This window comes from Gallinula chloropus (genome assembly GCF_964237585.1).
Source record: "Gallinula chloropus genome assembly, chromosome: 3".
Taxonomy (NCBI): domain Eukaryota; kingdom Metazoa; phylum Chordata; class Aves; order Gruiformes; family Rallidae; genus Gallinula; species Gallinula chloropus.
In genome coordinates, this window is record NC_140087.1 from 40,411,013 (window position 1) to 40,555,191 (window position 144,179).

Here is a 144,179-nt window from a genome sequence, read left to right on the forward strand (position 1 = left end):
GTAACAAATGTTCAGCAGCAGAAGCCCAATGAGGTTGTTGATTTTTTGGGTGGGGTTTTGTTTGTTTGTTTGTTTTGGTTGGGTTTTTTTGGGGGGGGAGAATTCCACAGGAGTACCTAAAAGTAAATGGTATTGCACCCTGCTTCAGACAATGCAACAGGAAGAGTAGCTACAAGTTCATTATGCCCTTGTAAATTTACACAGTAGTCAAAAGTGGGCAGTAGGGAAAGGTCTGGCTGGAGCTTTGCTGACGGGACAGCTTGAGAGAACAGTGGCTGCTGGGAGCCCAGCTTCCTTGCAGTCTCCTGCAGTGCTGGAGCAAGGTGCACGTGGGGAGGTTTGTAGGACCTCCTTGGAACCATTTGGCACTTCTAAGGAGTAAGCATAGAACTATCCAGCTATTTTGTAGCCCCCAAGATAGATAGATTTGGAGCCCTTGGCCAATTGCTACCTTACTATGTGTGCTTAAAGGCTTGGATCCAGGTCATGCCTTTTCTTTTTCAGGTGACAGTAGGTCCAAGGCCTTGGAATGTTTAATTTTCCAGGAACTTATGCTGTTAATTTTGTGGATTACTTGAGCTCAAATCATGAGGTCCTGCTTTTTGCCTCAGGGACTGGGTCCTGAGTAGTTTTCCCTAGAATTGGTGTTGACGGGGGATTACACAGTGGCTGACAAGTACAGGGAAGATGCTTTAGTCTCCTTTGTAAAGGAGACAAATGAAAACAGAATTATTAGCTTTGCAACAAATTTCATTTTCTTAGCCTTAACCATCCCTCATCATTTTGAACTGGTGCCCTAAACACGTGCAAACATTCCATAAGTAAGCAAAAATATTTATATATATTTATATGTACAAAATGCCTGAATTTTGGCTCTTGAAGCCAACAAGCAAAAGCCACCAAAGCGTAGTCTGTATCCACAGATGACTATTCCACCTCATCTTCTCCATTTATTGACTGGGAGTGGGATAGAGCTGGGGAAAGTTAAGATTTTCTCCTTGTTGAAAAAGCATCTTGCACTTTCTCTATGTTACTACAAATGAGGCAATGGAATTAAGGAAGAAATTGAGTCATTTTTAAAAAGCAAAAGCTTGTTAACTGCAGCTCAGCTTCCATAGCATTTCCTTTGCTGCAAACTGGCCTACTCCAATTTTGTTCCTCACCTGCTTGTAACGTTAAAGCTTCTCCCTAGTTAAAGGGGAGGAATATAAGGGGGGGGGGGGGGGGGGGGTATTAGTCTCAGAGTAGCGCAAGGATGCTAGTTACTAGTGTGTGCGTGTGTGTTAATCGTGCGATGGCTTGTCACATGATAGCAAGTTTGAGTTGTTTGGGTGGTGGTGGGGGTGTTTTTTGTAGCCTTGAGACAATCTGGGTAAGAGATCTTCTCAAAGCTCAGCAGAAGCTGAAATGCCTACCAGGTCACGGAGGAATGTCTCTGCATTTTTCCAGGGTTGGGGGGTGGGGAGTGGGCGGGCGGGGGAAAGTAGTCTGAAGCTGAAGTAGACAAGGGAGCAGCAAGTCTCATTTCTCTGCTGCCTAACTGAATTTTCACTCACATGTACTTCTGACAGCTGAAAATTACTTATCTACAGTATGCAAACTTTGTTTCAAAGAACTGGGACCATCAGTAAGACCTACTGACCACCTTCTATGCACAGTACTTCCCTAAAGGTCTGTCATCCCAGGATCTCTTTAATACAGCACTCACTGGAGCTTAGAAACCACTGTGACATGGTTTCCAGCGCTGTTGTCTCAGTTGAAGAATGCTTCAAGGGCTTGCAGAACCTCTGCTGCTTTGTACGTCAGCCCAGTTGTGCACTTGACACAAGGGCACTATTTAAAGGAATCCCATCTCTGCTTCCTGTTTCTATTCTCCTGCCCCAACCCTTCTACTTTAACAAGGCAGTCCGAGAACCCGAATTTATAGGAGTCTCAGTGTCCCTGATGGGTACAACTTTGTGTTCTTCAGACAGTTCCTAGAGAAAAACAAATATAGCTGTTTCCAGGCTGACATTGAGGACAGCAACTCATAACAGCATTCCCATCCTTTACCAGAAGCTACACTTCTGGGGCTGCTTTTTTTCTTCTCTTGGCTGAAGACTGCTTTTTTTCCCTTCTAACATTTATTTAGAAGCCTGTCTTGAGCTGGTGAGTAGCAAATGAAGCCTCTGGTATCTCAGTCTTGCATGTCTTAGAGTCCCCGTCCTGGGGCTGACTTTAGTGCTGAGCAAGGGGCTGCGCTGCACTGAGAGTTCTGCCCACATGTGCTGCTTTCCGTGCAGGGATTGCAAAGTGCTCTAACAACCTCAGCACTCACGAGGCATCATTAGCTCCTCAAAGAGGAGCTTCCCCTTCCCTCATCAGACACCGAGGCACAGCACAGGTAAGGAGGTGATGATGAAACTATGAAGTCACTCACCTGCCCCTTGAATCCGTGTTCTGCATTTTCAGCAAACTGGTTCTTGTTGGAACACACTTCTCCAAACTAGAAATGAAAACGTGCCGGGCGTTGTTCCCCCCAGAAGTAAGGGCTCTGGGACTTCGTCAGGACCGGTCCCTTGCTCCATACAGGCTGGTATGAGTCAAAACCGAGTTGCGCAGAAGGAAGAAGATAAAGCATGGCAGCCCAACCTGCCCGGGGGAGCTTGGGGTGGAGGAACAGAGCATCTGAAGCTCTGCTACAGTCCAGCCATCAGTGTGAAATTCAGACAAGTCATTACTGACTTGAAAAGTGTCGCTGAGGCTCAGATGGAATGTGAAGTCTTCCATCCAAGTGCATTGTGGATTTTGCCGTGGCACTTTTTGTTACTAGGACAAAAGGTGAGTTGCTTGTAAAACAAGAGCTTCTCTGGTTGAGAAAACACTGAAGGGACAAAGGGCTGGTAGCAGCATTAAGCAGAGGCAAGGAACTCTAAGATAAAAACATCCATAAATTTGGCCTGTCCTTAACTGGGATATTTTGCATAGATGGATCACTGCGTGATCTGCTCAAACACAAGCCTGTCACCAGTGCTGTGTGATAGATACTCCTCCTTGTAACAGTGCTTCCCAAACCTACCTTCATTTCCAGGCACACTGTGAACTGGAACCATCTTCTGACTCTTGGGCCACAGTGAGACTATCTGTGCTTTGTACAAAAAGGGTCTCTTCCTCTTTCTGTGTCTTCAGACATCTAGCCCTAGAGGAGTTTCCTGCCTTATGCTGTCTTTTGCTTCCCTTATTCCATGGATTTAGAGCACGTTCAGATCATCCCGCAGATTCTTGGTCAGTCTGGAGCAGTTTGACAGCACAGAGTTGGCCTCTGGGTAGATTTTTGTAGTGTTGCATACTGATCCCTTCTGCTTCTTCACAAGTCTCAGGCGGAACAGGGTATTGTTTCTGGAGCCTTTACTGATTGCAGTCACTGTGAAGGTCTTGCCTGCTTTGTCCCATATGTTCCTGTGCACCCAAACCAGGTATCAGCATCACCACGGCCACTGCTCCCGCTGCAATGGCTGTAACATTCCTCAGCTCTGGATCACTGTCAAGGAGGGGCCTTTGACATGGTCTGCCAGGGGAGATTTTTGGTGTTTAGTTTTTGGTTTGTGGGTTTTTTTAAACCCTTCTACTCTGATTGGTCTGGTGATGAGCTGTTTGGTATCACAAAAAGGCCTTAAGTGGTAACAATCTCTTTTCTATCAGTCTTCTGAAGTAATAATTGCTTGTATTAGATGTCAAGGTGGTCCACACGATGTGCAGTGGAAAAAACCTTACCTGTGAGAACGTCGCTGTGCAGAAGTGTTCATTCGATGTAACTGCAACAGCCCTTGAGCACGTGGGGGACCTGGATGCAGAACCTAGTGGGAAGGGATGGTAACGCCCTCCTGTAGGGCCACAGTGTCCAGGACCTGCTTGGACAGGCAAATTGAGGAGACATGAGGGCAATTTGGGATGGAAGCTCCTTGGACAAACAGGCTTCCTAGTCAAGCTACACTCAGAATTTTTACAAGGGAAGGGAAGAGGCCAGGCCCATACAATTCGCTCCCAGCCCTGGCACCTCTGTTTCCAAAATAAAGCAGCTGGCAAAACATTTCACTCTTCAAGTATTTACAGCATGTTCTGGGCTTCAAACGGAGCGTTTTGTCCTATTTTTCACAAGTTACCTGGAAGAAGCCTAGAAAGCAAAATACAAAGCCCACTGCCCTAGGTTCATCCGTCCAAAACCCCAACCCACTTGGTGTCAAAGTGACTTTGTGGTCTTGTTCTCCAATTAATCTGTGTCAAGGTGTATGCAAAATGTGGCTGCTGAACAGTTCACACCTCGCTCCAAAACGGAGTTACTCATTTGATGGAAAACAAATTGCAGGTCTCTTGGACTTACTTTTGCAACCCAGATTTTTTCTTCTAGCCGTAAGGCAAACCTTTGCCTGGCAGTTTAGCTCTGAAATTACAAATCGCTTCACCCCGTGGTCTGCGGTGAGATGAAGAGGTGGCAACCACTCAGATTTATGCCCGAGATGAACCTGTTTCCACAGAGGAGAGGCTAGGCAGCACGGCCTGATACAAGGAGGATTTTAAGGGGAACAGCAGGTTTGAGGAGGCAAAGGGGAGTTCAGAGGTTGGCCGTGCAGAGGGAGAGGAGCCAGGTGATCCCTTCCAGCCCTCCCTTTTTCCAGCATGTGCCCTTTCCCTGATGCCTTTGAATTAAAGAGAAAAGGCTGATGTTTACCACACCCAGCCCATGCAGCTCCTTTAGCAACATCAACCCTTCAGCTTTAGCTACATCACTGGCTCCTCTCCATGCCGCTTCTTGTACTATAGGCCTCAGAGTTGAAGCACTGCTGCGCATCAGCGCAGCAGAGAAACCATAGGCTGAGGAAGTGCCACAGTGGAAAGAGAAACATCAGGGATTCCAGGCCAGGAATCTCCCCTCCACATTCCCTTCTATCTCATTCGCAAGCCATGCAGCTTACCTTCCATCCAGTGCAGCGACGGTGCCAAGCGCAGAGACGGGCCTTAGCTGGCCCAGCGCTTCCGCGACCGCTCCCCGGGCTGTGCTCACACAGCGACTGCAGTTCAGCCACAAAGGTCTGTCCACGTTCTTGTCCATGGCCTTTATCATTCTGAAGAGCTCCCTTGAAAGCCTAAGTTCCAGAGCTAAAGCATACACCACAATTGCTTTTTAGTTTTGCCCTTTTTTTTTGGTTTGTTTTTTTTTTTTAAATAAACTTCTTGGAGCAATTTTCTAACAGCCAAGTCTTTCAGGAAATGCAGGTGTGTGTGACCTCTTCCCGCTGAGCGATACACAACTGCCTTTCTGCACGGGACAGGGAAACTACTTTTGTGACACCGGTTTTGTTCTACACAAAGGCACGCTTGCAATAAATTTTTACAAGTTTTTTGTACACCATGAGCTGAATTCTGAGTTCCAAAAATGTGAAGTGTGGCAACAATAACAAAATGGATTTATAGTATCACTCTGATATCTTGTCATGTGATTTTATTTCTCCAACAAAGTTTGTTTACAATCAACGAGTTTGAAATACAGTCAGATATATTACCGCTTGCTCTCCTGTCTCGTTCTTTTCTGGAAGAGATGGGGAAGATGCGTGGTGGTCCTCTGGGTGCATGGGTGGAAGGAAACAGAGAAGATACTGCTAGATAAATGGCAGGTTCTTGCTCTAAGACCATTGGAGGCAAAAGGCAAAAGCCAGATGCCTTTATCCAGCCATTAAGCTTTAAAAAGACCTGAGATTAAAAAGCCTGCCTGCGTGGTCTGCATGCAGGCTTAGGAAGGGGGACTGCTGCCCCATATGCCCTTCCCACACCTCCCCATCAATGCTTCCCAGCTACCTTGGGGGCAGGGAGAGATGGATACAAGGATGTGGGCAGCTATCCCAGCTCTCCCCTATCTCCAATGACCCGTACTGTCCCCTTGACCTGCTCTGACTCTTCCTGGCAAGGTTTGGCTGTATCACCCCTGGCACCCATCAAATCCATGACCTGCATGCTAGGTAAGTGGCGTTTGCAGGCAAAACCAGGCCTGCATCATCCACAGACACTGCTGTTTCACAGCTCCCTGCCAGCAAGGTAACTACAGCCTGGGTTGACCCTTAATTCACAAAAGGGGACATGTAAGTGGGGTTACGGTGGGTCTTTGCCAATAGCCACAATGGAGATGCCCCCCTTGCCTTGGGCCAGCACCCCTCATGCCCCGTGGGCGCAGGGTTGTGCACTGGCGCCCAGGCTGCAGAGCGTCCCCAGGCATGTGCTGGCGTGGCTCAACACTGACCTCTTGCTGGGATCTGTCGGGTGCCTGCCCTGTCAGGCTGCTCGGGGTGTTTCTTCACCCTCACTTGTGGTTTCCGGGGGAAGAAAATGAGTTTGCACCTGAGCTGGCCAAAGAAAAGGCCCAGACTTTCAGGGAAAATAAAACATTAACAGAAGCAACTGGCAGAGAGGCCCTGGCCCTGTTTAATATCTCTGCAGATCCTGGCTCTAGGAGGTGATGGTTTTTCTTCAGTTGCTTGGCTAGTACCAAGAAAAACGGGGAGGGCAGGAGATTCTGGCAGGATGAAGGCAGCCAAGCGCCCAGAAATCTTTTCAACATGGAAGCAGGTGACCTGGGAACCTTTAATGTGCTGGTCTGAGAGACCTGCCACACAATCAAGTTCTTCCCAAGAAGCAGGCTCCTGTTCTCCTCTGCCATGTATTTGTTGTACCACATCTATCACTGCAAAGTAGCCAGGGAGGATCATGCTCTCAGGGTGACGGACTGCTATGAACGCACCTCATTGGGGAACAGCACCTTCCCCAAAGTGCACAGAGCCATGCACAGCACCTGCACCTGTGGGTGGCTCCAAACATCACTGTGTGGATATGCAGAGGCCGAAGAGACCTGAGGAGATGATTGCAAGCCCCTGGAGTGAGTCTAGGTGCCTACCAGTTGCCTTGTCCAGCTGTGTCATAAGCCAAATGAGAATCTATCCAAGTTTGCTGTCCTGGTGTGGGAGCCACCCCCAGCAGCATCACTTTGCTGCCCCTGTCCCCAGCTGTGCTGTGACCAGAGCTAGGGCAGTGTGTGCTCAGGCTACATGGTCAGAGCTGCGAGAAGCAGTGTGAATCATCATCTTTAACACATTAATTGAATAAAACAAGGAATTTAATTTGCAAAATTATCAAATCCAGGATCTCATTAACACTGAGACAGGCGCACGCACGCGACCTCCACACTGTCACTTAAAACAATGGCATCCATTCCGAGCAGGGCAGGCCCTGCAGTAACACAATCTCCCATGAAATTACTCTCAAGAGAGTTTGCAATTAATAATTCCAGCAATACCGTCTTTCTTAATTAATCCAAAGCCAGCATTCCATTTTGCAGTATTTCCCAATATCCTGTTCCGCTGACTTCTTTGATCCCAGAGAGGAGGAGGCAGAAAAACCACGTGCCAGGTCCCAGGCACTGCAGAGGATACCCCCAGCCATTGCTAAGGCAGAGAACAGCCACTCTTAAAGCACCTTCACCCGAGATTTGAAAACAAAGCAATTCACACATTAAAAAAACTGGATCTCACCAGCTCCTGCAAAGCCAAGCCACTCCAGCACTCTTCAGAGACCCCTCTGCACATTCCAGTTTCCTTAGATTACAGCATGGGTCAGACATGCAGCCAGCCGCAGCTTTAGGAACGAGAGCTTAAGATAACAAAAGGCAAAAGGGATTGAGGAGAAGTGAGGAGACAATGACCTCTTTTCCTCTTCTGCTCTCCTCACATCCCTAGGTAAGGATTGGATGGGATTCCATGAGAAGCCCTGTGCTGACATCACCAGAGACACTGGTGCAGGATACCTGAATTTAGCCTTTCTTTGCAGAACTAGTTCCCTGGTAAAGGTTTTGCCTGGAAACATGAATTCCTTCCTACAGCCACAAAGCAAGACCCCTAGCAAAGCAAGTTCTCAGGCCCATGGGGAGTTGGTGGCCCACCAACCTGGGTGAGGATAACCTCCCCTGGGCCGACACGCTCACCTACCACAGCATCGCCCTTGCCCTGCAACTACTGGAGGCAGCTGGTACCGACACACTGAGGGGCAACAAGCCAGAAGATGCTTCTTTCTGTACTGCCGTGACTCGGGGATGGATTTTAACCTTAAAAGGAAGGTTACACCTTCCTTCTGCCACACTAGGACTCCCCAAGGACAACAATACAGGATTTTGTCTCGTACCCTTTGGGGAACTGGCAAAGCAAACCACTTGCATCTCTGCTGGATGACACAAAATTTACTTACAAAAAAAAGTTAAAAGGAGACTCTTGTCAAGCTTCCAGCAGCCAGGTACAAGGGTGCCAAGTAACAATCTACAAAAGTGGAAAGTTTTGAGTGAAAGAGGAGGAGGGGAGAGACAATTCTTTACTTTGCCATGAGGAGGATAACATTTGCAGCCAGCCATGCCAGAATAAATTGCAAATTGCTCTCAAGAATTGGAGAGGTTCATTGCCTACTAGTCTGTCTGTATCCCAAAGCATTTTAACACCGAAACTGTTGGACATAAAGACAAAATACACGAACTAATGTAGATAAGTATCTTGAACATTTGGATTGAAAAAGCTGATCGCCAAACATAAAGGCTGAATGAACTGGGACTGTTCAGACTTGAGAAAAGATGACTGGTCAATGTTTAGCAATATCTCAAGTGTGGAACACAGTGGAAAATGGCCAGCCTCTTTTCAGATGTTTGTGGGGATAAGACAAGGGGCAATGGCTGCAAGTTGGAGCACAAGAAGTTCTGCACCAACATGCAGAAGAACTTTTTCACAGTGAGGGTGACAGAGCCCTGGGACAGGCTGCCCAGGGGGGTTGTGGAGTCTCCATCTCTGGAGATATTCAAGACCCGTCTGGACACCTACCTGTGCGATATATCCTCAGGAACCTGCTTTGGCCAAGGGGTTGGGCTTGATGATCTCTAGAGGTCCCTTCCAACCCCTACAATTCTGTGATTCTGTGATAAGCAACAGTGCTTTCACCCAGCCTCTGAAGAAAGTCCCCATCCAACACTTGCAACAATAAATATAACTCTGTACCTGTCAGCTTCCTCCAGTCTGTACACCCTGTTCCTCTTGTTGTTGTCCCTGGGTCCTCTCTCCTCAGCCATCTCCACTCCGTGCCCAACAACCCGCTACCACCTGGCACAGGGATTGGACGGAAGAGGCATTGCCAGCAGCTCGCTCAGCATCACGCTTCTGTGTCCAAATCGCCACCTTTCCCTTATCCCTGTCCCGTGATGAACACGGGGCAGATGGAGCGCTGCTCTCTTCAGAAAAGCAGCTTCGGACGCGCCGCTGCAGCGCCCTACGGCTTCTGTCTTTTCAGGCACCAGATAAAGTCAAGTGCTTACTGACCTGGACGTGGACGATAACCCGCAGCCTGCAGCCAGAGGGAGCCGTCAGGGCTGTTAAATCACACGAGTCAGCGTCAGCAAACTCAGGAAAAGACGGGAGACACCAGCACTTCCAGTCAGGAAAAGCCGCTACCGCAGCCAGAGGCCTGGTGTGTGCGCCCTGGCCTGGGCAGGCTCTGGCTGCCTGGAAGGTACACTGGTTGGACCCAGTCCAGCTGCTCAGCATCTGTTTTCCTTATGGGGGGCTTGGCAAATGCAATTAACAGATGTTAGGTGTTTTAACCAAGTCACCCATGTTCAGTGGCAGCCTCTCCCTTACACGGGGTGACGGCAGCCAGTTTCAAGGCATTGTGCACCACAGCGGTTGCAGAAGCTGCTTTTACGTTGCATAAAACACACCTGCTGTCCCCCTGGCCCAGGGCAAGTATGCACACAAGCGTAGACACTCGAGTGGACTCTGTGGGTGCCAGGAACAGCTTTCTATCGCCCATGCAATAAGCAAAATAAGTTCCCGACCTTTTTTCCCTACAGGTCACCACCAAGTTGCAATGGAAGCCTCTCTAGAGGCAGGGTGGCTCAAGCAGACCAGTTGAAAGCCACGTATTACAAATGGCTTGTGAGCTACTGGGACGGACAGCATCCTTCCCAGCAGAGCAGCCCATAGAGGCAATGACCAGGCCACCTCTGAGCAAGGGAGATGGGGTGCCTGGGAGACCTGGACTGCAAAGGACCTTCCCTGCTCCAGCTGCTTAGGTGGGGGCCCAACCTCACGCCTGTGCATATGGTTTAACCACCAGATATGCCAGACCCTCCTCTTCTCTCCATATGCTCACCCTACCTGTTGGCTCCTTGGCTTCACAGCTGCCAGTCCCAACCATCCCTGCCTGTGTCCTGCAAATAACCAAGCTGTCTTGACACGACCCAAAAAGAAAGCAAGCTAGAACAGAAAGAGAGAAAGAAAGAATTCCCTCATAAGGTTCCTTTCTGAACAAGGAAGAGTTATTTATACCATCCTTGGGCTCACTTGAGGGGGCACAGCAGAGCCCTTTCCCAGCTGCCAGCCTCTCTGGCAGCAGCAGCCCTGCAGTAGCCGGCAGGATTTTACCTCCTGAGGTAGCTTAACCCAGTTCCCCACGTGGTTAATGAAAATCAGCAGTGGATGAGATTTGCTGCTGCTGCTGCTCTTCGGGATCCTGTGCAAAGGCTCAGACACCTGGGAGCGGCTCCAATTCCTTAGGACAGATTTAGTTAAAACAGGTGCTTCCAAAAGTCCTCTTCCCTCATTGAAAACAAAGCATAACATCTCACCTGAGGTTTAGGGGATGTACACCTGGTCCAAAAGTTGTCATTGCTGCCTGTGAGCCCCTCAGGGCCATGTGACTGAGGCACTTGGTGGAGGCCACATCACTCTTGGGGCAGGTGACCAACACTGCTCTGCCCATCAGTGCTGCAGGCCACTGAAGATTTCGGGATGGTCTCACCCCCAGCAGCTACCACAGGACAGCCCAGCACCATCCTCTCAGTTTGGAGCAGTGGATCTGCTCCACAGTCAGTCTCTGGGACTGAGGAGTCCCCCACCTCAAGAGGGACAAGCCCTCAGAAGCACTGGTGATGGGGCCAGCATCACCCCTGCCAGGCCCTCATCCGCACAGGCACATGTTGGCACAGCCGGTGGGCCCAACGCCGCCCTTCCCAGCTCCCCCAGCAGCGCTCTGTGAGCACTGGCTTCTGCAGGCGTCCAGTGAGGGCATCTCTGCCCAAACAGGACACGAGCATCCCAAGCAAGCAGCAAGAACAGCAATAGATCTGTAGGTGTCTCAGAGCTGGTCAAAGAAAAGATGGGGAGGGAGTGTTTCAAGAAAGGGTGACAGAGGGTCACTCTCATGAGATGTTTTGGACCTTTGGCACTTTCACATGTGCCTTGACCTTCACGGGATGCTCCTGGGATGCTCCCAGGCTGAGCTCTGGCCAAAGAGCTTCAGCATAACTTTGCAGCAGCCACTGGAGGCCTGCAGGACCTGTGTTCAGCGTGGCTGCCAGAAAGTTAATTAAAACAACAGAAACGAACTGAGGAGAGGGCTGTGCTTATGACAGGGTTCATCAGTCAAACCGGGTGGAGCTTGTGCTCATTACCTGCGTCAGACCAAGCTCCCTGCAGCGAGCTCTCTCTACCTTGCCACCTCCTCAGGGCTAATTTAAGAGCTGTTCTTCACAGCCCATAATAATCACAAGGAGGAAAAAAATATTGAATCAAATTCTCCTCTGCCGAAAGGAAGAAACTGGAACAAGGGACCAGGCAGGAGACTTGTCTGACTGCCATCTCTGCCTTCCCTGGGGGAAACTCATGCTCCAGGGCACCCAGGCAAAGGAGAACTGGAGCTCCTCTGCTGGGAAAGGCAAGGCTGCTTCCCACACCCCCAGCCTTCCCCAAAATAAAAGCCATGGGCTGCTACATATAGGTGAACACAGAAACAATCATTGGGCACAGGGAAGCAGACAGACAAGTGTTACTATTCTGTACATACTGCACCCCCCACTCCCCCCACCCAATGTTTCCTGGGAGGGGCAGGAGGGGTGACACACACACCCCGGAAAGGCAGCCCCTGACAAAGCAGAAAGCATCAGCTGGCCAGCAGAGCTCTTCATGCTCACAGGAGTGGCTGCTCTTGCTGCAGCCTTTGCAGACCCAGGAGTGATGCTGATGCAGGTGTCACCCCCAGTGCAAGTATCCCAGCAAAGCCCGGAGGGGAGGTGCAGGCTACAAGGTCCTGTTCAACTCACACAGATTGGGGCCCACTCTTTGTGCCTCCCACAAAATGACCTTTTATTCAGCCAGGTCTGAACAACATACTCCTTTTCCTCACACCCCTAAAGAAATGCTCTTTATCCTCCTCCTTCCTCTTTCCAGAAAGCAACTCGATGGTTCTGGCTTCAAGGGCACTGCTCACTCCTGCCAGACTCCGCCCTGCTCCATACAGACTGGGCATGTCTTCAGCTGCATTGCCAGGGATTGTTTTCATCTGTATGAGATGGATCACAAAAGTGCAGCCCTGATGGTAGCAAGCTGGTGGGGGCTGGATCCCACAGTGCAGGCGTTCCCTGGTTGCAAAAGCCACTTCCCCTTTTTGTCATCGTTTCTCTAGCAATGGACCCCGGTTGTCCCGTCTCCAACCAGGACCCACTTTGTGGCCAGTTAAAGACATTGAGAAGCCCATACAAGCCTTTCCTCAAGCACTTGCTCATAAAAGCATCAGTGCAGCTGCAGCACAAAGGTCTGTCTCATGGAAAATCCCACAGCACATTTTCAGAAGCCTGTAAAATCTTGTCTTCTTCAGAAGCTCTTGAGGACTGTCCTTAGGGACTGTGCAATGAAGAGACACCAGAATGTCAAAAATGCCATCTTCAACCCAAGAGGCTATTGAGAATGCTGATTCTTACGGGTTTATAGCTGTAGCAGTTTTGACAGGAATTTAATTCATAAAATGACATGTGGAATTTAATCCCTGAAGGCACCAGACTTACACTTCTCACAATACATACGCAACTAATTTCCTGACCTTTACGAGGCTCATTCTTTCATACTTCCCCTTTCTAGGTAAAAGTCTGTGTCTTGGTTTTGGCTGAGCTTGAATTAATTTTCTTCCAGGCATCTGGTGCAGGGCTGTGTTTGGGAGTTAGGATTGGAATCCTGTTGGTAACATGTGGATGTTTTAGTTGTTGCCAAGCAAAGACCCCTCAGCTTCTCAGACTGTCCTGCCAAGGAGCAGGCTGGGGGTACACAAGAAGCTGGGAGGGGACCTGGCCAGGGGAGCTGACCCAGACTGGCCAAAGGGTATGATGTCATGCTCAGCATGTAACTGCAGGGTGGGCTGGGAGGCAGGGCAGCTCAGGCTCCTCCAGAGCATCGACTTCAGATGGGAAGAAATTGTGCTGATCATCACTTGTTTGGCAAATTCCTTCTTATCTTCATTTTTTATTTTTTTTTCCAATTAAATGGTCTTTATCACAGCCCATGAGTTGGTTGGTTTGGTTGGGGTTTTGTGGCTTTTTTTCCTTGTTCCATTTTCAATTCTCTCCCCCATCCCACTGGGAGCGGACGGCTGTGCAGCTGTTTTAGTGGCCTGCAGGGTTAGACCACAACAGCCTGAACCGTAACAATGTTCTGTAGCCATTTCCCATTCTGTCATCAAAACTGACCGAAAGTCTCATCCACACCTCAGGCAAGAGGCTGAGAGGATGCTCTTTAAGCAAAGGAAGGCAGTTTGAAGCAGGAGCTGGAGATGGGGTTCTCCACCCGGCAGGTCAAACACCAGCTGCTCGGCAGTTACCTGTGAGTGAGCTCAGGTGGCACCACCACCCCACACATTCCCAGCAACGCACAGCAATGCCTGCTCTTCTCCCACACCCTCTGTGCATCTGGGTTTGTGTCCAGCCTCAGATATGAGTTGCCCATGACACTTCAGCTGGAAACAGTTAGCTGACAGGGACCAAAAGGACAAGATAACCCAGTGACCAAATCCCTACAGAAGTCAAAGGAATGAGGTTAACACCGAGTAGCATTTCTTCCACCTGCCCTTCAAGCTCCCACCAATCTCTGACTTAGAGGCTTCCTGGTGCATGTTTTGCATGCTTTACAGCACTTTGTTTCCCTGAAAGGGCTTTCACATCCACAAAGTCACTTTCAACAGCATGAAGGACTTTTGTCTCAAACTCGGTACCTGCAAGCATCCTTTTTTTGCCTTCTCACTCAGGTTTTGTGAGGAACAATAGAGTTACCCCACCCACCTGTATTCTCCTCACTGTTCAAGACCTAACCTCTTCTCCTACAGCCTCTCCAGCTCAAATCAGACAGAGCAAGGCAATCCCTGCTCATTGCTGACAAAAGACAAAATTACCAGGGGAAGAAAGCAGGACTTGGCATCCGCTCTGTGCCACTCAGCTGGTAGCCAAGTTACACCCGTCCCCCTTACTCCATTTTCCCCACTCCTCTTAGGATTTACCAGCAGTGCTCCAGTGCATGATCCTGTTCTGAAGAATGGAAACCACAACAGGTCAGAGATCCCAGGTGGACAACCAATTTTTGGGATGATCTCTGAGCAAAATGACAGCCCCTCCAGAGTATCAGTTAAGGTCAGCAGCCTGCAAGCACTGCTCTTGGGTATCTAGCCATGGTTTCTTCATTGTTTCCATCCAAAAAAACCCACTGAAAAAAACCCCTAACTGACCTGTAGGCTCAACATGGATTCTCCTTGCTCTGCTGGATTTGCTGGAATCCAGGGAAGATGTACCACCCCTTCAGGATCACTGACTCAACGCTTCTCAGAGCACTGTCTAAAAGCTGGATGTCCTTACTACAAAACCCAAAGTACATGAGCAACAGGAGTGGTAACCATCAGCAGGAGTCTTCCACAACGGACAGCCATAAGGCTTGTATCCTATTTCTACTGGAGTTGAGAGGAAGGCTTCCATTCCTCACCATCCCTCCACCTGCCTTGAGGACAGCTCAGGGAACAGCTGTAGCAATGGATGGTCTGCAAAACCTGCTTCTCAGCCAGTTTAAGAGGCTCAGCCTGTGAGGGGAGAAGTTAAGGGATGACAGAATCAGACCACAGAAGCCCTGATACAAAGGAGATGTTGAGGAATGAAACTTAATTAGCAGACAAAATGGCTGGGAGTCAAAGCCAGGCATTCAGCCTGGAACCAATTACTCATTAAAACAAACTTCTATTGAGACAGCTGAAACTGACAGGAAGAGAATTAGGTCAGCTGAAGAGTAGCATTTCCTAAATCTCCAATTCATCGCTTTCCCAAGATGTTCAACTGCCTAAATTTTATCCTTACAAACTGTCTGCCCTCAACACTGCTGAGAGCTGTATCCAGCCTCTCACACCCGAGCTGAACGCTCTTGCGCGAGATCACATCCAAGCTGAGGACCTGGCCCAGGCATCACTGCTGAAGATGTTCCAGCCTATGCTGTAGAGCACAGGACAGCAAGGTCTCCTTTTTACCCTGAATTATGACTTTGGTGACTTTGAAATACATTCTGGAGCTGCTTCTCCACCCTCTCACTTTGCAACTGCACCTCTTTCTGTTCCACTTCACCTTTTCTCATCTTTCCTACCTAGACATCAAGACACCAGTAAGCATGTCGCCTTCTTTTGTAGCTCCCACTATGACAACAGCCCTGCCCTGAAGATGCCACCCTCTCCTAAATAACTCCTTCAATAGGAAAAGTTAAAGCAACATTCTGAAGCCAGCTGGCAGGGAGCCTAAAACCAGTATGGCTCACACACAGAACACCAACTGTATGCAAGATGGAGCGTTTTCTTTCCCAAGATTGTCTAAGCCAAAGTATCACATCCCTTCCCAGTAGGAAGGTCCCCACTGAACATTAGTGTGGCAGTATAACCGAGATCTTGATGCAACTGGAAAAATCATTGTTTCTCTTGCTCCCTCTTCTTCCTCTTTTCCACTACAGATGCTGCTGGCTTAAAACTCAGCTATCAGCAGTAAGGCTGTTTTGGTGTAAATAAATAATATTTTGTAATTATTAAAGGCATCCCAACTGGAAAGCGAACCAGAACATCCTTCAAGCTCAGGCTGTCTCATGAAAACAAGAGGTTTAACTTTACAGTCTAGTTAAGCCAAGCTCAAATGGCTTTCAGCTACTGAAAGTAACACCACTCTTTCAACGTTGGGTTTTTTGGCCAACCTTCCCCACACTGGTTCACCACGGGACACTCCTAATGCTCCTTTGAGCTGCTGGGAGCTCCCAGATCAGCACAGGACAGCAATGAAACCTTACCCAAAGCCTTAGAGTGGTGGGCAGGGAGCAGCAATACCTTAGGTGATGCTGGGTCCCACTGCTACCCAGGGTGAGCAAGCTGGTTTTGTGTTTTGCTGGTGCTGAAGGCAGGGGGATGCATATGGGGAGGGAGAGGTAGGGGGGAAGTTCAACATCATCCTCCCTCACCTGCTTCTGGTTATGAAACCCTGCTACCTTGTGCCAACTCCAGCTCTCTAGACTTCAAAAGGCAAACTCAACTCTCAAGGTAGACAGGGAAAAATATGAATATTGACCTGCTGTTTTATTCATTTAATTGTCTCCTGGAATGAGGACTCATGCTAACCAAAGGGAGGGGAGGCAGGATCAGCGTCCTTCTCCCCCATCACCTATGAACCCACCTCCTGTCCTCTTCAGAAACAACTAGCTGGCCAGGAAGAAAGGTGGCACAAGAGGGAAGGGAAGAGTGTTTTGCACACGTCCAGAGCACAACAGACACGTGGCAGTCATTTTCTAACCCTGCTTTTACCACAACACCCCGATTACCAAAAGTGAAGTATGGCAGAAAATAGCTATGTGCTACTTCCACATCCCCTTTTATTAAAAGAAAAAAGCCAAAGAAACTCCACATACTACCCAAAAAAATCCTCGGATTAAAAACTTCTGCTGGGTAGAAACAGGGACTTGAAATCAAACAGGTCCCTCTCCCTGCACACAGAGCAGCAACACGCTGCTGTGCTGCAAGAAATCCAATCAAAAGGGTATTTTGCAGCCATTCAGACAACCTCAGAGGGCTGCACAGAGAGCACATCTGTGGACTGACTTTATTCCCAATTTCTAAACTTGATTACTAGCAGATCTTAAAATAGCTACTGGGTGTTAAGCTGTAAATAAAATGTGCAGCCTAACAAAAGATGCAACCCTGACATTTGTGCTCATTCTGCAATCTTGGCTCATTATCCCAGAGTGGTTTTTTTCCCAGTGGTTTCCATTCATTTGGAATCATTCTGTAAAAGGACAAGCCTCTTGCTAGAGTGCTCTGTGACAAGCCATCGCTGTGAAGTTGTTCATTGTATTCCAGGCTGAGTGAGGGCATGGGTGAAGCCCACATGCAGTTCAGGACCACGTAAACTTTACAGATGCACAGCAAATGTAGATACTCTCAGGCAACCTGGTGTTTGGATACAAAAAGATAACATTTTAAACTAATTAAGGTTACAGCAGTAACATCCCAGGCAGGAACTGGGCAATTCTTTATGGGACTCACCTTGAACAAGACAACAGCCCTTGCCTCAAGCAGGTTAAATCCCTCTAATCACTCCTAATATGCAGCTTCCTTTCCAAACAGGCACAGGTGCCTCCTTGAAAATTCAGGATTTAAAATTTTTGATAATCCACAAAGAGGAAAGACGACTAAACATTCCCTTTTTTAAAGGGCCTTAAAAATATCAGGTTTTAGGCACAGACATTGGCAAGCAGAATACACCCAGGCATCAAAGCTGGCTAAAAAGTATGACCCAAAGTTCCAGAAAATTAATTACACCAAATGGGAAACCATTTTCCTATATATACATCTGGGTATAAGGCAGAGGAAAGAATGGAGCTCCTGGTTAGAAGAAACACAAAAATTCAAAATGCTCCTTCAGCCCCAATGGTGACACTCAGAAGCTCACTGAGAACAGTGAAACACGTAAGACACTGGTCAGAGACTTAACAGACAAACTCCTAACTTTACCATTGGACTAGATGACAAGCAGCTACTGCAGAAGCTGCTGTAATTGCCTCTGAGCAGTACCTGTCAGCTCACAGGTGGCAAACAGCACTTCAGGTAGAGAACCCTCATTTGAGGTGTCTGATATAATGGGCAAACACGAGGTTGTTTCTTTGCTTGCTGCAGCTTGACAGGGCCTTTTTCCTTTTGACAGCCATAAATATTTAAGATGTATTTTACTTGATTTAATTTAGACTTTTTGAAAGGTGTCAACTAGTCTGACTTCTGGCACACATGAAGAGTAAGTTTGCACCCAAGAACTCTCCTTTCCTACAGCCTAATAGATAAAAAAATCTTCCTGCCAGTACAAGAGAGAAGTGTTTACATCTTTTCCTGCAAGTGCCCCTTGCAGGTTTGCTGATTGTGTCCTTGGGGCTAACTGTAACCCCTCCTCCTTAGACCAGCAGCAAAGATCCCAGCCCAGTATGCCACAGAGAGAGGGAAAGAAGGATGTGCCCCAAGAACTGACTTGAGGTGTCACTAAAGCTGGACAACAAGTCACAGACAAAGAGGTTTCCTCACCTCATCCATTCTCCTGCTTCCCATTTTCCTGCCCATGACACTGCACTCCAGCAGCAGGCCCCAGGTGCAGCCCCACTCACTCTGACAGCGGTGGGAGCATCTCTCACTTGTGCAGCTCCCTGACACCTGCCACAGGGATTTGCTCCTTGCCCTGCTGTGCCAGTGCAGGTTCATTCACAAGCTCTCAAAGCTAAACCTGTAAAGTGTTTAGCCCCCAAAATACCATTTTTTTAAAAACAAAAGGCTATTTTTTTGTTTTAATTATGGTGCATTTAAGACCTGTCCTCAAGTGCACCACAGACATCGGAATTTGTCAGGCAAAATGCGGGATGGTGGGAGTCTCGAGATGATCAGGCCTAACAGGGCAGGAGTGGGGGTTGCCCCAACAGTGCATTTTCAGGTGACAACAACAGCCAACATTAACTCACCCCTTGATGTAAAGCAGCTTCTAAAATACGATAGTTTCCTCAAAGTTATCATATTAACTAAAATACAAATTCTCTTTTCATAAATGCAAACACCCCCACACATGCACACCCTCTCAGAACAGGAGCTGTATGGAACAACCAAGTGAACCAAAGCATCTGAAAGCTATTCCCATGCACAGGTTCCAAGCCGACTTCCTGGGTTTACTCAGTTCTATCAACCACCACACATTTATCTATAAAGCATTCTTCTTTATTTAAGTTAAACAATTTTTCAAGGATGGTTTCCATCTATAAAATGAACAAAGTACAAGCTCTGTACAGCAGACTTTTCAAACCAACTGAAAAAAACAGTCTCCAAACTATGTTTTGAAAATCTGCAAAACAAACAACATCACCATTCTTGCTCTGAAGACGGTAAGAAAAGTTCTCAGGAGACTCCATCACAATTTGCTTCAAGGGCTCTTAATTTATCTTTCAAATGGGCGAGTTTCTTCGACATTAAAAACCCCTAAAAATCACAGTAGGTAACTTTGGCACGCTGTCGTGTAAACATAACAAAAGGATACCACTTCCTGTCTGCTCTCTCAAAGAAAAGCAACACTGTCTTTAACTACAGCTCCTACGCTAAGACCCCCGTGCACAGCATCCACAGGGAAGTAGTGAAAACATTCCCACTTTATATGATAGCAGTTGACATTAAAGACTTAAGACGTGGAGTATGGGGGGGGTTTGCACTAGCAATTTTGACTCCAGAGTTAAGAGGCAGGTCAATATTCAGTGTTGCAACTGCTGATTTGAGTGAGCACTACCCTTACTATGATCGAAGTTGCAAATGGAAATACCTCCACAGTAGAAGCTGAGCAGTTGGGTTGGGTGTTTTTTTTTTTCCTTTTAAATTCTGTTTTTCAAAACCTCGAACAACCGACTTGCTGCTGAGCCCGTATTTTCTGCATTTATTTTCCAGAATATGAAGAAATCTACTGCTACGTTTACAAATCACGTTCTTCAAGTTCTCAGCTAGGTTAAAAGGCTACAGAGGGGGAGGGACTAAAAGCTGAAGAATGGTTTATCCACCGTATGGCCGCTACAACAGGCAAGCCTAGGAGAAAGTGGACTGTGAAGACAGAAAAAAAAAAAGGTATTGATTATCCATTAAAAATAAAAATCAGGTGACAGATGGGAGAAACTGGATTTAATGCCCCCACCCAAACAGTCTACAGGTACTTGCAAGCTGCAGCTCCAGACACACAATGGTGGGCACATGACTGGCACAGTTAAAGCCGCTTTGCCCAGGTGGGCACCACCTACCTCTACAGCTTATGTCTAAGAGCAGCCAAAGGAAACTGAAAGGTAGGGAACTACTCTACTTTTAGAGCAAAGAAAGAGGGGAACTATATCAGCACGCTACCGTGCAGCCGATGTTTTCCATCTCCTTATGGCCAACCCTTAGGTTTTTCTGAGATCCATCATCTTACCAAGCCCGCTCCCTGACACCACGTGTCTGCCCCAGTTTCAGTCAATGCTGTCTCGCTCATTAGTACTTATTTACCTTTCCTTGTCATTTTAAAAGCTCGTTGAAGCATTTGCTTTTAATTAAAAAAAATATATAGTCTATGCAAACTTAAGAAAGGACAGGTCAAAGTTGGGCTTAACTTTGACAATATTATTTTAATATAAAAATTACATCAGCTGGACTTGAAGCTGCAAAATGCATGGGTTCTACGGTTAAAAACACAGGGGATCTGCTGGTATCCAGGCTGATTCCCAGAGCCGAGCCTGAATCCAGTCCAAAGCTCCATTTAAAGAAACAAAACAGAGGGAAATTCCCGAGTAGTAGGTCTATAAATTAAGCAAGTGCAATTCAGAGATATTACATAGCTGCTCATCCTTGCAAATTAGAATTCAGATCTCGTGCTGCCGACAGCGACGTTACTCGCCCACCTCATTTCCACAGCTCAGCAGGGGAGTTTGAGACGAAGAAGTTTTCTCTCATTAGGGCCCAGAACAAAACCGTGCTGAATGCACCGGGCTGCAGGGAAGACCTGCACTGATTATATAACTCTGTTAACAAAGGAAGTAGCGTTGTAAAGACAAAAGTACTACAGAAATGATCAACACAGGAATCAAGTACAAGTTTAACGTTATCCAGAGCACATGTAACGAACTTCCAGGCCGGAATAAACGATCCGAGCGGACACACCTGCGCAGATGCATTGGCTTATTCTGCTGTTTACCTTCTCCTCCCCAGTGTCACCATCTCCAGTGAGGGTGAAGTGTTAAGAAGTAGATCCAGTTTGCAAAGCAAAAGCATCCAGTGTTAGCACGGACGTCATACTCAGCAGCACAAAATCCGCTCCTTCGTGAAGTTCCACTCTCCCAGCGTTCCAGTCCCACTTCTGGTTATACGTGTCAACCGCTGCATTGATAATTGTAGGATGATGAAAACTGATATAAATTGTTGGGAGCTGACAATATATATACTTTTATATATTTATATTTAGAGTCCATCATAGAAAAGTTCATATTCAAATTACCAAGTACACACAGGAGGAGAAAAAAAACAACCCCTTCAAAATGACACTTCTGTTTCTGGAAATGACAAACCATGATTTCTATGCAAATGGAGTTTGCAAATGACCATCTCCTAGTAATTTTTCCCACCCTCCCTCCCACACCCTGTTCCCCACAGGTGTTTCTTCAGATCCTTTTTTTTCATTTATCATACATCAGTTGTTCCTAGAATTAATTATCTGCTGTGCAAGTACGTAACTGAAGACAGAAAGGAACCATTGAAGTCTTCACACCAAGAAGGAATTGTGCTGCAGTGACATCTTTGCAGTGCTCCAAGTCCCCTGGATCCCTGGTGTCTGCTTCAGCACTCTCCTACGTTCAGATAAAGGTGGAATACTGAGGTATATAAGTTCCGTGGAAAGTTTTAAGAAATACATCAGTAATTCAATCAAAACTTTGCCCAACGTCTGTGAATCGAAATAGTGTTTTGCCCGCGAGTCCTCCTACTGCTGCAGGTTGAGTGTGAATTTCCACTGCTGTGACAGAGAAGGGCTGCAGATCTCGACGGTGAGGCCACCATTTTTGGCATTTCGGCTGTCTAGACAGAGGTTGCTGCCAACGTGCCTCAGTTTAGAGTTGCTTTCAATTTGTTCCCATTTCTGGAAGAGAAAATACAGTTACTGAGCTGGAAAAGCAAGAGGAGGATGAGTCCTACATCCTGTCCTTTAGTATGTTCAGAAGCTTCCCGTGCTCGTGCCTGGGAAAGCTGTGAGAACTGCCATACAGGACACAGTTCGGATCAATCTTGACATGTAAGTCATGGCAAGCCTTGCCAAAGCAACTGTTCATTCAGTTCATGCACAGCAATAGGTACAGAATACACCATTCTCCTCTGCTTTAGCACTTCACCACACTGCCACACCATGTTACCTGTTTGAGACCTTCAGCCCAAAGGAAAAACATAGCAGTCACAGAACCCACCCACAGAACAGTACAAGTCTGAACAGGGAGAACAGGCACAATTGGTAAAGATGACTTCACAGAAATGTGTGTTTCTTTCAGTCCTACAGAAGACAACCAGCCAACCTGCCAGAAACTCCCTGTCCAAGGTAATACCAAAGACCAAGTAAATGCCACCTAGAAAATATGATTATAAAAAAGTTCTCTCTTTTGTGTTTCTAACACATTGTGCCTTTAAGCCTTATAAAGGAAATCTTGCTTCCTTAGTTTCCTTTTCTGAAGGGTGGCAAGAATATTCTTCCTTCATCAAGGAATGGCAGCTCAGCTATCTGCAAAAACGGAGAAACGGAAGCAAGGAAGCTGGCAGACAATCAGAACTGATGACTTAGCAGAAAGAGAGGAACTGTTATAGGACTAGATAAAAAAGATGGCATGACTCTGCAAATGCCATTTTCCTCAGGCAAGGGAAACAGATAAAGTTACAATGCCACATTAATAAAAATGAAATGAAGGAGTTTAGTGCTCTTATAAATAGGTCACAGCTGAAAAGAAGAAAGGAAAGCCAAACAACATCCCTCTGAGACACACACTACATATGTTCAAACTTCACTGGATAAGACCTTTCAAAAAACCAATTGTGGACTATGTATTTCAGAAAACAGACATGGTAATTGAGGACTGTTATGCATCAACATTGTTGGGTGAAACCTTTATAAGGCCACCAGTGGGATAAAACCTCTACACATTCATAAAATATTGTCACTGGTCTACAAAAAGAAGAGCTCAGGACACAAACTTACTCCTGCTGCTCTGGGCAGGTGTCATGCACCCCAACCTTCCACACAGTGAGACGGAGCGAAGGGAACATACAGCAGATACGATTACCAGGGCATGCCCCTGCATCTTCACTCACAACCCTTGCTGTCCCCACTGCTTGCAGAGCATGTTCACAACATACTAACCTGTCTGCTGTCGTTTTCCCTACAGCCCTGAAGCTTTATTAGTGAACCAGGTGCTCTGTCCACAACAGTAAGGCACAAATCCATGTGTTTCACCGACTTGTCCTTTGTTAAGGCCCACTCCTAGAAAAAGGAAGAAAAAAAGAAAAGTGTACAAAATTGGGTACAGCAACATCCACAGAAGGTACACATGCAATCTCCACACCGGCTAAAATCCTGTAAACAGCTGTGTATAAGCCTTAGAGGGGCTCATGGCTTCCCATCAAGCAGAGAGGATGAAAGGTCCTTTCCAAATACAGCGATCCCAACCACTTCAGTGTGCCCGAGCCAGCTGAGGGCTGGGCTGGCTCTGCGTCCCTTCACACAACCACAGCGAGCACTCACACAGGCCCGTGGAGGTAAAGTATTTCAGCAAATTCTTGTCCAGCCATATTTCTCTCTTTCTCTCTCTCTGTATTACACCCCCCCACATACACCTTCTATGTAGGAGGGATTTTTATATAAACTATATATAATTATATATATAACCCCCCTAGAAGCTTGGTCTGATGCATCACTGGCTACCACGTGCTAAATAGGGCACCCACACCAGTGGGGAAACTGTAGCTCTTGGTATGAGAGAGGCCACTGGAAAGCAATGCACGAGAGGGCCAAACTCAAGGGTAGAGAGAGAATTTCTTTTAAGTGCATTTAAATATGCAACTCAAGTAGAGAGCAAAGAAAAGCCGTTCTGTATATCCTGTTGCCCAACTACTTTGATCTCAGCATCCTTCTATGCGGGGATTGATCTTGCACTGATGCTCGAACTCTCCCTCCATACCTTTCTCCCCTAAGTTTGGTCCCCAGGATCTAGATTAGTCTTCATTTGTCTAATTACCCTTTGAGGAAGGAAGCTGATCTATCAACTAAAGCCACGTTAATTATCCAAATCATGCTTGCCGCTACTTAAAGTGGCATGATTAGCTTTTCTCCAGCAACTGAAGTGGATTCAGGTTGTATAATACAAAACCCTAGACATACAGAGCCATGCCTTGCTATGTTTAAGTGTTATTTTGCAAGCAGTGGCTCACAAGAAATTAAATTACTAATCCTATCCCATTTTCCTTACTCATTTTTTGATACCATAACTGAATTTTGGCTGGCATAATCACTTTTAAACTCAGCCGATTTAACAACTACTAAATTCCCTTGAGAACAGATGCTCAGGAATCAGTGAGAACTTCTAACTCATGCCATTAAGGGTCACACACCATTGAGGAGGGTACCACATTGTGCAAGTACTAGCACAATGACAACTGTGGAAAACAGAGCAAAGGCAGGAGAACTCTGCATCCCTTTATTTGTCTCTCAAACCCTTAAGCTCAAAACTTTTCCTTTCACTCTTGACATGTTCATCTCAGATGACAGCAGTTACATGCCTTCTCAGTTCTGTCCAGCTTGTGCAATGTCAACACAAACTATTAACAGCCACTTAAAAAACTTAATTCTTTAAGTTTTTTTCAGTGCTTATGAGGAATCACAAATGCCATCGAAACACTTGGCCCCTTTAAATTTTATACTGAATAAGAATAGTTGAAAATACTACCAGGGAAGTGGTAAACCTCATGTTTGAGAGCCCTGCAGCCAGAGAAAGTTACAGCCTTGAAAATATCGCTTTAGAGATCTTCAGTCTTCCATCAAAAGGCTGCAAGACCCCCAGACACAACAGAACTCAACCAAGGAATTAACATATTTAAAAGCCAAAGGTATGGCTGCACAAAAGCTCCAAGCTCTGCTGCCAGAGACATTCATGTGACAACCCTTCATGGCAGTGACCAGGAACAGACTAGCTAGAACAGAGATAAGGTAAGCAAGTTCCACAGCTCCAGAAATGAAGCAAAACCACAAGCTGTACGTGTGCTCAGGGCACAGGCTGGAAATAGCAACGATTTGAAAATCAGGACATCCAAAAAAACCTGTGTCACAAACCAGAAATGATAAAGTTAGCAGAACACCAGTAAGCTGAAGCCTTTCCCTCGCACCAAAGTGCATCTTAGGCCCCTATTGTAGCCCTACATATTTGTACCTAATTGTCAAATACGTTACAATTTCTTCATCCCTTTAGAGGTGGATATCTTCCTATTGAATCACTGAATTCTAACAACCTGTTGGGGTGGGCAGGGGAGGGCAAAAATCCCATTTTTACTTAAATTTTGCTTTTTAAGTTATGTTGAGCATAAGCTAGAGCACACTCTTCAAATAACAGGAGATCTCCACACCCTGTAACATGAGTACTCTTAATCCCAACACCCCATCCTCCCAAACCCTTTTGATACGAATAGGTGCAAAACGCAGTAGAGATTTAATAGAGACACTGTTTTGTGCCCTATCCCTCTTCTCCCATGCTGTTCATCCCCTCCAATCCAATCTAAATTCTGCTTGGACATAAAACCTGTTTTTTTGACCTGTTCTGCCTCTTAACCTGTCTGAGTATCCTCTCACAGGGACCTGTTCAGAGCAAGTGTGTATTTGGTTGCCACAGTCAGCTCCACAGAAGCTCCACAGAAAAAAGGGCCAGGTTCAGGGGAGGGGAGTTTGAGAGAGGAAGAGAAGTTTGTGTATCTATAGAGAACACACATCATCACCAGAAATTTCAAAGAGTTCTGCACGGAGGCAGACACATCCACCCTTTCTCCTGAAAAACACACTGGTGTTCTGAAAAGGTGAGTGCACTCTCATAAAGGTAATAGAAAAAGCCTCCCCAGATATACCTCTTTTCCCTGTGATTAAAGAGACTAGATCTCAAATGTGTGATGGCAATGTGCTCAAGATAACATGATACATCTTCCAGGAAATAACTTCTTTACATTAGGCTTTGTCTGATTTTAGGGTTTTCCCTGTCTAGTTTAAATCAGAGCAAGCAAAACTCTGATATTAATTCCACAGTACATATGCAACTGGTCAGCCTTGTATTTTAACAGATGTACTTGAAGTATTAATCTTACATTTCATTTATAGTCAGGTTGATTCTGAAAAGAATTTAGTGACAAAGCAGCACACAAAACAGTGAGCACATCTGCATATATTTTGAGAACAACTATGTCACAACTGCATAAATAGATTCTTTGAAATAATTAATGCTTTCTTTTACAGATTTGACACGTTCACAGTTAGTTAAAGAGTAGGATTAGAAAGGATTTGTTGAAACACTCCCTTTACTGTGAGGGAGTAAGACATTTAGGCATCTCTGTTTTCTAGAAGAGCCAGACATGGGTTTAAGACAGATTTTTTTTTAATACCCTGCCATCACAAAATGGAAGCGAGTAACAGGACACCACAGCAAAGCACTTAGCTGATATTAGGTTATCTGCTTAATATAATCTGAATATTTTCTTAAATAAAAATCCTGCCCCTCCCCCCCAACCCCCCCCCCCCCAAAAAAAGTCAAACACACCATTTCACTGGGAAAAAAAAAAACCAACTTTCCATACAAGTATAAAACTCCTGGGAAGGAAGTTCCTGGCCTCTAGTGTAAAAGTATTAGAGACAAAGGAAGGAGGGGAACATCTGATGCACGCTGAATGAATCTCTTCTAATGCTTCTAATTGTTGGGGAGAAGTTATTTAGCCAATCTGTTATAACAACTGATCTGTTGGTTTGGGTTCATCTTCTATCACCAGAAAACAGTACCTGCTTGAGTTAAAGAGTTTCACCTTATTTTTCTTCCCCCACAGTAAGTCATTTTAAAAGAAATAAAATAAAATAAGAAGCCATACAGACCTGGTTTCCCCCAGCATTATGACATTCATAAACTCCAACAACACCATCTGCAAAATGTCCCAAAGTGTCAAGGCAATTGGTACCCTGCTGCAAAGCCCCAAAAGCTATGTCTTGATGATCAGGTACCCTAAAATAAAACCAGAAATAGCTGCTTAATTAAATTTATTTGTAATTCAGTTTAATTTGTTAATATTTTCTTTTAACTCCCTGTCTTTACTTGCAGTGTTTTTAAGATGAAAAGTTAAAGATGTGTGATGACTACTACCTGGAAATCTTAACCATCTTCTGAAGAGGAAAGCAAGTACCTGATCATTAACTGATCAACATGAGTAAACTTGCAAGCTTAGGACAGAATACAAAAAGACTCATACTAGTGAATGAGGATAAAGAAACAAATTCAGCACTAAAAGCAAATTAAAAACAACTTAACATTGACATTTAAGGTCACTCAGGCTTAATGCTATCAGGTAAGGTCATGAAGTCCTCCTGGTTTTGCAGACAAGCTAGCTTGTGACAGAAATATGACAACCAATGTTTTTCCCCAGACTTTTACTGAAGTGTTAGGAAAAGGGTTAGGAATCAAAAGAAAAAAAATGGTTTTGCTGATATCTGTTTTCTAATGGTCACACAAAGTGCACTCATACAGTATGGAAATACCTAGGCAAGCCCATTCAACAAATACAGCTGTGGGGAAAAGACCATGAGTTCATCTCAGACAGTAAGACAAGGACACATTAGGCCCTTTTAAATCTTCAGACTATAATATAATATTTCAACCCAGAGAACGAGCACATGAGATGACAGAGACAAAGACAACACTGCACTTAATGCTTATGGCAGCACATTTTCCAGGAGAGCTTGCAAGATGTATTTTTCTGACAAATAAAACGAAAATAAATATCCTCTGGCATTTTTAAGAGGAAATAAGGAATAACTTACTTCCTCCACATCATCCTGGTCTATAAGACTTTTCAGAATGTTCTGTACATGTGTCACTAGGGCTGTAATGGCTGGTGCTTTTGCATTCCAAGCCTGTGTGCCACTAGCAGTTATCTGACTCTACTGACTGGTAGTGCCCCCAGGAAAAAAAACAAGTACTCTTACAAGCCACACACTGTAGCTTGCCATTACACTACCAATATTAGGCTGACAGCAGGCAAACTACTTCATAGACTCAGATTTGACATACTTATTAATGGGTTACTGAACAAACCCCTTTTTATCCTTTCAAAAAGCATTTCTCTCCAAGGAATTTTCTTTAGTTAGGATGCATTCATGCCACAGAAACTATTAGTGATGTTACCTCTCATTTCTGTCTTCTACCCCTGCCTCCAAAGTTAGTGATAACCCAGCAACAGAGAACAAGAGCCAGAAAGAGCAGAAGACTCATCTTCTCAGGCATCTACCCTTGCCTGCCACACATAGAAGGCTTTCCTGCCTGCTGACTCCTGTTATTTGCACTGTACTGAAAGGCAGTCTCCTCACTCAGTAGGTACCTGCCTCGGCAAAGGCTTTAAGAGGACAAGAGGGTAGAGAACAGCGCACTTGTGAGCAAAGGGCTAGTGTGCAAGACTAACTTAAGACTCAGATGAGGAGTCTTTTGGTCACTGTTCTCTAAAATACCTGCAGCTGTAGTTGCAGTATGTGGAAAAGGAAAATGTAGCTTACTAGGGAAGAATGGCTCTTTAGGAACAGCATTAATAAAAACCAAAGCAAATTAATCTACACAAGGCACCACTTACACAAATTTTAAAAAACTCATTTATATCCAAGAAAGGAGGAAAAAGGAAAATTATGATTTCCAGGAAGGGCAAAACCAAAAACTCCACACTACCTCATATTTAGTGAAAACTCACCGTAACTCAGGATAAACGTTTTCAAGATACCACTTGAAGGGTTTGCAGCTAAGTCTCTTTCTGAGTTCCATGCGGCTTTGAATACTAGATGGGGGTAAAAAAGAAGCAGTTTCAAAGTCAGGTTGCTGTCTCCACATTCAGTAAGGAGTACACAGAAAACCCAAGAACTGCAGAGCTATATCTTAAAGATAACATGAGAGCTAGCACTGCTTTCACTTCAGAAGGTGCCCTCTCACAAAGAACAAACAAACAGGGCAAAGAAGTACTTGTGACTTACTTGCCATAAGGTACATTTCTGGCTGAAGGCACTGCTGCATAATAGAAATTTTTATACTCATCCATCCAGACTTCTGCTGCCCTGCGTGTATTTCTAGGAACAATCACATAAAACACATTGGTTATATGTTTTTCTTTAGGTGCAATTAAAATAGGTCATTTATCCTTGGGTTTACTATAACCCTTCCTAGTACTACATGGTCAGTTGCCTCAAGCCAGGAAGAAGATTCCCTGTTAAAGACCCACGTAACTGAAAACAATTAGAGAGTAACATAACTGAAATCAATTCATTGAGAATCAAATTTATGTCTTTTCCCACAGCACCTCAGGCTTTCATCTGGAATTTAATACGTATCTTGGAGATCTTTCCACAAACTTCACTGAAGTTGGTATGTTGTTGGTTTATTTCGTTTTTTCAAGTTTTATAATAGCGACACAGAAATGAGTGTTCACCAGAACAAGCAAGCTAATGGGAAACAAAAATCACAACACTCAATAATTCAATAATGTCTTTCACCTTTCTGGAAACAGACATGCTAACACAGGCAAGACATGCTTTCAGTCTTCATCCCATTCTTACCAGCAGAGCACTCAAAGTTCCAAAAAGAAATTAGCTGTCCTGACATATAAGGCTAAAAGCTAAGCATGTCTGCTGTAGCCAAGGTAACAGAGAACCAGTTATTAGAAAATATTTTTAATGCTTTAACATTCAAGAGAGGTTAACTATTGCAATAAACATGAAAAACACTAACTCAAATTCTTTACTTCAACTCAAACGCGTTTCTAACTAAAATTCCTGTATTTATGTAACTGGTGTCTTTAAATCTCCTTTTGGACTGCAAGAGAGTAATGCCTTTTTCCATTCCCTGGCTTCCATGTAAAACTCATTTACTTTCATTGTTTGTAATTCTACACTCAGAAAATTAAGTCTGATTTCACTTGCAACTGCCATGCTCTGAAGCTTATTTTACTTTTGGCAGTAGATTCATCTAAAGCAACTGGAGTGAACTCAGACAGTAGCTTCAGTAATAGGATATTCCAATCCAAAAGCCAAGGAATAGCCAAGATAAAGTGAATTGTTCTTGCAGGTCGCTGAGAAGACGGGGAACAAAAGAGTCACAAGACAGACCTCAATCTTTTTTTGTTGTTTGAGGACTGATTTTTCTGTGCAAGGATCCCTTTAAATGTTCTGTAAGCACCATCCCATTCACCCTAGATGAGAGGGCTATTTTGGTCTCTCTTCTCAGGCCTGTGTGAGCACCAGCCAGGGCTCAGCACCTGCCCCTGTAGCTCTGCAATCTGCTTGGCTGCCCAGAGGCCAAAGACGTTCTGGTGCTGGGAGTGGAACTATTCGGTTTGCCAGGGATTAACGACTCCAAGGGCACTGCTGAGGCCAGAGCACATGCCTACATCATGCAGCTCCATGCTTAAGGATAAGAGGTTCAGGCTTAGTGCAGCATGAATACAGAAACTGTGTAGATGGTGAGAACTGCCTAAGCTAACAAAGCCCTAAAAGAGGGAGCCCAGTCCTGAGGAGCACAACAGAGGGTGCACTCAGCACTCAGTGCTGAGCCACAGCCAATGCAGCGTAACACTGAGACCAGAGGCAGCTTTGCATGGAGCAGACTGGGGTCTGCAAGGTTTATTTGCTAATCTGAAGTGGTATGTGAAGGCAATACATACTGATCTAACAAACCCTGACAGACACGAGCCAGGATGGGGTCTACCCTCTTGTAAAACAGGACTCCCAGGCCCTCATCTAGGAGCCACCCATTTGTTTTGGCTGTTAAAAGGCAGTGCTTACTATCTAATCAGCCCAAAACAGGAGGCTTGCCCAGAGCACCCCAGAACAGACTGCACACAGTCAAGGGGCAGATGATGGTGTAAGCTAACAGGTCTCACCAGTGAGATCAGCACAGATTCCATGCACAAAGTTTCTTGGCATCGTGATCCTACCCCCATACCAGAGAACACCTGAATTACCAGAGTATGCCATTACCTTTGGTTTCTCATTCTCTTTGCTAAAAATTATTTTAAGGCATTGTTATATTGGTTTGACACCCAAGAAAGCTGACTGAGGAGGAAACCTCTAAATGTACAGCAACTCATCAACCCTGCTTTTAAGTTATATGCAACTTTCCTAGGTCAATTCAAAAATAAGTTCAATGGAACAAAGAATTTTAAGGTCATTTGGGAATTTGAGACAGCTGGACAGCAAAAGACAAAGGTGGTAAATCACTTGGAGAAAAAGGTAGATCTGGAAAGGAATGGAAGTACCCGAGACACTAGTTTGCAGGCTTCACCTGTCCTCACCATTCCAGTACACTTGGGAGTGCTCTTCAAGTTATTTTCAACACAAATGATAGGAAAACACAATGCAACTAAAAAAACTTGTCATAGTTATTGTCAGGACATTTGTGTGACCTAATCACAATGATTTGACTTTAACAAAATCCAAAGGCTTTAATCCTGTTATGAGTGTGGAGTACGAGGCACTTCCAGCATATGCCAAACCCTTGCTCACACACAGCCACACCCTCTGCCTACTTTTCAACTGAGCAGCATTTCAGTACCTGTGTAACAGCACAAGAAAAGCAGCACCTTAGCAACAGCATATAGATGGGAAAGCTGCACAGTGGGAAAACAGCACAATTTAATTTTATTTATCAAACCCCTGGTTAGGACATTGTTACTTTAAAACCTACCGTGGAACTAAATCAGCCACATCCTAAGCCTGTGTAACAGTTTGACTGGTAAACCTTTCCACCCTCCTGATGCACACCACAAGTATTGGAATAGAAACATCATATACTTCATTGCTAACTTCTGTTTTTCCCATAAGTACTATTACTCATTTTTCACTGATCTCAAAAAATATCAGAGCAAAAAAAATCCCTACCATAACTACTGGAAGAAATAGCTCTACGACTTAATTTTAGCAGACTATTAAATACATTAGGCTCATCTTGATGGCATAACTAGCACAGAAGACAAGAATTACACCCCTAAGGAGGAATTACACCCCTAAGGAGGTTCCTCAATCTACAGTTGAAACACAAGTCCAAACATATCAGCAGGTTAAAACATTCTTATGAATGTAAGTACATCTGCAGTGTGTTGCTTCAGGTTAAACAGAGTTCGAGCTCCATATCACTTCATGGATCAAGGAGCAATTTTAATTACAGCTCTTCACTCACAGAACCTTTAGCTGAGAACTTGTACTTCTTCACCCTCGTAAGGATCGGGTCCAGTTGCCTAAACCAAAACCAGCAGTGATTCTTCAGCTACAACTGATAGAGCCTTAGTCAAATTGTCTCCCACACACTCATGTACCTTCATACGCATGACTTAAACACTGCAAACACCAATCAGAATGGCTATTCTCATCCTATGGAGGAGAGGCTGAGCAAGTAGGTCACTGTTTCAGCTACTGCCATATATTGAATCAAAAGCACGATCAACAGGCATACTAATGTAAGCCCTTAATACTGCAGGTACTGAGGTCTATAGATGAAGCATTTTTAAACATAGCACAGGAAACATACTACAGAATGAAGTTGCTGACAGACTGGCACAAATGCTAGAATCAATCTACATAATCATTTGTATATCACATTCTCATCATGTATTAAAAGAAAGCAAGCAAAACACATTTGTAACTTAAGTGTATTCTGGTTTTTAGTGGATGATGAAACTGTTCTAATAAAATGAGGATTTGAGAGAGTTATGAAAGTAAAGTCTTCTTTAAAACCAAATAAACACAAAGTTCTCAAAGTTGATAGAATGTCAAGTTAAGCATTTCCTTCTTTTCCAGATTCTCAGGCTCTGTCTTTTAGACCTTCCCTTTTTCAACTCTCGGGTTCTTCTCTCAATCTGTGTAGTTGCTTCAAAGCCATTAGTTTCCTTATAATTATTTTTCCATGCTAGAGAATACTGCAAAGATTTCTAAAGAAAGATCCTTAAAATGGAATTACTGCCACCTGCTGATCATCTGAAGAAATCCAAACCGGTGCTATCTGGCTGAAAACTTAACAGTTACCTTGCAAATACCGTACCACTTCCTCCGGGAAACGTGTAAGGATGCTGTTTGCGGAATACATGACCCACTCTGCTGCAAGGGATGATTTCTAGGCTCCCACCACATTGCCAAACTCTGAAGGAGATCTCTGAAATAAAAGCACGAAAGAAAGGCCAACATCATAAAACACTGCAATTTTGTAGCACACAATTTACAGAGAAGGCCTTTATTGGCTGTTGCTGGGGAGATCAACAATAAACTCCAGGATAAACAAAAGCATATCCGAGCATCTCTTTTTCTCCAAGCTCAAGATAATCACATTAACTTTAAAGGAAAACTATAGGTCTTCTCTTATCTGAGGGTACCAGCATTCACTAAAAACTCATAAACTATGCCACAATTTGCTAAAGTAAGTTAGGTCTGTATCTACCATTATTCATTTAAGTATTAGAAAATACATGCCTCTGAAACAAGGTTAAAAATTCTGGTTAAAAATAAAGGCCAGTGCAGTATGCCTGAAGCTCTTTCTTCTCAAAATTATTCATTTGAAGGTTTATCCAAAAAGTCACTGTCATCTATTGAATATACATAGCCACTGAAAAAGCATTTTTTTAGAAGTAATTTAGAAACACCTTGTGTCAATTTTTTTTTCATTATTTATTGCTTCCTCTGTGTACAGCAATTTGATTAATTCTCCCTCCATAAATTCCCAGAAATGTAAACCTACATATATACTTTTCACCACCTTAGATTCCGAAGAATCTCAAAAAAAAAAAGTGAAAATGATCAAAAATAGCTCTATGGGAAAGACGAAAGACTAGTGAAACAAATAAATTCTTACTCGCACCAACATGGTTTCTAAAGCCCTCATGGATTTTTGAAGGAAAAAAAGGAACATATAGCAACTAAAATTACAGAACTACACCCGCAAGCTCCCCCTTAAGACATCTTCTTTGCCATACTGAAACAGTGGGAGAAGAAGTGTTACTATGTCAAACATTGTTCAGTTGCACGAGATTGTTGCACCCCTTGGTAACAGATTTGCTTTTTACTCTAGTGTGCCATCAATATGGAAGACAAGAGAAGTCTTGCTCCGTGATTTTAGCAGAATTATTAAGAAAAACCTAGGTTTTCAGATTAGACCCAAGCTTTCTGACAGTCCAGTTCTCCGGTGTGCTTCAAACCTCCTATGCTCATCAAAATGTGTTATAAAGATTCTAAGAATTTGAGTTTACAAATTCGAGACGAGACTGAACAAAACTCAACCCACATTTTTGCACAGCAAACAGGCGTTATCAGTCTCACTTAGCAACAAACTGAAAATGCTCCGTCTCTTCACTGTAAGAGCTGCCTCTTGGCTAATTTAAGCCAAATACTGCAGGCCCATCTTGAGATTTGTCAACTTGAGACTACACTAACTCGTCAACAAAATTTCACGTAATAGCTGCTCTGCACATGCTTGAAGGAAAAAAACACTAGGTTTTATGAAGCAGAATGTATAGAATTATTTTGCAAGTCCATCTAGCAAAATGCAACGTGGAGCCACTGATCCAGAGAGATTCTTGAGAGTAAAGAGGCCTGACGAGCGTGTGTGTTGAATTCTGAACTGCACATCACAGACTCCTGGCATCTACTGCATGTGTCATTTATCGCCGATTAAATCATACGCCACGTGATTTTTACTCATCTTCAGTTAGTCTGGCAGCTCTGAGCAAATCATTAGCTGTCTGCTGTACTGACTGACTTGGCCTTTTCAGGGAGCCGAGAAAAGGCACCCCAAAGTCTTCATCTCCTCCTTTCCATGGAGGAGGGGGAACAGATTGCAGCAAGAGCAACAGTAACAGCTTTTTGCATGTCTTTACATGTACCTTGCGTGAGGAGCTGTTCCTTGTGCCCTTTCCTGCTGTCAGGGCCTCGATTATCAAAGCAAAGAAGCAGCTGCTGAATTTTCAGAAAGACTGAGTCGCTCAAGTGCATGCTTGCAGCTAATCACACGTTTAAGCGCTTTAGTGGCAAAAGATGTTTTCAGTGTGGATGCCTGTTTTGCTGTAAGAAGTTTATCCAAGGCATTGCCAGGATATTTTAAAAGTTGCATTCATATTAATACAATTTAGCAATATACAGCAAAACTAGTGAGGAAATAAACTCAGAAAATAACTGTTCAAGCCACATAAGAGGTTTCTTCAAGTAAGAAGCATGTATAAGGATGCACGGAAGGATGCAAGGATGCAGCATCTGCAAGGAAGCTTCTTCCAGCCTTTAAGTTCCTCACAGGAGTGTTGAGTCTTTGGTTATCATGTCTCCATACTCAGTGTGCCATATACAACACACACTTCCTTGTAGGCCAAGCATATGCTCAGTGCATATGCGTATTTCAGTACCTCAAAATACTCCTGGGTTTTTACAAGTTCAAGGTATTTTAGGATTTTGCACCTAACACGTGCAGTAGAGAAGTTTCTATCCTTAGAACTGGTCCTAAAACACACCACACTTGGAACGTCTGAGATGCATCACTGCCCTAAAAAACTAAATTAATGACAGAATGGAAGTTTTGATGAGTTGTTGAGTTCCACTCCTCCTGAATCTTCTTTGTTTTAATGAAATTATGCTGGTCTTAACCGGAGAAAAAAAAACTTTGTACAATAGTGTAATGCAAGGAGCCAAAAAAAAAAACCCCTATTCAACTCAGACATAACCACCAGGTTAAAGAAAAAATGGCTAAAGCACAAGTTCTAAATCCCACTCACTTAAACATCTGAAAAAAAGGAATTACAGCAAAAATGCCTTCCCAACCATAATTATCTCACAGGACTAAAGTAGGGGTATGAAATTTAAAAACTCGCTGATTTTAGATGTCAGGCAGTATAGTATTGCTAATGTTAAGGAATAGATTACTCAGTCAGCTAAGTTTTAATTAATTTCCTAAGGTGTATGCAAGAACATAAAACTTGTGAACTCCTGTGTTCTACACTTCACTATTAAATTCCAGTAACATCTTAAAACGTGCCTTAAATTGCCAACATTTGAACGTTACATTTTAATCGACAACTTTAGATGAGAACGTGACTTTCAAACAAGATAGCATTTTTGAAAGTAATTGCCTATCTACATCCAGTAACTTACCAACCAACTTCCATTACAAATAAATGCTGTTGCTTAACAAACAGATACTTTTAATTCTCTCATATTTAGAGAATTCATAATTCCTACCTTGTTTTAATTCTTTCATTGAAATAAACCCTTTGGATTTTGTCAATAATGCATGTGAAGCTTTCACTGTTTTTAGCCCTGTCTGCACAAAATTAGGAAGACCCATCACAGTAAAAGACAATGATGAAAGACTGATCCAAAGGTAAATAATATACATACCCAAGTTTTCTCCACCCCAAACATCCATCATCATGTCATATTTTCCAAGTTCTTCAAAATATGATTTATCCATCACAAATAATCCACCAGCTATCATCGGTGTCCTAAACAGGCATGAAAAATTAAGTTGGATACTTAAAGAACCACGACCTGGGAGGTAACTATTATGTGCACCTCAAGGTTAATACCCCCTTGAAAAATTTGCAATGCTTTCAAATGCAACTAATTTTGCATCTGTAACTTCAAGTGTCGCCTGCACACATTTTTATGATCTCTATAGTGCTATGATGACCACCTTCTGAGGCAGTTTCCAAATTGCTACTTGGCCCACAAGTTCCTTGTAAGGGGTGGCATGTTATGAACATTAAAACCGAGTTTGTATTTTTAGTCCTAAAAATATACCAACTTAAATTGACATCTACTTTTCCATTAATGGTAAATAAATAATCCACTAATGTACTTTGAAGTATTGTTTTAAAATATAATTAATTTCTGAGAGTCTTATAACGCTATGTAAATTTCAGTGGTAACAAAAGCTGTAGTAGAGATTCCCTTTCAGACTCAAAGAGGATGATTTCTAACTATGTTTAGCTACAAGCTACCATCTATAAGAGGGAGAAGTGGTGGTACAAACATACTTTATAGGAGCAACTGGATTTCCTTGCCGTGCTCTTCTTTGCTCTGGTGTCATGTAATCCCACTTGAACACCAGGTTCCAATCAAAGCCTTTAAGAAGAAAACATTAGAGTTGGATGTTAAAAAGACCGTGGTCGTCATTCAACTTCTAGTAACATAATGTTGATCAAAACGCTGGGAACTGTAATTTAAATAAAGAAATTAAACTTGTACAAAAGTCTGGGTAGAAAACAATCAAGTAAACACCCAGATGAACGTAAAAGAAGTTGACAGGGCAATTTAAAAAAAAAAAAATCAAATACAAAATAACTTTGATTTCTCCTGCTGCCATCTATTACACAAAGTACGAAACTCTGTCAACAAGTGACAAAGAAAAAGCTTCATGTATGAGTCTCATATCCTTAGATCAAATAGAACAAGATCTTCCAGCCACTACAAATGCTCCTAACAGTCATTACTGCACAATTGCACTTGAACTCTTATCAAACGATCACATATTTATGTTTACACAGGCTTTATGCAGTAGTCTTGGTACTCGTCTAACAGCAAGATCTCTCCATCATGAAGGTCACACCTGGTTATGTAGCTCCCACTTATCTTAATAACATTCATTTAACTTCCTGCTTTCCCACTACATGCTAAGTGCATCATTTTTCAAACCCAGGGCAAGCACTAGAACATCAAAATCTTCCTTCCCTTATGCACGTACATACCTGTGTGTACACACAGTAACGGCTGGTCTGCTCCTCTTGTGAGTTAAGCACAGAGGGACACAAAGATCACTAGAACAGACAAGACCAATAGGTCACCTACAGCAGCTTCCTACCTGACAACCATTTGAGTTACCTCCTTTGGGCAGTGATACACAGCTGGTCTAAGACAAACTTCCTATAGGAAACACTCACATAACAGTTTTTGAGCTGGGTTATGCCCACAGGTGCAAACATCAGAAAAAGCTACACAAGGTCCATTGCCCTCTCCCAGTACACCTAACAAATCAGCCTTATACAGCCTCCTGCCAGTGGCACTGAGAACCTGTGAAGTCACGTCATGAATGATTTACAGATTTCTGGTGCACAGATGTCAACAGTTTTCTTTCTTCAGCATAAAGATAAAGTATTGCTTTGTGGGGAAGTGGGGAAAAAAAGCTAAGGTAAACAGACAACAATTACAGCCCTACAAGCTGCCTGTCTGCATCTGTAAGTCTGCATAGTAACAACTGATGTGGGAAGCTGAAAGCAGAAGAGTTTTCATTTTAACTCACAAGATATTTATCACACATACACTACAAAATTATCCTGAACAGTCTTGCATGCCAACTCTTTCTCTCTTCAAGTATTTTATGAAGCGTTGCACTGTAAAAACGAAAGACCACCGAACTACTCCAAAACTCCAAGCAGCAAAATGGCTACAATTGATAGTGCTGCAAAGCCTCCAGCATGAAAAGTAAAATTAGCTCAACTATTTCCATGCAGTTAAAAAGTCACATTTTGTCATACATACCCAGCAAAATTACTTGCATCTGGAAGAACTTGAAGAAAAAAAACCCAAAACAATGCAAAAAAAAAAAAAAAAATCAACAAACCAACACCAACCAATCCCAAAACAAAACGAAGCCAAACAAACCTACAGCTCTCCAGCAGCAGCAGCAGAGATAGTTACATATACTCAAGTGAACACAAGGGGTCTCTTTTGGAACACAGCACTTACAAACTCTGAATAAGCGTATAAATTATCTACCCATAAAAACTGGGTTTCTGTCTCCATTTTCACTGACTCTGGGAAAAATCTGCACTCAATGAGATAATATCAGTATCTCTGTAAAAGGAGTATTTTTAAACACAAGGGCATATCCAATATGAAACTCTATCCAGTGTAAACTGCATCACAGGCATACTCTAAATTATTAGATCTCAGTTAACCACAGTTTATTTGAGTAATTGAAATGTTTCTTAGAACGGTATAAACACTTTTGCAAATCCCCCCTCAAAAAGGTATTTGTAACATGAAGTGCATGGATTTAGTATTGGCCAGACTGGGGAATTATTTTAGCCCCATGTGCTTTAAAAAGTTTGTAGCATTTGCTAGTTTGTTGTCTTGGGCGATTAAGTCCTTTCAAAGGAGACCAGGCACAAATGCTGCCCCAGCTGTCTCAACTCTCCATGCTTGGGCCACACAGATACTGTATCTAAGGTTGAAAGCATAGTTTTGTTTCCACGTTTAGACTTGGCCCCAGTGAAAGCGTCCTGTGATGCCAAATGCTCTATTGCCTCTAACATGGTATCTGTCCTCTGGGAACCAAAAATAAATATATTATTCATGTCTCAACTTATGTCCAAATAGCCTTAAATACTTGCATGGGCAAAATTTCTATTGTTAACATTATAAACAACAAAAAAAGGGACAGCTTCTCATTCCTCAGTCTAGAAGTATGGAGGCTCTCTGAATATTAAAAAAAAAAAAAAGTATTTCTATCGTGGATAAGGGGGGAAAATCAGCACTAAGAATTAAAAAAAAAAATTAAATTGGTAACGTAGTTCCAAAGATGAAGTATGAAAGGCAGTTAACAAGTGAAGTGATCTCTCAATCTTCTCCCACTTCACTTGGGAAGAATAAAAGAGCATGAACCCTGCAGGAACCAATCAAAGGTTTCAATGAAAGAATTCCTCCTCCTCCTGCAGACAACAATAAAAGCCACATAATGGTATAGAGATTTCCATACTCGAGGCATAATGAATAGACTGGGTAAAAGCCTTAAGGTTTTAATAAAGCTGACACACAGATAATAGCATAGAACTATACATTAGCATACTGTGAATATATGCACTGTAGGTGTTATTGTAGAATGTTCATTAAAAGGATATAGAACCTCTCACCTCCAGATCACTGACTGGAAATTGAAGCATATGTAACATGCAAATATTGCTTTAAAGTTTACTGGAACAACACTTGGTGGCCAGTTAAGAGACTGGTAACTGACAGAACGGGCTTGAAATCGTTTTTTCCTTCCCCACGCACAAAAGTCCATTCAGAAAATTCTGAAATACTGTGGGAACAGCACTGTGTAATTTCTATATCATGGTTCATCTTGTATCAGTGGAAACAGTCATTAAGGGTGGGGGGAAGAACATGGACACAACACAGAACACAACTCCAAATGCTAGATTCTTGCTGACAGTGAAGAAAGCAAGGGAAGGAATTGGGGTTTTTGAGGGCTTGACAAATTCACTATTAGCTGTCAACAGTTTACACTAGCAAGACGGAGTGAAAGCGTAGCAATTAGTTCTTCTAAGTTCAAATATAACAGGAAATTCTGTAACTGTAATAGGTATAAACACTGCAAATATTCAAGGCCACATGCTACTCTCTTCACAATTACAAATCATGGCTAACAAAAACATTTATTTTTTTTAAAACACATTCCAAAGTTTTCTGCTTATTCAGAAGAGTTTAAATTTTTAAGCAAACCAGCATCTCAAAAAAAAACTCACAGGCACTGCATTGCTGATGGGCTTCTAAGCTAGAGAGCAATTAAAGCCTGTCTTATCTGAAAAGAGATTCATGAGCTCTGGCCATAAGCTGCTTCTGACACTTTCACACGATCCTACAGACACTGGAGTGAGCACTGTGCATTGGTAAAAAGCAGTGTAAACTTTTAAGAATTAGTATACTGAAGATGAACTTGTTTAAAGCAGATGAAAATACGGCCAATGAAAATCCAGGCCTAGAAACAACTGACCTATACAACTTAACCTAGATATATGAAGAGGAAGAACAGCACGTTAACTGCCCATTCCACAACTGCAGTGATTATGAGCTTTGATTCTTGATGCCTTTACTTGTAAATCTGTATTCCAGTACAGGTACATACCGCCTTTTAAATCAGCTGACGCCCCCACGTACTGGAAGTTGTCCATATTAATTACATCAATAATAGGAGACACAACTCTGGTCTTGTCCTAAAATAAATATTAGAAAGTAATATTGAAATAATGAAATCAATATATAAAGCTTCAGGCAGGATGAGATGTTGAACAGTTCTGCAGGATTTCATTAGCACATCTCCCCCAGCTCTCCCCACTGCTTCAACTTAGGGCTCTGAATAGCCAGGGCTGTGAATAGCATTCCTCAGCACGGCTTCAGAAAGCAGAAACCACACGATACGGCTGGGAATCCTCTTTCTATTCTAGGCTCCTTAAATTCAAGTAATCCCCCCTCTTCTGACTTGCTCTTGAAGAAGGCAGCAAACTTGCAGTTCCAAGGAGAGTTGAGCAAACAGCACTTCCATTCTTACTTTCAAAACCAGCTCAAAGAAAAGAAGCATCCAGGCAATTCATGTTTTCCACATTAAGTCTCTAGCAAGGCAGCGTACTACAGCCTTATCATTTCAACGCTTAAGGAACACTTCGGCCTTTCTGTCATCAGATGAGTCCTGGGTTAATGCCATCTCATTTCACACTAGAAGAATCACACTTCACAGTCAGATCCTTAGACAGGAAAGAGAACCTAAAACCACCTCCATCTAACGAATGATATTAATCTCCAGCAGCCAAGATTCCAGTGGCACAGACGCCATATTCCTCTGTCCAACCATGGTCTGGTATAACCCTTGGAGTATAATTACCTTAATGGATGTTTTTGTCAAAATAATTTAAGAAAAGAACCCCACATTTCCAACAACTTCACATGCATCATCCAATAGGATCACAAGACATCAGTACTCTAAAAAAAGAGACTCATCTAATATTAGAAATGCAGTATCATGGTTAAGGGGGAAAAAAAAGTTACATTTGCACACTGAAGCATAACTTCTACAGTAGTTTGATGGAACATTTTCCAGAGTTCAAAAGACGAGTCCTCACTCCACAAAGTAACATTGAGAGCATGGGTAACATTGCAACAGTCTATCATCATATCTGTGAATATAGATTTTATTTTAGAAGTGTTTTGAACCAGGAGATATTTTAGTAACCATTTACAAAGAAATGGTTCTCATGGTTAAAACAAAAATGCCAACTTAACCATCTCCATGTTAAGAGTTGATTCATAAGAATGTCTTCAAACAACAATACATATAATCTAAACAGGGGTTCAGCGACACACACTCCCTTGCTAATCAGTACTATACAAAAAAATACTACAAACTAGTACAAGATTAGCTTGAGCTCACAGCAACACACTTATAAGCAACTCTTGCAGTTAAACCCTTTGCTTGGTCCAATATGGATATTCAACACCTATTTTCATTTACTGAATCTAATCCATATCTGTGCTGATTTTAATAAGCCCTAATTACATAGTTGGCATTTATTAGGTCATTCTGCCTGAAGGAACAAAAGGTCACTCGCTTTCATACCAGCCAAAAGGAGAATCCAAGAGAGCCCAAGCTGAAGACTCATTACTGATTTCCACATTTAAGTATCACTGCAGCTACACCACCTGGGCCAAATATCTGCTTTTAAGAGGGATGTAATAAAACATCTCATCAGGTCTGCTACTAAGCATTAATTAGCTTGGTCTAAAGCAAACTAGAAACCCAGACAAAAGAGACCAACCTGGCCTTGCTCCCCTGTTGCTCACATCTTCAGCTCCTGCTAGCTGTAGCCCCAAGTGCATGCTCATAATGATACACATACAGTTTTGCTAACTCTGTTGTACTTAGGAGGCAATCATAATTTACTGAACTTCAACTGCAAAGCACTAACTGTGTGCAAACTCCTATACCACTACAGCACTTCAGGTGTGCCCATGACCTTTATTTTAGATTCTCTATAGACAGTGATAGAATTATAAAACTCCTCTTTTAAAGGCTGATGAGACAGAAGATATTCAGCCTATCCAGTTACTCACAATACATCCATCAGCATGAAATACAAAAGTGAAATCACCCTTCCTTTCTTTCCTTAGCTGAAACTGAGGCAGTTTATACATCTACACCCATCTCTAAAAACCTTTTCTGATAAAAACTTGCATTTTGTCAAATGGTTCTAGTTGGCACAGTTGAAGCTGGTGGTAAAAGTTGCCCAAGGTGTCACATTATGTACAGCTTCAGTTAGGCTTCAATTTACCTCCACCGTGCTGAATAAGCAGGTAGGATGCTGTCTCTAGACATTTGGGATATCCTCAGGCTGTTACTGCTGGTCTGATTAGTTCTATAAATATCTGTGCAACACTACACTACCACCACTCGCTACACCTAACATATTATTTAAACAACTTGGAGTTGTTTCTCCAACAGACAAAACCCCAGGTTGCCAGCATTCTGTTTGATGCACGAGGGCTGCTTTGCTGGCTTGGAAACACAGTTCCTGCCGTGATTTCAAATTATAGATTTGCTCAGCAGCAAAGCAGACAAAAGCCTTGCACATTCTTAAGGAGATGCTTTGCAGGGCGCTACAAAGCTGTTAATGCAGAGACTGCTAAAAGGAGCTTGCAGGTCTCCAAAGTACAGGGAGCTCATTCACTGAAACTACTAAAAAGCAGCTGCTCCCTTCAACTTATCCTAAAGCGAGATACTTATTTATCCATGGTGTGATTAAAGGGGAATTTTGATATGCATTTTAGGAACAAAAGCACGAGCAAACAGCAACTCTTCTCTTTGTAATCTCCTGCTTCTTTCTGAGGGGTTGATGCCATGGCTTATAATGGAACACACAATTGGAAAACCATGTGCTTCTTGGTGAGGATAATGGAAAGAAGCAGCACGTGAATACTGCAAATGTCTAGTGCCTGGAAATTTGTAGCAGACTATTTCATTTTAATATTTCATAAAGGAGGTTATGTATGCTCTAGAGAGTTAGATTATATATTATTCTCATAAACCATCACAAATTATCCTCCAGATTCTGCATACATTGTTTTCCCCATCCCTCTCACCCCACCCCACCCCCCAAATAAAACCAAAATCAAGACACTTCAAAGATTAAGTTTCACCACACTGTTAAGAGAAAAGTCTAAATATTTTCCTTTCAGCACAAGCTGACTCATTCAAGGTCACAAAATCTGAGATGGATATGAAAAAGCAATCCACATCACATTACTTAATCTTAGTTCTTTCTTCCTTTTAAGATCATCTTTGTTTAAAAATACCTTCCTAAAAGCAACAGAGGAATTACAGCTGTGCCATGAAAACAGATTAGTTCAGTTCTGCGCCAGAATATTACAATATTTTTTCCCCTGTGTAACTGATGTATTGTAAGAATAGAACATCAAAGCGATTAGAAACTGGCAATGGAAAAAGCCAAGTAGACAAATGTTCATGAAATTGCTAACTAGTAGTTACCAATGTTTTCAAGACTGTGTATATGTATACCTATTACTGTGTTGACATTTTGGGAGAATCAAAGGGTTAACTCCACCAGTTCCTCATTTAATTTCCCCTAACCAACACACACACAAACCTAGAAGGCATAAAAGGTAGCCTTAGAGAATCATGCAGAAAACTATGGATGGAGCAAAGAGGGAGAAGATCTACCAGCTCCAGGTTACAGAGATATCTGTACGTTCTGAACTCTAAAATACTCGTATGTATGTTGCTTCTGCTTTAAGCCTTTGCTCAAATGGCTGAAGAAAAATCCCTAGCAGCATCAGACCCCTCTAGGAACGCTAATCAAGCAGGATCAATAGACAAAGACACTCTAACCAGGAAACCACCTTGAAGAAAACAACTGTGGGATGGATCATCCTTCAACTGAAAAAGAACTTGATGCCTCAGGTGTTCCTAACACAAGCAAGACACAGGTTTCTAAAGTGGTCAGCACATCAGACAGAATATTGTAGAACTGATTCCATTCAGACTGTTTCTTGGTAGCTATATAAATTTTTATACTGTAACACACACACACACAACTAAACCCCCAAACTCAGAATTAAATGCCAAGTGGGCAATTCTGGAACAAAAAGGAGGAAAGAAAACACCCCACACTTTTCTACCACATATAGAAGAGATGCAACACAGCATCAGAAAATACTCTATTAATATCGTTTACGTTACTGCTTTTTCTACTGTATTAAAAAACTGTATTAAAATACTGTTCATGTATAGTAGCCCTGACCTGAAAAGGCTACCTTTAAGGCCAGAGCAGAATGGAGTTAATGCCTATACAGTTCCTTGTCACCAACGTTATCAAGAAAACGCTGCCAGTTAGCACTGAGTGAAATCAGTCTATTGAAAATGGCAAAGAACTATCACACACTATACATGAACACCATCCATGCCCTAACTGTGAACAAGCAGGAAGCTTGGAAGCTACTTCATTAAATCCCTGCTGGCTGGGAACCTTTGTACACAGAAGTAAACTGGAATCCCACATCAATTATTTATTTACCATCCAGCTTCTAAGAAGGGAAAATGAGCTAGGGAGCTGCTTTGGCAGGGTGGTTGGACCCGATGATCTCTCGAGGTCCCTTCCAACCCCAGTGATTCTATGATTCTATGAAAACTCTATTCACGCAGCTGAGAGCTATCCAATGGCACACAATTAGTGTGCATCACTAATGACAATTGTGAGGAGCACGTTCTGAAGGATCCAGTAATTCACGTGCTGCTAAAAAGTAGCTGCTGCACAACACGAAACGTGCCACACTTTCTCCCACCAAGTACACCACATGGATCTTCACAAAATTGTCAGCTGCTTAACAAGAGGTTTTACATTCTGTTATGATGGAAAGGTAATACACTTTCATAGCTCATATCAGTTTCAGAAAGCTAGATGAATATACCTTGAAAAGTCACAGACAAGAAAAGAGGACAATGGGCAAAATAGCTGTCTTACTAAAAGCAGGGGTTTGTAGACCAAAACTACCATTTCTCTTCCAATTTCTCATAAAGGTAGATGCTTCAAACCATTTACACAAAAAGGCTTGAAAACAATTTCCACATCTTAGAACCCATCAGTGCTTTAGGTGCAAGCATTCTTTACTTCCTTCTGAGAGATATTTAATGCCTTCAAGTTTATTTTCCTAGTTAATAGATAAATTCCCCCAAGCCTTTTGAGGCTGCACCACTTTACACAGGCACAAAAATAATAGAAATGCTATGCTCCTCACACTCAAGGGCTTCATAGGCTCTGGGTGCTTTAATAGTGTCCATGTTTCAGCTGAGTAGATTTATTTCTACTGCAAAACCAGATTTTAACTCCTGACATGTCTTAGGTAGCTTACAGTATTTCTGGAATACACAGTAAGGCATCGTAGAATGAAACAGAGTAAGGAAAATCAGTCATTAATTGATATCTTCTCCATTGGCATATTGACTATATGGGTTTCACACAAACACACACACACACACACACACACACACACACACACACACACACACTTCCTTTGTAAGGAAATACAAAGGAAGCATAGTGAGGATAAAGGAAGCACTGGGCATTAACAAAACAGAGTAGCTCAGCAAAACCATTTTCACCACCAGCATTTTGAAAGAAACTCTTTCCAGGAAGGGAAGTTCACGAGAAAGGGAATGCAATTAAGAATGAAGAAAAAAAAAAAGCCCTGTGGTCTTGAGTGTTCCCCAGTGCTTTTTGGGAATCACACTTGATTCACTTTCCACTTCAACTGAGTTCCTCCAGAGCAAGTTAACAAGTATAGCCAACCCCTGGAGAAAATAGTATATTTTCACTCTCAATCCTCTCAATTGCTTTTCTGGGACACAGACCAAGCATCATTTTCATAGAAGCTGAGAGCCCACAGTCCCTGCTAATTTCCATGAGAATTTTGGTTTCACAGCTCAACCTCTCTCCTATTATCACACTGAATCTTAATGAGGCATAAATACTCAGGTAAACTGAATTACATTGAGACGATATTGATTGAGGAGAACTATACTTTGCTCTAAAGATTTTCAACACTTACTGAGGAGGTCCCTGAAGAACCAAAGAAGCATATATTTGAATTACTTGTAAAGGCAATAATAAATATTCACATTTTATGTTCCTGCGCTCACAGATTAAATGAACAAAAAGTGGGTTTTAATCATGGAACGCTCTGATCACCTCCATCATCTCACTTCAGAGAAAAAGCTTCTTTAGAAAAATGCATTAAATTAATGTAGTATAAACCAGATGGCTTTAAAATTTAAAAGCTACTCCTTCAGGAAATTACTTTAGAAGAACTCTTTACTAACCTCAGCTACTCTTTCCAAAAGTGGTTCCAGCCAGTGTTCATTGCATTCACAGTGACTATCCAGGAAGGTCAGCACTTTTGCTTGTGCTGCATCTGCCCCTCTGACACGGGAGCGCATCAAGCCTGAGAAGTAAAGATAATACATTTAAAGTACCTATTGAGGAAAACAATCAACAGTAGTGAGAAACTATTGCATTCTGAGTTGGTCACGAATTAAATTACTCTCAGACAGGACAAACACAAATGTTCCATTATCAAAATGAGAATCTAGTTAACAATTCAGTGAAATGACTTCACATCACACAGTCTGTGGGCTTCTAATCTACCGCACTCTAGTCTACAGGTTTCAACCTGATTTAAGCTGAAGAATTAAAATACCTTTAAAAAAAAAATACACAAGTACAGATGGGTCTGCATTATCTGCATCACAATAAGTAGTATTTATACTGTTAAGTATTAGTCAAGATCAGTCCTGAAAACAAATGCCTTTCTTACAGCTCTATGACAGACTGAGGAAAGCATTATCATTAACTTATCCTCCCCACTCTTTTGCTGCCCTGCTCCCCCACCATCCTAGTCATCACTACAGTCTGTTCATTTTTCTATCAACTTTTTCAAGACATAACCATGCTTCATTCATGTCTGAGTCCCTTCCTCCCATACCTTGCAACTGTCTTTCCCCAGTGTTTCTTGCAACTCTCTTGTTTAGTTTGGTGGGGAGGTTGGTTTGGTTGTGGTGGGGGGAGGAGGGTGTGTCTGGGGAGTGGTTTTACGTTTTTTGAATCTTATCTTGAAAAGATTTCTCTGGAAGCAAATTCCCAGTAAAGTTAAAAGTTTCTTTTCCCTACACCTCAATCACACAGATCATATCACTGTTTTGCCACGTGCCTTTCCTTCCTTCCTTCCTTCCCTTTCTAGTGTTTGTTCACTGGATGACCTTGAAGTCCCCTGCTGTATTTACACATGTACCCCAGAACATGTCACCATATATTCTAATACAGAAAATAGCAAGCTTCCTCTTGTGGATTTCTTTTAGTTCATCCTTTGTGAGTTTCCTCCCTACCTCTCTATTACTATTCAAAATACATTGATTTTATCGTCACTGAATAACTCAAGACCAAAGCCAAGTAATTGCTGCCTTTTGTTTTTTCCCTTTTTTCTTTCTATTAGCCTGTTCTGGTTTTGGTTGGTTTTCTCCCTGTAACTGAAATAGTGCAAGAGAGTCAACCCCAGTTCTTTCCATGCCCTTCATCAAATAAACCTGCAAAATATGACTCTGCCAAACAGAATACAAGATGCTTAAGAGGAAAAAGCTTGTTTGATCTGTCTAACACTCAAAATCCTTGTACCATCTCTTAGCACAAGTGTCAGCACTTCCCTGTTTAAGATATGCGCTGCGCGGATCTCGCAGACTGTACTTTCTACACCTCATCTGTCACACACCGGCAGCTAACTATACCCCACTGTTTTTATGTTGCCTCCCTAATTCCAACCTTGGAAACTTCTGTTCCAGTTTTCTCCTCATCAAACCATTCCTCAAGCACTCTTACCACATTTGCTTTACCTATGCAGTTCCTCCCTTCCAGAGCTTATTGTTTCTAACTTACATTGTTCTTGAAGCTACTGTCTTGTTCTACTTCAATATAAAACACACAACAGTGTTTCTAATTTCCTTTTTTTTTTTATCTCCTTAAATCTGAGGTGACTGCTTGGGTCAAGTCGACTATGACCACATTCAGCCTTATAACAGAGTTGAGAGGGCGCCCCCTGAACATTTATCTATTTATTGACTGACTACCATGCCCTCCAAAATCCATCTGTTTCCAAAACAAACCATGGTCTGACAGATGACACCAAAAGCTACTATCACGTATTTCTGAAAGTGAGACAGCCAATGCCATCTCTACACAGACACTACCCCTTTAATTTTCCTTTTAAACCACACTGCTTTCCTCTGATATTCATACTTATCTCTTACTCTTAGTGTCTTCCACACTGGTTGATTTTACTGATTCTCTTAAATTTTAATTTCTGAGATATCAGTATCAGCCTACACCTGACAATGAAAATCAAATTCAGTAGCATACCCAGGCATAACAAGCCAACAATCAAACAGAATCTTGTAATTTTTTAGTTATCACCTGGCTGTACATACAGATGTCCAGGTAAAATTTTATAAAGAATACAATAGATCTCACAGGTAATAATTTAATCCTAATCTCACAAAAATACCAAGTCAGGGAGCACTGTGTTTTCAATTTGCTAACAGACATCATCTGTCAAATCATATTACATTCAGTATAGTGATGCATATTTTAAGTATGAATGGCAATTCAGTCCTTCTGAACATATAGTACAAAGTTAATACTTATAATTACTAAAATAATAAAAAAGCACTACTATGTTCCATTTTTCCTTTACTACTATCTCCATCTTTTTAAGTGCTGTACTGATCAGAGGAATGATGTCAATCTACTCTGAACCCTGCAACCATGGCAAGTCATGAAGCCTGCTTTCCTAACAAGTCTATGTTCACAAGTATACCCCAAACAAAATATTTAAACCTTAAGAGCCCATCAGTTTGCAATAGCTAATTACAGGACAACATGGGCTTTGTGCATGTCATTTGCAGTTTCTGACCATCTAACGATTCTAGCTGTTCCCCAGGCTGGGCTGGCAGCGTAGAAGATACAACACCTATGAAAATAGACAAGCACATATCTGCTAACTCAGCCAGCTATTTCAACTGTCAAGTCTCAGTTATTATTTCAAACAGCTGTAGAATAACAGTTGCCTGCATCTAATAGTTTAAGCTCCACAGCCAGGAAGCTGCTGACTGAAGGGCTCAGTGATATGAGACCATAATTTACAAAGCAACACAGAGGAAAACGAAAACCTACGACAAGTTTGTTATACGGCACACTAGCCCCAGCAAAACTGGCGTACGTGCTTCTTGGCCTTCCTGGCTGCTGAAACCCTCTCAAGTGTGCCAAACTGTTTGCCAGGCTGTCCCTCAACTGGATCCTTAAAAGGATCTCTAGTTAAGGGAAATGGACAAAAAAAAGGGCTATTTTTAAGCTGGATTGTTTAATACTTTCACAGAGTTTACAGTGAGACCTTATGTACAATGGGAGCAGATTAACTGAGGACTCAGTACAATAAGAAAAAGGAGAGGTTGAGGGTGAAAGGCAGTTTCTCAAGTATGTGAAAGCTAACAATAGGCAACTGCACACACACAACAATATGGAATTCATCAGAATTACTCTTTTTACTTGCAGAAATGCATTTGGTTTTATTCCTCCTGTCAGCAAGTTGATTTACAATGTGAAAATCCCCCCTCCAATACGGAATACGTAGCAGAACGTTCCTTTAAAAGATTTTATGAAAATCAGCAGATAAAGCAGCACAGTGGATTCTGTGTCTTCCTTGCCCCAGACTAAGCCTACCTTCTCGGCGATCGTTTCGAAGCACCCGCACTTTTTCAATTTTTCCCAAGAGAGCACCATCCTCAGCTTTAAAAAATAAAATGATTTATGTCAGATAACGTACTATGTAAAGGCTGTTTGCAATTACACACTCAGCTTCTTCACCTAGCAAGAAGCAATAAAACACACCTGAAGTATTTATGAGAACTCTTCGCACTTCCACAATGACAGAAACAAAAGAATTAAGAACTGGGTTTGGATCGGTCTCTGCAAACTCCTATTGACATGGCTGGCCTATTCTTAACTGAGTCACCTACTAGCATCTACAGAAAGTTTTACCAGAATAAACAAGATAAAGTAACAGTAACCCTGTAACAGTACTTACAATCGTTACTGTAGTCATCCACCAGTATGATTTCCTTAATAAGATGTGGTGGGCTCTTTTTAAGCACACTGAAATAAACAAAAAAGAGTATTCAATCCTAAACAGTCTTAATTTTCGATAATAACATCATAAAAGCAGTTACTTTATCAAGCCACAATAGCACTGAGCCAAGGATCCTATCTTCAACAACAGCTATTGGTTTATTCTTACAGAAAGCATTTTTGAAGAGAGGCTCATGAAGTATAGCTCCCCCCCAAAATTCCAGCCTCTAGAAATGGGTGGATTAGACAATTTGTAACATGAAATTCTCAAGCTTTAGGCCAAATATCCCCTGAGAATCCTTCTTCCCTGAGTTTTTCTTGAAATTAGTAATACAGCCAATCTCCAGACATCTTCTTGTAACTGGTTCTACACTTCGATGCATTTGTAGTAAAGAGGAATGATATTGCTTGTTTAATGCTGTTATTTCAGAACATAAGAACCGGAGGCATCAACAAAATTAAGGCTCAGCTTTCCCCCTGCAAATGTCTCAGAAAAGCATAATGGATTGGTACTTCCCTTTCTTATCATCGACTATTACCTGACACAGGTGGAGACAGCCTTGGAGAGGAGGAATTAAAAATAATCAAAAAATCAAGGTCTGTGTTAGATATACCTGACAACAGTTCGAAGCAGAGCAGATCTGGCCTCATTATGAAAGGTGATCACCACACTAGTGGCTGGCAAATCTATCCGCCATTGTTTCCGTTGACACCTGAAAGACATAACAGCCTGTCATTTAAACACAGTATTTACATTTAGCAATGTAAATTAGCAACTGTACTTACACAGGAAGAGCTGTTATCTATCAAAATCAAGCAAACACTGCATCTACCTAGGAAGAACGAAATATCTAGCCTGCAGGTGGGATTATAATCCACTCCTGCTACTTTTGGCAGTTGTCTCAGTACACAACAGACTAAGAAGTCAGTGTCAAAAATACTCTGGGTTCAGGAAAATTATCAGGCTATCACCACTGCAGCATGTTGTAAACATCTTCAACTAAGTGTGAAACCAGAGCCCTTATTTTACACTAAAAGCACTGAATAAATCTAAGGAAATGAGCACCTTTTCCATGAAAGCACCATGTTCACAGGCTACCATGTGTTTCCTCTTTAGAATGGCATGTGCCCACTTCTCCCTTATTAGCAACCTGGCCTTGCTTACAGATAAAAGCTGTTTCCTATTTTGATGAGGAGCTGTAAGGATTGTAACATGCCAAATTTGAAAACCAAAGCTACCTGTGACAACGTTGAGCCAACACAGAACTACATCCAAACCACAATGAAATATTCATCTCTGTCAATCCATTTTTCATCACCTCTAGTAGCCTGAAATTAATATAATAAGCAAAAAGAAGCAAGTCCCCAAATGCTTCCTGCAGGACGACACAAAGTTAAGCCGTTTATGTCCACTGACAATAAACCTAAAAAATAGACTACTCTCTTTGTATTAGAAACTAATAGTACCAGTAAACACGGTATATCAAGTTTATGCTGAAAGCATTACTGTCTGACAGATCGCCATACTGACTGCCATTCACACACAGCATACACAAGTGATGCATTTCATCACATAACTTTGATTTAATGTCAGGGGGTAGAGTTAACAGGCCAAGTTGTCTTCAGAAGGGATAGACTCAGCTAGCATACAGACGTAGAAAATTCAGCACTCCTGAATTCCACTCTCTGGTTTTCAGGAAGAGAGGTAAGCTACATCACTACCTAAACTTCTAAAACTGTATAGAAGACCTCTCCATACCTGACCAAACATCTGTGACATGCTTCAGAAACCACACGACCTTCAACTTCTTGGAACACAAGAACAAACCACAGCGTGCTTTCTTGCTCTTGTCCACCCTACAAAATCCCCAGGACCTGCAGTGGTTTTGATAACCACACACCCACAATATCACACGTGTTGGCCCTTGCCATGAAACAAAACATCATTGTGCTACAGTGGCCTCACTGGCTCTGAAGAAAAACAAAGCACATGCCAGACCTGTAACTGCATTAGCAAAGCCTGATCTAGCTCCGTTTCTCCAACGGTGGACACACAAAGAGGCTGCGTCACCAGTGCCCAGCACTGAACAAGTGAATCATAAAACATATATGTGCTCCTGGAAAGTGAAGAATTAGGACTGCCTCTCTTGTGAGCTTCTGGCAATTCATCTAGACAGCCACGAGACATCCAGCTATTACACACCAAAGCCCACGGTGCCAAGAGAGATTCTTTTTCCTACTAACTTTCAAATTGCCCACAGAGGACAAGCCTACTACGCATGCAGTTATCACATGAAGCACTTGCATTAGAATGATTTTTAAAGTCACATTAAACTTATACTGATCTCTTTGCAGATGAGAACACTTGAGCCAGAGCACATCTTAGGGTGGAATTACTCAATGCAATAAAGCCCCTGAATTTGAGAGAAGAGCACTACTGCATACTTCTGTGGAAGAAATTAAGACTTTTAGACTTGCAAATAAAACTTGAGTAATGTTTCACTGAGTATTTCTGCCCTCAGCTCTTCAAAAATCCTGCTTTAACTCAGCAGCAGTCCTTCTATTCTGCTGTGTCAATAGTGCCACAATGCCATCACTTTTGGCACAGACATCAGACTTTCTTTCCTCAGGTTACAGCACCTAATTTTACACATAGAATGAGAAAATACATTTGAATAAAATAGAACTTGAACTGAAAACAATGCAGACCTTTGATACTTAGCATAGGATCATTAAAATGCATTTTAAAAATGAAAAGCACATTCTTTCCATTGGAAATTTGTGTCACTAGACTGGTTTACGTAAGTAACAAATTTTCCAAAACCTCCATGGTCTGTTGAAACCTTTTTGGACAGATATATCCACTCCAGCCAGTGCAAGTAGACCACCTCAATAGATTATCTGGGTATCAAAGAGACAGGACAATTGTTTCTTCTCTACTTAAAAATAAAGCCTGGCTCTACTTAAAAATAAAACCTGGCTGTGAGGCCAGAAGCTTCTAACAGTTACCTAAGCAAGAAAACATGGTTTAGTCCAGCTAAAGTAGTTACAGTAATTCAAGAATCATGCCTACACATCAGGGAAGAGACACAATTAGAAACCACTGGTCCAAAGTGTGATGGACATAGTTCCACAAAAAACATGGAATATTTCATTCTTCATCCCACTTGGGAAGCTATTTTATACAGACAAGAGGACAGGTCTGGAAGTTTCCTATTATGACTACAACACTCATTGTTTAGGGGTTTCCAAAGTCTGCCATAACAGGGATAGCTCTCAGTTACATGACATAAACAGACCGCAACAGAAGGAAACCCAGAGGTTTCTCAAAGCTGTTGGAAGCAGCAGTTGTGAGCATCAGCTGGAGTGAGAATCTGCGTTTCTGCTCAGATCTCCTCTCTCTGCTTCCTTTCGTATGCTGTAGCTGCCTGGTTTTCACTCTTCCTTTTCCCATAAAATAAAGGCAAGCAGCTTAAACAGGCAAACAAGGAGTTTTCTAGTACTGCTGGCAGGCTTTCACAAAAAGCTAGTAGAAAACTTTAGACCAAACAATGGAGTAGCAAGAGAGATAAACAATTACACTCATATTTACATCTCTAATGTAGAATCTTGTCAAACTGCTTCTAAACAGGCTAGGCAAATTCAGCAATTTCAAATAAATAATATTATTATCATGTAGCTAAGTCAAACAGCTGCTAGACATATCAATACAATTAATAAAAAGTTGCTTAAGCAGAAAGAGCTATTTCCTCATCCAGGTTTCTTTTCTTAAAGAAAAAGACCGCAGCAGCTCCAGAAGGGATCTTCATCTTAACCCAATTGCCTGCAATTTTACTGAAAATATCATGTTTCCAAGTGTCACGTGCTCAGATCTGCAACACATTGCTCTTCCTATGGCTATTAGTCTTGTTCTTTCCATTGGATAATTCCCAAATATTTCATATGACTTTTTCAGCTTCTGCAGTGAATGTTCTTGCCAAAATAGAAGGGAAATTAATTATAACAATTAATTTTGGCAAGGAAAGGATCACGGGCAATTTGTAGGAATGATTGCTTCAGTTTTGTTGTGTGGTTGTTTTTTTGGGGATGGGCTGTCTGTTTGGGTTTTTTTAAAGAACCACTAAGATGACCACTTACAAACCAACAGGCACTTAAATCTGGTCTATGGCAAAGTCTAAGTAATAATCACCACACAGACTCAGCCTTCCCCCAGAAATCTCTCTTCCCATTGCAAGGTTCTTTTGCCTGCTTCATTTAGTGAAAAAACCCATGCAGGTCAGCACAGAATCACAATGCTGACAGTTAAAACAAACATAAGCATTGTCATATAATTTGTCTCCTGTCATCTCTCTTGTTCTTCTGAAAAAAAAAAAGACCATTTCTCTGTTAAAATTCCCCCCAGAGTTTATGATATATATAGAAAAACTCGAAATTCAGCATATCTGAATCATACAAGCTTCTAGAAGTTGGTGGTTGAGCTTTGCTCTTGCAGGAAAAGAATATGTCTGAAGAGTTCAAATGCCTTGCTTAGGGGAGGATATATGCGTGATGAAGAAAATCCTGAAGTCATTTTCAACTCCTCAGTGTACCATGGGGATCGTGCTTTTCACTGCTTTCACATGCAACATGCAAAACACCAGATTCTTCCTACTTTTTTTGCTCAATTAATAGCATATTATACAAGGCTTGTTTTCCTCTATCTACATCTGCTTAAAAGAACCTAAAACCATGCTATTATACAAGGGATTTAAAAATGACACGGTAAGTGTTTGAGTTTTTTATACATCTCCTCCATTATGCTGCTCATGATTAAAAAGCTTTATAGAGGAAAAGAAGTAGGTACCTTTCTTTTCTCTTTTCCTCTGGTGTCTCCTCGAGCTTCTACCTACAAAGCTAAGAATGTATGATCATCCTAACTGTAGAATTAGTTATGCAAATTAACTATACACAGTTGGCTAATTTTATGCTTTGAGACTATGTTTGCCTAGCTTTTAAAACCAAGTTCAACATGTTTTTGTAATTTTTAAGTTATGGAAGTCCTAATGAGCAACTGGTGTTTTAATATCAATCAATTCTGCTTAAATAACGTTAGTTTAAGTCACTCAAATCCTTTCTTAAATAAAGTCTTGTCTACTCACAAGGAAATAATACTTATCCTTGCTCATTCAGAAGTGTACTACTTCCTGAATCCACACAAGCAGCCTGACATAACAGAAGTTTTTAAGCATCTGAAGTGTAATCCTGTCCTATGTGCACAAATGGATACCTTTAAGTACAGAACCACTGTCAACTCCAGACCTAAGAGGATCAGAATCACAGAGTGGCTCAGATGAGAAGGGGCCCCTAGAAATCTCAGTCCAAACTCCATCTACAGCAGGCTGTGCTCTGGGTTTTGAATATCTTGAATTCTGGGGACTTCACACGCTATATCTGGGCAACCTGCTCCACTGTTTGATTATCCACACAGTGAGAGAGACTTACAAATGTGGAAACCAAGAAAAGCCATCAGATAAACAGGAACAAAGAGACTGAAATGCAGCACCAGTTTGGATATAGAATACACACTGATGGAAGTCATGGAAACAGAAAAATCTGAGTAAGGTTCATTGTTCTTTAACCTACTGTTCAAGGATCACACCACAGTTTACTGTTCCTGTCATTTCAAAAGCTGGAGAGCTCCTGTTTAGAAAAAACACCTGCTGCTCAAAAGCCACAAATACAAAAAGGTTAAACCAAGTCAAACATGGCTCTTACTGGTTGTTTGGCACTTACTGATCATGCCTAGTGTCGGGAATGCTTCGATCCATTCGCAGCTTGTCACTCTCTACCTGATTGAACTTATTGCGGGCATACGGATCCTGACCGGACCGCACCATGGTAGCGCCGACATAAGCGTCCTGATCAAAGTCTTGCCACCGGACTTTTCCTACAATAGAAACACAGAAAAATAGCCAATTTAGTCTTCTCCACCTAAAGGACAGCATTCAGCAATTCAAACATCCCTGATTAAATAGCCTGGGTTTTAAATTTTGTAACATCATAATTAAACCTCCACCGTAGTGTTAACACTGTAACATTAGTCACTTTTGCACACTAAATTCCTTGAGAACATGAATATAAAAATTAGGCAATTTTATAGTTTTCAGTTTATAGAAGTCATCACCAGACCATCCTTCACCTTGTCAGTTTCCTTTGGTTTTTGCTCTTGTTTCACTGTTGTTGTTATTTTTGTGGCTTTTTTTTAACCCCCAACTACAACAATTGCTATTAAAAAAAAATACCCTCCACATATCAAGACATTAATACAGCAGATTATCTGACTAAAAAGTTATCCACAAAATATATTTTTAAGATCCAGTCCAGAATTCAAAGACATTCGATTTACTGTTCAATTACATAAGGAAAAACGTGGTATGTTATAATCAAACCTTTTGAGGAACAGTCCTTTTAGAAGTACAAGAGAACATTGTTCTTAAAAAACAGCATTTCATGTAGGTAGAGGACTAGATCACTCTCCAATACGAGTAATCACAATCATCAGAACTGATTCATAGATTAATCATCCTTTAACAAGGACTCTGATACGTGACTGGTTGTGGCACTAACACAGAAAGTCAGATTAGCATCCAGCCACCAGGAACAAAATTTCAGGACTTTCACCATCTTTATGTGTAAAACAACAGTAAGATACCTACTAAATATCTTAAAATTATCAGTTCTTATCTCTGGTTGAGCTTTCACTCTTTTGCCTATCAACAGCCAAACCTATGCTACTTCCAGCAGATCTAGACCACCTTTTAACTCAAAATCAGAGCTCAAGTTGTAATATAATACATTCTTGTTTTAATGTGGATGTATAACAGAATCTCCTGCAAGTGTGTTGTGGAGATCATAGCATGCCACTGGTATTAAAAAAGACAGACAGAGAGCAAAAGCTGTCTTTTGAGCTCACTGCTTATTACCGATAAGAGGAGTGAGTACTGTTTTCATAATTAACATACAAAGTTTTTGAGTACTTTCAATTAAGTTCAGCAAGTACCAGGTTTCAGAGATGTCACTCCATTCAGGCTCAGGTTTTAGACAAATAATATAGCTCAGGCATATCCCTAACTAAGCTGATATGCAGTGAATGCTACTCTCATGGCTAGTAACAAGAGTCAGAGTTTGCTCAGATGTTTCAAGGTTTGCCTTTTCTGTCTTCTCAATGAGCACAGCATCGAAACTAAGGCAAGCATCATTTACAGCTTCCTAGCCATAAGGTGTGCCCCAACTATGACACGTTAATTCCTGCTAGAAGATCTCGACATTGCAAGAACACTTTTCCTCATTAAAAGCTGTCTGCTATTTAACCAGAAAAATAACAGCTTGATTAAAAATTCTCTATAATCTTAGGGTCATCTGAGGACCGCAACTACAAAAGCAACTTGGAACTGAGGTGTGATGTGGTTATCAGATTGTAATGGGGGTTGTAAGGCTATGGAGGTTGGTGGGAAGAGGTGGGTTTGGGTTTGATGGTTGATTTTTAAGAAATCTCCAACATCCAAGTACAGTCAGAGTATGAGAAAAGTGCCCATGCTTATGGTCTACTGGTTTAAGAGCTAGCCAGTTAATACTCAGCAACCATTTTTACATCTGAATTACCATCCTAAAAGAAGTTAAAACACGCACACACACAAGCCAGAACTAGAGTTAAAAAAAAACAGGCTGAAGAATGTTTCAGTCTGAAGAGGTGAAGAACCCCAGAGGGGAAACTATAGAAAGATAACTGGAGAGAGAAATGAAGATTTTCAAATTCCAGTTACTGAAAAAACTCTAAAAAGGAGACCTTCGAGCTGCTGTTGGTAGACCAAGACTGCCAAGAGTAGTTTTTTAGCCTTTGAAGTTCTTTTAAAGCATTTCCTGAAACTTACTTCCCAAACAACCTTACAGCTCAGCCACTTACCACACTAAAAATAACCCAATGCAGAGTTATTTACAAAAGCTACACCAAACCTCACTTGCAACAGAACTACACAAAACACAATGGTGGCTTGACTCAGGAAACTAGGAGAAACAAACATCACAAGATCATGTACCTGTATAACTCTCTCCCTTAGCATTTCTCAAAGCTTTTGCAACTCTTTGGGAACTAAACCATATTATCACCCTTGCTTCTAATTTACAATACAGCTTCAATGTGGAACATATGTTGAATATTTTCTGAAATACAGGACATGTCATGTCACTGCTTTACCGGTCTAAATATAAACGATTTCAGTACATTTTGCAAAATATAATCTATACTTAGAATGCATTTATATAGGACTTGCAACTTTCAAAAACTCCAGCTTCCAATGGATTTTTTTGCTATGTCTGCTTCAGGACTGCCATCCCCACCTACTCCTCCAGTTCCCTTCCATCCAATGGAAGGAGTAGCTGAAACACAAGAGGTCATGAAGACATCAGTAGTAAGGGTGACACTGTTCCAAGCATTCTCCTTAAACAGGCTGCATTCTTCACAAACTAAAACATGCAACGTGGGCTGCCCACGTGGTTACAAATGCTAATGGCCTCAAGTTAACTGCTGGAAACTGAAAGGCTGATCCAAAGCTAAGTAAGCTGTCCAGCCTTACATCTGCTGAAAGGCTTGCCTATCTGACAATTTATCAACTCAGCTTTGAACTTTGAAGTGGCTTAACAAACCTTTTCTGTAATAGGTAATGTTGCTGTGTATCACTTCTCTCTGGCACACAAACAGGGGCACATTTGATTTCAACCCTTCCAGGGAGTTCGCTGGCTCAGTGGCTTCATAAATTTCAGTGACCTTGTCAGGTGGAATGAGTATCCAAAAGCACAGCTACGTTATTTCATACTTAAACTAGTTTGTAGCTTCAAATTCAGGCAAAGACAAGGTAAACTCCAGTGAAGCTGCTGCTTTTTCTCATAGCAATTTCCCAAACCTGAAGTCTTGGTGAAGGCAATCAACAAAAAAACCACACCAGTGCAATGCACTGCTATTATTTTTTAATAATAAGCTGGCTGATTTTAATAATACTCTGTAATAAGTAGCTGTTTCAAAAATAGTGCTATTTGGTACATTTTATTCCATTCCAGTTTCCATCCAAGTAGAGCCCAATATAAATAAAATGCATCATTTACATTTTCTTAGAACTTTAAATCCAACAAACACAACAGTAGTCCAGAAAGCACAGAGTAAATTTGAGAAGCAAGCAAGACCACCACTTCATAGGGCTAAATTTACTGAAAAGCAGTGACAGCCCACAGAATATAAGAACAAGTGAATCTGGCTTCAGGAGTCAGGAAGGAGGCAAGGCTCCAGCAGAAGGCCCTGTCAACCGTGAGCAATATGAATCAGATCTATTAGGGGAAAGTCAGATAACAGCAAGAGCCACTCAGAGTGAGATAGAAGAGGAAAAAAGCATAGTAGATAAATCTGCACACAACCAAGCAGCAGGCAACAAAGCAGGAATAGATGGACACAAAAGTCCCCTAAATAGCTTGCACTCCCTCTAAGTGACTCAGTACAGCTTAAAAGCAGTAGGATAGTAGGTATAAATATGATTATTTTGACTTACAAGCATTAAGAGATTCCAGATCCTCATTAACTAAGAGCTGTTTAAGTAACTGCTGAAACTCCTATCATTACAAAGAACTGGCTGTGCAGTTTTGCTTTAGTTATCCATGCAGTCAGTTTAGGGTTGGTCTTTCTAACTACAAGAGCTACATCACTGTTGTCACAAAACAAGAAACATACTTTTGCAGCATATAAAAAAAGTCGCCAAGTTACAAACAATAGATACACCCTGATGTACAGAAAAGTAAAAACCCAGCAGTTTAATCTTTATGGCTTGTGACTCCATGGAGGACCAGGCTGGAGCAGGCAGAGATTTATGACTCTACCCCATAGTGGCGACCCATGCTGGGACAGCTAGTGAAGATCCGAAGCCCCCTGGGAAAGGACTTACGTTGGAGAAGTTTGTGGAGGACTGTCTTCCCTGGGTGGGACCCCATAGTGCAGCAGGGGAAGGGTGTGAGGAATGCCCCTTCCCCACCCCCCCCCCAGCTAAAAGGGAAAATAACTTGTGAGGAACTGGCTGAGAACCCCCACTCCCCCAGTCCCTCCCCATGCCGTGACACAGGGGGAAGAAGGGAGTGAAATCATGACTAAAGTGGTCTGCTAAGAAGGGAGGGGTGGGGGGAAAGTGCTTTAAGATCTGGTCATGTTTCTCATTGTCTGACTCTGGTCTCACTGTGTGTGCAGTGCAGAGTAATAAATCAGACAGTTTTGTGTTGAGCCTGTTTTGCCTGTGATGCTGATTGCAGAATGATCTCCCCCTGTCCTTATCTCAACTCCTAAGCCTCTCAATAGATATTTTCTCCCCTGTCCAGCTGAAGAGGGGAGTGACAGGGAGGCTTTGGTGGGCATCTGGCTTCCAGCCAAGGTCAAACCACCACATTTACATAAAGACATTTATTATCTTAACCTTTGAAATAACTCCTTAATCCTGAGAACTTATGAAAGACACTGTGCTGCATAATGCTGAAACCTAAACTACAGGTGTCCTAACCTCTGTGTAGAAGAAAAGTTTGAACCAAAGTCTTCTTAAAATGTCATCATCACTTTGCTTTAAAACAGGGCAAAGAATCTACAGAAATATGAATTCCAAGTTTCACTGCCATAAGGATTCAAAAGTTTGCCTACATGAACTGAAAATAATAAGTTACTTTAGAGTGCATAACTCTCTCTGTGTAACCTTTGATGTTTGATTCGAGACTCTCATATTATTTTGCAGTAACGATTCCGACTGTTAAATCAAGCCATAAGAGATTACTAATCAACAGATGAAATTAAAAAAGCTCTGACCTGCTCTACTTAACACTGAATTTTCCTTCTAGCTTCAACCTTTCCAGATTCTGATCTCTCTCCCTCTCAACCTGTGACACTTCCCACTTCTTATAATACTCAAATGGTTACTTAGTACCACTGAGGAGGGAAGGTGTTAGAGGAAGCGTACAGTGTTTGGCTGAGAACACATAAACATTCAAAAAGGGTAAGTAAGAATAGTAACTGGAAGGTGCAAAATTGGCTGACCTATAATCCCAGTAACAATATTTGCAGAGTTCTGTTAAGGAAAAAAAAAATATATATATATACTTTAAAAGATCTGCCAGAATCCAAGTTAAATAAGGCAGGCTCTTCAACCTTTCAGGATTTGTTTTCCAATTCATGCACAAAGTAAAGGTTTTGCCAGAAAAGCACACATATTTAACCAGAATCCTGTTTCCTCTCTCCAGAAGGCAGCTAAAGCAAGGTAGGCCAAAGGCTACAGGAAATAAGCTACGAATGTCAAACCACTTATATTGCACTATGTCTAAAACTGTTAAACAAGAATCATACCTCACACCTCATTGGGGATGGAAGTTTCCAGCTGCGTAGAGGAAAGTTTACCTTGGTTAGCTCTTTCTTCAGGACGTCACAGCATTTCAAATGCTTGACTAAGAAAAATTTGTAAGCCAAACATTACAATTAACAGAAGTGTTGTCAAGCTATCTGATCAGAAGTTGTCCTCCTTGAATGGTAAGCCTTTGAAATACAGTGTAAAACACTCAAATCCGTTTTACTATTTCTGTAGTCCTTAGTACATCAATTCTAGCTAAATATGAAATCTTGGTGATGTGAAACAGTTAAGCAGCAAAAGTTGCTTATGGAACCAGTAACAAGAAATGAAGACTACTGAACACTTAATTTTCCCAGCTCATCCTCAAAATCATTTCACTCAAAAATCATGTTGCTTTGTTATTTGCCAGCATGAGACAAACTGACCAAATATGGGAGAAATGGGGTACACTCTCAGCAGATTAAGGAGAATATGACACATCAAAAAGTAGGCAGAACTAGAAGAGAATGAACCTTGGCTGAATGTTCAGTCAGAAGCGCAGTCCCAAGGTGACTTGCCTGTTGCCTGCAAGCATTACCCATCGAGATAAATGGACTACTTTTGCACCAGAGGCATTTATGGCACCTCAAACCTATTGCTGGACAACACAAATGTACCAGTAAAGAGTCATATTCTTTATAGTTCTAAACCCAAAGGAGCAGTGAAGCAGGTAAGACTTAAGGAAGTTGAAGCTTTAAGAATAGAGAAGTACATATTGCTAAATATAATCCCAGCACTTCCAAACTACAAAGAAGGATCAGAATCAGAACAACTGCTGTGTTTTATAGCTTTCAAGGATAAATGTTTTATGGCTATGGATCTTTCATAACAAACATTACTGCAATACCTGGAGGTAGCGTCTCCACACTTTGTGCTTTCTCTTCCCCATCGCTGCCACGCACGTCTTTCCTTTTGGGGTCAATATCATTTGGGTCCTCCTGAAAAAAGTGCACAATCTTTAAAATAATCTCCTTAATTTAATTTTAGGTTTTAAAAGCAAACAACAATAACTACATTTTGTGGATTTTAAACTCATGAAGTGGTCCAACAGAATGATTATTTCCTCCATTACTTGAAAAACAAAAAATAGAATAAAAACTTAATACAGGTTTTTGCATTTAATTTATGCAGCAATTCTTATTTGGAAAAAAATTAAGAAGGAAACATATTAGGAAAGATTAATTTATAAATTGGAAACACCCAAATGTGCAACACAGACAAAAAGATTACACAAAACCTGAAGGAAGCCCTGCTCTAGCAAGTAACAGCCCAAATGGGAAAGTTACCTGAAGAGAAGTCAGGTTACCTAGCAGTTACATCCAGAGCGGCATACATTAATTACATATCATATCACTGCTTCCCATTAATTCCTGATTCACCACCAGATGATGTTAAAAGAAGCAAAACTGTAACCTTTTGACTCCATTCACTGAGGAATCTTAAAACAACATTGTTGTAACATTTTAGATGTATCAAACCTAAATTAAATGTAACTTTTAAATTGAATTATCTAAATACCTTTAACTTCTGAGCTTTCGGAGTAGCAGAGCAATACACATTTACTTACCAATTTGTTAAAACATTCTTTGCAAGCCACAACCACAGTTCATTATGGCTAAATTGCACAAACTTAGGAGGGTTTATTTTAGGCTGATAAATCACTGAAGTGCAGAAACCTTTTCTTTCAGGATACAGTAAACGCCCTGTGCCTCAGAAAGCCTGTATCGGTTTACAAATCTTGCTATTACCACTTTTCTTTTACTGCTCAACTCTCCCACCCCATTAAGACTATCCTGTAGATTGAATTTGAGATACAACAAAAATGCAATACGAAACTCCAGTTTCAAGAACTAGGGTTGAAAAAAACCATGTCATGAAATGATTAGCTGCACGTCTGCAGCTGCCCTGACCGGCACAGGAAAAGGGACGATGAGGTAGTACAAATGCCAAGCAAGATTCAAACACATTTTTCCAGCGTTTCCACACATCTACAACAAGGCCTGTTCGCATTCAACAAGAAATTTAAGACTGGTGCCATTTGAGTTGAGAAAACTGTAATTATACACAGATGTACACAAGCGGTAATTTCATTACCATCACTTAGATCTTCCAGACCACTTAGCCTTCTGGTTTTGGTGTATTTGTTTGCATTGAATCCTACATTCCTTACAAGCGTTGCAAAGCAATTAGCGTTTTGTCAATTGTTATTTCACTTGGCACAAAAAAGAGAAGATATTAAACTGATTCAAGTCCCTAGGTATTACTCCTATAAAATAAACAGTTAAAACCATTACTGCTTTTCCTATTTCTGTCTTCCCACACTTTTCTCTTTTAATTAAAAGTTTCAAGTATCACGGATTTGACATTTAACTACTATGTACTAGATCTCATTATAGCAGAGATTTCCATCCTACACTGCCTTCCTATCAACAAAAAAACAACTTACCGACACGCAATATCACTGTATCTATTAAGGTATCACTCACATGCCTTACAAGTAGCAAATCAGCACAGACTTCAGCAAAGCTCTTGTGACTAAAAGCATCTTACATGGGAGCTGAATGTGCCTCCAGTACAAGCCATGGACAACCCAGATGCTGAACAACAGGCATCATTGGAGCACAGGAGATACATGGGAGCTATGACCACACCATGGGCTACCTGGACAGTTGGTCATGGTCTCTTCCATAGAAGTGGCAGCAAGCCTGATGAAAACATATGACAAGCCAACACACAGCACTACCCAAGGGTTAAAGCCATCCAGCTACCCCAGCCACACATCAAAACACCTGCTTTGCTCATCACCATCTACCAGCACAACTTCTCAAAGTTAACACAGAATACAGACCAGGGAATTCTAATTGCCTTGGTAGCATACACTCAGATAGAATAACTGAGAAATGTGGCTTTGTGGGACAAAACGCACGCTAAGGCTTAATATGTGTTTTGGTACTTTCTGTTAAGATGTTGTCCAAGGGCCAACTGCAGACAGATTTTCTTCTACTGATGATTTTTTAAAAGGAAACCGAATACTGGCAGCATCTTCAAAGAACATCATTTGATCCAGCTGGCCTAATACATGCTTTGCTGCATCATGCAGTACAGATCAGTCAAATCAGTTGATGATTTTGGAAGGGGTGCTCTCACTGCAGAGGACATTCCTCTCAGCACTTCATATATTTCTGTTCTGGTCATGTACTTGGGGCCAGATACACAGAAGCACTTTGATGTTATGTAGAGTAATACTTGCCATTGTAACTGTTAAATGCCTGCCACAATTCAGAACCCTAAATGAAATATGAAGGCTCCTTGCAGAACTTTGTTACCTAAGGAGAGGACTCAAAGCCAAGCAGAGTGACAGCTGCCTAAGCCACAGACACAGCCAAAGCCCAATCTTCTTTGCTACTGCTAGCACTTAATACCTGCCTCTTCCTTCCCCCAATTCAGTTTACAATCTTTTAATTAGACACCATGTTAGATGCTTACAGAATAGCCAGGCAGGGTCTGAAGCACCAGTTCCTCCTAACCCAGGAGGACCCAAGGACAGAGTCCTGCCTGTCGGCTTGCTTTCTGACCCAACGCTTGCTCATTACCTTCCAAGACGCCTTCAGAAAAATGATTCCAACTCCCTCTTGCTGTAGGAAATGAATCCAGCTTTCCTAAATGCCAGGCAAGCACTCCAGCAATTTGATGTAATTGCATTATGGGGCACACATGTCTTCCCTTGTCAGCAAAAACGTTTTGTACAAATCTGAGATAAAGCGTGCTATGAAAATGCCTGGAACGCTGCTTCTTACAAGCGAGACAAGAGGGAAATACCCATAAGCAAATGCTGACTTCCTTTGATTTCCAACTTGCTTAGCATTAGTAAAACAGACATTTCTGAGTACACCAAGCAGCAAAGCATAAACAAACAGAAAAAAACACTGAAAACATATACACTTTGCAATATTTGATTACCACTGTTAGACATAATGTCTGAAATTATTAAAGCAAAACTGAATGAATTTTCATTCTTATTCCTTTACTCAGTTTAAGTAAATTGCTGCCAAAGGTACATTCCATTCATGTGTTTGAATTTTCAAATCAAAAATAGAAGCTTCCAACAGGGGGAAAATATACACACACACACCCCTCATATATACAAGAAGGCAATTTTAAATTCTCCAAAAATAAGGTAACAAGTAATCAAGATTATACTCTGATGGCTTCATATATAGGAAATATGTTTAGATATGGTCTCAAACGATACACTCAAAACATTTTGAAGATTCCAATTACTAAAAGCTGCAGTCTCCAAACAAAATAAATGCCTTAGTACCCCACCTTCTCCATAAATTTTACCTTCACATAGGGCAAAGTATGTATTTCAGAGCTTACAGGTACTATTTGAAGTACTGAAACAACTATAAAACCTGACATTTTATAAACCCAGAACGGATTAGACAAAAAGAATGCTTTATCTGAAGTTTGTGGTATACATGCATATGTATTCTCCAAGGAAAGTCTGATCAGCTGCAAGTTCTGCTTCAACTTCATTTAAGATTTCTGGGCACAATAAACTTTTTCAACTGGTAAGAGCCAACAAGTAACAGAAACTCCCAGGTAGGGCAGGTAGAGCTATTCAGGCAGTAAGCTTTTGAGGACAGGTAAGCCTTTAAATATGAAGGCTTGCATTTCAGTAAGGAACAATTTAAAATTTTAAGATAAATCTAAAGCAACTGCATGACATCCCCCAGATGCCCACACTGGTTTAATATACACTTGTTTAATTGATTGGCCTACAAATGCTATGCAGTTTTAGATTGTATTTCAGTATTTTATAGCAATGGATAAATTCTGTAAGCATCTGTCATCCTGTAACTTGATCCTAAAGGTATAAAAAAAGCCCACAATGCTAACAGCTCCATTAGAATCCAAGTATCCAGCTCCAGGTGACATCTAATAAGCCACATTCCCTTTTGCCTAGAGATTTCATCCACTCTGGTAATGTGTGTAAACTAAGTGGTCAACCTTTGCTGCTTATCAAGAAAGCAGCACACTAAACATTACTTGCCTTTACAAAATTGGCAAGCTAATATACCAGCAGAAAGAGGAAACAAAAACACCACTCACTCAAAAACCTATGAGATACCCTTCATTTTCTTCAGCCTTGCTGTGGAAAAGAGCTGTTGAAGCTGAAGTGGTCATCAGACCGAGAGGCCAGTTGACACTGCAACAACAGGCACATCCTTGCTCACACAAAGCGTGGGTCGACAAGAATGCACTGTCTTGCCAGTGGCTACTCCTAACATCAGCTACCCCAAGCCTACCATGCCTAAAGCAGCACTACCAACCACACAAGAATCTCTGCAGAGGCTACCACAAACAGAAGTAGGACCCACACTAGCCATGACGTGCCCAAGTACCAGAAAGCAAAAGAAAGTCTCACTCCAGCTTGCAGGAGGACTGTCACCTCTCCACAGGAACAGCAGAAGCCAGGGGAAAGCCTCATCCTGAAAGAACATGAGCACAACAGAAATACTGCAGAGGAGCCATTTAAAGAGGGCTTTCCTGTTGGTTTTTTTTTTCAAAAAGAAGAAACATTTAAGGGTACTGTGACTGACGAGAGGGTAAACTCTCAAGTGCACCCGTAACCTTTAAAGCAAGGAATAGCCATCTCTAAGGATGGCAACAGGGAGTCAGAAATAGTATCCAGTATTTCCTGTTAAATTAATTTATCATGTCTCAAAAAAGTCACTTTTCTGCACTACCTGTTACAAACTACGAAACTAAAACATCACAAAATATTTTCAATAATTGTTTAAATTCAAGAAAAGTTCTCAAATGGAAAGACTGCTGGAGACAAAGTAAGTTTCTTGTTGTAGTTAATTATGGATTATTTTAGAATAATGTTTAAAAAAGTCTTCTATTCTGATTTTACACAGTGAGTGCACACTCAGCAGCAATGGTGTTTTATGTTGTTCTTTTAGTTGAGCCAGATTGGTACAAAAATCCAATAAATTAATCATACAACATTATCAATCAAACCAAGTGATCTAGTCTGTTATGCCAGAAGGAAAAAAAAAACCCAATAAAAACAATAAAACTTCAACAGCATTATAAGTCAGGGAGACATCACAAAACTTTACTTGTTAAAAGCATCTTAGTGGTTCATCTTCAGGAAGCATTTTGTCATCATGTGTCACATGGGTTATGAAGTGTTTTGAGGTACATACTCAGGCAGCAGCATTAATTTTCATGTCTGTCTCCTACCTACTGTTTTCCCCACACTTAATGTTTCAAAAGAATTTTTTTTTTTTTTTCTTAAATTGTTTTAATTGATCAGTTTCTGGAATGACACAAGGTACAAAAAGTGGTGACAAGTCCCCAAAGAGTAGGGCACACGCAAACAGTACCTGCCCACTGAACTTCTTTCAAAGCCCACAGCTTTTGTTTGAGCACTACTGTGTGTATTTGTTTTCTTGCTTGAGCACTTTCCAAGTGTGAAATCTGAACATTCAAGTAGCTTAATACAAGTACAGAAACCCCAATTCAGATCTAAGAGATAAGAGCAGGCATGTCAGTAATTAATAAAATAATTAACCCCCATTTAACTTACAGCAGATGAAAGATCCCATGGAACAACTAGTCCAGCAAGGGGAAGAAAACCAGAAAGGTAACATAATCTTAAAGGCTGCAAGGCTTAGCAAAGCAAGTGTGTAGCTGGTGCTGCTTAGCCTGACAAGTCAGTGGCTTTAAGTGCCCGCTGCTGCTGAGAGGGGCTGTTCACACTTCACCTCCTCATCCAGAGCTGTGGGACTGTCCCCACTTCTCCCCTTAGAGACTGGTGTGGCAGCTCAGGTGATCTGGTTCATTCAGTTGACTCGACTGTGAGATGGGGAAGGGGTATGGATGCATGGATCTATTATGTCATTGGTTGGGCTTTTTTTCAAACCACAAGATCAACCACTAAATTATCTGAGGCATTTGATTTAAGGGAAGCAGCAACCAGGGTAACAGAAGAAAAAAAAAAGCTAAAAGGGGTGTTCCCATTACAAGTAAAGGATTACAAGTTAAGTTACAACATTAAACCACCCATCACTCAAAAACACTACATATTTTTCTGCTTGAAAGAAGGCAATTACTCCAACAAATGCTCAGGCATGATTTAATGCCATCTCTTGTTAATTCTACAATATCAGAAGTGTCTACCGAATTAGCCTGCATTCCAAAGTCCTGTCCCTAATCCTTTTTGAATTCAATTCATCACTGCTTGCCCTTAGTTCTAAAAGTGGTTGTCTAAAGGGGAAAAGCCAAAGAAAAAAAAAAAGGGGAGGCGCTTTTCCACAGGGGGAGGGGGGCATAGAAAGCACAAAACTATGGTGCTTTGTTTTAGTATTTTCTAGAAGTCCAAGAAACTAGGGTTAAATAACTAAAAAAAAAAAAAAGCAAAGTATTAGAGGATTGAATAAACATGGAGAATTCAAAATGCATGTACCCACTAACTTCAGTACTCTGAGGTATTGCAATAATATCAGCACCTCTCATCCTAACTTCTAAACATGGCACTACACCAGGTGCTAGAAAGAAAGTTAACCCTGTCCTAGCTGAAACCAGGACAACCAGGGACCTTCTAATTCTCCATCTATATGGTTCTGAGGGAAGCACCAGGCAAGAACTGGCTGGGGCGCATGGGAAGAATGAAAGGAAAAATCTCCCCTTCCTTTATACGCATATTGAAGCACAGAAAGGGAAAGCAGTGAGAACTAAACCCTCCTCTGCTCAATTTTGGTTTATGAATTTTTAAACCTGCAAATATAACCAAGATCAAAAAGACACACATTTATCAGAAGTGCAAGTATATGGCAAGGGAAAACTGCTGTGGCAGTCACATCCACGGTTTGTTTGGAACAGGAACAAGGTGACTATTATAACAACGTAGAAACAGGATCCAAGAGAGCTGTATCTTGGATGAGGAAAAAGGAGAAAAATGAAATGCAGTTAAACAAGTTGAGTGTTCTGCAGAATCGGATCTGCAGGGTTACGATGCAAGGAAGGAACACAACATTACACCACATTTTCTCAGCTCTAACAGAAGGTTATTATAGTCATATAAGGAAACTGAAAATAGGCTGAGACGAGGAATTAAAGTTGCTGTGTCTTGGATCTTTTCTGCAGCATGCAAAACCATTACTTTGTTCTCTAAGAAAACAATATGGGGAAATAAAGCAAGCCTGACTTAAAATCTTAACGTTTTCAAAAAGGAGAAGAGGTTAATATTCAGATTTAGAAACTGAGCCACTGAAAACCAAGGGAACTATTTCCTTCTATCTCTTTCCAGGAGGACATCTTTGAACACAAACAGATGGAGTAAGTCCCAGAAGTCTGGAAAATTACTTAGTAACTCCTCTAATTAAATAACCTTATGAAAAGCTTGTATTTGACAGATGACTTTTGCCTTCAATAACTTCACATATTTTTCTTTCCATCCCAACATAAGGATTCAATGGACAAGTCTCTGCAGCTCTGGACACATGACAGCACACGTAAAGATCACTATTTAGCATCAGTGTTTAACTGCAGATTCTTATTTAAAAAAAACAACCAAATACACAACAAGATGATGAAAAATATTGTCCATAACAAGTTTTAGTACAGTCCAAAAACCCAACAGTAAGTGATAGCTACAAAAGCTTTCAAACATTAAAGGCTCTACAGTATGAAATTCACACAGATAATTGGTAGTAACATCGTTCAGTTTTGCCAGACCTAGACAGTATCATTCATCTGAAATACTCTGGACTACCGAATCAAAGCTGAATCCCACAATGAAATGAATGCCTATGATAAACCAGACAAGTCTGAAAGGTAGACTCCTGCATAAGGAGAAAGAAATACTAATCACCACAGAGATAAAGGACATCTTCCTTCACATTCTTTCTGCAGATTTGTAGTACTAAGATTTGTTTCTGACATAAGCAACAGATCTTTGTATCTCTGCTCATCACAGAACAAAACTGTATGACATTATTCCTTTGAAAGACACCCTTCTGCAGTGAAGTACCAACGGGTGAAAAACGCTTGCTTTTTTTGTCTAATGTTAACACACAAACCGACACTATTACAGGAAACCAGTGTCAGAGCACTATCAGTAATATTTTGACCATGCACAGACCCGCAGCTTCAAGGCAGGAAATCAGTCCCCATGCCTTGCTGCTTTACATTCTGCTCCTACCACACAGCGCTCCTTTTCCTCCAACCCGTGTTTCATTCGCTTGTCTGTACTTTCTGAAAGCACACATCCCTTCAAGTTGGGATCCCATTTGTTCAGTCCTGAGCAAAGGCAGACAGTGGAACACAGAGGGGAGCGGCAGCTTTATACAGCTACATTTTCTATCAAGTGAATAAATAGAGCCCTTTAGATATGATTTAGGTCCTGTGTCCAAAGCCTTCAAAATTTCCACTGTCTACTGGATATATCTATGAGACCTGGGAGAATATAAACTTCAGAGGCAAAGCTAACAATACACAAGCCTGTTCACAGAAAAACAAGTTTTTCAGGACTAAAGGGAAGATTTTTAGAACTGGGGAATTAACTGAAGCATCCCAGGAATTCTGTAAGCTTGCAGGCAGCAAGCTGGAAGGCGATTTCCACTATACAGGCATACTAGAGTTAATCTCGTTCTAAAAAGAGGTGGGAAGCCTCCTCCTGGATGTTAAGGCCTGGCAAGAAGAGGATGGGGGCTAAAGTCTGCTCAAGTTATGGCCTATTCATCTGCAACCCCTCAGAGAGGTCACCAACTGTGCACCCTTCACAGAGATCTCACACAACCTCCACAAAGAGCCTTTATCATAGAAGCTGACCTAAGTAGGGGAAAGCCAGAACTAAAGGCTGATCTAAGCATGACAGCTAAGCCAGGTGCAGTGCAGAAAGCTTTTGTGTTGCTCTCAAACTTAGCAATAAGGAAAAGTCTTGGAATTTAACAACTCAAAAGACTCCGACAGGAAAGATGACTCTAACTCCTATTCCACTTTAAGATTGCCTAATTCAAACCATTAGAGACATCTCAAAGTTGAAATTTAAAAACCTTCTGCAGGATTTTACGAACTACCATTTTCTAGAATTCATTAGCTCAAACAACATTTTTTACTACTGATTCGGAAATGGAATATTAGGTTTAACATTAGAAAATGCCAAAAGATAAGGCAAAAGCCATCATCCACTTTGGAAGTCATGAATGGTATATAAAAAAATAAAATACCACCCTTACTGTCTACTGTTTCCACAATACATACTACCCTGCTAGTTTCAAAAGTGAGTTCTCCGCCTCCTCTTATTAGATACGTCCATATACTGACATTTAAGTGAGAAATCATGCCAAAGTAAGTGAGAAAAACAGGATTTTGAAAAAAGGATTTGCAGAGAAAGACTCCTTAAATCCATGTATGTGCATGTATACATACGCACACACAAATCATACACAGAGAAAAGTACCCTTCCACTTTATCAGCCAGAATCTAACTCAAATCACAGAACTACTTTGTGGTTGAAAAATGGGGGCAGGCATGGGGTGGGAGACCAAGCGCACTGTCAAAAGCCCAAAAGAAATCCTCCTACCTAATTGAAGTTACCACTACAACATAGAAAAACAACTCTTTAATTGCTCTCTGGCAAGCAAGAGAAGAGTTAAAATCCTGATTACAGCACAACAGCAAATAACAAAATTGAGAGGCATTACCCCAAAGAAGAAAAATCTGAAGCAGAAGCAAGATTTCTGAAAAGAAGAGGAAAAAAAAAAAAAGTAGTATGAGCTGTCTTGAACGCAAGCCACAGAAGCACTCTCAAATTTTGCTGGTAGAATAAGAAGGTGGTGTCAGCTTCCTGAAAATATATTGTCAGGTGTATTAGGTCCTTAAAGATAAGTAAGGACTACATGATACTCAGGAAAGGCAATGTATGTCTATACAATAGAAAGCAGGTCCAAATCACATATTAGCTCCATGAGGAATACAGTTACCAGTTTGATGCTTATGCTATTTTAATTACTCTGTGTGAACATAGGAATTCATTCATATGTTGGTGGTCAAACAAGCAAAATGCTGTGTTACCTGACTGTAAGTATCTAACATTAAAAATAGTTTTTTAAAAAAGTTTAACTCTAATGTTACAAACTCCTTACGGTCATGATATCCTGGTTTCAGCTGGGACAGAGTTAATTTTTCCCCAGCAGCTGGTGCAGTGCTGTGTTTGGGAGTTAGGATGAAAATAATGCTGATAACACACTGATGGTTTAGTTGTTCCTGAGCAGTGTTTATATGAAGTCAAGGACTTCCCAGTTTCTAACACTTCCCTGCCAGGAGCAGGCTGGGGGTGCACAGGAAACAGAGAACACACAGCCAGGGCAGCTGACCCAGACTGGACCAAGAGATATTCCGTACCATATGACATCATGCTCAGTGCAGAGACTAGGGGGAAAAGCTGGACAGAGGCTGCTACTTGGTGACTGGCTGGGCACCAGTCAGAGGGTGGTCAGCAATTGCATTCTGCGCCACTTGTTTTGTATATTATTAGTAGCATTACTATTATTTTCTCTTCCATTTCTGTCCTATTAAGTTGTCTTTATCTCAACCTATGAATCTTACCTATATTTTTTAATCTCTCCCCCATCCCACTTGGTGGCAGGGAGAGAAGCGAGTGAAGGGCGGCTGTGTGGTGTTTAGCTGCCTGCTGGGTTAAATCACAACACATTAAGAGGATATTACTTTTCCACTTCATTTTTTTGTAACAGTCAAAACAGCAGCAGAACTGATGGAATGAAATAGCTGATGTGATGGGAAAGGATTGAGGATTATTTTAGTATTGGCTAGTTCACAAAATACTGGGGAGGGGGAAATTTGAGACGGCAACATTTCCTTTCCTTACATCAGTCTGAAGATGTGGGGTTTATTTATGCCCTCACACACTCTGCAGATGTGGTCCTTAGTTTTGCACAGCAGTAACACCACTTCACACCTGAAATCTGACTCATCTACTCTTTTCCAATTGTTATCCAACTAGAACATCATCTCTACAGGATACAAGCCTTCTTTCTGGCTACAAGGGCAATTGCTGTCTTTAAATCTGTCTCACACACCATTATGAAGTGCCACTGTGTTGACTGAATTTATTAGAGACATCTCATCACACACAAAATATAATTTTCAACAGTGGACTGTGCAGTCTGACTGCTATGACTGTATTTTCTGCTTTTACTGATTGTAGAGACCATTTAATCTCTCTTTTATACAGAATCTCATCTTACATAGACCTTTAAGCAGGCTGGCCCTTTACAAACACATAAAACCGCTGTCCAGCCCCAACATTTCAGACAACATGGGGATGAAGAAAACAAGTAGCAAACATGATATACTACATGTAGATATCAAGACAGTTGATATCTACAAAGACATTGGCTTTTTTTAATTACTTCATTGTTGTTCTTTCAAATCATCCATAATTTCCCATCAGTGGCATTAGGAATGTCAAGTTTCATCAGTTGGTCCTTCACACTTCAAGGCTGAGTAATATTTCCAAGAGCAACAGAGGTGTAGGCACCCAGTATCTCAAGCTTGAAAGCTAGATCCTCTAAGGCAAAACCAACCAACCAATGACAAAAAAACCCAACCCCAAACGGGGGGAGGGGGAATTAAAAAAGCTCAAAAACTTCATTCCCATCCAAACAACTTTTCTGGCTATTTCTTATGCCCTAGAAGAGTTTGCTTCACCTAAAAGAGAAAAGAAACGAGCTGTTTATCAAACCTGGAGGGATCCAAACCACAAGTCCGAAGTTCTCAGATACTGTCTTATCTTCCTAGTGACTTTGTTTTGAATTGGGTGGAAAAATAAGCTAGGTATAGTCAACTGGCTTCAACTGTTAGATCAGTCACGCCATCCAAAAGTTAGAGCCATCAGATTCTAAAGACTCCCACATGGCTCTAATTGCTTACTCCATTTTATTTGTATTTTGGAAAAAATTCATCAAAAAAATCTCGAGCCACAGCATACAAGTGAAACTGAGCTTAATAGAGGTAATACTTAGCCCTGCCCTACTTCTCCCTTACAGACTAATAATTCAAATGCTGTTTCTAGAATGAGTAAACACGATCTGTCAAATTCCTTAAATTCTGACTCAGACAGATTAATAGTTGAGTTGCAGCCTAAATGCAGCTTTACCATCATTCTTACGACTTCAGTAAGCCTAGAAGAAAAAACAGAACTATGCAAGAAGCAGCATTTATGCATTAAGGCCATGAGAAATTAGGCTTTGCAGTCTTAACACACAAGGAGTTACAAATATTTCAATTCACAATACATTTGTTCCTTCAAGGACATCATAATCTGATCTGTCCTTATCGACCACATTGTCTAGATTCAAAGACCTTGACAAAGATGAAATAATTGAAGTTTACTTTGAATTGAAGAACAGATTCAAAATCTGGAGGAGGAAGAAGAATAAGGAAGGAAAGTAAATGTCACAGTCCATTGGGGGGGGGGGGGAGAAGAAAAAAAAAAGATACTGACACATGAAGAGGCAAAAAAAAAAAAAAAGGAAGAAAACTTCAGAACCACCAAGCAACAATCCAAAGCAAGTATTTCTTTGACATTTAATTCTCACTACTGGATACATATTTCAGATAACAGCAACTTTAGGAGGTTTATTATTAAAAACATAGACCACTTGAAAACTCATTTATTTTGCACTTGCAGGAAAACACAGATAAAGACAGACACATGGATTAGGTCACTTGCTCTTACAGCGTGTGCTGTTCTGATGATGGATATTATGTGTTGAGATGAAAGTTGAAAAACAACCTAAGCACTAAAGAAAATTCTGAAAGATACCCCTCCCCCCTCCCCAAATTTACACAAGCACTAAAAGCAACATTCACAAATAATTTAGAAGAGAAAAAGAGGGGGAGATGAACATTAGCTTCTCCAGCTCCTGAACTCTGGAATACCACTTTACAAAATCCAGGTATCTGCTATTTTTTGCCAGCCCCAAGCAGTATTTTTTAGTGACTCCAACCTTTTCCACCCCTTCCCGTTTCACTCATGCACTCATACTTCTTTCCTCAAAGATGAATCAGTGCTTAAAACCAGAGCTGAATTCTTTGAATTTCAAACTGATCAAGTGCCACCAAATCGAGCTGCAACACAAACAGGAGCAAGTTAGAGCAGCGGTTTCTTATGTCACCTTTGAAAGCCGCTGGCTCCACTTCCTCAGCCTAACATCAAAACCTGCTCTACGCCTGTATTGCACAAGGTTGTCCCTTGCCTCCAAAGGTTTTTGGCTGCTGGCATTATGAAAAGGAGTGGCTTACTGTCAGCATTAGCTTCACCTGACAAGCCTACATTTGTAACTCGGGGTGGCTGTATTTGGTTTTTAACAGTGACTGCACAGCTACAAACAGCAACTCTGAGAGTAATCTTGGTTCAGTGCTTGGTTACAGTAAGCCTGAAGCAGTGCAGACAGACAGGTTTATTGATTCGTTTTGGACACAGGAAGATCTGGCATTTATGAAATCAACGCAGTTGAGGCAGAGATAAACTTACACAGAAACCCCCCCACTGCAGTTTACGCTTGGCTTTAATAGAAGGTATTGATTCTGTCTTAAGCATCAGTTTATTCCACTGACTACAAACCACTGCTGCTAGCACTGCTGAAGGGAAACAAGGCAAGTCAATCTTCAGACTTCCAAATATCCTTTTGTGCTGTTTCTCATAACTGTTTTAGTTAATGGTAAAATTGTATTTATGGAATAATGAGATACCCTTGGCACCACTGCGAGTAAACAGCAGAGCAGATTTTTTTAAGCCCAGGATACAAAGTCTTATGACAATTATTCAGGACTTGTCTAGTGAATTTAGTATTCGGAAGTAGTTTTCTGGCAACCACACTAAGCCTTGTGAATAGTAAGCAGCCCCTTGCATTTTGTAGTGTCCCTTCACACAAGGATGAACCTATGCCTATATTTCCTCATATTAAACACTTTCAAACTGAAGTAATACATTTTTCCAGTCCTGTTTAATTTAGATTTCTTTGCCCAAGTTTTCCTACATGTTAATGGATTTTTACCACTATCTTGCACTCCACTAGGTTTCTGGATTAGAAAGGTTTTTTATTTTATTTTTCTTATCCACTTTTCTATATGGAGTGATTTAAAATAAGAGAGAGAGACTGTCCCCATATAAGTTTTTATTTCATGTGCTTACTCTTCCTTGGCCTTCCTCCACGAAGAAAAATACACAGCACCTCTCAAACAGTTTGCATACCTGATGGCAACTCTCAGGGATAATTCTGCAGAACACCTACCACCCACCCCATATTTAAGAGTTCAACCATGTCAAGGATGGTGAACGCATGGGGCAGAGGAACTGATAGAAAAGACAATCTGGAGAGCATAACCCATCAGGCCTCCCATGTGATATTAAAAGGGTTGGAACTAGATGGTCTTTATGGTCCCTTCCAACCCAAACCACCCCATGATTATAAGAAAGGGGCTCATCCAGAACTCTCTAGAGCAGGGAAAAGGATTAATAGAAGGAAGATATAACATACTGTTTAAACATAAAACCCAAACACAAACATCTAAGGAAAAAAAAGACTGCATACTCAGGTTTAATTATGGAGAAGAAAGACATCTAGGGATTATTTCTACCATAAACTCTTGGAATGCAGCAGATATCATAAGGAATGGTTCTCCAAAATGAAAAGAAACCTAGAGCTCTGCACCAGCAGGATCAAGAAAACACAAACCTGCTCTGAAGTCCAAAATGAATCTTAATCATGAATATCTACAAACTATATAACAGTATGAATAATACATATTCCAGCTGAAAGAAAGTAAATATTTGTTCTCTTAATGAAATCATTCCTTTGGAGATGAAATAAAATACTGGTTATTTTTACTTAGCTTTGAGTTCTCACATTTTCACCCCCTTGGAAGGAGAACTGCATCCCGATGATGATGGATTTTCTCGGAGAAAAATCAGTATGAGCTGCAGGGCTCTGAACTTTCTAGAAACTATACTGAAATTTTGTTATCTTTTGAAGAAAGTAGTGCCTTTATTGCCAGTCAAACACTAAAAGTATTCATTTTTGCAGCTAGGGTAAAAAAAAAAACAGTGTAGGAAGCAGGAAATACACCAGTATCAGAGAACCCAGAAGAGAGCACTACTGGAAGAATGATACCACCTTCTTCCTCCACACTATGAGATGGACGTGTCTGGCTTTCAATGAAGGACTAGATTAAAATTAGTTTTTCCTGCTCTTGCACCACATTTTTTTGTAGTCTGCACTCTTAATCTGCTTTCTACATTTGTTCGGCTCACAGAAGGCTCTGTTACACTTGCATATTGGCAATATGCTTAGTTACAGCTGAAAAACAGTTCAAAAAACCCTTAAAGTTTATTGATAACGATATTGATAATGAGCTTCAGATATCTAGTTCTAAATACTTAGGAAAGTAAACGTGGTTTTGTCATGCACACAATGCCACCAAAAAATCCAACCTGTTCAAATACTGATCCACTCAACTAGCAAGAGCTAAGGACATGTGAGATAAAGGCAAAGGAGCAGAGCTGGCAGACACAGAACAGCATGTCCAGGAGCTCTTCATCGGGACTCTGCAGAATAAAGAGCTCTGGTTTGACAGATAGAGGTCTTCAAGTAGTGACTCAAAATTATTAGAGAATATTTTCAGAGTTTCTCGTGCCTTCCACCTAGATATCTCTTAATCTCTTGCAGAGTGCCTTCAGATCACCACTTTTCAATTTCCTTTTCCACTGTAGGCGGGCCCAGGCAGCTCCAAGGGGCCATTACATTACACTCGGGAGCCCAAGCTACCCAGCTACCTTAGCCACGACCCAGCTAAAAGCCATGAAGTTCAAGAGCCTGTAAATACTGACTTGTGAACCCAGACACTCAGCAAGAGTCTGCTCCCCCAGACTGATCACACCGGTTCCCTTCACACGGCAGGGCTAGCACACCCAAGCACACCCACAGCAACACTGGCAGAGACACATTAGATAGCCCATGGGGAGGACATGATCCAACCAAAGTAACAGGCATGAATCATCAAAAGGGAAATCTGATGGTGAGGACAGGCCTCCTGACTGCTCAGAGGGCATAGAGATTAAGGAGTTTGTCCCCTGTTAAGTCTCACTCTCTTTCCAGCCATTGAAACACACTGTAAATTTTGCCTAACGCTGACCCAGAAGGTGGGTGTGCAAGACACTTAAAACAATGCATATATAAATCCAGTTTTCTGGTAGTAAACTCAACTGTACTTTAGTAATCACTACTGCCTAACAAAGGAATGTACTTTCTTAGCAGAATGTTATCTTCTACACAAAACCAAAATTGCCCTGAATATGTTTTTCTTTAAAAAGCTTTCACACACCACACAAGAACAATGGAAACTGAAGGGGTTGGCAAGAACTAGTCAGAGTACATATTTTCACACATTTAAAGGGGACAAAACTTTGAGATCTACCACCCGTTCTGTTCTTTTCTCAGGTGCCCACTGCTTACAGGTAAAGTTTTAAACAGGTCTTCCATCTTTATAAGAGCAGTAAGTAATGAACCCCTCTAACAAAACAAGACTGTTGAAAACAAACCCTAAAGTGTTGGGCATCTTACCTTTTTAAGACCCTGTCCAACATAAAATTATTATAACAGAAGGGGTTTTTTTGTTGTTGTTGTTGCACAACCAGCAAACTGTATAAAGATATATTCCTTTCATAGGAAAGAGTTGCATGGGAGAGAACGAAATAGCTGTTCTAGCAGTCAATACTTCTCTTATCTAAGAGAAACATACCACATGTCATCTATCAGGAGAAATGTATTAATAAATGAAGTCTAGAATCTGCAGGCTGCCAAGTTTCATGGCAGCTCAAGAAAACCAAGTTTGGCTTCCTCAACTCCTACTCGTGATCTTATCAAGTTCTTGTATTAGACTTCCAATGACTCACATCCAAATAAACAAATCTTCGCCTTTTAAATTATTTTTAATTAAGTTACTACTGTAAGATTTATATAGATGTAAACAAGCAAAAGTGCTTTATCAGAGTAAGATAGGGAAGAACTAACTAAACCTAAAAAAACCCTCTGCTAATCCTGAAGGTTCTGTGTGAATGCTTATCTGAGAGTTCACAACATTCCCATTCTAAATAATACTCTGTTTAAGATTTATTAGAAGTGCCCAAGATATAATTCTTGGTCTACCAATTAGGGCACTGCTCACTAAGGCAATTCTGTTTAACAGATGATTGAAGAAGAACTTGGCAAGTCAGACTTGTCTAGTTTACTAAAGTAAAATTTCTTTCTATCTTGAGAAGGTAGATGTAGAGGTTTTCACTTTTATTTTTCCTCACCTCTAAATCTTTGGAGAAATGATTACAGTAGACAATATTCTATCCAAAGCATAAAGCTAATAGAATGTCACAAAATTGTTAAACATATAGCAACAAACTTTTCAGTGCAGTTAATACATTCTAGCCCATCCCCTTTCTCAGCACTGCATCAGGTATCTTAGTATTTCTTCATAAGTTCCCAATATAAAAATCTCTACACACACACACTTTAATAACATATTTAGTTTTCTCTCATTTTTAATTGCTTTTTTACAAAGAGCAGATACTCCCAACATTGGTTTGGGTTTTTTTGCAAGACAATTTTAAGACTCGGAATGAAGATACAACAACCATGTACTGCACCATGACTCATATCTTTCCTAGGCATTAACTGAAGAGCAAGAGCTCAATTAAATTGTTAGGCCAATCTGCCAACACAAACAAGATCTTGAATAAATGGTAGTTTTCCTCTTAATTCAAAAGACTGTTTTGGACAGAATTCACTTCAGTGCCTCAGACCCACAGAACTATCCCCAGAGTTCACAGCTCACTGCTTGGCCACAGGCCATCCTCTGCACCACGCAGAAGTTGGCAATACATGCCTGCTTAGAGCTGCCAGCTCAGCCACCCACTCTGCCAGGAAGCCAACACTCATACAGGCCTATGAGAGAGAGCAACCAACAACCAATTATTTCTTAAAAATAACTGTAAATGCAACAAGCACTGTGGACTACACTGCTCTTCTCCAGTCACATTTTCTACCATTAATTCAGTGCAGCCGAGAGGAGCATCAGCTTTTGCACCCTGGCTACACGTCCGCCTGCTCGAATCAGTTACCTGCAGTTCTGATGGCATTTAACCCCTTCAGCACAGCAGTGCCTGGACACACCTGCCCCACGTAAGTTTACTGTGCACCTGCCTAGCCCCCCTCTTGAGAAGCTTGTCATGACTAGTAATGACTTTAGCCTGATCTCAGATCAGCTCATCAACAAGAAACAGAATCACAGAAAAAATGATTTGGTAGAAAATATGCTCCTAATTTGCAATCAATGCAGCTGGATAAGTGTCCTCCAAGCCCAGGCAACCCTTCACTTCCCTACAATACATGGCCTACAGACTCACCTGTTAACATACAGGCAGAAGTTAAAAATACCTGACTAAGCAGCACAAAAGCAGAAGACAGACTAACAGCCAGTTTTGCAACCCACCTTGGTTCCCCCCCCCCCCAAAAGTGCTGTGCAGCCTTTAAAGTAGTAAATTAAGTACTGTAATGCAAAGCTTATCTTTGTAGCATCTTTCTCTTAACTTGCAATGGACAGTGTGTGTTTTTATGCACTGTATAATATGTGTTCTCACACAGGGCTGTGGTCTTACCTCAAGCAGTGAAGTATCACATCAAAAGATTAATTTATTATTTTTTTCCTATTGCTGTAGAGTCAAAATTACACCTCAGAACATAATTTGGTCCTAAACTCTATTGAATACTTAGATATGGAGCTACTCTGCTAGATTCACAGGCAGCCTTATTCTCATTTTTCATGGGGTCACTATCCCAGAATGAGCGTATGAGAAGAAAGGCAAGCCCATTTGTTAATCCAAAATGATTATTTTGGAAACAAAGAGTCACGCACAATTTAATTTGATTTCAATTAGCAAGTGCTAAAGGCCAAGCGATGTGATACTAATTGGATCATGTTGACAATGAAAGGAAATTCCCAATTACTCTGAGGATTACGTTTCTGAAGCCTATCTTTATTAGGCAAGACAAACTTTTACACTTACACAGAAATACTTGATTGAAAGATCACAACTCAGCAGAATTGTTTCTGCAAATTTAGAAAAAGGTGCTACAAAGATAAACCTTGCGTAACAGTACTTCATTTACTACTTTAATAGCTGTAAAGCACTTTTAGAGACAAAGGTCATTATTTCACATGACTATCAGTGCCCTGAAATAATTATTTGGGATGAGAGGGCAGTTTAGCCTTATTTTCAGATACACTGATTACAGGAAATGCTGTAGCATTAAAAGATATGGAGCCATACCACAAATACATATGCAACACAGTCAAGGAAAGAATGAACTTGGGTACCAGTCAAGACAGAAGGCAGGTCCCAGATAAGAGGAAGTTAAAAAGTCAGTTAAGAAATTCTTCAGCATTACATGGATAGAGACAAAAGAGTTAACCAGAAGTCAATTAAGGCATCTCCTCATCTTAAACAACCCTTCCTAACCCCCAACCTTCCTTCCCTCCCCACCAATAGTTTATCCATACAAAACTATGAATCCTAATCAAACTGATTTTGACTGAGATTTAGTAAGAAGCCTTAAGCTTGAAAAGATTAACTATTTGGCTTACTGTATTATACAAAACATGTACAAAGTTACGTGAAATTTAATAAAAATGCCTAAGAAATAAAGCTTTAGGCATTTGCTACAGCTGGACTATCGATGAAGAGAAAGCATTTATGAAGGAGGCAGAAGCACAGGCAGAGCCATAAAAATTATTCTACCTTAAAACTGTGAGCTGATACTGAGAATAATTTGGGGGAGGGTAAAGAAATCAAAGCGACTCTGGTATATAACTAAACAAATAGACACACACAAAAAAATCACTGAATGATCTTCACCAGTGCCCTAAAAAGGTAAGATGCCCAAATCTTGATAGTTGGAGGGGAAAAAACCCAGAAGAGTACCCCATATACTAGGCCTATTCTAGGCCTAGTATAAGTTTAAGATAAACCTTTTATCTAAGAGGCATTCTAACGCTACTCTGCAAGAAGATTGGAAGTCATTTATCATGTAAAAGCAGGCTCTTCACACAAAACTCCTTTCAGGGATGCAGGGTGTTTAAAGTCTGTCATCATTAATTGGTAAAGGGACTTTGAGCACTTAGGATCCACCTAATTGCTGAAGCAATACTGAAGATTAGTACTACGATGTTTCTAATAACTCAGTTCTGCAGAGCTGCTTTGGGGAAAATCCCATCTCTCTATGGTACCTTCAGAGTGATTCAAAATCACCATGACTGAGGAAAAGAAGAAAGTCAGACGATACCATGGATCCTTAGAAGGCATGATCTCAGTACAAATACTTGGCAAATTAACCATGGAGATTTATAAGCACGCATCTAAAAGTGAGACATAAGTTTCCAATCCAGAATTGCTGAGCAGCAGTTTCATGAACTGCTTTAACTCCAGGAAGATGTTTAAAGCATCTAGCATCTTCAAAGGTACAAAATACTTTACATGAATAGTTATTATGCTTCTGCAACAGAACTCGAGAGCCACTGCAGTATTACAGTCCCTGCCACAGGTTTCAGTACAAATCAAAAATTAACTCCTCAGATACAACTTTTTTTCTCCTGCAGGCACAAGCGAGGAAAGCTCTAAGTGAAAGGGCATTTCCTATTCTACATACACTTCAAGAAATATCTTTGTAAGAAGCTAACTAGAATTCCCAGAGAGACATTTTATACCGTTTAACCTAGCCCCCCTGAGTCTTCAAAAGTAAGCACGCTCCTTTCCTTTTTAAGCAAAAGAAGGAAGCTTTGTCTTAATTTATCTGTCAGACTGCACAAATGTCTTCCTAAACAGGAATCAAAACCACTGTAGATTTCACAGCTTCAAAAGGAAACAAACTTCAAAGGTATCTTTAACACTATTTCAAACAACTTTCAATAACAACAGCAAGAAGTGAGATGCATTAGTTTTTCCAAGCAAAGTCTTGCTCAGTAGAACATCTTAAAAGTTGACCCCCGAAAAGGTTTGTTTCTAAAATGCCTCTCTGCCCTAACAGTTTTAAGTTTTTTAAATGAGAAAACAAAGGGTAAAACATCATGCTCTGGTGGTCTCAGACTTGTCAAAGGACACAGGCTATGAACTGCCATACCTTTGTAAAGGCATAGGTGACAAAGAACCACAGTCTAGAATTGTACACCTTCACACTAAGGAGCAGAAAACATTTTTCTTCACTTAACTGTAAAGAAAGGAGTCATTCCTCCCCTCCCTGAACTGGTAGACTTTGCATCTTTACTCCTAATTATCTTATAATCTGAACTGTCAAGCTTTGTGTTAAACAGAGAGCCTACTTAAGCCCAGAACACTATTTACACAGACACAGGAATACACTCATGTTTCTCACAGATTTAGTTTGTGAAAGTTTCTTACCATCTAAAAAAAAAAAAATTGACAACTGTTAGATGATACATCTTTCATTATTCTGCTTGCCTAATTTCACTTCCAAAACCATAAATGATGCTCTAGAGAAGTTATGTTTTTAAGAAGTGGCATCCACGTCAGTTCAAAAACAAGTTCATACAAAGTTATTATCAGGAAGTCCTGCATATATTTGTGGGGAAACATATGAAAGCATAACTACCATAAGGAACTAGCACAAGTAATATTAAGCATGATGGGCATTTGCATCGTGCTGTTTAATAACTTGCAGCAGATATATCATTTCTGTGGCAGTTTTCAAGTACTCAGACAAATTAAGGACAAACAAAAATGATGTAATTGAATTTTAGCCAAAGCAAGCATCGCATATAAAGAGATTTCAATTTATGTTGATTTTTCCTAATAAGTTTGCACTGTTGACCATTTTCTTCCTCCTATTACTATCAAGGAACTTCAAATAGCTCTAGAAATTTATTTTCTATGGACCTTATTCTTCAAAGAAGTCTAGAAGGTACAGAACAAGCTTTTAGCAACAAGCATTTGAAGAGGTAAGTGCATCTCTCTGTTGAGAGTCATTTTCAGCTAGGGATACTATCTCGACCACACAGTATTTCCTCTAAACATAAAAATAGTAGCAGACCACTAGGAAGAGTACCACCACCTCAAACAAAGGCAAAGTCTCAGGGCATCTCACCTTCCTTTATGAAGGTCAGACGCTGGATTTGTCCTTTCCTAAAGATAATATTTCAGGAGTTACAAGAAAGCAAATTTACAATGGAGCCTCCCTGATCAAATCCTGCTATTCTTACTCAAAATTCTTCCAAAGCACTAAAGAAATATGAATTAATTTATCTGAAAGAAGTTATTAGTCATCTGGAAAACTATGGAACCTACAATAAATCTGGTTATTAGCTATAGCTGCAACAGTTATAAAAAACAATTACAGACTTTTAAAGCCCTTTTTCCAGTATCCTTGAAAAATAATCTTTGCTTCCACTGTTCAGATGGAACAGCAGCTCAGATGGATGCTAAACCTGCTACCAGAGCCTGCAGAAACTGAGGGGGTCTGGGTAACCCTCTGGAGCCCTACCAGGCAGGTGACAACAAAACCCATTCCTTCCACGAATGGCAGTCCAGGATGAGAACCATTAAACCATTGTTGAGTCCTCTGATTACTAACAGAGTCTTCACAAACATTAAGGCCCAAGAAAGATTCAGTGGTGTTGGTGAGTGCAGTATCAGGAAACTGATTGAACACAGATCTCCCACAGCCAATATGCTAAGCAACAACATAACCTGTCAATCAAGGGAAAAGCTGAACATGCATCTACCCAGCTTCTTTCCTGCAGTAAAAGGAGAGAGAGAGGGACGAAGTGTCTAAGGAGAAGAGTTAAGATACCATGGAAGACAAGAAAGTAGAATAGAAGTGGTTGGAACATTAATGGGAAGACAAACTGCAGTACACTGCAGCACCTGTAACCTGCCAGTTAAAAATCACCAAGTTCAGAGCTCCCACAAAAAGCAACTCAAAAGGCTCAGCTGCATTTCCACCTACTCGGAAGACAAGAAGAACTTAACTCTTGTTTTTTAACCAACAGTAAAGTTTTCAAAGCTCATCACTCAAGGGAGATTAGCGCAGAAAGGGAAACACAGCATTTGACTTCAGTGACAAAAATCAAATTTTAACTGTCAAACCCATTTTGAGACAGCGTCAGATCTGTGCATGGCTGGCTCTGCTGTTGGCTCAAGACAAACAAGTGCAGCACTGAAACTGCAGAAACAAGATATAACTTCTTCTGCAAAACTAATCTGCCTAGTACAGTATTAGACAAAGTATTTTACAAGCAAGCCATTAAGAAATATGGAAGCATTCGTACTTGCAGCAAGGTGCCTTCCCTGTCTAACAAGGCCATTAATAAGTAATGTGAATATTACCACTCACAAGGTGCAGGGAGCAGAGGACTGTACCACAGCTTCAGAGGGCACACTAACACTGCCCATTTCCTGGGCAACACACAGAGTGTAATGCCAACAGCACAGTCAGGAGGCTGTTTATAATGCAAACACTAAAAAAAAAACCCAAAACCAAACAAAAAACCCACCAACCAACCACCACAAAGAAAAAATACACCAAACATTTGGAACAGACCAACAGATTTTATATAGTCATCAAAGAGGCATGCAGCAAGCTGAATCTCTAAATCAATTTCAAGAATACCCCTCTAACACACCAGGCAGGCTAGATTAAGTTTTGCTTTCACAATTTCTTGTGAGTATACCTTACAGCAAAGCAACACAAAAGCCAAACCAAAAATCTGCTTTAGTACTAATGTATTTTTCTGTGGTCACTCTGCCATGAAATCACTGCAATCTCTATTTTCTGAGTCAACTGAAGTAGTATTATCGCAACAAATGCCACTAATATTTTGACTTATCTAAAATTATAACCCTATACAGTCATAGTAAGTGAAAAAGCATTTTTAAACCTGTAACAGTATGTGTGATACCTTTTTAGAAATTGCTGAAGAAATACTATGGGATCAAAGAATCATAGGGGTTGGAAGGGACGATACAGAATTGGTACTTAAAGAAACCAAACAAATTCTAGAACAGTAATTCAGTGCTCACTGCATTCCACATAAGATATTGATGACTGAATTTTCATAACGTTTTCTTCCAGTTTAAAAGCACTAAAGGTCCGTCATAGGGAGTTTATACCTTAAGCCTTCAAAACACGTGCCAGGTTAAACAGAACATCCCTGAAGTATATTGACACAAGTGGTATTGACTTCTGTCCTCCACTCCTCTAGAAATTCTCTTCAGTGTGCCAGTTTGGTATGCCAGCTGCCATAACTAAGAGCAAGTTTTATATTCTAAAATGCTGAAGAGCATCACCAGAACTTAATCCTCTACTGTATTCCTGAAAGATGTCCTTGAACATTAATCAGTTTCCCTGCAGTTTCCACTGGGAGCTGCTTTCCACAAGAGAGTGCCACCTTACCTTGTTACCTCACAACTAGATACCACACCTCTGGCTGTTCCACATCCCAGTTCTGTGCAGCATGGACTTGTATGCTGTTTTGTGAAACATAACTGAACTTTTTATCACTTTAATTCAGTTAGAAAATAGTATATGTAGGTTTTCAAGAGTGGGGGTAGGATTGCTAGAAAGCTTTGCCCAGTATTTTGGGGCGGCAGGAGACAGAGCTTCTGGAAGTAATCATCGTTACATACCCCACCAATTCCCTGTTAAATGCTATGGTCTATATCCCACTGATGGAAATTAAAATCCACCTGCTCAGGCCCAAACCTTTGCCATCCTGGACTTCAGCAAAAGAAATATAGAAGCAACTGACAGCTGTACAGCAAGATGTGCCCAGTAAGTACCACTGCTTCAGGGCAGCTAATTCTACAGCTTACTGTCGTTCAGAGCAGCCAATTACACTGCAATTCAGATTGCTTTCATTTTTGCTTAGACATTCTCCAAGGGATATTTTTATATGTTAAAATACAGGCTGTAAGACGACAGCTATAACTAGAACAGGAATTTGTGATTTCCAAAACAGGTTTTTGTCAGCAAAAATCTAAAGCACTGTAATTAGTCAACATTTAATTACCCCTGACATGCAAGAGACGAAGATGTAATCAAGAATGATTAGAAAAATTGCAACTTCAAGTTGTGTAGCTTAATGCTAGCAGCACCTTATAGAAATCTCAGATTTCTAATTTCATAGAAATTAGTGTAACAATTTAGCACTAGGAGTTTCTGAAGACGCAAACAAACATCAAATGAAAAAGCAATACTTGTCTTTTCATGTAAATTTGCAAGGCTTATTTATACTCATGTGTACTCTGAAAGCTAACGAAAGGACATACACATGCAGAAAAACCACACAGAGAACATGCAAGGCCTAAATTCATGGAATTTTTTCGTCACTGAGGTTGTGTTTTCATTTCTTTCCAATCTCCCACAGTCCTTTTGACATAAAAATCTTACAGAAAGTGCAGCCAGATTTGCAAGCAACAGCAATTATTTTGACTTATTTCCATCTACAACAGCCTTTCTCAATGGCACTCGCTAGGACATTTGCAGCTATAAGGGAGTTCACAGTCTATCCATATCCCAGCATGGATACGAGAATGGAAAATTGACACATTACTACAAAAAGGATCTTCACAGCAAGTAGGAGCTAAGAAAAATAACAGAATGTTTTTTATAGGCTATGCTTATTACTGTCCAACACAGCAAAACCAAAGAAGAAAGGGTATTTGTATGCCTGGCTGTGAAGCTCTCTTCTTCGCTACTTGCCTTTTTAGATTCAAAGCAAGAGAGCTTCCAACATAATACAAAATCACAGGATCTGTGAAGTTGTTCACAGGCTTGCTCTTTGGAGTCCAACCAGACAGATTAAACGGGAGGTACAAGATGCTACCAATCACGCTACATACCCCCAAAGCAGGGAGGGAACGGAAATCCAGATTGTCCAAGAGGAAAGTCATAGTACTTTGTTTAGAGGTACTGAATAACGTCAGTATTATTTGACAGAATCAGCCCTTGAATTTTGAAATTCACTACTTGGATTTAAAAAAAAAAAAAAAAAAACAAACAAAAAACAACCAAACCCATAATTGTGCTAATAAGAATATCTGCAAGCATGCATCCTCTCCCACCCCCAAAGAAGAGAACTTCATAGCTGCTTATAAAAGCATTTGTGCCAAGCACAGTTGTCTGAACAAGACACACTGGGAAAGTTACTTAGAGTCCAACACCACCAGACTTCCCTTTTAATTCAGGAAAGCAGCTCTTCAGACTCTTTCCCTTCCTTATGTTCTCCCTCACCAACAGGAAAAGCCACAAAGTTTTATAGCCAAAAAAAAAAAAACCTGTTAACAAGAAATCAATTCAATCTACCTCAACTAAGAGAGGAAGGAGTTGTGGGGGAATAACAATGCTGGGGCTGGGTTTGGGCACTCGGAAAACTTCATTCAGACATATCCTGTACTGATAAACTACTTTTCTTGCCTCCTTAAAGGACAATATTGAATAAAGATTTAAATTTAAGATAGCAAAAACTCTCAGTCTCCTAACAGCTCTGCACAATCAATCAGCTCTTCCAAGTACATTCTTCAAAAACGTAATAGCTAAAACTATAAAAAACACCTCAACATATTTATTAAACAAGAGCACCAATATTGTGTTCAACATAAGAACTACATGCCCCCCAGTACATGCATTTCCTGAGAAATTAAATTCTGAAAAAGGGCAAGGAACACCTGATTTTTCTTCCTTACAAAAGCTTTCATGAAATTTTGTGCAGAATTAGAAAGCTTTGGATTTAGAAGCATTTTTTTTCGCCCCAGAGTGACTGATGGCCTTTGGAGTCTCTGGCAGCTTGACAATTAGCATCCGATTTCCCAGAACTTCAAGAGGAGGACCACTGCATCAGTGTGGAATGGAGGCTACCAGATGCCCCTTCTGTAGAAGTGGCCAATTACCGAACTAGTCAATCAGTAATTACAGTGAATTGGACACATTTAAAATCTGGCTCTTAACAAGATAATTATGCCAGTTTCTTTGCTTTCTGCACAAATCGAGACCACTTAATCACCCATTAAACAGATAAGTACCCGTGCAGTACTTCTTAAGACTTGCTTTCTGATCAAGAAATAAGCTACCCAAGAGTATAGCAATACTACAATTAAGGCAGTGGGAAAGAAAGACTGCTTGAAAAATTTGACCTTTCCACAGGAAAACCACATCACATCAGCAATACCCTTAAGAGCAGTCACATGGACAGAGGGAACAATGGCAGGCAAGAATTCCTGTGTGTTGCTCTTCAAAAAAAGAGCCACCAAACATCATGCTTTTTTCTTGCATCAGACAAATGCTCATAGTGGCTTCACCAAACAGAAGCACAAAGGTATAGCTTACAGTCAAAGATGTTAACGTTTCAAAATCCAGAAGCTGCTCTCAACCACCCAAAACAACCAAGTAATGTTTCAATTTCAGGATTCAGCTGCTGACATCCAGCTTCAGCATCAGAGGCTAGATTTGATGGGGTTTCTGCATTGTGGTAATTTCTACCTACAAGTCTTGTGTTGGTTAGCTGCACCAACAGAGCGGGTTGCTTTGCAGTTCATGTACTACAGTCTTGTCAGCAGTACCTGCTATGGACCAGGCTTAGGTGTAAGAAGCAGAAATGTTAAGTCTTGTATCTCTCAGTAAACAGAAACTCTGGACTTGAAATCCCGTTCAAGTCAAGCAACTGAAAATGCCACAAAGGCAAAGGAATCTTCAGGGAAAAATACTGAGGGCTATATCTAGTTTATGGAATGAATACATTAGAATGAGCAGAACAAAGATGGTTGATTTTGTATGCAACTAGAATAAAGAAATAGCTACATCACCATTCTACAAAAATTCCCAGGCCTTTGGAGATATGCCATGCCACACACACAGAGACTCCAAGACTGCTACTAGAGCAGATTTCTTTGGAAAAAGCAAGCCCACAATGACAACAAATTCAGATCTGGCAGAAACTGTTTTTCAAATGTCCTTGTGAAGCCATCTTTAAGCTAACCTTCATTCAAAGTCTTTAACATAAAATTCATCCCTGAGTTCAGTTTGAAACATCAGATTGCCTGACACAGTAAACTGCAGCTATGCCATACACACTCCTACCACACACACTCACATGCTGCTTTTTTTGCAAGATCATTATATTCTTCTGGCTCTGCTTACCACCAGCACAGCATTGTCACACTTTCCCTCCAGCAGGAAAATAACCATATTATTTTTCTTTGTTTCTGAACTTCCCCCTTTCACATTAATTTGAGGATTATCTAAGCAAGAGGGGGAAAATTATTCTTGTTTTATGACAATGTTGTACATTATTTGCTCCCCAAAGGGTACTGGTCAGCACTGGTGGCCCTCAACAGGCAAAAGCTCTTTTTTCTTTCAAGTCAGTGCCTGCATCAGCAGCACTACCACTAAATAGATAACCCAGTATAATCTTACTGGCAGCCAACTTCTTTGACCCTTGAACAACAAAACAGCATAGCTTTGTATTAAAATACGCAGAAAAAAATTATCTGTAAGAACAGAAACTACATAGCTATTTACTTGCAGCAGTCAATTATCAGCTGGAAGGGAGAAAAAAGAAAATTCAGAGGGACAACACAGTTACCAGATGCACAGGAGAATCCACTGAGTCACCTTTATGAACTGAATCAAAGCTCCCTTCCTGGGGCAGAGCTGACTGTTCCTTGGTAGAGCAATGAACTAAGCCTCTGAACACAAAATTGATTTTTTTAAGTATAGCCTTGAAAATGAACATTAATTTTAACTTGTAAGTTTGGCAGCCTCGGTACTACTGCTATATAATGATTCAAAGAAAGCCTACTAAACCTTACTTGAATTTCAAGTATTGGCTACGCACCAAGAATTTTTTATTATGACGACCGTGTGTGGAAGATGCTGCTCAGGCTCTGCAGAAGAGACACTTCATTATAAAGAACAATATGCTTCTTCAAGGACTCCCAGGAGCTACTTGGTCTCCCAAAGGTTATCACTTTCTGTAACTCCCAAGGAAAAAAAAAAAAAATAACTGTGTATATTAAGATTTTGTCCCTATTAGTTAACTCTACACAGTGAGGAGAAAAAGAAAGGAGGGGGGGAAAGAAAGGGCTGAAAAAGTTTTGATTTAGTTTATGTATGCATTCGTCATGACCATATGGCCATACTACCACTCCATGAGATAGTCCAGTAACAGTGCATTTCCTCCCATAAACAAAAATAAAGTAAAAATGACCTCTCCACATGGATTTTACCCTATTTAATCAGCCTTTTAAAGAGGAAATTTCTACACTGTCCTTGTCCCCATGACATTTCAGGTCAACATTTTCTTGGTTTGGAAAATCTGTTCACATACAACTGTCTAATAACCTGAGTTCTAGAAAATAAGGTATTGTTCTACAGTCTTATGTAGAAAACCAAAGGCTCCGACACCCCATTGCTTCAAACTGTGGCACAGAGTAAACTGTGATGTGAAAGAATCAAACACAATTTGCCATCCCCAAAAAGAAACGAGCTCCAACATATTTAATTAGTCTTAAAGACTGTAAAAAGTACAACGGCAAAAATACTACGAGCAGATTAAATTAGCTTTACTTTATAAAACACAATACTTCTCACTCACACTCGATGTAGACAGTTTACAGTAAATAGTATGCTTACATCAAATGGTAAAAATATTTTGGAAAAAAACAGTGCTTGTTATTTCTTGTTGCAATAGTAGAAATCTCCATTCCAATTTCTTTTACAGCAATTTGAGAAGACAGGTTTTGTTTTAAGTAACAAAGGTGGACAGAGGGATGCTGAACATGCAACACATTTAGAATTGGAGCATCTCTAAGACAGCAACTGCAAAACACAGCCTTGGCAAATGAACATCACCATGAACCATATAGCTTCTCTCAATGAACAGCCCAAGCCTAGCACTGAAGTAAGGTTAGAAAAAACACATCATAAAATAGCAAACAAGTTAAATTTTGTAGATACCCAACCACAGGAAAAAAAAATAACTTGGCAATTTCACCTCACTTTCATAATTTCAGCTCTTATCTCAAAACCCCTTCTGATCAACGTCAAATTAAGCTGAAGTCATGCAGCATCAAGGTGGGCACTGACATTTGTAGCACCAGTGCCATTTACCAGCAGAAGTGATGGTCCAAGAAGAAACGACAACTGAGAAACAAGTTCAACACCAACTACTTAGTACTGCAGAGACGTACTGAAGGTAGTGGGAGGTACAGGAGTTCCATGCTCAGCAGAAATTGATTCACTACCTGTCAAAAGATACTGTGAATATTTAACCAGCCATCCACAGAGGGAGAGGAAAAAAAAGAAAAAAAAAAGCTTCATTTTAGCTTTCAAACATCTTCTAGCTCTAAACATAAGCTAAACCCAGTATTTCAATGGTTAGAGTCACAGTGATGGTTACAGAGTAAACTGACCCTTCTCTTTGAAGATTTTTGCCACAGTTTGAGCTGTAACTTTGCTTGCAGGCTTTCCTGTCCAGCTGAATCTTCCCAGCAATTTTTGAAGTGTGGTGTGTGGATGTACAAAACTCAGATCTTTACAGATAACTGGACTTAAAAGGTTTTTTTTTTTTGAAACGTACTCACCAAAAGTGGGTACAATCGAAATCACCTGGCATCCCAGGATGAGGCACCATGACTGTATCTCTTCTTAGTTTTACACATCCCTACACCAGACATTTAATTTTTCTCTGTATACATCATACTTTATAGCTGCCAAAGAAGACACTGTAGTATCATGACAGATGTGGTTTCTGTTTCTAGAAGCCTCCTTCTCTGCTAATGCAAATCTGAAGGCAGCTGACAGAGTCTACAAAAAAAAAAGCCAACACCCCACACAAAACCCCAGTTGTCATCATCAAAATCCAAACAGGACTGAAAAAGAAATCAATCAGCTGAGTTGTCAGGAAATAACCAAATGGTGAAGTAGAGGGATACAACAGTCCAAATAATAAAACAAACATGAGAACAACTTTCTGCTCATGTATGCTGTTAATGGGAAATAATTGGTTTTGCCTACAAGAAAACTTGGTAAACAGGTATACAGAACAGCTCAGCCTAAAACTGCATTGTTATTCTTAGCACAAAGACTATTGTTTTGCAAACCTTCAAGCTAAGTGCATTTACTAGAGTAACTTTAATTATACATTTTTGTCATTAGTACAAATGAACACCAACCAAAACACATCTGCAGCATGGTATTCTCCTCAGGTTTCTTTCAGTTCAACTGCATTTGACTGTCACGTAGAGATCAGGTAATACAGACAGCATTTTATACTAATGTTAAGATTAGTACAAACACACATTTGTTCTCTTGGGGCTTGCAATGATTTTTCAAAGTAGAGAAAAGGGAAATAAAGGCTGTGGTTACTTAGCATACTTTCTTTGCTTTTGGCCTACAACATACCTTCACCCCATTTCTTCGTAGTCATTGTCGACTGATAAAAGTTACATACAACAGGTACTATGCCTTTTAAAACAAAGTAGCAGCCTACACCATGACCTTAATCTTTTCTGTTGCAGAACACAAGCAAGATGCACGTTGGCATGTGCCAGATACCAATAAAATTATTAGATTCTCATAGCTCTCCTTCCTCCATGGAAATAACAGGTTTGGGCATCAAAACCAGAAGCAGCCAGTTCCTTGTTCAAGTTACTTACTGAAACAGGAACACTGAGCTCTGTACTGAGCATTTTTTTTCTTTCCAGATTCTACCAGCATGCAATTATTCAATGCTTATTTATAGGATTATAATCAAGTGACCATCTAGCTTTCTTTATAAGCTTGTGGATAAGCACCAGTTTTCCTAAGAAGCATTCACCATGCTTGTTTTATTCCATGGCAGGAATACCTTCCTGTCAATATCAGTAGCTTTTCCTACTTGCAGGGAAGAGATCATGCAATTTATTTACACAGGACTTTTTTTTTCTCTCAACCAAGACATAAGAGTGCAGCCAACAGACTCAAATACAAACCCAAGAGCACAGCACAGAAGCTGCGTAAATAGAACTAATACAACTCCTGCTGTACATCTTCAATCCTCAGAGGAGTAAAAGGGTAGTGTGTGTTACAAGTCACCTCTATTATTGGAACAGGCATAAGAGCTAGAACTGCACTTCCAGAAAAAAACAGACCACCACCAGCCAGAATCAAGCTCACAGCTGAAAAACTACATGGTGCTACATGTGAGATATTATAACAGAATAAGTAAACAAAAACTGTGATTGCTAATATCATGGTAGGGACTAATTGCTCCCCCTATAAAATGCTGAAAAGCATCTGCATTTTTACTAGACATGAGCCAGCAATTTCTTCAACAGCTAACAATAATACTCTTGGCTAAATTATTTGTGTGATTAACCTTCAAATTAACGTGGATAAATTAAGACCACATACTTAGGCATACTAGCACTCAAAGGAACAGTAGAAATACAGCCCATACCATGTTATCCACCTATTCCAACAGTACAGTTCCCACCTCAGCAGTAGTTCTATCCATACTAATATGATTGCATTAACCATCGAGCTCTGCTGCTTGCTGGTAGAGCTGGGAAAAGCTTTATTTTCCTGGCAAAACCCAGAATTCAGAAAGAGAAGGAAGAAGAGACTTAACTGCACCATTGAACTACAAGCAAGAAATAGCATTTGGGCATGCAATAGCCACAGTAACTTCCAAAACCAGAAGGGAAGGTAGCACTAGTATTTCCTATCATTTCGTTGCCATCTTCTTCACTACCTGTAAAATGGCAGAAGGCCATTCAAACACACAGGAAAAAATAAAACAAAATTATCTTAAACTGATAAGCCTGAAAAAGAAGACTAACCCATGCCACAAGAAATCAAACATGCTGAGATCCCAGCTGCTACAACCTACTGCCAGTAAGAGCATGAGAATAGCCTAAATGAAAACATCACATAGTTGCCAGAAGAACAGTTATACTGACATACTTCCAAAACAACTCTCCCATTAGAGACTTTTCTTCCTTCAGCTGACAAAAGAGCCAGTTAAACAAAATTCAGAGCTAGAAAATGGGTATCTGCAAGCACTAACTGACCACAAAAAGCTAGGGAAAAATTTTTTTCTGATAAGATGCTTATGTGAAAGTACATTTTCCAGACTGATCATTTACGGCCCCCTCCTCTCTATCACCTCCCTCCAGGAAAAGGAGCATGTTACTTGAACCTAAAAAAGACAAAAGCAACTCACTTGAAAACGCAGATAGCAGGCTGCAGCACTGCAAAGTTCACGCTTCTAGGCAAAGAAGAAAGTCAGACTTGTTCAAATGCTGTACGAGAAATAGGAGCAAACAAAGCCTCAGTATCAACAAAAAGGCCACTTTCTTCAGTTTAAAAAGAAAAAACAAAAATAAGTCACACAAAGCTTGGCGGTAAGACTGCCAAAATCAGTCTTACCTCTACCCTCACTTCTATAAAATAGAATGTCTACCTAAAAAACCCTGCCTTACTTAAGAAATTATGCTTAAAAGAAATCCACCATATGTCATGATGTTCTGACAAATTATTATGACAGTATAAGAGGGAAGTGACACAGTCATATAGCTAAGAGAAATTAGGGATAACTCAAAATAAGATAGTATAACACACTCAAACAGAAATGTATTAATAAATTGAAGCAAACTGCAGATACTTATTAGATGTTCTGCACAGACAAACAAATGCTTAGTCTTGAAGAACTGCCATAATTTCAGTGAATTTCAAGTGGACTTCCATGGATTACTTTAACAGAAATTGTCAACCTAAATACAGGGTTTCTCCTTAAATTCTACTAGTCGTGTCTTTAAAAAGGCCATCAAGCACACACACCTACTAACATCCACCTTGCTTATTCATCATTTTGAACTGGCTTTCATCTCAGCCCAGGTGCACTAAACCCACCATGTCTTAACGTAGTTTTCCACAAGACTTCACCAAATCAGCTCCAGCACAGATTCCTATACAAACAAAAACAAAAAAAAAAACCCCACACAACACCACAAACTTCAAAGCAACTTACAGCTGGAAAGCAATCAGTTCAGGCATTGCAAAGTATTCAAAGGAAGTTACATCCAAAGCACTCCTATACCCCAAGACTCAAGAAACATCCCTGAACTGCCTTGTTAAAACACCTTTCTGAACACCGAGGACTTTTCTGTAAGTTCAAAAAAACCTAAACCAAACACACACATTATAAGACACATTCAGTCAGCAGGAGTATTTATACCTACTTTCTTGCATACTTACCTGGATCTGTCACTAGAAGCTTTTTGCAGTAACTGGGGTAACAACACTGTGAGACGACAGCCACAATCACAGTTAATCTGAATAAATGCCACGGTATTTCCAAACTGTTGCCCTGCATCTGAGCTGTGGCTGCTCTTAGAAATAAGCATTAGAATATCATAATTCTAAACAAAACCAAGCATCCATGAACTGGAGATTTCAGAAGTGGTCAACATCAGCCACACCGAGATTAGACACTAGCTGTGGTTGACTGCACAGCTTGACTACTGTATTAGATCCAGACCCACATTCTAGTAAGCTTAGCAGCGTGAAGTCCCATCATACTCCAGTGCTGAAGGCTGAAAAAACTTAAATGTCTTTTCCACATGATATATAACTTGGGACACTATAATTTCTTAAAATCCATTCAATCAGTGAGTTTTAGTCCATAAAAGCCCATTACCTAATATAGCTTGTTGAGCTAAACATAGACAAAAAGGCTTGGTTTAGAGTGAAAGGCCACACCAAGATAACTCCTATCATAAGACCACAACTAACATTTACACACAGATAACTAAATCCTACTAGGAGGAAGCGCTTTAAGTTCACAGTGTAGAAATAACTTAAGAACATTCACTCTATCACACAATAGAGCCAGGACTCTAGACAGTGCTATAATGCAGACAACAGTCAAAAATGTCCTGAACAAGTGATGGTAGCTTTTCACCAGACTTTCTAATACTGTTGGCCAGTTTTTACAACAGCCAGGTTTATCAAGAAACGGATTACTTAGACAACTTAGCAAATTTACTGCTTGAAATTGTCAAAAATATTTTCTACATGTTTAACTTAAGAAAAAAAAAAAACCCCATACAACTGCTTTGGCATATCACTAAAGAGAGACACAACTGTGGCCAAATTTGCAACATTTGCAACCATTAAGGAATAATAATAACAAATGAAAATAAATGTTTAACAAGTCACACTCCAAGACCATCTATGCGCATAAAACTAGTTCTTCAAGTTTACAGCTCTTGGGATTGCAAGCACACAAGAGGGAGAACACTAAATAATTGCAGACTTATTTTATCACCTTGATTTTCTAGCTATTGTTCCCAGGATACAAGAAGCACTTTTTCTAGAACGCCACTATGATCCGCATTAGTTACCTTAGCATGTAACTGAAATGGATTTTTAAGCTAATAGCTTTTGCTGTGTATAAAGCCAAGTACTTTAGGTCTAGGCTAAAGTGAAGATGAAAAATCAATCTTTCTTACTTTTGCTAGAGAATATTCAGAAAGTACTGGGAATAACTGAATAATTACACCTTAACAAGGCATCCGACATCCTTACCAAATCCCTTACAAACCTTACAGTCACTGTAGAGAATTTGAAACTTTTTTTCTCCTCTGATCAACGAAAGTTTTGTCCTAACATTATTTCTAATTCTTGTGATATCTCAGTAATTATATCAATAATCCATTCTTTTCAGTCTTCCTACCAAAATCTAGTGGGCTAAACACCACTTGCATTTACATATCTATAAAGAAAAAAGTTTCCTCAAAAAAGCTCAAGCACACTTTTTGCTGTAGAAAGCAGCCAAGTCTCTTCCCCTTCACTTTTTGCACATTAAGTGTGCATTAAGTATGAAACCCAAGGATGCAATTAGCACTAGTGTTTGCTAAGCCACTGTTGACTACTATCAGTTGAAATAAACTCCAAATGCCTATTTATCTATCAAGACCTGTAATTTATCAAGATGTGCTTATTACCAGAAAGCAAACATGGTAGAGGCCTTGCCTTCGATAAGCATCTATTTGTTTAAGAGGTATTAACAATGGTTCTTAAAAGCACACCATGTAACAGAGTTGGGCTCCAGGTGTCTTACAGGGTCCTTAAGGCACTCACTACAGTTACTGCTTGCCACTAGCACCTACAGAAAACACCCAAAGCAAGCTAGATGCTGCAGTGGAACAAAAGGAACACTTCTTTAATTAAAACTTAAAGTATGAACTAAGATAGCCATAGTATATGGGTAATAACTATTTTATTTGGTAGAACTGTCAGTTCACCATTTGTCACGGGTCAGTGACACTGCACATCTTCAAGCCAGTGGCTGCTGGCAAAGCAACCCACTGTGTTGTGAGAACACAAACCAGAGGATTAAAGAACACCCCCTATTTGTTCCAAATAGATGATACAGGAGAAAACCAGCAAGGCTGCTGTTGATGGATTGCCTGCTATGGTAAGCAGGAGGATTGGTGCATTCCACTGTAGGAAGTGACATAGACAAACCTAATTTTGTGAAGCACTCCAGCAGATGGATACTGTAACTCAATCACATTTTTGGTAGGTCTGCCTAGCACAGTAGTAGTCTTCTGACAGGCTGAACAACGACCTGTAAGTATATATGCTGGCCCACCATTAGTTGGCACTTCATTTACCAAATGAAAAGGAAACTTTCCTTTTTCTTACCAAGATCTTAAGAGAGCCTAAATGTTCTTGAGTGAACACTTTTCCATTTCACTTAAGAGAAGCAAGAAAAAGCCACACTATCTATAAACCTTACCATTTTATCTCACTAAAGCATAGATCCATAAATACACTCATATATTTATCAACCATCCTTAAGCCAACAGGCCAACTACAGCAGATTTATTTTAGTAACCAAAATTAATTTCAGCTGTGCTGATTATTTCCAGGGTGGCTAAACATTTGGATCTTCATACAAGCAGAAAACATTTTCTCCTCATCAAGTCATAGCTCTTTGAGAATTCGTGCACAATAGCATTAGGTCAGTGCCAATTCCTTGTCTAATCTTTCCTTGCTAAAGTCTCTTTCTTTCAAGCAGATCTATTACTCAATACGGACAGTTCATTGCACTTTGCTAATGCCTGATCTCAGCAGAATCTCTAGTTACTCTTTGCCTTCCTTAAAAAAGCGACCAGGTTTTATAACAATTTTACAACTTCAGAAAAGCAATTTAAGAACTGAACCTGCAACCTTTACAATAGGCTCTTTTTTTTAACTGTAGGAGGACATAGTTATAAAGACTAAAGGCAATAATGTGGATTTGTTATGTGCACTACATAGCTCTAAAATTCAGACTTTCAGTTCTTTTACTATCTCATTCCTTCCCCATTTGAATTTCATAAGCACAGCTCAAAACTAACATCTGCCTGTGTAGTCCCTTTACAGAGATGTGCTCTGTCAGGTGGTGGAGCTATCTCAACTAGCATATTTTAGCTTGTTCAAATGACAACAAAGGTACCCTGGGCAATTAACAAAACCAGTGTATAAAACAAGGGGATAGAAATAAACAACTTAAGCAGATGAGAAGGCAACTGGGGAAAAAAAAGTGTTGATACTGATTCATACAGGCTACATTGGAAGGCTATCACATAAACAAGTTATTTTGCTTTCTCAGAAGAAAAACATCCAAGTTGATATTCCAAGAAAAAAAAAAACCACACCACAAAACAAACAAAGGCATACAGAAGTTAAAAAAAGAGCCAAAAGATGCCCCACCCCCAAAAAAAAGTCAAAGCGGAAGTTTAAAACACACTAATTTCTAACAGGGGATGTTACCAGTCAGTTTATAGAAACACAACAGATGCTGATCTTTTTGCCACTTTCTTGATCATTAACGACTGCCACAGGACACAACAAATAGTCCAGGACTGCTTCACTCACAGTAAGATTCCTTGGCAAATGAACACTTAGAGAATGACTTGTAAGCACATACCCGGTATGCATCAGTAACAAAGGTTTCAGAATAATTCATTCTCTAAACAATGGAGGGAAAGGAAAAAAAACCCCACACCTTGCATTTAAATATCTTCACTTCTACTTAGCAGGAGAGGCATACCCTACGAAGCTTTCTGTGAACAAACCTTACAAACCCAGAGGGAACGTGGAATGGTTTAGTTTCTAGTGTTATCTACACTCTTTTATGCTATGCTTTTAAATTCCCAAACACATAAACTGAACATTTTGATGTGGACATTTAACTTTTTTTTCTAGCTTCCCTCCTCATTTTATCCCTTATTCCTTTGAAAGCTTACATGAAAGGGAAAAGGAGAGGATGAGCACCTACTAATTTCAAAACAACCAGGATGAAAGAACACACCCAGGTTTTAAAATTTATACAGCTTAAGATACCACCAATTTGCATTACAAGATGGGAATAAAACAATCTTCTTAGTGTTCCCTTCTTTAACACCCACATTGATACTTGGTTCCACACTACCCTGGCAATGACATTCACCCCATACTCCTAAAAAAATAACCAAACACAAATGTCTCATTGCTTCCTGCAGATTCATTATTAGAATTCTAATGTATTTCAAACATTATCAATACATGGTTTCTCTGCTAATAAAAATCACGTTTAGTTACAAGTTATCAATAGCTAAGGAGTTGAAAAACCTGTTTGTACAACACCAGGCTACAAACTCATTTGTGCCTCTATAGCTAACGTATTGTCAAGAGTAGATTATTTTAAGAGAGACTTAAGTGGGGCAAATCAACTTTAAAAAAACAAACCCACCATCCCACAAGTTTGTATTCACTGCAACTTGCATTCATCACCCAAGTTTCACAGGATCAACTGTGTCCTCATGTTTTCTAAACAGATTTAGTTAAAAGTAGTGTAGATTTAATTATTTATATATTATATGTAGCTACCGAAGAGCCAACCAGAAACACTTTCTAGGCTGTCCACTGAAATTACTATTTTTAAACAGTTTCTAGGCATGCAAAAGGGTTCCTCTCTCATGACACCCAGTAGTGATATAAAAGTCTCTTTTCTGTTCTGTAATAGCATATCATTGTGGGAGGCTTTCTAGACGTACACCACAGCTCTCATCTGACCTACCATCGTCTTAACTAAACAATATCAGTTACATACAAGCACTTGGATGCTACATAACATTGTGCACAGAACGGGACCCGTAGACTGGACAAGACAAAAGAGAAAGAAATAATCAGGGTTTCTAAGGGAGTGGGAAATGGGGAATTATTATGCCATTTTGAAGATCGAGATTGAATTTCTCTAATGTAAACGGTTTATATTTTGATTTTCTAGGTTGGTCTAAAGACCAAGTCATGACAATTTCATTTTGGTAATCATCACTGAGATGGATCTTTAATATTCTTCTCATATGAGGTCATACTGTGCCTTTTCTAAATTAGAAAAAAAAAAGTTATTCTATCAGTTTCCATGTTGTATTTTTGGGATAGTCTAGAACACATGGAAAGACCAACTGGATTTCATTTGCAATACACCTCAAAAGATGGCACAGGTAGGGTACTCAGCATAGGTAACAGCACACTAAAGTTTTTCACTTGTTTCCCCAACCCCTTGTGCCACTACATCCCTGCTCTACTTTCCCATTTATGAAACAAGATAGCTGTCAGTAACTCAAGAGCAATAACATCTTAGCAACGCCAGAGTCCTCAGTTTCTGATCTGGCAGGCTGCAGGGAACAAGACAACAGTTTTCTAGCTAAGAATTAATTTCTCACTATCCTTCTATTTCAACAGGAAAAAACCTCACTGAAGCATTTCAGTTAGTGAGGGAGAAAGAGAAGAGTCCAATACAACCACAGACCAAAAGAGACAGCACAGAATTTACATCTGACTGTCTTTTCATTGCATTCAAAGTTAAGTTTTATGAAGCAATCCAAAAACACTCTGCCAAAACAGACATCATGTCAAGTGACATATGTTAGATTAAGAAAACATACATGCACAATAAACTTCAGAGACTCGTTTTGACATGCTAGTGAGAAGACAGCTTTATTACTGAAATGCCTGGGCATTTAGTTTCTTCCATAATTATTACAGAATTGTATAGAAGAAAAACATCCATTAGCAGAAACTGTTACCTGTTATACAGAGGAACATCCTTTTCTATTGCCTTCTGCACCTTCTAGGAAGTGAATGCCACAGAAAGGACAGGTGATAATTTGGCTTTTTAAACCTTTGACAGCTTCACTTATCTAAAGATTAAGATATTGGAAATCCCATCATATGATGTGGCATTGACAGGTCTGACATTGCATTTAAAAATGATCCAGCAAACTAAACTTAATATTTAGCAATTAGAACAGGCAATGTCTTCCTAAAATGAAAGGAAACAACAGAATCTAGATTACTTTTAACCCCCTTCCAAAACAGAAGTTCTACTACCTTCACACACCTTGGGAGAAAGAGTCAAAAGAAGTTTCATTCCACAGTTTCATTGTCTGACAAAAACAGGTTTAACACACCTGAAGTTAAAGGACATTTCCTTTTTTCCTCCTACTTAATCCTTCAAAAAGGAACGTAGGTACACTAAATCTCTAATATCTGTAGCACTCTCGCTCTCCTATGTACGTCATTATGTATAATGGCAATAAAAGAGCCTCATTTAACAGTAACTTCAATAGTTCAGGGGTTCCAAAAAGGAGGAAAATAGGAGAAAGAAAGATTTGTAGAACAAGGACTTGCAAAGTTGCTTCTTTTTCCCTTGCTTTTCCCAAAGTGATCCAGTCTAAAAACTTTTAATCGGATACATACTCAAGGCTAAGCATCACCTTTTACCTTCAGATTTATATAATCTCAGCTAGTTCAGTGGTACAGCTACCTATCAAAAGCCTGCTCCAGAATAATAACTGAAAAACCCAACCACAACAAAACCTGGAGTATGGAAAGGAAAACCAGCACTCTAGGCAGGGCAATAACCAGTTCTACAGGAGAAGCCTGCCTCCCTGTGGCTCAGCTCACTGCAAATTAGCTTTCTCCAGCTCTCTCCATTACACTCTGCATCTGTTGGGTGAGCCATGACAGTAACAAGCTTCTAGGTCAAGGTGGTTTGGGGGTTTGGTTTTGGCGGCGTTTGGGGTTTTTCTGATTGGTTTGCAGGGATTGGTTTCCTTTGTGGGGAGTGGGGTGTTGATGAAAAAGGAAGATGTTTCTAATCTTAAGAACAAGAAGCAAAAGTTTTCCATCTATAATTACTGAAAGATTGCTTTTAGCCTCCCCCTCTAGATAGCAAAGACAGGGCGGGAGGGGACAGAGGTCCAGCTTTAAAACAACTGGCACTCTTTACATGGCAATAAAAGCAAAAGCTTGTCAGCAGTCCAGCACCTAAATCCAGAAGGCTCCAAACCTTGGCTCAGCTGCAGCTTATCTTAGCAGGCCTCTCCCAACACCTTGGTTTCAAAGGGTAAATCCCCTTCTGCCTATAGGTCTCCTTCAGAGTATGCGGTAAAGCTTTTGTGCTTTCAACATGATGCAGACATTCCTCCACCCTGCCCCAAGGGCTCAGTCACACAGGGCTACTTTATGCCTAGAAGAACAGAGTTCAGAAAAAAGCTGGGGTTTGGGTTTGCCTTTCCCCCACCTCTCCCAACCCAGTTACTCTATTGTGGAAGAGCCTGATGGTTAAAGAACTCAAAACCTGTGTGAAAAATACACAGATTCAAATTCACATCGATCTTAGGAGGGGATCACATCATCAGGGTGGCTTTGGCTTGGGAGAGTACCAATACCTTTCTAACCATCTTGCAGAAGCTGCTCCGTTTTGTGCCAGACACACAGCACAACCCACTTTTGCTCCAGGTTAGGAAATTCATCAATGAAAAGAAGGGAAGTTCCAATCTCCAGTCCAAAAGCTTTCTAATATAAACCACATTAAGTGAACACAAAAGTAGCCTACATTTTTCTCAGTCTCACAACCACTGGGCTTGCAGCTTGCTTTCTTCCGTGTCGCAGCCTCTGTTTTGGCGACTGTTTCTCTAAGTTTTAAACAACTGAATCACTTGCTCTTTCCAACCTACAACCCAGAGATCGGGCGGGAAAGGATTGAATTGAACCCGTGTATCTCTCACACACAATCATTTCAATTGGAGATCCATTGAAAAAGGGTGTGGGATGGGGAAGCCCCTCCAAGCACATTTTGAATGAAAGGATTCAACTCTACCCTTTTCCTCTTTCTTCTTTTCAAGAAAAAAAGAAAAGGGGTTGACACACCCTAAATTCCGGACACAGATGATGTCACTTCTTTCTACTACAGTTTTTATGCCTAGGTCCAGAATGAGAAGCATTGCACCTCCCAAATTTCTTACTATTGACACATTTACCAATGAGACAGCTTCTACTCAGCGTGCTTTAGACCCTTTTGTGCCTGCTCAGCTCTTAGCAGGCCAGAGCACTGCAAACAGGGCTGTGGCTTCCAGCAGCATTGCCAGGCGCCAAAAAACTAAGGCAAGGCTGTACTGCAAAGCACAGCATCCAAATAGCTCCACAGATGGAATTTAAAAGGGTGTAAATGGAGAACCAAAAAAAGTAGAAGCTTACATTAACTCTGACACTACCCCAAGAAGAAAAGCAAATTTTTTTAATTTTTTTTTTTTTAAAAAAAAAGGTACAATCCTGGCAAAGGGCAAACACCTCCAACTCCACTGAAGAGAATGGGAATTGGTGGTGTTCATCACATCACGGGGCCACGTGCTGCACCAAACAAGTCCAGTATGTCTGGATAACACACTAGGTCTGAGTATGGGAAAAAAATAATATTCACCCTTATGGAAAAAAAAAACATTTTGTCTCTATAACCAGACCTGTAATTAACATGCAAATTACTTGCTCACACAAATGAAGAACTATCCCCTCCTGGCTTTTGTAATTTTATAGACTGAGCATGGCAGAGACTTCAATTTATTAAAAGTGATGTTCTTCTGTAAGCAACTCTGTTTCCATTATACTGAAATACTGGGCAAGTAATAAGGAGTACATGAAGTCATACACACCAAGAAATTTACTACAGCAGGGTTTCTGTTTGTAAGTTTAAGACAGTTTGTGTTTTTGCTTTATACCAGGGTCTGACACTAAGTTAATAAGCCTTTTATTGAGATTCAAAAGCTATTACATTACACACATCTTCCTCTACTTACATTTGCTAACCTACACTGAGGCCCAGGATTAAATTTTACGCTTCGCTGACAGAAAATAGAATCCTAAATCACCAATCCACACGTAATTGTTAATTTCCCCACTTGTTTCTTGTGGTCACAGTACCTATTTCCTTCCCTACCATGGCTTTACTTTAAACTTTCACGTTTTTAAACCTATCACCAAGCTTCAGCTCAGGCCTATGAAATGTCTCATTTTCTCTGTTACCTTTACTAAACTCTCTCAATTACCCAGACCAGTAAGGCTTACTAAATTTTGAGCGGGATGATAGCAAATTATACTACTGAAGTATCAGGATCATAGATCTCTTAAAACTATAATCAAAACCGAACAATATTACAATAAACAGTAGCGGGTTCTAGTAGATCAAGTACCAGACTCAGAAAAAGCTGGTTTCTTTTCTATTTTATTCTTACCTAGTCTTCTAGGTGACCTTGGGCAAATCACTATACCACACTGCAGTTTCCCCAGCAGTAAAAATGTATTGAACAGAGTTGCAAATCTGTCTGGAAACTCCAAACGAAACACGCCATAAGAGTTTAAAACATATTTCCCTATCTGCAGATATATTTGACTTAGATAGCTTTTCTTTATCCCATTATACAGCAGCAGTGTAAGATGGCTCTTACTTTCTAAATACACTCTGGTGGTTCTCCAAGAAAGGCTTTAGGCTACTGCCTTACTTTTTATCCCATGCTTCATCTATTTCTGCTACTGCATCTACTTTGAAGGACCACGGGCTTATATTTAGCAATACACACTTAACACTGACTTTGATATATTACGTCAAAAGTTGCTGTTGAACACATTCCTAAGCTACAGGGGAAAATAAACCGGGACACATCAAAACAGAGCCAATTATCAATGAGCCCAATTATCAAAGACCCCTAGATCCTTGCTCACGCAAATAATCTTGTAAGCAAGCAATCATCCAAGTGTTTGCTTCCATGACTTGTCACAAGAACCAGTCATTGGCACATTTTTACCAGGAATACATGCACTGATGAGCAGAACTGCATCGGAGCAGCATAAAAAGCTTCCCCTTCTTACACACAGGTCGACTTAAACACTACTTTTCATTTCACAGGACACTGCCATTTATTAGCAAATAACACTACTTAACTGTAGTGCACTTTGCTCACTTGCCCTTTTCCCATTTCTGGGTTTATTCAGTTTTGGTTTTTAAATGACGTAATTATGAGAGGTTTTGTCAGCTTTCTTGTTCTCAAGCATAAGGCTTTAACAAGTTTGCTGGTCTTTGGGGGTAGGGGGCGGGGGGGAAGCCCACAAAAACAGTACTTGCTCAGAATTAGTTTTCTAAACAGAGTCAGTGGATAAAGTTGCTGCTTCTCACATCGTGCCACCAAAAAAACCCTGGTTTGACTGACAGAAACGTGAACCACGATGTACTCCCAGCTATTTTCCTGATCAATGAGTTATCGCAACACACTGAAAAATTTCCTTAATAAGTTGATGGGCAGAACAGCGCCAAATTGCTCCTGCACTATCGACAGCCAGCTGCCTGAACATTAATACCTGAGCCGTTAAAAAAACGGAGGAGACAGACCTTTCACACCACGGGCATGAAATGCAACAAATCCAGCGATCTCCTGACACACTGCAAACCCGATCCGAAAGCGCTGCCTGTCTTTTCGGCGCTGCGCTAGGGAGAAAGGAAACCGCCGAGCATCCAAGAAGGGAAAGACGGGGAGAAACGCATCTATCTGCGGCTCGGATCCTCGCGTGTCCTCTCTAGGTAGGAACACGAACCCGAACGACTCCGGTGCCGGCGAGGAACGGAAGGAAAGGGCAGACGTTGTCTGCCGGGAGGGGAGCGGATAGGAGCGGAGTTGAGCCCCCCGCCCCCCCTCCCTCCCTCCCCCCCGCCCGGAGCGCAGTCCCGGCCCCCCCCCCCCCCCCCCCTCCGCCTCCCGCCCCGCTCTCCCCTCCCACACCAACTTCCCCCGGCCCGGGACGTGGCTGGCCGCAGTTGGATAGGGAACGACGTGACGAGGCTGAAACCGGTCTGAAGTCCACAAAGAAGCCATCTGCCTCCGGGAATCGGGCTGGGGAAGGGCGAGCTGCAGGAGGGGCAGACGGGCGGGGAGAGGGGAAGGCTGGGGCAGCTTCACCCCGCCTGAAAGCGGGCGCCCCCCACCCCCACCGCCCTGCGGGGCGAAGAGATTCCCCCGCTGCCCCTGTCCCCGCCCCGGGGACCGGGCGACACAGCCCCCGCCCCGGCCCGAGCCGAGCCGCCCCGCCACCGGAGCGCGGAGCGGACGCACCTTCCCCACCCGCCCCGCGTAGGGCTCCGAGCCGGGCTCTCACCTTCCTCCCGCCGCCGCCGCCGGCCAGCGCGGCGCTGCCGCCCGAGTACATGTAGTAGGCGATGCCCAGCACCCAGAGGAAAGCGAAGCAGAGCAGCAGCCGAGACCGACGCCGCATCCTCCCTCCCGACCGCCGCCAGGCCACCAGGAAACGGCCAGCAACAGCCGCCGCCTCCACTCCTGCCGCCGCCGCGCAGGGTCAGGGGGCAGAGGGCGAACGCCCGCCCCCCGACCAATCCCGCGCCGACCGGCCCCGCGGGGGGCGGGGCGGGGCGGGACTACCGGCGTCGCCATGGTTGCAGCACGCCGGGCCGCCGGCCGGGCCGCTGCCCCTTCCCTCACGGGCTAGGCGGCAGTGCGCGTACCGGCACGGCGCGGCACGGCCCGACCCCGCCCACCCAGCCCGCGGCCCCTTCCCTGCCGGCGGCCGCCGGGGTCCCCGTCAGGCGGGTGCCGCGTGCCGCCCCTGGCGGCCAACGGCTGGGCGGCGGTGGGCAACCGCTTCCCCTCCTTGCGGGCGGGCGGGGAGCGCAGCCGGGCCGCGTCTGAAGCGAGGTCGGCTGGTTCCGCGCCGCGGCGTGGCCTCCGGAGCCGCTGTGGGGGCCGACGGCGCTCTGGCCCGACCCGCCGCCTCCCATCCCCGCCTGCCTCGGGCCGAAAGCGGCGAAGTGTCCGTGCCCGGGCTCCGTGGGTCGGTTTGCGGGCACCCTGCGGAGCTGGGGCGTGGGCAGCGCCGGGAGCGGGACCTCTGAGGGGAGGGGTGATCCCGGCTCGCGGGGTTTGCTGGTGGCTGCGCCCACGTTCAGTGCAGTCTTGGGGCACCGTCGGACAGTCATACAGCACTGTCCTTTGGCCAGTCCCGCTCCCGCAATCCTGGCTGATTGTATAGGGGCCACAGAGACTCCAGGCTGGCCACCTCGAGTCTTGTCTCTGTCTCCCTCTCCCTGCTGTTCCCACTGAACGGCAGGGAACGGAGAACGTGCCTTACAAAGGTGGTGTCCTTGAAGTCACTTGAGGCAGGCAGTGCAGCTGGTCTTCACTAAACCTCAAAGGCAATAAAGCCAAGTCATGTTGGATGATGTCCAGTCTCCTTTGCATGTCAAGCGTCCGCATCTCATTTCATAAGTCTACCCTTATCACAGTATTTCAAGGCATTCTTCCATGGCCTCATGGGAGAAATCAAGGTCCTGACAACCACGCTGTCCTTCTGGATAAATTTGGATAAAATGTCCGTTTGCCCTTCATACTCATACAACAGTGCCCACTCTGGAAGCATGGTCCCCCACACGTAGGGCTAACGGGACCTCCAGGAGACTATGCTTGGATCTTCTCGTGAGGCTGACCCAAGTGGGGTTCCACTCTCCAGTGTTGGTCTGTTGATACGGGGTCATTGCCTGGTAAAATTACTTTCCTTTCCAGTTACCCATATCCACCCTTAAACACCTCAGGTCAGATGCTACGCTGCTGCTGCCTCTCACTGTGGTTCACTGGCTTGTGTGCGCACAGCTCACGCTGCTTTTTTTTCCATGCCACTGAGCTTCCTGTTGTTCAGCGTTGGCTGCTATCTTATCGCACGGAGACATCAAGAAATGAGAACGTAAAACTAAACAGAAAAGAGACTCATTTCCTAAGAGTTGAGAAGCACCTCTATTTCAGAGCCATGATATCCACCCACAGGGCAGAACATTCCTGGGTTTTAAAGGTTTTCTCCGTCATCTCACCTCTTTTCTTCAATGCCCTGTTTTACTGCTGCCCATCCTGACTTTACTGCACATTTCTGTCCTCTTTCTGTCTATACTGATGCCAGACCTCTGCCAGTCCAGCCACACCAGTGGCTACAGAGCCTCTGTAGAAAGACTGCTCAGCACGCCATGCCAGGGTGTAGCAGGGCTCTGCCAGAGATTCTGTTGCACGAGCAGGAAAAGGTCCAGCAGCCGAAAGAAATGGCATCAAAAGCTCACATGCTCAGAGGTGCAGTCACTCTGCAGACAGCCTCGTCAGACACTTGATTTGTGTCGGCATTGGCACTGCCTAGGCAGAAGTTGTCTGGCATGCAAAGGTTTCAGTGAATAGCTATTCACTGAAAAACTGCAAACCTTCCCACCTGCCAGAGCCCCAGTGGAGAGATCGGATGGGTGAAAAGACAAAGAAAGAAATCCCAAATAAATATTCTTTCGGGGAGTACAAAAATAAAGAGATCACTTTTGTCGGAGCAAATGACTCTTTCAATAAACTCGGCATTACGACCCTTGATTTTGGAGGGACTTGGAGAGAGATACCCAATTTGTGCAAAATACAAGCTTTGGAAACGAGTAACTGGCATCTATTGAAGTGAGGTACAATGGAGAGCATGGGCTGCCAGGAGACACGCAGATGTTCTGGATGCGAGGTTTTCACTTATCCAAAGTGTGTTTGATGCGAGCGAGAGCAATTCCTGCAAAAGCACTGCTTGTGCCTGCATCTAAAAGGGCACACACACATTACCCCAAAGGCTAAATTTTAATTAGCAAGGCTTTCTATATAATTCAGAGCAGTCACAGCAGCCCAAGATTGTGACCATGCTGATAAACTCCTTCCACTTGAGCTCTACCATCAGCTAGAAGTGAGATGAAGTAGCTGGGGTATTTCTCCACCAAGCAGATTTGCTGAGGGCGAGGGTGCTGTGCATGACATGCTTCCTCACAGAAAACATCATATACTTGCATGTGTAAAGTGCCCAATCCTGGATCCATAATCCTATTTAACCTTGAGAAGTCTGCAGGCCACTTACTCTTTAAACATCTTGCAAAGCCTACAGAATCTTTTCTTGCCCTTTTCATAGTCTGAAAGATCTTGAGACGGTCTTCAAAGGTCTCCCTAAAGCCCCAGGTATTTTCACTGATTTTAGCAATGTGCTTAGATAGATTTTTCCCTTTCCAGTAAAATTAGCCAGCCATGCATGTACAGAAAATCCTTCTGTAGCCGCACACTTCACAAGCTTACCGAAATAATCCACTGCACATGCTCATTCGCAGTTTTCAAAGGTTTATAACTCAGTCAAATCAAAACTAATTTCTTCTCAAACAAGCAAATACATGTCTACTTCAAGGAAGGCTACTTCCATGTCAGAGTTCATTTTTCAGCCTTCTGCTGATAAAGTTACAGAAATGCTCCATTAAAAAGGCTGTAAGAACCTCTTTAGCTTGAGAAACACATTTTTCTTTTCACTCTCCCGATATTCTGTACTGGCTGAACCAGTTTTGTTCAAGTCTTTCCAAAATATTCACATTTGTACAAAGTGCCAATCCGGCAGATTTCACCCTGAATCATTTATATTTCCGAGACCACAGAAAACACAGAGGTTTAGAATGGAAAATGTTACATCGCTTTAACTCTAGGAAAAGCTGCCTGTTCTATTACAACACATTTGCATGCGCATACCTCTTTGCCTCAAAAGACCTAACGTGTTTAGTCAGCAAAGCAAAACTGAAAAAAAAAAAAAAGAAAGAAAAAAGCACTTCAATTAAAGCAAAGAATTCAAGAAAAAATGTAAGATATTTTTAAATCATTTTTCCAGTGTATTTCAAAAGAAAACATTAGCATATTTTAAGAGCAGCATTGCTAGAATGATTCACAGAATATAAATGCTTCGGTATCAACCAGAGCCCTTTAAACAAAAGAGAGATCAAGCATGTGAGAGTACAAATAGTAGTGAAATTTGCAGAAGGAATCATCCAAAGTTTGCCTTTGATCTGTAATGCAGACACCTAGATTCAACAGGCCAAATTCTGATCTACTTAGCTACGGCGTCAACCAGAAGGAATTTCACCCAATTTTTTTGAGAGCACGTATGAAACTAGACACAGCCATGACTGGAGCCTAATTCACAGCGTTAGTGTTCATCTTCTTGTAACCGAAGGCCACAAAAGTTGCTCATCCTTTTTCTGGAGTTAAATGACCTAGTCAGAGGTGAGCGAATCCTCCGGCAGTGCGAATGGAAAGTAGTCCTCACCTTTGGGAATAAGTGAGTCAATCCCTTACTCATGCAAGCAAACTTGTCCTTGCAAAGATGGGAAAGAGGATTTTTTCAGATCAGGTCTGTAAATAGGGTTTAAAAACTTGATAGGGCAAAAAAATCAGATCAGGATGCCTGAACCTCTTTGCTACACAGAAGCTTAATATGTTGCTGATCCCATTCAGACTACATTCTTTCAAACCCATGCAGTTATGTCATAAAGTACATCATGCCTCCTCTCTGGTGAGAAAGGTTACTCAGTAGCCTGATGCAGGACGTTTTATAACATAGAAATCAAACATTAACATGAAATTTAAAATACACCTGTAGTGGATATAGGTTTATTAATGCCTTGAGAGCTTGATCTGAGTACTCAACTCGAGCCAAGTTTGGGTTTGTAGTGAAAGATCCTGATCCTGCAAATGTTTATGCAAATGTTTAACTTCATTCAGAGCGTATTCCCATTGGAGTCAGTCAGACTACTCAGACGTTTAAAATTATATGCTCATGGCTGAGTACTTGCAGGATTAAAGGTTAAGTGCAGCTAGCAGGTCTGAAAATCTATGTGGGTGTTTTGCAATTCCTCACTGCACAGTGGTAACAATGAGAAACAGACTACCTCCTCAGCTAAAGACTTGGGAGTCAACATGTCCTTTCCCATCTGTTTAGATGCCAAGAACTATGTTTGTTTAATTTTTCAACACAGTTTCTGATGCTACCCAGAGTAGGCAGACGTGCTGGCAATAGCATTTGAAAGTGGCTCACTTCCAGAAAATCTTGTTACCCTCCAAGAATGTTTTTTGAGCTGTTAAAACCCCAAGTAGCAAATATTGTGTCATGCACATTTTACCTTGAAAATAGCACGTCACCCTGCCTGACCTGTACAGGGTTTACCATGACAGGTCTCCACGCATTCAGGCCTTTTAGAACAAAAGCTCTCTTGTCCCAGACTTTGATATCAAGAAGGCAGTGTCTTCACTTTTAGAGCATAAAGCAATGGCTCTTTCCTCTGATAGCAGCTTTTTTAATGCTGTTTCCCCATTAGAGATCGATCAACACATTATGTCATGCAATGCAGATATTGTGAATGCTGCATTTTCTCACAAAGGTTTGCAGTATCAGCTTAAGTCCTCATGCTTCCAAGGGAAATGATCCAAATCTGGAAGCCCTTCCTCTCTATCAAATAAAGTTTAATGCTCAACATTCCTTGGAGTTGCTCAGTTCTCCAAAGAGAGGAAACAGATTCTTTTCCTATGGGTGGTGAAGACAAAGAAAGAACAACTCAGCCTTTGGTAGGCCTCCCACTAAAGATGGCAGAAGCCAGTACAAACTGCACTCCATTGCCAACTATTCTTCCCAAGCTGAGTCATTTGGCGTGTTGGACTGAACCTCAGCAGCACAAAACAAACCTCTTGCGGCATTCTGTAGGCCCATGATCGGGTTTCAAAATGTGATACGGCTCAGAAGCATCTCTCATAGGAGAGCGATGATAGACGAAAGAGAGAATCGGCTGCGGAGAGAGAATTGCTGAAACAATGACCTCACCTTTGATAGAGGTAATTTGATCCCCTTTCATGGCATTTATCTGAATTCTGAGGGTCATGCTGGATTCTTTGCCAGGAGTGGCAAAGACTGATGATCTGCGGTATGAGACAGGTCAGGAAATTCCATCCTTTCCTCTTGAGCAACACTACATTGCAGTGGTGTGCAGCAGTAGTCCTGCAAGTCATGGGAGGCTAGGGGCAAGCACTCTGTGCTAGTGTATAATATACATGTCTGGTTTTCAGCAACAAAGACAAATGTGAACACTTCACACAATGGTGCTGTAACCTCAACTGGTACTTTGTCTATTCAAACTCAGAATCCAGGTCAGTAAAGCTACAGCCGAGTAACTCGAGGCTATCTATCTATGATACAGCTTTGCTGCAGCAGAGCATAGAAAATGCAGTTAAATTAGCCTACAATAACATTCCTTGAAATAAGAAAGAGTTTCCCCCAAGTTAACAGTGTTCTACCAGAAGCAGGTTTTGCTTATCTCTCCAAATAAAGTCTTTCCTAGCTAATTGCACCATCGTCAGCTTGCCTCAGGGAATGTGAGGGAAAGGGAAAAGGAACAAATGCAGAGAGACATGAAGGAGATGTGGTAGGAAGGGAGGTGAGAGTACAAGGAAGCGACACAGATCTTTCCCTTTCAAAGTTACTGCACCATATTCAGTGTCTCTCTCTGCAGTGTCTGAATTGGGAAGTGGCAAGTGATTCAGATCGCCAGCTCCCCAGGATGTTAGACCCTGGCTTCTTATACAGACGGCAGGGAGAAGCTGATGCTTAGTGAATGCTCAACATAGGTATTGCAAATGCTTCTCTGCAGTGACTGTATATGATTCAGATGGGCAGAGAGAGAGAGAAAAAATCTTTCTTTGCTATAAAGTATTTTAGTTTCGGCTGGACAGTAAAAAGCATCTCCTTGCCTCTTCCACACTTCCCTTACAGTATGAGTTAAAGTGCTTTCAGCCTGAGACATGGAAAGCAGGTCTCTGGTTTTCTGGAGAAGCATCCTAATAACTGGCAATGGTAAGTTACTTCCAGAGGTGCCATAGTGGACAGGCTGAATACAACTCAGATGTCTTCAATTAAGCTTTTTTTAAAAAAATAAAATATCATTCTTCCATGTTCATGCTATTGGTCTCCTCTCAGATGCACGAAGTGAAGCCCATGCCTTAAAACTGGTATGCTGCCCATAGCTACCTATGCTCGCTATTCCTCCTGGACATGGTGCAGTCTGACAGTCAGCAGGGCTGCACATCCCCGGAGACTCCTCTGCACCAGGTGAAGGACACCGCTCCCCACACACCTGCCTTAGTGCCGTGTCTGCTTTTTACATCACAACTGTGGCTAAGCAAATAAACTCCAGTGGTGTATTTTTATCAGTGCTATAGATTATGCTGCCAGATATTTTGCACTGTGCAGTTGAGTATTTTTTCATGCATCATCAATATGTGTCTTTATCATGTCCATTTGCATGTTTGCCAATTCGCACAAGTTGGTGTTTGGATCCCACAATCATTATAACAAATTAAGCAAGTCTTCTGTGTTGCACTCAAGAACACATTTCATGTAAGAGGGAAAAGAAATGCTCACAGCTCTTTCAGTTCACATACCCTCTAGAAGTCATGTATTGATTTCTCCCAAATTTAATCTTTCAGTGCTTTGGAACAGACAGTAAATAGGCTCAGTTACCACGGGGGATGGAAATTGACCTGGTTTGTGCCTTCATGACCCTTTCGGCTTCAAACCTTTATCATCATCTGTTGAAATCATGAAAGAAGCTATTTCTGAAAACAGGGCCAAAACCAGCAAATCTGGAGAAATTAGTTTTATACCATTCCTCTTCCAACAGAAGTAGCCACATCCACCCCTCTGTAACATGACTGAACCACAGTGAACTTGGCCCTGATGCCTATCACACAAACAAAATAATTTGAAAAAGAAACTGGGATTGCCCAGCAGAGACCATGTATTTTCCATCCCCTCTGTTCTTTCAAGTGTTTCGGGTAGAGGAGTGTTTTCTTCCACGAAGTCAAATGGCAAATAAAAGAACTTTTCTGTCCTGTGTCTATAAGCTGAATGTTGGTGGGTTTGTGAACTGAAGCAAAGCTCCTTCTCCCTTTCTCATTCTACTGGAGTGTCACTCACTGTTGCCTCTATCTTTCAAAACTATTTCTGAACTGAGAGAAACATGCACCTGGTGGAGGGCTGGTCAAACAATGATTTTTACCTTTATTTGTAAATGAGATTCTTCCAGCACATACAGATGTGTATGAGGCCTTCCCTATTGAAAGAATATTTTGGAGTTCTGGAATTCCCCAGCGAGGTCATTCCTTCTGTAAATCCAAGAGAGAGATACTTGACCTGATTGCCATCTCACATGCACTGATGCAGATTGGGAGTAACTCTGTAGAAGGCCATGTCACTACAACAGGCTGAAACTGATGTAAGTTGAGAAAAAGACATAGGTTTCTCATTGAGCTCCTCCTCTCACTGAGAGGTGGTAATACACAGTGGAGGAAAAAAAAAGGAAGAGTTGTTTGCACAGAGTACTGCGCTTCTACGTACACTTTGCACAGAACAGCCCTAAAAACTGTCACCTCAGGAGGCTTTGTGCATGGCAATGTGCACAGAGCCACCATGAGCCCCAAAGCCTTTTGTGCAGGGAGGAGAGGTGGCAGGGGAGGCAAGGGTAGAGCGAAGAGGAAGAAGAAGAGGAAAAAGAAGAGAGGGAGAGGAAGGAGAGTCAGAAAAGACAAGACATGCACTCTGCTTGCTTACATATGGGCATTTACTGGTTGTGTCAGAAAGCCCAACATGAGGGACACCATAGCCTCTCACATGTCATTTGTTAACGAGAAGAAAACCCCTACATTTTAGGAAAAGCTTCCTGCTGTGATGCCGGGAATAGAAAACTCTGTGATGCTGAACAGGAAAAACGCTGTTTCTGGTGTCGCATCTCTGTAAGCAGCACTGCTGCTGAATGCTTATTTTTCTTTTGTGCTGCCTGAGTCATCCCTTTTAGATGGATGTCCCAGGACAATCTTACAGAAGCAAACATCCTTGGCTATGCTGCACAGTATGAAACATTTACCAGCTATTCTTTGTGTGTCCTTGTTTCAGAAGAGCTCACTAAATACTTGCCTAGGGACACAGATGTACCCGCAGAGGTGCAGCGTGACAGTAGCGAGACAAATGTGCATGCACAATATTGACCTTGGCAGTCCTACACCATGTGGGGCACCAGCCGAAATCCTAGCCGTCCACCAGCAGAAATCCTGCCTTTAACCAGTACAGCTCCTGCCAAGCCTAGCAGTGCCTCACAGAAACCATCATTTGTCTGAGTCTTCTGCCCTTCCAGGATCCTGCATGCTTCTGTGTCCTGGAGCTGTTGAGACCCAGAGCCGGGGCTGAGGAGAGAGCAGAGCACATGGCGGCTCGGCACTACAGACAGTGTCACCCCTGAAGGCCAGGATCCCATCAGGGAGAGGCAGGGCCGTGTCACTGCACATTAGCCAGGCACACACCTACGGACTGCAGAGAAAAACCTGTACTTAAGAAATTTATCTCCCTGTGCTCCCACGCTTCCCCAGGGCTCTGTCAAGACACTGGTAGAGGATTTCAGGCAGAACAAAAGCAACATCCTCTGTGCTTGGGTGTCATCCTTTTCCCTGCTTTCTGATGGGGCCTTGCTAGGGGCTGGATGCAGTGGGAAGCCTCACCTGCTGCGGGACCACTGTCAGCTTTTGCCTTGCCCTCTCCTGCTTCTATTCCAGTTTATCAGCTTCACAGAGTTCGTCTTTCTTCCTGGCAGGCAGATTTCTTTTAAATCTCATGAAGGGCAGTGCATTATCTTGCTAAAATTAATCACATGTTTTCCGGCATGTGACTAAATAGCAATAATTAACCCAGCAGTTGGAGTTTCCCCGGGTTAGACCATGGTGCTCCGCGCTGGCTCTCCATAGTGTTTGCTTGCTCTCCATGCTGCTTTCTTGGCTAGTTTACCTTCAGGCATACTATGTGCTTGAGTAACAGTAATAAACAGGAAAAATGAGGTGGTTCATAAGATTATTATTTTAGTTAGATTTTCTGTTCTGAAAGCCAAAAAAAACATCAGCAGGCCCAGTGCGCTAAGGAGAACTGGTTATTTTTTTCCCTCTACTCACTAAAGCATTGAGCTTTTGTATAGCTACATCAAAGAATTTGATGGGACACCAAATGAGTTCAGGATTCCACTGGTACTTCAGCTGCTGAATTTGATCAGACATGATCTTATATAATCGCTCATGAAGAGAGAGAGAAAGAGGAAAGATGGTGAGTTTGCATTTGAAAGACCTGAACAAATTCAGATCTCCAGTCTGGGTCAGTCTGCACATGTCATTCTTTTAGTTCTTCAAAAATTATAGTGTGGTGTTGTGCAGGAAAATAGACTTGAAATAAAGGGTTTCCAAAAGCCAGAAGAGGTCCTGACAGGAGTCACACACCCCACTCCCCAGCCAGAGTCCTGTTGGGGACTTGAGGCAGGAGCTGATACGTGTCTGAGAGGAGTCAATGTGTTCCTGACATCCCAAGAAATGCAGAACCAAAGGCTTGCACCCACAAATGCCAGAGAGGTCTGTGTTTGTGATTTACCAGGTGGAGGAGTTTCTCTTTACAAGGGAAACAAAGTCTTCATAGAGGAGCCTCTTCAGTGTGAGAAGCCCTGCCAGAGCTATGCTTTTATTCTGCCTGCCCCACGGGGAGTGACGTTACCTGGAGCTGAGAAGAGTTTGAATAAATAAATCAGCTGAGCCAAGGCCTCTTTTCAGCACGTAACCAGTTATCCCCTTCCCATGTAAATCTCCCTGCCAAGATTTTCCTCCGCTTCCTTGAGAAAAGCCCAGAAGCATTCAGGCTGGTCCTGCCACAAGCAGGCTCTCCACAGGTCTGCTGGGAGAGCTGGCAGCTTCAGGCGGCCGCTGACAGCACACAGAGCTCCTGGTGTCTGTCAGAGAGACCTGGCTGGGCTACTCAGTCCTCCAAAGCCATTCAACAGCTATCTGTGATCCAAAGTGGATCAGACTCCACAGCACAGGTTATGATCGATGTTTGCACTTGCATTATGGGTTGTTGCAGGGACCACGACTGAGCGAGTATGCTGCTCTCCATCCTACTGGGCTGATCTACACCCCAGTAAAGAAGCCTCAGTAAAGACAGCACTGATTCTGTTCCTGCTCTATTGGAAAGAAAGGTAATGCCAGACACGGTGGCCATTGATCTGGCACCATTTAGAAGCGTTAAATTCACTAAAACCAACCAAAACATAAAGAACAGATGCAATTGGAGTTTGATGTATTTTCAGCTTATTGTTCCAGTTACATCTCCACCCTACACAGAAAAAGCAGCATCAAGTAAAGGCGGGATGAATACCTCCTGGAAGCAAAAGATACATTTTGTCAGCTGATTACACAGATGGGAAAATCATACAAGCAGTGGCAAGGCTGACAGCAATTCGGGACAACTGGTAACATCCCAAAGGCTAAGGAAAGTGTCCTCTTCGTCCGATGCTTCTTGACATTTTGAGTTTGCAAATTGTGTGCTTCAGAGTTCAGACAAAACCTTGTAGGCTTGTCAAAAGCATATATGCTGCGATTTCCAACCCAGGGCTGTGACACTACTGTAGGTGCTGCCATTTCGGGGTTTTTTGGGTTGGGCTTTTTTTTTTTTCTTGCTAGAGATGCTCTTGTAACATCTTGGCTCCTGAGCAAGATGAATCCTGTCACTGTGCCAATTCTTAGCACTAGGCAATGGAGGGCAAAGATAAGGCTTCAGATGTGTCCCACTTATATGTCAAAATACTGCAACACTGACAAGTATTTTAGTGCTGTACGTTCCCTGAATGCTAAACTTCTTTCTGGTGCTCTCTTGTGCTATACAATACGGCTCTTTTTATACTTCAGTTTACCAGCGTCCTTTTTCATTTGCAGTTAGGCTGGTAGAGGAAGAAAGCTCCTCACAAAAATTAGGATTGCGCTCTTCTGATCTTTACTCAAGTATGCAGCACATGCCAACCTAGTCACACAAACTGGGATTAGAAGTCCTAGAGCTAAAATATATTCACACCTTTTTTCATCCTGAAGTGTCCTTTATCAGAACTTAACTCACTATTTATCTTTGCAAGGTTTAAAAAGGATGTTTTATTACCTAGCTCAGTATTTTCATGCCATCCTCTGAGATGATAGAGTGGAGAGTGCACTTATAAAATTCGCGGATGACACCAAGGTGGGAGTGGATGCAAGCACTTCAGAGGATGGGATCAGAATTCAAAATTGTCTCAGTACGTTGGAGAAATAGTCTAAACCCAGCAAGACAGAATTTAGAAACAACACGTACAAAGCACTACATGAGGAAATGAAAGATCAAATGCACAAATACAAAATGAGGAATCATAGAAGAGGTGGAAGGACTGGAGAAAGGAAAAACATGTAATAAAATGTAAAGGATGTGAGAGCTACAGTAGGACTCAAAGCAAATATGAGCAAAGCAGGTGAATCTCCTGAAAGGCAAATCTCACGCTGAGATGTATCATTACAGGAGTGTCCTATGCAACAGTGAATTATTCAGCTCTGCAAGGCACTGGTGAAGACCAAGCTGAAGTCTTGTTCTGAATCTCGTTCTAGGTGGCTTTTAAAACGAGCAACAAGAATATAAGACATTTAGAGCATATGGCCTATCAGAAACATCTTCGATAATTAGCTCGGTCTCTCTAGAAGCTCCAAAGAGAGATTTGATGAGGTTTCCAGTACGTGAAAGACTGTCCAAGAAAGGGCAACACTCACATCCCAGTTTTCAGGAAGGAATCCACTAGATCCTGCAGAATGGCAATTAGATATTGGAGGAAGAGCCAAGGCTGGCTAAAAATCCTTAGGGAACTTGGGATGCCATTGCTATCAGAGGACTTTAGGACTAGATCAGTGCTACAGGTACATTTGATCCCACCCAGAGCAGTGACATGGTCTCAGTGGATTCATACAGCTTTTCAACATTCTCAATCCTTTTTTATCAACAACTCCATCCGGTTCCTTTTTGGTCGCAGCAGCATAATGTTGAAGCTGATCTGCAGGTGCTTTTCAGTCACTTCAACTACTTAGGCAGTTACAAATTCAGGATCAGACACCTTTCCTTTCTCATGCCTTTGTTCGACAATCAGGGGCCATTCTCATCATCTAACTCTGCTCCCTGCTAGCACACGTGGGTTTTCCAGCAGTCCTGAGGGGTTACATTCCCATGGCTCTCCAGTGCACTGTGTATGTTCCCAGCTACACAGCATGAGTACGCTTGAGTGGTCACACAAACCCTCCTTTCCAGTCACTCCTGGATCTTGTTCTGACATGGGATTCTACTTATAATATTTTCTAGGTCACTCCGAATTTCTGTCCTAACTGTGGTTGAAAGCAGAGAAGGTTTATTCAGGGTTCAGCTGTTCATGGAGACCATCAAGCTCAAATGTCTACCCCAGATTAACCCCACTGAAGGCAAAACATGAGCTCTGGGATGCTGCATCCCCACCACCACCCTCAACCTGACTTGTGGGCTGCTGCTCATGTGCTGGGTGAGCCCTGAAATGCTGTGAGCCCTATGTCCCAGCCTGCCATTGCCCAGGAAATGAGGAATCCACAGCATTGTTCCAGCTTACTCTGCTTCCTTCAGAAGGAGTCACAAAAAACAAAGGTCTCTACAACAGCCTGAAAGCCCAGAACCCCTGGAAAATCCCTTCTGTCCCACTGCATTGCAGGCTGTCAACAGCTTTATGATCCAGGGACGTGGAGGAAAGGACCGGACTCTTTCCTCCATGCAAGTTTGGTAATAGATCACCAGGGAGTGTCTGCAGCAAGAACATGAAGATAACACTGTCACCTCACCCGTCTTACTGGTGGGGAGTAGTATGGGCAATGTTTGTCTGGGTCTCTGTTCTGCTGTGTGCTGCAGACTGTAGTGTCAAAGTGTGTGAGAGAGCTTCAAATCATGAGAAGCGGTTTAGCTGCAGGAGGGTGGAGAAAAACCCGGGCACTGTAATTAGCATGGAGAGAAAGCTGGATGGTAATCTCAAGACCGAGACTGGAGATGTCCCTTGCATCACCCTGCAGTGCTTTCACTATGGTTAGAGAATATCCTCCCATGCCCCTTACCCACCCCCCACCCCCCCCCACCCCGACAGACAACCAAACCTGTGCAAAAAGGTAATAAAGCAAAATGTAGAAGCTTTCATGCAATGAGGTATTTTCTTGCAAGTGTAAAAAACGTGCAATTGCCTGTGTTTGCAGAAGAATTTTTTCGTTCAGAAAAGATTTTCAGTCAGAATAAAGGATGGCTCCTGGTGGAACCCTAATTTGCTCTTAACAAGGTGTTGGGTTTCTGATACAGTGATGTGCACCCAGAAAAGTCACTGCGTGGATGCACTCAGGTGAGTCCTGACCACCACAGAAAAGCTCAGTAAAAGTTCAAAGAAGGAGATTCACATCTGCACCCAAAATGCGGGTGCTCATGTGCACACCATTCAGCCACCAGCAGACCTGCCTCTCAGCAATCAGGCATTTCAGAAAGTGAAAAATCAAAATTTGTTTCCACAACATTCTGGCATCGACCTTTCCACAGTGACACCGATTGTCCTTTTTTCTCTTGCACTTCTCAGCTACCCAGTTCTGTAGATTCCCTCATGCAGGCAGGCCCTTTGCTCCACAAAGCATCTCCCCGAGTTCACTGGCTTACCCACAAGCCAGTTGTTGTGCATAAGGTCAGCAAAGTCTACTGCTACTTGTTTCTTACTTCCATTCACAGGCTACGTTTTCCCATCCCATAACCTCAACATGATAGTTTTAAGAATTTTCCGTCCTTCAGCATTTTCCTTTTTCTCCTTCCTTTCACAGGTTTTAATTTTTCTATTTTCTTTCTTCCCATTCCCTAATTCCCTCTTCCAACTCCCTCTAGGGATAATGAACACAAGTAAAATTATCTTTTCTCTTTTTTCTCCATCTCTTCTCCTTTTCTTCTCTTCCAGTCCTTTAATCCTATGTTTTCTTCCCCTTCCTTTTCTTACTACACCCAGAGATATGTTTCCTCAACTATTTACTGATTAATTTACTTCTGTGTTTATTGCTTTTGGCTGTTGTCCTCACAGAAGCCCTCCTATTCTTCACGCTTCCCATCAGCTCCCAGTTTTGGCTCACATCACCTGCAGCTGGGCCAAGCTTCTGTACTCAGCCCCTCCGGCTATGGGTACATTACAAGCCAGGGTACCAATTGCAGCTGATAGAACACCTAATTTTACATTAGCTCAGTATTAAAACCAGTAGGGCTATAGCTATGCAGGGGTTGGTATGAACTGCAGCCTCTGTCCAGGATAGTAATTAATACATGGGGGATTAGCTGTGGCTCCACTTTATGCTGTGACAGCTACACGAGGCCCAAGCGAGCTGCAAGCACATCCCTGCATAGTAAAGCAACTGTGAGAGGCAGAGCAGGCAGCTCACAACCTCCCCGACCAGGCCATGGCAGCCTTTAACCTCCTGTACATTACCCTGTCCCATGTTGCTCCCAAATGCTCAGAGTAATGCAGAAACTGCTGGAGTCCAGAGAGAGAGATGTTCCCAGCACTTTTCCAGGAGAAACAGTCCTGTCCAGAAGCAGCGGTGGAGAGAGATGCCCCCCCTTTCTTTATGTACCCCTTCCCCACAACTCGTGGTACCCCAGCACATCTCTGTCCACATTTTGCCCAATGCCTGGGAATATTTCCTTGTGGCTGCTCCCCTCAGAGCTCACAAGTTAGAAATCTTCCCCCAGATCAGCGGGACCTTTTGTGGCCTCTTGGTGAGCAAGGTGTAGGGGGTCCAAGCAGGGAAGAAGGTGGTGCAGGTTAACCTTCTGGCTGTGCAACATCTCACGTCCCACTGAGCGGCCTGCTTGTGTGCTATTCACACCTGGGAGAGTTGGGCTTCTGTGTTCAAAGGAATAAGGGGAGCCTCGTGCTATTTGCTTCCAATAAGATACAGCACTTCTTCAGCATCCTCCCCAAGGAGGGGGATAAAAGAGAGAGGAAAAAATAAAAGGAGAAGCAGGCTGGTGTGATTCAGGAATGAGGTACTGGAATTCCCACTGCAGCTGATTTAATTCCCCGTTTCTCAGCAAGGCCAGATCCCTAGAAGTGTCTGAATGTAGAGCTAGCAAACGAAACGAAGAAGAGCTTGGTACCTGATGCACCCCTGTGAAGGCCTTTGATGGCAAGCCTGGAAGATAAGGGAGCGAAAGGCAGGCTCAGCAGAGCACAACACGCCAGTTTAACTTGGCTGAGCGTCAGGCTCTGTGTGCTTTTCCGACACGGTGTACAAACCCCAGCTCATTGGCAGTGCTCAATAAATAAATAACGATAACAAAAATTGAAGCGTAACCAAAAGGATACACAGAAATTACTTGTGCATGGAACTCCCTTAGATATGGCACGCTGCCTCCAGCACAGGGAAATGTACTTCCAGTGGAAGCTTAGAGTAAAGTCACTGCTGCTTTTCTCCAGTTATTGCAGGGTGATTAAAAACAATAATCTGAAGCTGTGGTAGGTCAAATGCTATATACATTTCCAGGGAGATTATATTGCAGGTCCATAAACCAAAAGGATGGTGTTCTGGGAATAATGACTGAAGCGTTAAAGTTATCTGAATTCCTCTCCTAACGTACGGTCCAACCTTTGCATCTTGACGACCTGCCAGACTTGTCTGTGGTGCATCACTCATTATTTGTGAGAGAGGACTGGGGGAAAATAAAAAGGCTGGATGAGCGCAGAAGGCACAAAAGCCTATGTCGATGGAACAACATCTATCTCAGAAATTGTCCTTTCTTCTCGTGTTGTTCAAAACTGCTGCAGTGAAACAAGGGATTTCTAGTTGCAAGATACTGACAAGGGAGGTTTTTCCATGGATCTGTACTATTCTTTTGAGAATGAGCACCAGGCACAAGAGTGTAGGCTGCAGCAATAAAATGCTGTGCAATGGCTAATAGATAAATAATTCAAGGCTGTGGACAAACAGGTGAACACCAGCCAGTTCAAGTTGGTATTAACTGCATCTCATATTGAAAAATCAGTGTCTTGGATTGGAAGCTACCTGCTTTCGATAGACAACTCAGCTATTCACATTCAGGCAACCTCAGGCAAACATTTACGAGCCACTGCACAACCAAGTACAACCAGAAGCACTGCTGCATCGGAGCATGTAACTGGCCAGCACTAATCACAAGACTTCCCTGCAAATTCATCTAAGCAGCTGAGAACTGCCCTGGGCTAGCAGGACCTCTGAGCCCCACCGTAAACACGGTGAAGGGGGATACTGATGACTTGCAATTGTAATGGACTCAAGCTTGCTCCTGCCACAGATAAGGGTGATTTCCCGCAGAAAGTCAGTTGGGAGCAGGATAAAACCACAGGATCATATCATCTCTGCTGTGGTGATAAGGAAATATCGTGCAACTGTTATTAATACTATAGCCAGACAAGAATCATGCTGTCATACAAGCACATGGGAAAAAAAAGTCTCTAAATCAAATAGATTTAAATCAGATTTAAAGCATATCATCAAGTGCCAGAAGAAAACCCATAAGGAAGGAACTGAGAAATGAAGAGAAGGATTAGAAGTGATAAGACACTTGTGTTCTGGGCCCAAGTACCACATTTTTATTCTTTAGAAGATACAATTAGGAAATACTGAGCCATGTTATTAGCCTTTAATAAGTATTTACTAGGAACAGTTGACTCTGCACTTGAAACTGAAGTGAGATTTGCAGAGAACGAAGCAGTATTTTTATGAATGAGTTAGGCAAGTTTATTCTGCATATAGCGGAGAGGAAAAAGCCATCTGCTGAGATGGAAAATCACTTGTTACTCAGTCTTGTCTTCCATCAGTCTGTAGAGAGGAATGTTTACCCCCTACTTCTTACAATGTCGATCTCCTTTAGGTGATCACCTGTTCATCTGGGTCACAAAAAAGCCACCAGCTTTTGATGGTTCTGGACCAGATGGCATGAATGTCAAAAAGTGAACTCCCACGTCAACAGGTGACAACAACTTCTTGTCCAACATCCATGAGAGGGAACAAACCTGGGATCTTCTGTATGAAAACCACCAGCCCTTTACTTGAAAATCCCAGGCATTAGCAAAGAGGTTGTCTTCCAAAACCCACTTATCAGAGATGAGCCCTCCTGCTTGTGGGGTTTGCCATTACAGGAATGCAGGCTGTACCCCATTTGTGTCATGGAAGCATCATTTTGGCCCAGGAGGACTGTGTGGGAGAAACACAGAGCTGAAAGAAAGTTTGATCTAGGGTTTGTGATACTTCAATTTTCAATGTGATGTACGATTGGAAGGAGTGGGAGGGGATTAAAAAAACCTCCAGGTTCAGGTCAAAGCAAAACAGCATGAATTAGAAGTCTTGTGAAAAAAAAAAATAAAAATAGCCTGTTGAAAATGAATTTTCCTGAAATGTTTTGACTTGAACTAGCTTGTTTCTTGTTTCTGGTTTAAAGTATTCATTAATACCTTGTTTGTCTTCCACAAATCCTGTGATTTTGTCAACGAAAATGTACTGGTTCCCAAAGAACTGAACCTCTTCATCCCTGCAACCACTCTCACCCTGTGTGTGTTGCATAGAGGCTTGCAACACAGACTTACTGGGGGCTGCAAAGCTGGTTGCCAAACACTTTCCCAATCTGTCCTGCCATGAGTTGCCACTGACTTTTTGGGGGGTGGCATTCAAATGGCACTCTCAAACAAACATTTAGTTTAAAAGTACTTGAAGCATGAAACGTGTCCCCTGCTGTGATGTGCTAGGAATGAAGTTTCCAACAGCAAAACTGTCTTTTTTTTTTTTACCACCCTTGTAATACTCTGCAATGCTTCCTTCTGTCTGAACTTACTCTCACAAACAGCAGCGTGGCAGTAAGAAACGCTCTATTCTCAGCATCACTCTGTCTCAAACAAAAAAAAAAAAGAAAAACCTAATGCAAGGTTGTCAGTTTTACATTAGTGTCGATATACAGCTGTATTGGAGCCAAATCTGCCCAGTTTTTTCAGAACTGAATTTGAAGTCTTCTTTTTTTCTATGCTTCCCGGTCGTGATGTCTCTATCGGGGTTCATCAAAGTGCTACTTGCTGTGATGCCATGTTGCAGTTGTAAAATACTCTAATCCAGCAGCCTAAGTACTGTTTACAAATTGGAACCTGCAAGAAGTAGCAAAACCAAAAGACTAAACTTTCCTCATTAAACAATATGATTTCATTTAAAATTTACTGCAGCTGGAAACAATGTGCTCAGAAGAATGTGGGTTTGTTCGTGCCGTTGCCTTCAGCTGGAGGAACGTGCTCTGGGCTTGCAAAGTGACGGAGCTGGGCATGAGCCAGCACCAGCACCCGCGGCTCCTGGCTCTCCTTCTCCTCTGCTGAAGCCACTGAATGCCTCCACTGACACAGACACAGGGGTTTTCACAGGGAAGTCTTCACAAGGTTTTTGGGAAGCCTGTTACTGCAGTGCCTCACATCTGCCTCAGGGTCACCAGGTGCTCTAAACTTCCTCAAACTTGGTATCTTTCCAGCCACCTTAGGCTTGGAAGACGAAGTTTCACCTCCATCATGTCCAGGGCTTTTTGATAACAGGGACATTCAGGAGAATTAAATTGATTTACCTCTGGATTAGGTGCTGACACAATCAGCAGTGGATTAAACACTCAGAAGCCACCAATTCAATTTATCTTAACTCACTCTGGAAGTAAGGTAGGGCTGTGGCTGAAGTGTGGGGAAGGCAGGCTCGGGTGCAGCAGCAGCCACGCTTCCCCAGCTTCCCCAGAGAAGGAGGCAAACCTCTACTCCCTCCTTGCTGCTGCACCTCACAGCTCTCATCTTGGGGGGGAACCGGTGCTGGGTCCTCAGCAGTCCCCCCACTGCTGCGTTCCAGGCCCTGGTGTGGTTGATGAGTCCTCAGACCTACCTTTGGCAACTCTCCTTTCTTCATCCTCTTTAGATATTTCAAGTGAGGTTCTGACAAGGTCAAAGAGAAGTCCAGCTTCCAGATTAACCTGATGCTGAGGATGAAAAGCAAAGATTTTGCATAAAGGCACCAGGGCTCCCAGGAACCTTGAAGCATTTGTTATTAAAACCCAGGCTGCTTCATTTACTTCACACCACATGCAGAGAAACAAGAGAAGCATGAGGGAGTCAGCTCTCTCAGACTCGGCTGTAGCACGTGCATGGCTTTCTCCTGAGTGTAGGCAGCTGAGGACACAGGAGGGGAACCTCTATGGGACCTTCCCTGCCCATCTTAAGAACATGCCTTTCCACCCGAGATGGCTCAGCACCCATCACTAAAGCAGTTTCTCTTTTCCATTGGGAATCCCGTGACCTGCCGTAAATAACCTCTTCAGCCCAGCCGATGCCAACAAAGCGTCATGTGGAGAGCGGCCCGGGGTCTGGCACACACTCTCTCACAAGCAGCAGTTTGCTCTAGTTTAAGGTCCCCAGTTTGGGCCTGCCTTGCCACAACCAAAAAGCAGCTGCTCTGCTTTCAGATGCCTGCCTGTGCTCCCAGCACGAATGCAGCTCACCTCTCCCTGCCTCGCCTTTTCCAGATGCTTGCAGCAATGCATTATGCTGAATAACGGGAACTTAAAAAAAAAGAATAAAATTAGAATCTCCTCAGACTTCAATTGACCTTAAATATAACTTCTGTTTCTAAAATCCCTTTCTCAGCAAAAGTGAATGTCTGGAGAATGGGTAATGGAATACAGAGGATTGCTGCCTCTCGCCACGCTTGCAATTACCAAAACTTGTTACTGTTTGATGGCGAGTTCTGTGTGATCGTACACCCATAGCAGTGACAGTGTTGAGCCCACTCCATGCCTTCTACTAACACACCATTAGTTAACTAGTAAAGCTGCACGCTCCTCTGCTGCAGCTCACTGAAGCAAAGCAGCAGTTGAGTGCAGATCCGATTATAACTATTTTACAGTACGGGAACTCATAGGACATTACCAGGCAGGTTTTTATTTGTACAGATCCCAGCTATGGTCACACATGGAAACACCACTCATAACCATTCACAGATTATACCCATGACGTGGGTTTTTGTGTTTGCTAGCAAGTAAAATTACTTGCAGAAAGATGGAGAATGAAGAAGTGACTTGAGACCACCCACTGCCATACAGCCGCTCGGGTGGTGGCAGCCACTGAGGCACCAGGTGCTTGTTTGAGGTGGCTTCGCTGATTTTATGTTAAGGAGCTGCCTCTCACCTGCACACAACCTTTGTGTGGCCGTACATCACCTATTATACACATGTGCACTCATACAACTAACACACATGCGTGTGCGCACCCCTCTGTTTGGCAGCTGAAATCGGGAGCCCTAATAGGCAATCTGTTTGTTTGACTTGGTAAATCTGACAAGAAGAGGCCTGAAGTGGAGTAAGATAAATATACCAGCCTATGTGACAATGCTATGTACTCTGTCTAAATACATATGGAATGCTTAGGCAGAAAAACGCAGCCCTATATATATATGCATAGAGTCAGAGAGGAAGATGTCGTTTATATGTATGCCTATATATGTGTGTGCACCAAGATATATATATAGAGAGAGAGAATATTTCCAACTAAAAATGAGATATAGTGACACAGCTTCTTGATGCTGATATTGTATGTCTATCTGCATACACATGTGCACGTGCTGCTGGGACTGTAAAAGCCATCTGCACTTAGACTGTATAGTAATTTTAGTCACATTTCCCATGGAAATAATGATTTATGAAATCATCTTCCTTCTGCCTGCTTGCTCTCCTTGCAATCCCAAACCTTTTTAGCAGCTCCAACTTTACCTGGAGATAGCTAATTTATTACAGGAGCCATGGAAATAGGCATCCATTCAGAAGAGAAAGCCCTGATCTGTATCGTGACTGAGGTAATGGCTATAATATGAACTTAACTTCATTTTAACCCACAGAATCTGCAAGATACAGCACATTTAAAACTCTAGCAGCCCTAGAAAAATTTAAATGGGAATTTTCATTAACCACCAGACACAAGCCAATGGGAAGGCTGGCTGCACTAGTTCCAGGGCTCATGCCACAACCTTGTTTCTGTTGACCTGAAGGAGGGTGCCTCTCCATCTGGTTCTAGACTGGACCTTCAGCAAATACACTCATCTCGTACAATTTTCCTTCTACCCAACATTTTCCTGTTTGTAAGGTGCTGAATGACTCACTTCCAGGGATATGATTTCAGATTTTGTGTGAGTGACATATATGTCAGAAGGAATTAGACCAAAACTTAACTGACTGGGGAAAAAGTATGATGATTTCTGGGCCTGGCAGCTGTATTAAACAATAAAAGAATTTCCGAGTCTGTTTTTCTTGTTCCAAATCCTCAACCTTATTCCCTTCCCAAAGACATAGGGCAGGGTGAAAATGATGCACACCCTAGCAAAATTTGCCCTCCCACATGAAAAAAGGGAGATTTACAGCCCTCGCAAAATAGTGGGAGAGCCTCTGCTGAACCAGAGATTTATGCAACCCGGAGGCTGTTCCAAATGAGGACGGGGAGAAGGTGCTTTCATGTCTCCCAGCCCTTCTCAGACTCCTGACCAAACCCCATGCCAAGCTGGAACAGCACGGTGCAAATTGGCTCCCTCACAGCAGTTTTCCACACCCCACACTCCTACAGACACAGGGGCAGGAGCCCAGGGACAGCAAGCGGCTGTAATTGCAGATCTCTAAACTTGCTAAAGGTTAGACAGCCAGACCTCCTAAGAGGTCCTCCTAGTGTAGGAAATCCTGCACTTCCACACTGCATAAACATTCCCATACTGTGGATTTTGCATGTGATAGCAAGATAGAGCTCATTGGGATTCAAGTCACCTCATTCCCATTAATCATGTTAATAATTGAAAACATATGTTCAGCTTGAAAGCACAGCAAGAGAGTTAGGCAACCCTACATGGAAGCGTGTTGTTACCTAATTCTGATGATACCCATTAACATATCCTTGCCAACCTCACACAGAAAATCCTCCCACCAAGCCTGGGTGCAGTGCTTGCTGTAAGCTTCTGGGGCAGAAAAGCGTTTGGGCAGGGCTTTGCAGGGCTTGTGTGGCCACGATCTGCACCTCCCTCCCCAGCAGCCGTATGGAGGGGACAGGCACTACCCATCGACCCACCACCACCCATCGCCCCACCACCACGTTGCAGCCTGAGGCTGGGTTGTGGTTCCACCCCCACCCCAGGAAGACTTTCAGATTTCCAAAACCAAAATAGCCCAAACAAGCTTAAATAACCACGGCCGGCGATATCTCCCTCTCGTTACTCCCACTACAGTGAAGCCAGTGTTTCCATTATAAATTCAATTTCACCAGAGCTTACATGATGCAATCATTCAAATGAACTCCAGGTGAAAACCTGCAACAGGAATTCCTGGCGGAGCAGTGAATCTCAGACCAAACCTCATGGCCTGTAGGCAGGCAATGTTCTTAAATCACCAGCTCAGCCTTTCTCAGCTACTGAAACAAAAAGGGGGGACCTTTTCCTTTGAACAACACAAAGCTGGGTTCTTCTTGGGCCCAGACACGCTATCAAGTTACCATGGCAGCTCCAGAAACCGAAGTAACTCCGTCTTGTGCCTGAGCCCTAAGGGAAGGATGAAGGAAAGAGAGTAAGTTTGAATACAGGTGGAAGAAAGGATGGATGGTTTTCCTTTCCAAATACATTCCTTCCCCCGATGTAAATATAAATCACTTCTGCTGCCATTAGTAACAGGAAAGAAATAAGTCTGTTTGGAAATGAGTTTTGCAATCCTGTAACAGGAGAGAGGGAAAAAAAAAGAGAAGAAAAAGGCAAGCCTTGTTTAGGTATTAATAACACGGTTTACACAGACTTCGAAATCCTGACAAACAATCTGGTTTAGAGTGCATGCTGTGTTCTCATCAGCCCTTCTATCCTCCTACACCCTTTCTCCACTGATCCCTGAACACAGCAGGAGTAAATTCCTCCCTCCTGGATAGTAAACCTCAGTTGCTACCTGCATTTGTGCTGGTCCTTACTTCAGAGGAACGCAGCGGCTGGCAGGGAAGCTCTGGACAAGGACATGGAGGGCAATAAAGGTTGTAAGCACGATGTCCACCCAGGGCCCCTGCTGGAAACAGGAGCCTGAGTGACATGGAGCCTGTGGCTGACCTGCTGGGGTTGTTCATATACAGAGATGGGTCTGAGGGTCTAGCAGGGCAGCGGGCATCTTCTGGACTCTCCAGTCATGCCTGCTCTCCTTCTTCATAGCTCCTGCCAAATGGCTTCCCCCAGTAGGCACTGGCAAGGGCAGTGCTCTGTTTCTGAGCTGTACGGCAGCAGGAGCAGGCAGAAAAAGTCAAGACCCAACAGTTATTTCATCTCACTCAGGGGAATGGGATTTTGCAGGCTCTAATGAGCTGACAGCTCATTTCTGCGGCTCCCGGGGCTGATTTAGGGGAAGGGAGGAGACTGTCTACAGGGTGCTGCTTGGGCCTGAAGGAGTTAAGCACTGTCAAGACTTCTAAATCTTATGCCCCAAAGCTTTTGAAAGTGAGAGCTGAGTGCATTACATATAGTCTTCCAGAGGGGGTGAGAGCCAGCAGAGGTGTCCTGATGCCTACAGACCTCCAGACCTCATCCTGCACCTCCCCCAGCAGCCTGGAAGAGATCCCATGGGGATTTCTGGGGGGGGCAGGCTGGGGAGAGGGGCTCTGAGCATTACCCAGCCTGCAGACTGCCGTAACCCGACCCTCCGCTGATTAGACCGCTCTGGTATTTTTCATTAGCGAATTTTGGAAAATCCTTTGGAAAATATAGGCCAAGGCCTCGAGCAGTGTAAATCAGTGTAACTCCCCTGAAATGTATCACCGGGGATCTATCACGTGAAGTGCTTGGGATTACTATTGTATAAACAAAGTGTAAAGACTTGGGCCAGGCCCAAGGAGCTGGAATCCCAGACAACTCCATCATCCTTTCCCCAGCATTCCTGCGTCCCAGCGTGCCCAGATATTTCTCTGTGCGGTTTGCTTAAGCTGCCTGTGCTGCTCAGCTCCAACCAAAGCTTTAGTGGCGTGCCCCGCTCCCAGGCTTTGCTCTGTTTTGAGAGCAGGGCTTGGATTGTGCATTGACAATGAGTCAGAAGATATCCCAGTTGTCAAAATTAATCGACAAACCATACGCTGTGCTATGTAGATACCTTATCCCCTTACTGGGATAATATTTACTTGCCAACATGCCAGTGGCTACTGCTTGCAATGGGTCTCCCTCCCCCCGATGCACATGCTAGCTGGGTTTTGGGGACATGGTGTGAAAAGGGACAGTCTTGGGGCTGTTGAACCGAGGTCCCTGCACTGCAGGGGATGTGCAGCAGGACCTCGGGCAGAGGGATGGTTCACCCCACCCAATGTCCTGCTGTAAACTCAAGTCTTGCACTAAAAAAGTCTGAAAGCTATTCCCACCCAGGACCTTGGGAAGAGGGCTGGCATACCATCCCAAGTGGCCTGGGGGAGCAGGCTGTGCCTCCCCTGCAGAGGAGGGTGAAGCCAAGTCGGTGCAGCTGACCCAAGGGAGAGAAATCCCTTTTAGCCCCAAAGCTGGCGGCAGGTTTATCTAAGCATGTGAGCAAGAGGTACAAGCCAAGCAATTCTGTTATCAGCTTGGAGAAAAGCTACACTAATGATCTCATGCGGGAATGGGGGGGGGGAGGGTATTTTGCCAGAAGGAGCAGAATTAGACTCAAATTGTTGTTTCCTCTCTGCCTCCTGAAATTCCTCTGCCTGATTAAAACCAAACTTTTATACTATCTTTTCCTTCAAGACTCTAAATGTTTTGGCTACATCCTTTCTTTTCCATGTCTAGCAAAGTCCAGAACTTTAAGTGCCAAAATGTTGAGTGAAACTTGTTGTTTGGTTGTTTTTTTTTCCCTGAGAAACTCTGGCCACTACAGCTTATCCCGAAGCTACGAGCCATCAAATAGATTAAAACAGTCAAGTGAGAGGTAGTGACTGAGCCAGGGACATGGATCGGGGACATTTTTCCCATAACCCAGGCCATCCTGTGATGCCATCCACCTCCAGAAGACTCTCCCTCAGCCACGACCCAGCCAAGCACGTGAGTTTCCTCAGGAAAGTCACAGGACCAGGCACGCCAAAAGCGAAGCGCATGTGTAACTGCGTTGCCAAGCCAGAGGCCAAAGACCCCTCTTCAGCAGAATTCTTAAGTGTAAATCAATGGGACCACTCACACACTTAAAATAAGGGCATATGTTTAAACACCTCGATGGATCAAGGACTTAACCCCTCTTTTGCACAGCTGAGCAAGCTTTTAAAAGGCTTTGAATATGTTTATCTCTTTTTTTTTTTTTGCTTTTTTTTCAGGCATTATTTGGAGCACCAAGACTAACTTAAACCAATGTATATAAAGGACAAGTCTAATGTGGATGTCACAAGCCTAAGGGGATAAGCGGGATGAATGGATAATAACTGCATTTACTAACCCCATGGCTTTCTCCACTCTAGTTCACTTGTCAGGGGACCTTAAAATCTTCTCTTTCAATCTGATTTCTACAACATCTTTTCATGGGCATCTCAGGAAAAAAGATAAGATTCAAATCACAGTGCAATCACATGTACAAGTGTTTTGACCCCAGCTTTGATCTGCTCTTCCCAGAAGCCTGATCCTGTTTCCCCTGAAGTTCGTAGTAAAGTTCCCTGCTGACATCAGCAGGAGCAGGAGCGGGCAATGAGGCTTATCCATATTAATGTAATTATTCCAGCCCTCAGGATCCTTTCTTGCCTGACTGCCTTTCTACCTGTGTCCTCTCACAACCCCGTCCAAACTGCTCCTAGTCCTGAGGCTGGTGGCACTTCACAGGGTACGGGAAGGGAGACAATTCCAGGTGACCACTGTCAGGGTTCGATGTGCCTAGAGCTGAAGGCAGCTCACAGGTTGCAAGCCGCAAATCGCTCTGGATTTCTTCCAGATTAAAGATATTTTCAAGAAATCCCACATTCGGGTTGGTGCGGTTACCACTGCGAGACACTCCTTGTGTTGGGGAGGGTTTGATGAGGTTTGCTCTGGGTACAGGTCTCGGGGTCCTGAAGACACCATCAGCACCACCCTTGAGTCCTATCCTGCTTTGCTGTCCCGCTCTCCCAGCATTTCCATGGCTGTTCCCATATTGCCCGGGGTTTGGGGTAGAGTCATCGGGCTCAGTCCCCGCCAGCTCTTGGTGTCAGCTGGAGCAAACTGCAGTCAGGTCAGAGTCTGCTGTGGGGTGGAGAAAGTCTTGACGGAACCAGGCCTGGCTGCTCACCACAGTCCTGCCTGTGAAGGCACAGGTGGTGAAGAAAGTTATTTTCTAGTGTCTTTCTTGGTCCTGTCCTTGTGTCATTCCACCCAGTATGTCGCTCTACAGCACGCCTTGGGACAAGGCCGGTCTTGCGTTCCCCTCATACACAGTGACACATGTGGCACAAGTCGGGGTTCCTATATGAGAGCTGAGGAGCCTTTTAGATTAAATTACTTCTCTTTGCAGATACCCTTGGGGTTTGCTGCTTTTCCTTTTGTCCCTTTTCCATTTGCTTGATTTCTTTTCTTTATGTGGCGCCTGTGACATTTTGTTCAGGGTTGCAGTGAGTGAACAACAATTTAGGATGATGAATTATGGATTAAAAGAAAAGGCTGGGCTATTTTGGAATCACTATTCAGTGCCTTCTGCAGGGACAAAGGAATTCCAGAATGACAGCTTTTCAATTTTCTGTGTTGAAGAGAGAGAAAGAAGAGATGGAAGAGAAAGCAAGCCAGGGAGTATAGGAAGGCAGGAGGGAAGGGAGGAAACGAAGGAATGAAAGAACAAAAGCAAGATCATTTCTTCTGTTCAGAGCACTGAGAAAGTCCCCCGCTCTCTGATGAGTTTTCTCTACCAGACTTTCAAGGGCAGATTCTGAAACCCGTGTGAATCTTCAGCAGTGCTTACGAACATAGTCCCTTGAATCTGCTGGCACCTACTCACGAGAGCAGAAGCTGCTCAGCTCTTGCAAGCGTTGCAGAAGGCTGTCCTCCCTCCTCTGCTGTAGCTGAGATCCCTAAGCAGAGGACTGTGAAATAACCCATGGGGGGGGCTCTGCTGGAAATTTGCTGTCCTTTACTTAAAACCACAAACAAACATTTTCTCAAGTACTCTGAGCAATATCTGCTTAAATACTCCCTCCCTTGGCTGGGAGATTAGGGGGAAAAACAATTGCAATTTTGTTGACTTAACTTCAACATTTGAAAACTATTAATAACAGAGCTTGGGGGAGCTTCTGTCGTGGAAAAGAAATTGCCATCTAATTCCAACAACTGCGATTTATTGAGTTACAGGCATTTTTGAGGCATGCTGTACAGAAATTCTAACTAACCCTTGTCCAAAATGAAAGGATGTCATTGAATAAGGGGTGCTTTAAAGTAGGTGACTTGTTGCCCACTTGGCAAGTGAAGCGGTATGGCCAAGGAGGGACTGCACTAGCCCTCACAAATCCCACTGAAGGCCCAGCGTTGCTCTCAGGTTGTGGACAGGCAGCAGACAATTGAATCTTGTCATCCTTGAGCTCCTGGCTCCTACCCGCAAACTGAGAACACTCAGACCGGGAGGTGCTTCGAGATCTTGGGACAAAGAGTGCTATATGAGAACATGGGGGTGGTGGCTGTTGGAGGGGAATCACACTCTCTCTGTTAGATGATTTAATAGCTAATTCTTTTGTTTAATAAATGATCAGCAATGTACTCATTCCATGCTCCACTCTGCCTGTTTCTGTGACCCCGGCAATACGAGTGTCAGGAAGATGGAGTTGTGACTCCAGCCAACCCCCCACCGCCTGCTCCTACAGCTCTCCTTTAACCTCAGCGGCACGGTTTCATTACAGAACAAGTTAAGGCCCCACCAGACCTGGAACTGCTGAGTGCCCCTTTAGGTGTACACAATGTAAAATCATCAGGCTGCCTAAGAACCTTCCCAAATGCTTTCTGTCAGCGCTTAGATGGCAATTACAGAATTAACTGGAACAGGCCACATCTCCCCCTCGCTGACCCGCGGCCTGCCAAGGAGGGGATACCATTTCAATGGAAAAAAGGTATCACCTATCAGAGGAACAATATGAACATGAATAGCATATGGAAACCATTTACTGGCTACCACCGCATGCACTCACTGAGCACCCTGCAAATTCAAGCACTGCTCGGACCAAGTCAGGGCCAACCGACCCGCTGAAGTTACTGGTGTTGCCCTTTCTTTGCAGCCATGTGAGTGAATAAAACTGAGGGAACCGAGACATGTGTGTTGATAAGGAAAGAGCATCAACAGCTGACACAGGCAGGATGTGGCAAGGGTGGTGTGGGGCATGCTGCCTGCCTCCCCTCCCCACCACCTGGGACTGTGTGGAGGATGCTGCAATGCTGGAGGCAGGAGGAGTCTCTCTGGCCTGCCCCTGTGGTCTCTGCAGAGCAGGGAGGTCCTCCAAAGTGCTGCTTGGAGGTCCTGAGGGAGGACCCCGCTTCAAGTTACTCATTTCAGTCACTATCCCTGTCTGTCCCTCCACGCCAGCGCACTGCCCTGAGGGGGAGATAATGGAGCAGCTCTGGCTGTGGACATGCTAATCCTAGCCAGATGTTTCTCAGAGTGATTGAAGGCCAGAGACACAGCTTGCAATTTCATACTGAGCCACACACTTGCTAGGCTACTGCTGTCACCTCACTCTCATCCCCACAGAGTAACCACAATCCTTCCCCAAACCACCGCACATATAAGCCAGTACAATGGCTAACCTCCTTTCCCAACATTTTAACCTTTCCTTCCCCCCGGGCCTGAACCTTATGCACCACCTTTCTGTCTTTCTTCCCTGTATCATGTTGCAAAGCTTGCTTCAGTTCCCACTGGTTCTGCCTTTCCCTACTGCTCTGGCCCTTTCCTCCTCAGTGATTTCCCTTGCTGCTCTTCCAGAAGCACACTTGGATGCTGGTGACATCTGTCCAGTCCCCTCCTGTCTCTGGAGCACCTTCCTCACTACCTACTGCTTATTCAGCTAACTCCTTAAGGTAACAGCAAGCAAACCCCAAAGTCTGTCTATGTCCAAATGTCTCACTGTTGTGGCTCTTTCCCACTCTTAGTGTTCTGTGTTGTTCTTACTTACACCTTAGTGTGTCACTCACACCTGGAGTAGCAAACTCACAGCTCATAGACTACCAGGACTGTTCACCCAGCCCACAGCCTGCTCATGGTACCTTTTCCCCTGGGAATGACAAAGGAGGAGCTGTCAAGGCAGCTACAGCTGCTGCTTGCCCTCTCTGAAAACACTTCTCAGAAAGCTGGTGGAGAGGACCAGGCAGCATTAATCGTCATCATGGTGATGGCCACCTCCTGGGGACTCCCCAGGAATGGCAAGAACATCCTGGATAGCATGCATGACCACACAGTTGAAGGGAGCCTGTGAGACATCAAGCCCATCAAGCCTCATCACATGCTAAACCTACAGCCCCCCCCGACAGCTGTTCACCTAATCTGCTCCTAGGGACTGCTGGGGTTGGGGACCACGCACCGTCCCCAGGCAGCACGAACGGCAACCAGCCTGAGCTTGTGCATACACACAGATGAGGGGTTGGGATTTACAGCAGTAGACCATGTGATGCATGGACAGGGGATCCGGTCAGACAGAAGAGAAATGGTTCTGGCATCCAGCCCACCCTGACACCAGAATAACAGCATGACCCACTCAGCTGGAAAGTTTGGGCTCACTGCTTTGTATTTATCTGGGCAAGAACCTGTTAAGCATTTTTACACTATTTGCTTATTGCAAAGAGGCATGTGAGTTGAGGGAGTTGGTTTAAAATGCTCAGATCTGGTTTATTCCATGAGGGAAAAATACATCATTTCACATTTTCTTTCACAATTTTTCCTCCAAGGGAAGGGGGGTGGGAAATGACTACTGGTGGAAGTGCATTCAAATAAAGCAGGCTGGGGTTTTTTTTTAGTTTAAAAATGTCCCTAAAAAACACTTTTTGGGTTTTGTTTGCCAAAGCACACCTATTTGTCTCTGTGTGACATTTGTAATAACTACAGCTGCTGCTTCATGGTAGCCACAGGCTCATTCATCAGCTGGATCTGGGTAAATGCACCAAATGGCAGAAGTACCTGCATAGAGAAAGACATGACAGAGCAGAGACCGTGGGCTGGGCCTGGGAAGAGAAAGGGTGGGTGTGCACAGGAGGGCTGTGTAAGGTGCACAGTTACTCATTCTGCCAGCATGCATCTCTCTTGTAAATATGAAACTGAGCTCTATGGTACTTCAATTTTTATTCTCACATAGGGAGAATATTTTCCAATTGCCAATCCATAGAGCTGCTAAAAGGGAAGCTGTGAAGGAAGACAGGGTGCAAACAGTGCAGGATACCTAAAATAATAAGCATCTTAGGAAAATATAACCAGCAAGAAGGCAGACAAAACAGCTGTCTGGGCTGCAGCAGCGTCCTGTCTAAAGGAAAGCAACAAGCGTCAAGTTCATTTTTCATCCCTCTCCATCATTGTTCCCTGTGTTAACAAAGCAGCCGGGAAGGGAATGCAGTGCCAGAGGAGAGACTGATCCTCTTGCCTGGCTCAATTCCCTGCTAGCTGTCCCAACCATTGCCTGGCCCAGGCACCTCAAGCACATGTGGGCATCTAAAACTTCTGCCCTCACCAGGAGCTCTGTGACACCCAGCAAGACTCCCAGAGCCACCAAGAGACCAGGTCCTTTGTGGTGCTGCCCAAGGTGCCCCCCAGTTCCCAAGACACGGGCAAGCTGTGGCAGGTGAAGCAGTGCTGGGGGTCCCAGGAACCCCTCTGGGCCACCATCTGCAGCCCTGACACATCATCCAAGGGCATCTTTATTGGCTTTAAACATCCATGAAGGGCTTTTTGGATCAAGTCCCATGGTTTCCCAGTAGCAAAGGCAGGTTAAGTTGAGTGCACATGTGAATCAGTACAGGGCTGGGGCTTGAGATATTTAGCTCCCACTGCAAGGTAGATTTTCTTATTTCATATGTGAAGCACCCTACGCATTTTTGCTGATGTACAGACAACCATTTGAAAGCCAATGAACCTTCTCACCCCACTTCAGGTACCATCTTCTAATCACTGCAGAAATTTCATCCTCTGTGTATAAAAAGTATGGCACCAGCCTTGCCTGCCACATGCCTGCAGAGATAATTAAATGTCGATGCCAGAAAATATGAAGCTGGAGGTTGGCAAAATTTCTCTATGCCTTTTCATCCCCAGTTTTTGAGTTCATGGAGAAGGAAAACGGGAGTTTGGCAATGACAAGAGATTTAAGGGAGTCTGTGAGAACTCTTTTTTTTTTCTGTGAGCAGAGAGGGAAGATTTCATTAATCTTTCTATCTGTCAAGGTACTGCACTAACTTATGCATAGCCACGAGTTTTGCTCAGTGTGTGATATTATACTACACGGCTGCCGATGTTTCTTCATAAAATATGTTTTGGCTTATTGAGTTGCTCTACCAAATCATTCACTTCACTGTTTTCTCTATTTTTAAAATTTTTTTTAAAAATAAATATCGCCTGCTATACATTATGTAAAGGTTCTCCCCATCTCACACACCACAAAGCAGCGGTATAAATCCAGGAGGGGAGGAAATGGAGAAAAGAAGTGAAAGTGGATGTAAATGCCACCAGCCCTGTGTCACTAGCCATCATTGGAAAATGTAGGATGAGCTTTAAAAAGCACAGTGGCTAGAAAATGGCCTGTTTTGGGCATGAGCTTTGGGGCAGACATAGGTGACTAGCAGAGGGAGGAGGTCACAGCAGAATGAAGGTTCTGGCTGGACACCGGCCCCCAGCTTCTGGCTGCAGCCAACACCTTTGTCCACAGTCTGCTCTGCCCAGCTGCCTGGGAGAAGACAGCAACGTGATACTGTTGGACACCGCTCAGGAGCTGGGGGCTGCTGCCTACACACGCACAGGGATGTAACGGCACCATCCTGCTCTTTATCTTTTGTTTGGCTATTTCCTCTCCCTCCTCGTCCTGATGGTTTTGATCTCTTGGTGGATTTCATCAGTTCCCTTGCCAATGATATTATTGGAGTCTCAATTACTTTCCTCGTGTTCCTTCTTCCACGTGCTTTCGGTGACCTCAGCATTACGGCCAGACTCCCACCACTTCCTCTTTCAATTACTGCTTCTCCTCTTTGCTTCTGGGAGAGATCCCCGTGGCTCCCTCCTTCCTGCACTGGGCAGCTGGGAATAACCTGCTTCTCATCCCACTTTTCCTCTTTTCTGCACAGTCACAGCGCTCAGTCAGGGACTCTGCTTTCCCTGCAGACATCTGCTTATTCTACCTGGCTGTGAATAGCCTTTTCTGTTTCACACATGGGAGCTGAGGCTGTGGAAAATGTATATTTTCAGTATTCAGATATCACTAGGGACAGGAGTCGGCGAGGGATTTACAGGTAAGCCCTTAATTATCTGTTCTAAATCAGGCTGTGGGACTCTACCCTCCTCCTCCCCCTTTATCTTGACCCGTCCATCACTCTCGATACAGACAGCCACACTCTTTGCCTTCACAGAGTGTTTCTTTCCCACCCCTTGAACTGAGAGGTCTTCTGTGTCCTTCCTTCAGCTTTTGGGGCTTCAAGGCTCTGCCCTTGGTTCTACTCTCTTTTCTTCCTGTATCATTTATTTCACAGAGTATGATGCAATCACACAGCAAGAATCTTACCCTGTTCCTCATCATCTCACATCTCTGTCGGAGCAACATCCGTTTCTCTGGCTTTGACTCAACAAAAAAACCCCTGCCCTCATCCTTTCGTAAGGATGCTGCAGAGACCCACATCCCTGCAGCTTCACTATTGCTCGGATGACTATTGCCCCTTTATCCCATCCTGCTCTCTGGATGGGTTTCTATCTCAAAAACCAAAGTAAAGTATTCAGAGCAAGGTCTATCATTCTGTTTTGTCCTTGCACAGCACGTAGCACAGTGGGGCTCCAGTCCACAGCAAGAGCCTCACAGCACTGTTGCTAATCAAAGTGATAAAATGATAAATACACCAAAACTGGCAGCAGGTGTAACTAGCCTGATCTAGTTTGTCTACTCTGCTCTCACACAGCCAGTCAGAACTGACTGAGAATGCTGTTGCCAGTGAGATTTCAGAGTTACAAGCCATAGTAAACAGCAGTGGGGACGACAGGGTGCTGGATGCTGGTGTACCCAGCCTCCAGATCTGGTAGCTCTACACTTACCCACATAATAAATTTACACAGATTAAAAACCCCACCAGATACCTCTCCGATAGTTGTATCCAACAAGGAGCAGGCAGCTGGGTTCCTGTCACCTCAAGCGTCTTCCTAAGGTTGTTGTAGTGAGAGAACTGTGGCCGTAGTCATTTTTCCACCGTAAGTCTCTTCTCCCATCAGCACTCTTCCTGCATGCTTGCTAGAAGTGATGGAAAAGACATTGTTTTATAAAGTAGACCAAAGTCATGTTTGTTTGACCAAGTTTGAAATGGAGCTCTTCTTTTTCCTCAAATACTTCATTTTACCACAAGAGCTTTTCTTAAGCAGCCCCTTTCCCCATTAAATTACACATTTGTAAGATTTTCATTGAGGTGCCAGATGACGCAGGGGAGAAAACCCCACACAACCCACCAAAAAACTGTAGCACAAACATATTCCAGAAGCAGAAAATGTGCTGCTTGCTTTTTGCTGATCCAAACAGCTCTGTGTCCGACCCGCCCTCATTTTCTTCCTTCTGTCGGGTGGCTCGAGGGGAAGGCAGCAGCCCCCCCTCCCACCCCTGTGCTCATCCAGCAACCTTCAGCACGAGCGCTGGAGGGGTGTTTGGTGTTAGCAGCAAGAGGGTGGCTGGGATCAGACGTCACTGGTGCTGCCCAGTGACACTGCCCGGGATGCAGCACGTGGCGATGTATGGCAGAAAAAAACGTATGGGGAAAATGAGGGGGGAAAGGGAGGAAGAAGGAGAAAAGTGCCTTTGTGACATCAGTAAATATTTGAAGTAAATATAAGATTAATTTTGCAATCTACCCACATATTAAGCCGATGCCGGATGTGGTTTGTTTGGTTTTCATCTGCCAAATCCAATAAATTCTATCAGGGTGGAATTTGGCCATAGTTAGAGTATTCCAGTAAAAGAAACGATGGTGTAACTGCGGGCACAGGGGGAAACAAAAAAAGTAGTACAGCAATCTGAGAAGCTTATGAGAAGAAACACAGGTAACGTTAGGATATGAAGAGCAAA

At 42.4% G+C, this 144,179-nt stretch overlaps 1 protein-coding gene across 1 annotated transcript; it reads right to left on the minus strand.

The window, feature by feature from the left end:
* Positions 1 to 21,892: 21,892 nt before the first annotated feature.
* Positions 21,893 to 109,417, minus strand: GALNT2 (polypeptide N-acetylgalactosaminyltransferase 2; the record flags this gene model as incomplete). Its single annotated transcript, XM_084261013.1, has 16 exons — positions 21,893 to 22,048; positions 23,312 to 23,431; positions 27,068 to 27,194; positions 28,924 to 29,007; positions 29,201 to 29,293; positions 33,239 to 33,365; positions 36,587 to 36,690; positions 37,225 to 37,312; positions 41,094 to 41,181; positions 47,352 to 47,473; positions 50,797 to 50,862; positions 51,161 to 51,228; positions 51,816 to 51,914; positions 56,974 to 57,127; positions 63,487 to 63,577; positions 109,301 to 109,417. 16 exons carry the CDS (start codon positions 109,415 to 109,417, stop codon positions 21,893 to 21,895), a joined length of 1,704 nt encoding a protein of 567 aa, XP_084117139.1.
* Positions 109,418 to 144,179: the final 34,762 nt, after the last annotated feature.